At 33.1% G+C, this 144,179-nt stretch overlaps 4 protein-coding genes across 4 annotated transcripts in view; 3 read left to right on the plus strand and 1 right to left on the minus strand.

Moving 5' to 3' along the window:
* Nucleotides 1-27,542: 27,542 nt before the first annotated feature.
* Nucleotides 27,543-59,214, plus strand: LOC129224062 (inactive tyrosine-protein kinase transmembrane receptor ROR1-like). The gene is made up of 6 exons (XM_054858463.1): nt 27,543-27,649; nt 32,656-32,935; nt 40,103-40,292; nt 46,101-46,334; nt 57,624-57,749; nt 57,798-59,214. The coding sequence occupies exons 1-6, from the start codon at nt 27,543-27,545 to the stop codon at nt 58,988-58,990; spliced, it is 2,130 nt and encodes a 709-aa protein (XP_054714438.1). The 3' UTR covers nt 58,991-59,214.
* A 7,846-nt stretch (nt 59,215-67,060) lies between these two features.
* On the plus strand, nt 67,061-77,616 carry LOC129224560 (transmembrane protein 267-like). Its single transcript, XM_054859037.1, has 2 exons — nt 67,061-67,443; nt 76,883-77,616. The coding sequence occupies exons 1-2, from the start codon at nt 67,138-67,140 to the stop codon at nt 77,207-77,209; spliced, it is 633 nt and encodes a 210-aa protein (XP_054715012.1). The 5' UTR covers nt 67,061-67,137; the 3' UTR covers nt 77,210-77,616.
* An 11,142-nt stretch (nt 77,617-88,758) lies between these two features.
* LOC129224780 (uncharacterized) lies at nt 88,759-89,550 on the plus strand. Its single transcript, XM_054859328.1, has one exon. It carries the CDS (start codon nt 88,759-88,761, stop codon nt 89,548-89,550), a length of 792 nt encoding a protein of 263 aa, XP_054715303.1.
* Nucleotides 89,551-98,903: 9,353 nt separating this feature from the next.
* The window catches only part of LOC129225212 (PH-interacting protein-like), a 101,599-nt gene continuing 56,323 nt past the window's right edge, over nt 98,904-144,179 (minus strand). The window contains exons 18-34 of the mRNA XM_054859779.1: nt 140,863-141,101; nt 136,995-137,108; nt 136,833-136,900; nt 135,595-135,877; nt 131,924-132,130; nt 131,606-131,807; nt 130,744-130,917; nt 126,855-127,128; nt 125,320-125,445; nt 124,744-124,900; nt 120,394-120,552; nt 114,893-115,045; nt 112,244-112,368; nt 111,220-111,398; nt 110,049-110,138; nt 106,442-107,395; nt 98,904-100,273 (exon numbers count right to left, since the gene is read on the minus strand). Coding sequence (XP_054715754.1) covers nt 99,183-100,273; nt 106,442-107,395; nt 110,049-110,138; nt 111,220-111,398; nt 112,244-112,368; nt 114,893-115,045; nt 120,394-120,552; nt 124,744-124,900; nt 125,320-125,445; nt 126,855-127,128; nt 130,744-130,917; nt 131,606-131,807; nt 131,924-132,130; nt 135,595-135,877; nt 136,833-136,900; nt 136,995-137,108; nt 140,863-141,101 — 4,595 coding nt within the window. The 3' untranslated portion in view covers nt 98,904-99,182. The remainder of the gene's footprint in view (nt 100,274-106,441; nt 107,396-110,048; nt 110,139-111,219; nt 111,399-112,243; nt 112,369-114,892; nt 115,046-120,393; nt 120,553-124,743; nt 124,901-125,319; nt 125,446-126,854; nt 127,129-130,743; nt 130,918-131,605; nt 131,808-131,923; nt 132,131-135,594; nt 135,878-136,832; nt 136,901-136,994; nt 137,109-140,862; nt 141,102-144,179) is intronic.

A 144,179-nucleotide genomic window follows, 5' to 3' on the forward strand; every position in this document is an offset into this window, starting at 1 on the left:
AGTTCATTTTTTACGCTTCTGCGCAGGACATACAAGTTATGAAATGCAATTCACTGATGCCATTAGCGCAGAACGCAATATTTAATTCGCTTCTTTATCCACATGTACCGGCCACAATATGGTAGATAACAAGCGTAGAGCGCAATATTTAATTCGCTTCTTGATAACCATATCGTGGAAACACGGTAGACAGCATGTGTAAGTATTCAGCGCGCCAGTGGAATAACGCGCCAAAGTTCATCTCTTGTGACGTCACAAAGACCACGCCTTGTTTGAAAAATCGGGTATTTTAAAATTTTAATTCAAAATTAAACGTTTTAAAATAAAGGGTTTTCCTTGCTCTCTGTTATTTTTCTTTCTTTTTCTTTTTGCTTATTCTATCAACTTCAGTGACTAAAAAGTAGTACTTTTGACTGATGGAGGCAACCCCATTATTTAACAAAAAAATTTTAAAAGAGTTGACTGTATAATCAAACAGTTTCAAGCACTGCAGTTTACATAGAAGCTGTTTCATGTCCAAAATAACGTTTATTTCTAAGTACAACCGGGGGGGGGGGGGAATAGTGGTGGGGCTACGAAATGCCTGACGAAGGATAAGCGTACCCTACAGGGTGCATAGATATATTTTTAAAAGGGATGAGTGAGCAATTTTTCGAAAATGGAAGTTGCAATTTAATTGACGGGTGGGGGTTTGATTAGTTAATTCTTTTAAGGAAGAAAACAATATGCGTAACCTCAGGATATATATATATATATATATATTATATATATATATATATATATATATATATATATATATATATATATATATATATATATATTGATGAATCATAAAATATTGAAAATATTTTAGAAAATTCTAAATGTTTTAACAAATTGATTACAAGTTGACCAATTTGGGGGCCCCTTTTTGAAGATGGCACCCAGACACAGTCATAAGATTTACCTCCCTCAATCAGTCCCTACTATCAACTGTGTTTTCGTTGTATTTTCAAGAGGGCTGTACTCAAGGGGTGGGTTTTCAGTATTAAACCTCGAAATTTTCAAAAAAGTTTCCAAAAAGTGCTTTTCATCATACTTTTACCGTTGGAAAAACTATTCTAACTACAGTGGATGCCGTTAATTGAATTGATTAATTGAATCAAACGTTTTTATAAATCAAATCTTCAAAAAACAGCAAAATCCAGCTTTATTGAACTAGCCGCTTTATTGAATCAGCCGCTTTATGGAATCGAAACTGTTTAGAACAAATGTGAATTTTATAAGTGGCGGTCACTATATTTTATTTCTCAATTCAATTATTGCTTTCTTTCTTTCTTTTTTACTCCGTTTTACATAGTAAAGGAAGTATTGTATTCTCGAAAACAATTTCTCTCAAACATCGGCCTTAATTTCCATTTTGCTCGCCATCGAATGAATATTTAGTTCTTTTTTCAACCCGACCACACGTGGATATATGCCTAAGAACGTATAGACACCCGAAATACCCATTTTGATGACCCCCGAGTTAATAAGAAGGAGTTTTCTCGTGGTAGGAACGTAAGTATTTATGTACGTATGTATCTCGCATAACTCAGGAACGGTATGTCCTGGAAAGAAGAAAGTTAGTACGAGAATTCTAGTGAATTTGTCACGTAAGAATTCATTTAAAACATTTTCTTGGTCCAACATATTTCCAAAACCTTTTGTCAGTTAAAGGTTCTGCCAACCTATCAAGCAGCAAGTATAAAACTCGGTCTTATAGAGGACGACAAACCTCGGAAACTAACCTTATTTCATACATTATTCCAGGCCCCACAATGTATGCCCGTAAAAATTTTTAGGTCCAGAGATTTTCTCTTTAGAATCTTGATCTGTAGGTGTTCTAATGTGAGAATATCTTGGGTAGACATGTTGAATCCTGCGCGAAATAATTTTACAGGCCATCAAAGATAGCGGCCATTTTGGTTCACTTGCTCATTACGTTTTTCGCAACGTGCGTACCTATAAATTTATTTTTAGTTTTGAACCGAAATTTTTGGGCTTTAGAAAGTCAGTTAATGTAATAGTTATGTCATAAAAACCGCTCTGGCTTTTTCTACAATTTTTACGTGAGGTATCTCTAACGTTTTATGTTTAACATTCTAGTTACTGAAAAGTGTAAAAAAAATAATAACTCTTAATAAAACATAACGATTTTAAAGTGTAAAACCTTTTGTGTAAAACAATATTTTTTCAAGGTCACCAGCGTAGCCAGCAATATCTTCTGTAGGGGTTTTTTTTGGTCAAAAATACCTTCTAAAGGGGGGGGGGGGGGGGTGTTGATAAAAATAAACCTTCTGAATGGATTTTTTCGATCAAAAATATTATTCTGAAGGGGATTCTTTGATTGAAAATATCTTCTGAAGGAGATTTTTTTGATCAAAAATACCTTATGAAGGGGATTTTTTGATTAAAACAGCCCTTTCATATGCATAAGCTACTGTATTAAAATTTGCATTCATGTTAAAACCAGTGGCTATAGGGATTCCCCCCTCCCCTCGGTCCACGCAGTTCAAGGTTATTTATCGTCTGCTGTCAAAGTAATTGTTTCGAGTAAAAATGTTCCACAGTTCCAAAAACTTTTTGTTTCATGTTTTTCTGTGACAATAATTATTTTAGCAAAGGCTGATATTTCTAAACTGAGTTCAAGAGAAAAATTATGTTCTTCGACCAAAAAACGAGTTCGGGAAGCTGCTGAAATACGCAAAGACGCAATATTGAAAAAACGAAACAAGAAAATATAGTGTCATTGCAGCAACTAGTGCTATAAGAAATACACGAGAGGAAAAACGCTAAAAGAAATGGTAGAAAAAAAATGCACAGACAAGTTATTTTGAAAGTGAAAACAATATTTTAGAAAAATCAGAAAGTATTGAATGAGGTCCAAATCAAGACGAAGTTTTTGACTGAGTAGCAGATCTTAACAGCGATATGAATGTTTCTGCTGCGAATTCATATGCACATTCAAACTGTATAAGTTCTTATATTCGAAAGTATGAGCGAGAAACCAATACAGTCTGCGCAACATCTATCCTCAAAATTTGAACTGTTTAAAAAGGCAAATGAAATATTAAAGCCTCTGTTAAACGCTGGGCATGGATTTATTCTTTCAGAAATAAAAGAGTTGATGCTTAATGCTCAATGTAGATGAAAATGCATTGGTTTTTATAATTGAAACAAAAGTATTTCTCGTAACAACGTATAATGAAAGGATTCTTTTCTGTGCTTCCAAAAGAAAGAATGACCCTTTGTTGGTTTTTTTTTAGTCATTTATCTCCAAAAGTACTCTGCCTGCTGCTTTTAGCTCACAAGAGGCTGTGAAGACTGCAGAAAATCATTGATAATCTTGAGAAAATCATTATAAGATGTTAATTTTAGACTACAAGAGAAGTTCTGCTAAGCGAGTAAAGACGGTTCAGGATGCTCTTGGCTCAATGGATGAGGAAAAAAAGTCAAATAATGATTCAATCGCTACGCACAAATATTGAAAGCTTGAAAACAGAGATTGAGTTTTTGTTAAAGGATGTAGTGACAAATCAGAACTGTGCAAGTGTTGGGAAGTGTTTCGTTCACTGGTATCACTTGTAAAAACACTTGATTATTGCTGATCGCGAAGAAAATTACAAATCATACGTTCAAACTGTTGAATTACTGTTTCCAGACTTTCGTGTATTTGATTGCATCATTTATCTACTATATGAAACATGGTACGTAGAGAGGATAAGGGTGCTAGAAAATGAGTGTCCCTACCCTGTAAGAAAAATTCATTCAAGGTAAATTTGTTGTTAAATTCAATGCTGTGAAGCCAGAGATGAAATTGGAACAAACGATTCAACGGTCACAGAAAAGTGCCGGAAAAATTGCAGAGCAGACGAGAAAAAGTATGGTGCCGAGTGGCATTTAGAGTATCATGAAATTTTAATGATATGCAATGTGTTTCGCGGTCTTACTAGTTCTCATTTAATGGATCACTGTGAGAGTGTCCCGCATCCTTATTTTTATAGGCAATCGTAGCCAGTATTTTCATGAAAATGTCAAAAGACTTGTTGATTTTATCCATCAACATGTAAATTCCTATGATGTTTCTGAAACAAAGCAACTTTACAGCTTTCTCACTAAACAACTTGTGAATGGTAGTGTCAAGATTCGCCTTCTCAGCATCATGAATCATTGATCAGAACAGTACCGCCAGTTTAGACTGGATACATTTTGTTTCAAAAATTATCTGATTTACTTTCCAAAGTCAACCTACCATGCTTTGAGGCACACAGTTCTTCATAAAATATCACTTCTAAGCTAATGGGGAAGAATGAACTTTAACAAGGGTACAGAGACATGGAAATAGCGAAAGAAAGGGGAGAATGCATTAATATTTTAGCTCATGACTTGTTTCCACAACGAACACATTATGTGATGGTAAGGGGCGTGCACAGAAAATTTGGGGCCCGTCACAAATGCCCCACAAATGTTTCGGCCGCCCTTCCATATTGTTTAAGCACATATTTCATCCCTAGTTTTAAAAATAATAGGCCCCCTTCAGGCTCAGGCCCGGGCAAACAGGTTTCTCTTATTCCCCCCCCCCCCGTTGCACGCCCCTGGCGGTGGTGATTCACCTACCAAGCTAGATTGCAGAAATATCCGTTCCCAGAACCTTTTTTATTTAGCAAAGTATCCCCAATAAAAACTGCCCTCGTTATATATTTCATGTCACAAGTCCGCCAAATAAAAAAACTTTTGGCGAAGTTATCATCAATGTTCCGCACGGATTCATTCCTGTATGCTCTTTTCATGAACTTCATCCTGTGTTCGATAGTTATTTGCAGCATGTTTTGAAATAATTCGAAAAGATGAGAAGAGAATCAACTAAGGGCAGAACAAACATTGCTGTAATTGACAGAAAAACAGTAGTACCTATGCAGGTAGAAAAATTCTGGTCTTCAGTATCAAATAAGGAAAATTTACAGTAACTAGCACGCAAGGAAATAGAAGAAATGTCAAAAATGCTACATTTTCAGCTATTGCTAGTGGTTTAACAGTTAATGAAGAAGCAATCTGCAATACTTTTCAATAGGAGATTTGAGACACATCATTTAAGAGCTTAATTAGAATAACTCAAAGAAGATGCAGATCTACAAATTTTTCCACACATAGACTGGGCTGATAAAAATTGCTCAAAAAGAGTGGCTGCGGCATCAAATGATACAGACGTTCGTCGTAGTGCAATAACATGCAATGCAAAAACAGATCGTAACCTTTTTTAAAAGTAACTAATCTTGTATTTTTCGTTTATTGTGTTGTTGAAGAAACATGTATGTGATAAACAGGAGTTTAAAATGAGCATTTTGGATTATTTATTAATTTTTGTACCCTTTTTAGTAACCAGAATATTCAACAACAAATGTCAGAGATATCTCCACGTAAAATTGAAGAAACAGCTAGACCGAATTTTATGACATAATTAATACATTAATTGACTTCCTTAACTCCAAAAACTGCAGTTCAAAACTAAAAATAAATTTGTAGGTACGCCCGTTGCGAAAAACGTAATGAGCAAGTGAATCAAAATGGCCGCTATCTTTGATGGCCTGTAAAATTATTTCGCGCAGGATTCAACATGTCTACCCAAGATATTCTCACATTAGAACACCTACAGATCAAGATTCTAAAGAGAAAATCTCTGGACCTAAAAATTTTTACGGGACTACATTGTGGGGCCAGGACTACATGTAACGTTCTTACTTCGCTCCTAAACTAAGAGAATTGTTTATAACTATGTTAACTTTTATGTAAACTTTTAGATCCTATTTCTATATGGCAAACATTTTAAGAAGATCTCTGTGACGACATATTCCAAGGAAAATGTCAACACAAATACTATATCGTTCAAAGTCAAATGACACACTGTTAAAAAAAAATTCCAAAGCGTTACTGATTATTTCCAAGGAACGTTTCGGGATTTCACAGGATTTTATTCCCTTCCTGAGAAAAATCAAGTATCTATGTCAAAAAGCTTCCTAAATTTCTATAAGTTGTACGAATGCATACTTCTCCCTGTTGCGAAAAATATTTTAGCTACCAATATAGAGGTTAACTGAACGCATTTACTAAGTGTATCAGCATCAGCTCGGTTATGGCCAGTCCAGAATGAATAAGTTCCTAATAAGAGAAAAAAAGATTCCGTAGCTTCGAAAGCGAGTCAGATTAATGGTACTCGCTTGAAATTTTGTCATTGCCCTCTCAGAAATGGACTTTCATATTCGACGAAATTTTCTTCGTTTCTGACGAAATCGCTTCCAGGGATATGCTCCGAGCGAACATTTCGTCAAATTGAGGAAACTGCTTTCGTCTCTGGTTTGAAGATGCGAATTTCGTCAAATGTAACGAAATATTTCTTCATTCTAGTTTCGTCAAATCGACAATCATTTTCGTAGTTTTGAGAGCATTAGTTTCGTCAAATTAATTTCGTCATATTTGAGCATGTTAATTTCGTAATTTTTTGAGTTTATTTCTTTTATTTTTCTTTTTTGAGCTGATTAGTTTTCTTTCTTTCTTTCTTTTCTTTTTTTTTTTTTTTTTTTGACGATACTGACAAACCTCGTTAATTCGAACACGCTTAAAAAGAATTACTTCTAAAACGGACTTTTTTGTATTCTCTGTCCCATTGTTTTTTGTTTTTCGGATAAGGCGAATTCTGTTAAGAGTAATCGATTTTAATGATCCATTAAAGTTCGTTTTAACGAGGTTCGACTGTATCTTATAAGATTTAGTCAAATCTTTACTTCAGAATCTTACCACCATAATTTCCCACTTTGATGCGCATAGTCACACTCACAGGCCCTTCATTTACGGGGGGTTGACATTCCCCTCCCCCCTTGATTTTTGAACTTTTATTCTTTACGTACGAAAGGCCGTGGTTTTAGTTGGTTTTCTATAAAAATTTTGAAGAGTGTACACCTTTTTCCACAATTGGAAAAAAAAAAACCGAAATGACTGGCCTGCACTCCCCCCTCCCCCTAAAGCAAAAGGCAAGTATTTGTTGAAAAAAGAGACACATAAAAGATGTTAAAAAATTTTTTATTAATGTAAAAATACAAGCAGACAATTTCTTTAAAATGTAAAAATAATTATTGCAAATTCAAGTTAAAGAACAATGTGAAATGATATTTGGGAATTAGGTTTAGAATAAAAACCTCTAAACCGATAGATCGGTGTGCTCCACAAGTTTGCTTACATCCAAGCTTTTTTTTTTTTATCCAAGCAAAAAAAAAAAAACGGAAACCCGCATGTTAGTCCGGTCCCATAAACTCCCCATGGTATCTAACTAAAAACCCATAAGGGGGATTTTCCTGCAAAAAATCTATTTTTTGCCGTATCTTTTCCATATTTGGCACAGAGGTTCATTCTTGATGCTCTGGAATACTCATTGAGCAGTTTCCTTCCCGCTATGGGGGGGGGGGGGGAACAACCCTCATAGGGGATCTCCTTATAAAAGCCAAGTTTTTGTCTGATTTTTCCAAATTTGGCACAGAGGTCCTTTGATGCTCGGGAATCCACACACAATGGTTTTAGTCCCTCCATGGGGGGGGGGGGCAACGCCCAAGGGGTTTCTCCTTACAAAAACCAAGTTCTGTCGGATTTCTTCTAAATTTGGCACAGAGGTCGTTTGATGCTCGGGAATTCAAAAAGTAGTTATCGTCCCTCTATTGTGGGGGGGGGAGGGAATCCCATTGGGGGTGCTTCTTATAAAAACCACGTTTTTGTCGAATCTTTTCCAAATTTTACACAGAGGTCTTTTAATGCTCGGGAATTCAAGCAGGATAATTTTCGTTCTTCTATGGGAGGGGGGGGGGGGGCAATCCCTCATTGGGGTTATTCCTATAAAAACCAATTTCTGTCGGATTTCTTCTAAATTTGGCACAGAGGTCGTTTGATGCTCGGGAATTCAAGCAGATTAGTTTTCCTTCCTCTATGGGGGGGGGGGGGGTCAACACCATTGGGGTTCTCCTTATAAAAAGCAAGTTTTTGTGGGACCTTTTCTGAATTTGGCACAGAACTTCTTTGATGCTCAGGAATTCTCATTGGGGAGTTTTCGTCCAGCTATTGGGATCTTTTTTTTTTTTCAAAAACCAGTTTTTATAAGATCTTTTAACAATTTGGCACAGAATTCCTTTGATGCTCGAGAGTTCCCCCATTTTAGTCCCGCTATGCATGGGGAATCCCCCGCGTGGGTTTTTGTAGGATCTATTCCAAGTTTGGTACATTTGTCCTTTGATATTTGTGAATTCCCATAGGGTAGTTTTCGTGCCAAATTTGGGAAAATTCTGACAAAAGCTTCGATTTTTGCAAGGAAAACTCCCCTAATCGGGGGTTTGCCACCTATAGCGGGAAGAATAATTCAAACTGCTTCAACTACTCGCGATGTAAGTTTGGCGATGCATCACGATGTAAAAATTCCTACATCGTCCAGTCCTACTGGGAATATAGAAGTGCTACTTCCTCAGCAGACATTGGGTTCTGGAAGAATAAGACATAGGTTACTTTTATGCAGAGTTACATCAATTTTGCTCAAGAGAAAATTGCTGGGGATTTACTTCTTCATTGCATCGAATAAAAAATTCCAGAAAAAAAAAAAGATTTTTTTAAAACTAATACCATAAATTTTAAAGAAATAGTGCAATAAAATGTACAGCTTTAAGTTTGTATATCTTTGTTCGAAAATTAGATACAGAAAATGAAATTAGATAATCTTGAAAAAAAGCTTACCTTTTTCTTTTTTCAATCGATTGTTTGTCTTATTAATTTTGCTTCTATGTAGAATGCTTGTTGGCAAAATTTATGTTTAATACAGGAAGTGTATTATTGCATGCAGTACATACATTATACTTTGAAATACTTTGGTACATACTTCATATTTACCTGTCTGGAACTTCAAGGGAAATTAGGTACCTTTATATAACATAATTGATTAGAACTTTACTGATTTACTAAGATAGCTCCATAAGCATTAATGCAACCATGGCCAACGCTAAGACAGAATTGCAAGTAAGAGATTCAAAGGTATGTAATGAAAATAGTGACTAGCATAGAAAAGTTTACTAGTTTTTATCATATACTTTTTATTTTCCTTTCAATTTTTCAATTGAAATTTTACATAGACATTTTACTTTGTCTGCAGCAAAAACCATTACTCTAACTTAAATTTGGACTTACTAGTAGTTCATCTATGAAATGCTTCTGAAGAGAATTCCCTTTATTTTGCTGATAATTCCTTGAGGCAGCAAATATGGCAATAAAATTAATGCTGTATTTATTTCAGCTGTAGAAACTATGTATAATGGAAAAATTCATAATTATCACAAATCAGGTAACACAAATTAACATAGAATTTAGCGTACTAAATGTGAAAATAAACAACAAAGAACGCTTTATAATTGTTATTATTTTCAAACATGCTGCTAACTTACCTTTTTTTTTAAATCAAGGTTACCTTCAATAACTTATTTTAAATTTGGGAAAAATTGAAAAAATATTGAAAATATTACCTGCAAAGCACCAAGATATAGTTCTTTATAGAAATTAATATTTTCTTTGTAACTTAAAATGCTTTGTTTTAAATTAATACTTACTTTACTTCATGTTTTATTTTGCAAGTAAAACCATTCAAAAGAAAAAAAAAGAAACAGACTCAACAAATAGTGAAGTATTGATACAACATAAACAAGAGACAGCCGCAGAAGGGGATGGCATTACATAAACAACATGGGGTGCGACTTTAATAAGTCCGGTCAACGAGCCTAACAAAAAAAAAAAAAAGAAAAAAGGGAGGGAGGTATCATTTCCGAACCGTAAGCTGATAGCCAGTTTGCATTTATTCTTAATTGCATTAAGCGCTTTTTTTCCTCGATTTTTGTGGGCTTGTTTAAAAGGTTGCTAAGCAATTATTAAAAAAATATTTTTATGAACACTTGTGAGATAAAGTTCTTAATACTTTCTGATTATTAATTTCTTCAAAATTATATTTCATTTTGCTATTAAAATATTTCATGTAGTTTTGTTAAGAATCAACTATAGAAGATCTATTGTTTACCCATTTCAAAATATTAATCTTACCTAATGGGTAGAGCAATATTTCATTGAAAATGATAAGTGTTACGTACACTTTTGTGAGAGAGCTACTGTATAAATTATTATTGTATTGAATAAAATATTACATGTAGAGTAGAAGAAGAAAAAAATACCAATTTTTAGAGAGGGGGTGGGGGGGGGGGGGGAGCGGAATATTTGTTTAAGAAAATAAAAATGCAGAGTAAAAAAATTTTTAATTATTAAACAAAAACACTTCGTTCGCCAGAATTATATTAGTAAAATTCATGAAGAAGAATGAAAACACATAACCATGAAACATATTCAACGTTGAAATTAAAAGCTTCAAAGTTCTATGCTATTTATCAAGGCGCTGTATTTATTATCTGCGTTGCTGTAGCGAACGGTGGAATTTTTTATGTAAGTTTAAATTCGTAAAAATGCTTTGATCATCTTTGTCAATTGTCTAACGGGGGGAAATAAAGGAAGTACGTTTTCGGGAACAAATGTCAACAAACAGACATTTTCATTTGCAAATAAAAAATAACGCTAGTTAAGCCTAACGTGGAGGTGACTCAAAGTTAGTTTATACAGAATTCCAAACCAAATCGAACAGGTCGTTTTCAATTTTAATGTGTTTTAAATCCAACAATAAACACAACACTAAGCAAAAATGTAACAATACATAAAAGAAGGCACATTGCACATACAAATTTTAATATATACTAACCTTCTTTATGAATCCTTTAGAATAACTGCCGTAAAATATTTTAACGAGCAAGTACAAGACTGAAACGAAAACTCCCAGAATGCACTGCAATGTGACGAAATCGGGACGAAATTACAGTCGGACCTCCATATATCGAAGTAGCAAATTGCCGGGAAAAAATTCGATATATAGAAATTTCGATACATAGAAACAACCTGTTTATATCATAAAAAATCTCCTAAAACATTAAAATTAAAGCTAATTTTCTTGTATGAAACCCAATTTCTAATTTATTTGAGCATCGGATTAAACGAAAGTTAAGAATTAAAAAAAAATGACAGAAATTACAACTTTGCGCCTTCATACATCTTCATTCTTTGGCAATTCGCAACTCCAACGAACTATAGGGGGCACTGCAGTCACTGTCTAATGGCGGAATTGAAAACTAAAACAAACGCATGTGGTAGCGAAGAAAATGCTAAAAGTGTTGTGATTTTTGTTCGTACGTATGATTTTTTCGCTTTATTCTTTTTAAATTAATTTTCAAAGTCTTGTGGATATTCTGGCCCACGTAGAAAGAGATTAGAAACCAAAAAGTATTACGAAAGTAAACAATTAATGCAGAACACACAGTAAGTTGTTCTGAAGCAGCCATTTTCACGATGTTGAATTCGGAATTCATAAATTTTTGGTTCGCTTCGAACGGCATTTTCATTTTGTACCGTTTTTTCTATACATTAGTACATATTAAGTTCAGTTTCGTGACATTTCCAGCATTTGTTGACATTTTTGTCACATAGTGCACATACGTGGCAGACTGTCAAGAGCAACGTTTAACACTAGATAATTTATTTCTATGACTATATGATTGGATATCCAAAGAAATCATGCATTTAATTCATTCGTCATGGAAATGATTTACCTGATATGCGAAATCTTGTCAAGATACATTATTCTTTCACATAATTTTAAAACCATAACACTATAAACAGATTTTTGGCGATCTTTTATTTTTTATTGTTCAAATTCTTAACGTTCTTTCTGGATTTTTCAATCTGTTCTGCGATAAATATTTTCAAGAAAATTTATTTGCATACTGTCTATTTCAGTAGGATACTGTAGTAACAAAGGTTATTTAAATCATTTATGTGGAATTAGGTTAAAGAAAAGTGTCCAGTCAATTCGCAACTCCAACGAACTATAGGGGGCACTGCAGTCACTGTTTAATGGCGGAATTGAAAACTAAAACAAACGCATGTGGTAGCGAAGAAAATGCTAAAAGTGTTGTGATTTTTGTTCGTATGTATGATTTTTTCGCTTTATTCGTTTGAAAAGATTTTTCAAAGTCTTGTGGATATTCTGACCCATATAGAAAGAGATTAGAAACCAAAAAGTATTACGAAAGTAAACAATTAATGTAGAACACACAGTAAGTTGTTCTGAAGCAGCCATTTTCACGATGTTGAATTCGGAATTCATAAATTTTTGGTTCGCTTCGAACGGCATTTTCATTTTGTACCGTGTTATCTATACATTAGTACATATTAAGTTCAGTTTCGTGACATTTCCAGCATTTGTTGACATTTTTGTCACATAGTGCACATACGTGGCAGACTGTCAAGAGTAACGTTTAACACTAGATAATTTATTTCTATGACTATATGATTGGATATCCAAAGAAATCATGCATTTAATTCATTCGTCATGGAAATAATTTACCTGATATGCGAAATCTTGTCAAGATACATTATTCTTTCACATAATTTTAAAACCATAACACTATAAACAGATTTTTGGCGAACTTTTATTTTTTATTGTTCAAATTCTTAACGTTCTTTCTGGATTTTTCAATCTGTTCTGCGATAAAAATTTTCAAGAAAATTTATTTGCATACTGTCTATTTCAGTAGGATACTGTAGTAACAAATTTTATTTAAATCATTTATGTGGAATTAGGTTAAAGAAAAGTGTCCAGTCAATGTTGTTAAGTTCGTTTTTTTTTTCATCGAATTGAAAAACTGATATTTATTCAAATTCACTCAGAACAAAATAAATAAAATGTGTACTCACAGTTTATATATGGTGGTAGTTTTCTTTTCAGTTGATTGACCATTATTTCTTTTTACTTATCGAATTCTGTAATCTTACTATCATTTTATTCCACTCATGATAAAAATTAAAAATGGTTTAACTAAAAACGCGAAAACTCGCCAAGGCTACTTTGCTTGCACAATACTAAAACTACTATAACCCTAAACAAATTTGGCGAAACCTTTCAGCTGAGAATAAAAGGAATAAAGTAAATTCTTTCTCGGTTATTCATTTTGTTCTACGATAATATATTCAAGAAAATATTTTGCATACTGTCCATTCCAACTAAATGCTGCTGTAAAATATGATTAGTTAAATTAATTTAAGATTAAAAAAACTCATATTCTTGCAAATTCATACAAAACAATAAAAAATTTTACCTGGTATAACGTTATCCAATTTTGTTAATCCAGAGTTTTCTTGTTTACGCTTCCACCATTTAATACTTTTTTGAAAGAAATAAGAAAAACTAACATTATTTTGAGAAGCTCGAGAATACTACTAAGGGACGAATTAATTTCTGTAGCTGAAAGCAAACTAAGACACATCGATTGCGTTAATAAATACTCAGAACAAACTGTCTGTGTTTACGTCAACAGACACACGTGATGCGCAACGTGGCAATGTTTTAGGTGCAGACGCAGTTTTATAAATCACCGCAAGGTAGCGTATTCGAGCGCTGGAGTTCCGAATGTTGTTAAGTTCATTTTTTTTTCATCGAATTGAAAAACTGATATTTATTCAAATTCACTCAGAACAAAATAAATAAAATGTGTACTCACAGTTTATATATGGTGGTAGTTTTCTTTTCAGTTGATTGACCATTATTTCTTTTTACTTATCGAATTCTGTAATTTTACTATCATTTTATTCCACTCATGATAAAAATTAAAAATGGTTTAACTAAAAACGCGAAAACTCGCCAAGGCTACTTTGCTTGCACAATACTAAAACTACTATAACCCTAAACAAATTTGGCGAAACCTTTCAGCTGAGAATAAAAGGAATAAAGTAAATTCTTTCTCGGTTAAACATTTTTCATTTTGTTCTACGATAATAAATTCAAGAAAATATTTTGCATACTGTCCATTCCAACTAAATGCTGCAGTAAAATATGATTAGTTAAATTAATTTAAGATTAAAAAAAACTCATATTCTTACAAATTCATACAAAACAATAAAAAATTTTACCTGGTATAACGTTATCCAATTTTGTTAATCCAGAGTTTTCTTGTTTACGCTTCCACCATTTAATACTTTTTTGAAAGAAATAAGGAAAACTAACATTATTTTGAGAAGCTCTCGAGAATACTACTATGGGACGAATTAATTTCTGTAGCTGAAAGCAAACTAAGACACATCGATTGCGTTAATAAATACTCAGAACAAACTGCCTGTGTTTACGTCAACAGACACACGTGATGCGCAACGTGGCAATGTTTTAGGTGCAGACGCAGTTTTATAAATCACCGCAAGGTAGCGTATTCGAGCGCTGGAGTTCCGAATTCAACTTGATCCGCAACATTAGGGTATTTTCGTTTTGACAATGTAATCGACAAAAAAGTAAAAAACCAATCTACTTAATCTGAATGATTTTTACTGAAGCTAAAAGACTAATAGAAATGATAACCAAACTTGAAACTGATTTTACAGTGTTACTGGTTACAACTAAGATTTGAAATGAACTTGACGGAATTTAAGAACTCCAGAACGGAACAACGACATTTCTTCACACCCCTCAACCCCAGATTCCTTATGAGTTTCATAGCAACCTTAGTGAGCATAATTTTCTCCCTAACCTTCATTTTTCATGAGACAAACAGTCTAAAGGGGAAAAAAAAATTACGAATGTCTCAAGAAAAATTTCGATATATAGAGATTTTTTCGATATATAGAAACAAATTTTCTATGTAATGAACATGGAAATGTGCTAGGATTTCGATACATAGAAAATTTCGATATATGGAAGTTCGATATATGGAGGTCCGACTGTATTTCGTGAAAAATTTGGGATTTCTGGTTTCGTCAAATATCACGTGATTCGGTGACGAAAGGATCGTAGAAAATAACGAAATAGTGCTCGAGGATTGCCGAATCGTCAAAATTGAGCGTTTCATTTTTGACAGTGTGCTGTGGCCATGATTGCAAAAAACCTTTCGAAGCTTTTCTGGCGAAGCAGGAGGGTGCGATGCCATTATATTACACCTACTTAAGATTCCAGATAACACGACTGGTTTTAACCGGGAAGGTTGCCGAAGTCTTCAGAAGTAATCCAGGATAATTTCAGTAAGGTTACTGAACTTTTGAGTAGAAAACATTTTTGTTTTTTGCAAGATACGTTCCTTGCAGAAATTGGGCATATCAGCTGAACATTATTTTCCAGAAACGTTTCTGAATTGTTTCTACTGTGTATAAACGAAATTCTAATTCTAGAAAAGAATGCAAATTACTTTTTCTCGGCATACCCGGTGGAACTGAAAAACTCAATGAATGCAACAGTAGTCAAAAATCGATCAGCAGGCTTTTGTGATATTTTTTAACGGAACTGCCGGGACTTTACTTAGCGGTAGAAAAACTGACCTTTTCACATTTAAACTACTTTTAATATCTCCTCCAGATAATCTCCGCATGTTCCACAAGAAAAAAATGGCAATTGGGAGAACTTGGGAGGACAAATGTTCGATGAGATACCGCCGTTTGGCTATAGAAGGTGTAGACAAAATTATGAGAGGTGTCACCTTTGTATTTGAGGGTGTCTTTCACCAAGCTCTTCATGTGGTGTCCTAGATAAACACGTGCCGACTTCAAGCCTGATTAAAGTCGTCTCCTCTTAGTAGCCCATTACAATCTCTGTGTCTGTATCTTAAGAAAAACTATAAGAACCCGTTTAGGAGATTGTGGTATTACTAGAGTCTTTTACTGTAAGAAAATAACCGAAAAACACACGGTACAGGATATCTTATCAAAATAGATGAGTTGGGAATATCTCTCTAAAATGACTTGATCCTGAATGTTTATCCGGAAACCAAGACTCTTTGGCAAAAAATTACACGTGTATGTGAGAGAGGACAAAATTTTTTACAACAATGCTGTGCATCATGCACGTGAATTCCGTAACGCCCTTAAGGGGCCATTCATTAATTACGTAGGGATGATTTTGGCAATTTTTGACCCCCTCCCCCATTTAAGGGTACGTAAGATTTTTCAAACCCCTCCCCACTATTCTTACGTTTGATTCCATTTCGTTTTTCAAAATAATAAAACAACGAATCTTACATCACTGGAATCGTTATTAAATTCACTATTATTTTATAAAACCTTTTGCGTGTAAAAAAATGTTTACTAAAAAAAATTTTGAAAAAAAAAAATAGAACCGACTTCAAAATTGCTCTAAAAAGTGAAAAATAATTTTATTCTTTAAACACCATCGATAATGCTTTTAAACATAATTTTTGAAGTTGGCGCAAAAACAAAACGTAAAATCCAGTGTAACCATGCTTCGTTCATATTTTTTTCAGAAAAGCATCCAAAGTTACGAACGAAACATTTATATCGTTATTCAAATAAGTTGTCATCAATGCATAATTTATGTGATACGTAGTGAAGAAACTGGACCTGGTTAAATTTAACGTTGTAGTTGAGTTATGGCTGTGAATGATTTTATCTATCGTTTTTGCGCCAACTTCAAAAATTATGTTTAAAAGCATTATCGATGGTGTTTAAAGAATAAAATTATTTTTCACTTTTTAGAGCAATTTTGAAGTCGGTTCTATTTTTTTTTTTTCAAAATTTTTTTAATTCATTCTTTTTAGTGTAAATGTAGGTATATCAGAAATAGTAAGAAGTTACCATCACGAAACTTCACCTTATTTTTTTCATAAAAATGCTCTATACTAAAAAAAAAACTATAAACACGCTTTAAACTTTAAGCGATAGGCACTAAAAACTTATCTTTGTTCCTCTTTTGAATTAATGTGTAGTTAATTTAATTATAACCATTTAAGTATTACGTTTTTCCTAACTAATTTACATTTCACAGCATTTAAGTTGCTCATGATGCAATTCTTTATTTTCTTACTTAGCTCCCATCATTTGTTATTGGCATAGATGATAACGAAACAAATACTACTGTAGTTGAGGCAAACCTAATGGTAGCATTGTGAAGGCTAAGCAGAGCCTAATCACTGCATCACCTCGCTTCCAGGTTAGGTTTACCCCCACTATGGAGCAATAGCACTGAAGAAGGGAAGATTTCGATAATTCACATAGGGTTCTATAAATCAGCAAGGTTACCAAAATAAAATTGTTTACGCCAAAAAATGAGGCGACAGCGCCAGATTCCCGATTATTATCGAAATATCACCCCTGAAGAAGCTTGATGCTTGCTTCAGAGAAGCCTTCATTCAAAATTATCATTACAATTACTATTAATGTTACTGTCGTATGGCACCAAACTTTCATAACAATGGGTTTTAAAATTAATCATTTAATAGGGAAATTGCATGAAATTTATTGTTTTTTGCCCATAACTTTTTTCTAAAGGACAAATATGGTCAAACAAAGTAATGGGACCTAAGTTGAGCCATCCCCTATCCATTAAAAAAAAAAAATCATCAAAATCGGTTCACTAGATGCGACACTGTGAGTGGACAAACAAACAAAAAAAAACATACATACGGTATGAACTGATAACCGCCTCCTTTTTGAAGTCGGTTAAAAATTAAAATCTTGACTGAAAGTTTTTTCAACATTTTTTTTTCTAAATGATGCAATCCTAATAAAAAATAAAACATGCCATTTACTAAGTGCGATACTTTTTATTATATTTTACACTAGTATTAATTATTTGCAAAACAACTTAAAAACGGCTCCTTCTAATACGTTCTTTACCTTTTAGACGCAAATGAAATATGACACCTGCCAAACCACTTGACTGCGCGACTTTGATATAAAATATCAACTTGGAAACGTAGGCGGATTTAAGACTGAGTTCCTGGGGGGGGGGGGGGGGGCAGGATTTTTTTTTTCAGCAACAATTTAAATTGACCCCCCCCCCCCCATGTTTTGGTCTGTTTTCCTGTGATGCATAAGGCTATGCTTTACTTTTTTGTGTGTGTGTGTCGTTTTCATTAATGTGTGTTTTCATGCTGTCCTTTTTGAATTGACCTTAAAAGAGGTGACTGGTATCAAGAGAGTGACGCAAGGCTCCCTTTTAAGTAGGATATAAAATATCTCCAATTTTAGGGGTCCGGGGGTTTCTCCCCAGGAGGAAAATTTTGTAAAATGGATATAAACTTCAGCATTTTGAAGCATTATAAGGGTTAATTGGACAGACAAAAATCTCGGGGGAAAAGAAGACAAATAACTTTTCTAAAAAAATTTTATGATTTAAATGTGCTTTGTGATGTAAGTTAATATTTTAAAAGAAATGCTGTACAGATATAGAAAATACTAGCTGACCCAGCCACGCGTTGCTGTGGCAGAGAATAGAAATAATTTTTTACTCATTGTTTTTATACGATCAAATTAATATTTTTAACACAGCTGGAGAAAGTTCCGTTGATTTTAAAGCCTCGTGAAAAATTCAGAAATCTTCCCGTTTAAAACCTGTCATGTTTCTGGAAAATAAGAGAAAACTTAGGTATGTATAACCGCTTGGCACCTTCCTGATTTAATTAGAAAGTTACATCAGCAATATTGCAAACATGGCCGAAGTCAAGCAAGAATTGCAAGCAAGTATCGCGCATTGCACTCGCCTGCAATTCTTGCGAAGCAACGTCGTCCATACCTATTTGCTCCCTTTCAGCACTTAATCAACAGGGGCGGAGAAGCCCTACACTTTATAAATACGCTCAGTTAATCTTTGAACTGGAAGCTAGAAATATTTTTCACAACAGTGAGAAAACTGCATTCGTGCAACGTGTAGCAATTCAGAGAACTTTTTGACAATGATACTTGATTTTTCCAAGAAGTAGATAAAAACAACTGAAATTCTGAAACGTTACCCGGAAATACTCAGAAACGTTTCGAAAATTTTTTGCAGTGTACTTACTTCGTCCAATGGTGCAAAATTATTTGAAAGTGGTACGTAAAGCATCAGAATGTTGAAATTAAGCACTGACCAATATACAGATTTTGTATGCACAGTTTATTCATGTCAGCCTTAACTATTGTTTTTACAATTGTTTTTAATCAATGACCCTACAAATTATACCACATAAATTGATAAGCTATAAAAGTGGAATTTTATGAATAAGGTAGATAACATTGATTTCGAACTATTGCTTCGATTATTTTAAATTAGTAAAATTGAAAATTATCTTTGTACTAATTTGTTCACAATGTTTTTGGTTAATCTGTCTTTTGCTAACACGAACAGGTTTGATGGTTTTTCCATACCTGAGCTGGTTACATGTAGTTGTGTCCATGGGAGAAACACTTAATTTTCTAGTCCAACTATCAAGTGATGGCATATCATAATGACTAAATGGCAAATTTGAAGTTGAAATGCAAAATTTTCAGTTTAAACTAAAGCTTCATATTCATCTCTGGTGTAAAATCTGAATTTGGACATTTGTATGTTTGTTAAACTTGATGCAATACGTCTTCAAACGTGAAAGTTATATAGTTTCTCCTTAAAAAATGATGATTGTGTTGGATAGTATGTCGTCAAAATTGTTTTAAACAGTTGAAGAATATTGTTTCTCCTTATGTCAAACCTGTATTAGAAAGTGTCAACTCCCAATGACTTTGCGCGACCAATAAACACAATTTGCGACAACATCAGGATATGTATTTGACAGTCGACAATTGACGATCCACAAATATTTCTGTCTGTTCGGGAATGCTTACCGAAAACAAAACTGCTAGAAAACCAGCGCGATTACAGAGGCAATTATGATTTAAAAAAAAAAAAAATATCTGGGAATAGACTCTCAATTAAGTTTACTTTTTGTCTCAACGGCAGTGTAGAATTTGTCTGGCTATTTGTTGTACTGTATATTTTGATACAGTTCAGTTTCACCGTTTCCAATACCTAGCAATTGATTAGAAAATACTTGTGGGATTAGATTATTTTGCGTTTATACTCGCATGTTCATGGTCAATCGCATTATCTCGACATTACCTTATAAAAACGATTGTTTTAAACATGCGTTGATTACATCGGAATAACTGGTAATGTCTGCCGGAAGTTCTCACACAATATTCAGACAATTTCGCCTAAAAGTTTATCGTTGCCGTTCAAATCTTGCACAATCCTATGATGTGCTTCGAATGAATGCTTTTACTCATGAGCCATAGTACACTTATCCCAAATTTTAATTTCACTCTCTTGCAACACTATAGCCATTCCACGTTTTTTTTTCCTTTAAGGTTACACATTGCGTTTTGTTTGTTATGAATATCTAATCGACAACTTTAAAGCTGAATGTGCTGTTCGTCTACCATCTAAAAAAAGTAGCAGCAATGCCTGACGATGCAATTGTCACTGCAATTTTCTTTTGCGAACGTATCTTTGCAAGAATTATTGTTATTGAAAATCTCTTGGGGAACAAAATAAAGAAAATAATTGTTTTCCGCTTAAATTCATTAACCTTCCTAAAATTAACCTTGAATGTTTTTGAAGAATTCAGTAGTCTTCTTGGTTAAAGGCAGTTATGATTCTGGCACCTTCAAAGAAGCCTAACGCAGGTTTAGTATAATAGCCTGGAACCTTCCTGCTTTTCTAAGAAAGCTCTCAAAGCATTACTGCACGCATTGCCAACGCGAAGACAGACTCTCAAGCAAGTATCTCGAATGTAACTCCTCTGCAACTCTTCGTAATCCAGATATCTTTTCGCACTCATTGGGTGTTGAATCAATCTGGACGAACCATAATCGCTCCGAAACCGATACACTTATTAAATACGTTTAGTTAATCTTGATACTGGTGGAGAAAAATATTTTTCTCAATGGTGTGAAATCTGCAATTTGTAGCAATTCAAGGAAACGTTTTGAAAAATATAGGTGATTTTCTCAGGAAGTGAATAATAACCTGTAATATCCCAAAACGTTATATGGAAATTCTAAGCAACATTTCTAAATTTTTTGTCATTGTGTTTTTAGCAGTAAGTCATACGATGTTAGAGTTATATCGATTAATTAACTTACACCGCCATCTATTAAGAATTTTTAGAACTAAACAATTAATTCACACTATTATTGCATAATTAATATGAAATTTGCAATAAAAAATTATAAAAACTATCCTATCTTTTAAGTTGGACCAAATGACACATAGATATGAAATTTGAGAAAAATCGGTTGAGTAGTTTCGGAGTTTACCCCGAACAAACATCGTGACAAGAGATTTTTATATATATAGATGTAACATGAGAGTAACATACTACTTATTAGAACAATTCATAATGTATATACTTGATACAAAATAAAATAGAAGCACACTTTGCTAAGGAGTCTCAAAGAGTTGTCTAATTATTTTCAAGGTTTGGTTGGTTACATTTGGCGTTTTGACAGAAGAGCCCTAGTAGGCTATGCTGCGTCAATTCTTTTCAAAGATTTTGGAACATTTAATGATTAAGGCACCTCATTTGCACTTTCCAGTCTCTGAAATTGAGTACTAGATTATACAGTTGCACAGTATTATTCAAACTTTGTAAAAAAAAAAAAAAGCTATTTTAAGTTTAAAAGAAAAAATAAACTATAGAATTTTCTCATTACAACAACCTTTTTTTTTTTTTTTTTTTTTTTAATTATTAGCAGTGCAGAAAACAAAAAGGAATAGAGGTGGTGTATCATTTTTTTCTGGGCTAAACAGATTAACAATATGCAGTAGAAGTAAGATAAAAGCAATCCATACAAAAGAATTTCCAAAATACCATAAATTGATTAAATAAATAGCAAGATATAAAACATGTGAGTCACAAAAAGTTATTTCAAGTAATATGTTTACAAAAGTAAGAACCATGATTTTTACTTTTGATGCAGGATGTAGCAAGGTGCTGAATTTGACATATTTTGGCATTCCTCCCCCTACCATTTGTTAGAAATTTTAAAATTTAAGGTTTGTAGCCACACGTTTCCAAATATTCACGGTTTTCAAGCACTTGAAAATGAAATTAGTTTTTTCAAGCACTTTCCATTTTTTAAGGAACAAATCATGCAATTTTTTCCGAGTTGCGGACCCACTTCAAACCAGTGGCCCGAAGCTGTAGCTTGTTTATCTTAGAGGCAAATCCAGCCCTATATGTAATTCCCTCTTACCAGCAGATTTTTGTAATTTTTACGAAAATTCGTCAGTTTTTTACGGTTAAAGGATTTTTACAATTTTACCAATCTGAACGTGTGAATCCAGAAGGTTCTTCAAAATCTTTCGTCTGTAACAACACAAAATATCTAGTTTTTGAAGTCATGCAAACTGAAAATAAACACTCTGAAAAGAAAGAAAACAAATCATAACAAGTAGAACGGGGGGATTGCCTTTGTTTTAGAGGTTCTAATTTAAAAATAATCGTCAATTATTATAAGTGTTGCCGCTGAATGCATAGCTCGTTTAGCCTGTATTTTCATTTATATACTTGCCCAAATGGTTTTCAGTCCAAAATAGTGAATTTAGGCATATTTTCAGCACCCCAGTGCCAGCTGTACTATTTGTATTTAATGTTTTTTTTTTTTCTTTTCTCCCATCAGGAAAGGACATTCGCTATTCTCTTCATTTTTATTGCACTATGTACTCAAAAAAGAAAATAATAATCTTTTTTTTTTTTTTTTTTTTGTTTTAAGATTTTGGAAGATGTGTTGTTACTATTTAAAGTCCTCCCAAAACTGAAGGGCATTGCCGTCTATGCCCCCCCCCTCCTATAAATACACCCATGCCTTTCTGAACTAGTCAAAAAAGAAAAATAATGTTTTTTTTTTTTTTTTAATTTTTGGAAGATGTGTTGTTATTACATAAAGTACTTCCAAAACTGGGGGGGGGGGCATTACCCCCTTCTGATCCCCCATAAATCCGCCCATGCTTGGAAAATATTACGTAAGAATGAGTTTGATCCCCCCCCCCCCCCAAAGTAAGGGTATATGTGGAGATTTTCCATCTTTCCCTCCCCCACGGAACCTTTACACAATTAATGAATGCTCCCTAACTCCTCCGGAGTTCTCTTTATGCTATTAAAATTAAAGGCTATAGCCGAATCTTTATATATTAATAGGCAAGCCGTTTTCTTTCGGTATCGATTTCTCCTGTGTTTGTGAACCGATTTCCTTTATTCTTTTTTTTTTTTTTTTGTTCAGTAGCTATTGCTGAGTTTTAGTGTCGTCGATAAAAAATTTTGAAATCGAACGCTAATTAACGGAGATATTAATAAAAAACGCATTTTCGTCCTAAATGGCTCTTTCTACGCAAACGGATGGTCCATTTTTTTCGAATTTGATATGGTTGGAAAGCTCTTTAAAAAATACTCTTAACGAGGAAATTGTCAGGACGCCCAAGGTCCAACAACCTAAATCCACTAGAAAAAAAATATAAGCGTTTTTTAGTTAGCGAAACTCAAAATTTTTAATTTTATCTCTTTTCCATTGTTGAAATTCATTGTTAGAAGCGTGAAACATTAAGTTTTAATTCCTTTTTTAAACCGCTTTTTCTACACGAAAAATGCATTTTAGTGCTTCGAGCTTGGTATAATTATAAAGCTCGTGAAAAATACTTTGAAACTCGTTTTACCCGGTTACACCGTGCGAAAACGCAAACCCGCTATATTGACTAGAAAAAGCTCTAAAAGCAATTATAAGTTAGCAAAAATTCATTTTTATTTGCTTTTTCTCGCGACATAGCGTGAAGAAATTGCTGGAAAATATTATATGTTGTCACTTTTTGCTAGAGCGTAAATAATTGCATTTGGTTTTATTATTGAGGCTTTTTTGGGTAACTACGGGCATTTAAAATATTTTCGGTTTGATTATGTTTTCGCGACTTTAACATTTAAATAAATCATTTTCCAGAGTGAGGGGGGGGGGAAACCCAATAATACCTGTATTTGCTATCACCACAAACATATCTCAAAGTGAAACTTTTGATAAAATTGGCATATTGCGACGTTCAGTGCTTTCGCATAGACAATTATATGTTGCCGCGAGTCGAGTTCGTTCATTTGACCGCTGGAAATTTTATATTTCTAACTGCAAAGGTCATGCCTACTTTTACAAAGAATATCGTTTGAACAGAAGTTTTACGCATTAAAGGAGTTTTGAGGTATCATTTCATTCAGGAAGACTTCCATAATTGTGAAATTGGCGAATTTTATCCATTGGTGTCAAATTTTTGGCACTAATGCCAGGGCGAGAAATATTTTTCTTTTGCGTTCGTGAAAGAGTAGATAAATATCTATTTGCAAGGAGCTGACTACGAATGAAGTCCCTCTTTAAGGTGTGGTTCATTAAATTGTAACCGTTCGTGACAAGAGGAGGAAATTAATGACACGAGGGACATACAATGGGGAGAATGACATCAAGCCTTTTATAGATAAGGATGTTTATGAAAGCAGTGTGACATGTGGCAAAGGGAAGAGTGGGTATGGTGAAGTGTGAAACTTTGTGACAAAGGTGAGAGGGATCAAAAATTTTGAAAAGTGCATTAGTCAGTCATCCTCTAAACCGTGAACAAATCACAAACACGATTTTTTTTTAAATAAAATTGCTCTATTATTGCGACGTCCAGTGTTTTTGAATGTAGCAAGTAGGATTCGTTCATTTGACTGTTTGAAATTTTATATTTCTAATGGCAGAAATCGAAACAACTTTCTCAATAATATTAAACTTTTTAAAAGAAATATTGTTCATGCAGAAGTTTTACGTATGATCTAAATTTTACAGTAGAGTCAAGAGTAAAGAAAGAGAGAAGAGTCATCGCTTTTGATACAATGTGCATAAGCGTAAAAAATGAATTTTAATCTGCGCCCCGATTAAAATAATTGTTCATTTTTTTTTCAAATTATTTAAAAAATGGTTAAAACCCATGTTTTTAAGCATGCTCTTTCAGAAAAAAAAGACTTTTAAAATTTCGGAAACGACCCCATTACCCAAATATCCCCTTTCATCCATTTATTTTGAAATTAACAAACCAAAAAGTAAAACTGAAATATAAATTATTACTACTTGGTATTGTGTGTACATATAAAAATTGTATGTTTCCCAATATGCAGTAAACATGAGTAAGAGTAGAAATAAAAATGTTGGAAATAGTTAAATTCCTACAAGTTTTCTCAAATATTCATTTATGAATATGATTGAATTTCGACCACTGTTCGAACACTTGTAAATTTTATTGCGCAACTTTAGTTTGCATAATCTGTGTAATGGAATTGGACATCAAATAAAATCACTACGGAATAATATGATTAAGATTAATGTTCTTACAGCACCAGCAGCATATCAGTTGGCTCATTTTCCTTGCATCCCCATGGTCCCTGCATAATTAATTTTCCAATTTAAATGATCACAATTTCCAATGAAAATTTCTTATAACTTCACCATCATCAAATCTGAAGTTCAAACGTACAGCTTTACGATAGGTAGTACAACGTCACACACATGAAGATTCTATTACTTATTGGGGACCATATACTGGTCTCTCTTGATCATGAAATGAGGTGAATGAATGTGTTTCAAATCTCATAAAAACGAAATAAAAAAATGTTGCTTATTATTAAATTTTAAACTAAAAAGTACCTGCATCATAATTATTTAAGATAGATAGTATTTTTCGGGACGGGCCGTTAGTAATTAATAAATTGATTAATCAGATTTTTATCTTAATACGAAGTGATGGGCCTGGCCTAACCCCGCTAGTGTGTGGAAATGTGTAGATCATGTTCTCTATTTCTATACTTATTTTGTTTTGTTTTTGATTGTTTTTTGAAGAACGAGAAAAAACGCGACACATTGTGCAGAAAAATATCGTATTTACATTATTTATTGTGAAATGAAGGAATTAGAATGGGTTTTGACTTTTGAGCATTGTACCCCCCCCCCCCCCCTCAATCCCTTCAAAAAAAAAAATCTGCTGACACCTAGGGTAATACCCCCAGTAATTGGCAGGTCACCAATGATTCACTTCCGACAAAAATGTCCTAAAAATACGATTCATATCCAATCTTTTAAAAGTAGAAGGCTATGAACCAACTGAATGTACTTTTACTCTAAAGATTATAACTTCAATTCGTGTTACTAAATGGTAGCAGCGCATAGGAAAGAGAAGCAATTGTGATTTGTGTCAAATCAGCCATTTTTGTCGCAAAAGCTGCTTCTCTGGCTTAAGGAAAGCATGCGCATCATTCCATTAAAATTTGACTTAAAATATATTTTAAATTTTGGTTTTCAAAAGTTTTGTTTAGTTAAAAGGTGTTATTCTGAGTGGGTAGAAGTATATTTTTGTCCCTTTTTGCATTTTGGAATTAATGATGGATGCCATTTAGTGGTGCTTCTTCAATTTTGCTAGTCCCCAGTGATTGACACATGTGCTTGTAGTCACTAATTTGTTGTGCAATATGTCACGAGCTTGATTTATGATTCTTTTGCAGAACAATATTATATGCAGAACAATATTATATGGGTTCTATTATTGAGATGGGTTCTATTATCTAAATTTTTAAGAGAAACAATAAAAAACATATGTTTGGCCATCACAGTCAGATATTGCGACTGTAGAGAATCGTTTTGTTTTTTATGATCCCTTAGAATCATCGGGTTAATGTGTTAATGTTAGGTGTTTTTTTTTTTTTAATTTTATTTTTTAAATCACAAGGTGTCATACACTGGGGTATCAGGTGCCAATTACTGGTGATTTTGTTAACTTTTTATACACATATTGTTATAAAAATATAAATTCAAATGTTTTTGCTTTTATAGGGAACTAAATAGATGCACAGATGTACATTCTTTGATACAAAAATATTTGCAAGTTAATATATTTTTTCTAAGTAATTAAAACAGAGGTAGGTTTAAAGGACAAACTCCTAAAGTGCCAATTACTGGGGTCGTTACCCTGTTTTTTTTTATTTTTTTTTTAAACATAACAAAAGAAAAAAAACTGAATTTTGAAATTTTGAATTCAAGTTATGTTTTTTACAATCACGAGTGTATGTGTGTGTATGTAGGCGTGTATGTTTGTGCGCGCGCGCGTGTGTGTGTGTATGCTTGTCTATGTAGGAAATGGACGCAACATGGACACGGTGCTCGCTAGAGGAGCGGCGGGTTTAAAATCAAAAGACATCATTCAACAGTCAAATGAGAACAATTAGCAATGTGATTGCTCAAAAATCTGTTTCCTTTTGCATTTTCATTGACATTTTTTCCTCTTTTCTGATATTAGTTGGAAATCATTTTAAATATTTTTTTTGTATTTTTGAAATAATTAAATTTTTTTAACTAACTGCATTACTTACTCATTTTTCAAACAAAGAATCTGTCAGTGGTTTAATGGTTATTGAAGGAATGCTTTTAGCCAAGTAATATTTATGAATTTATAATAAAGAAAATAAAACCGAAACCAAATTTTATCTTTCACGTCTCCGTGTATTACATTTTCCGCGATGCACAGAGCCGTACAACTCAACTCACCCTAGCTCCACCCTGTTGTCTGCAACATGGCGGCGACGCTGTGTTGTGGTCTGTTGATTTTAGCTTTTTCTCCCTTTTACTTTTCTTTTGCTTACGAAAATTCAACAGATTTGACAGATGATTTTAATACCAGGTGTGTATTTTCACTATCTTGATATTTTCTAACTTTTTATTTTCAACGTTTCAAAACTAAATTTCATTCAGCTTTCTATCAATATTAAAATGTTTCAGTATAAATATTCTCAGTTTCATCTGTTTCGGTTGCCAAAGAACGTACTTTTCCTTTCTAATGTTTTAAATAGTAACTTAATATGATTTGTATTCGTTTTAATGTATAACAATGTTTTCATAAATTGCCATGTTTTCCCTTTCTTTCCCCGTGGTTGAATGTATACAAACGAATTTTTAAATATGGAAGAATTTTTCTCGCACTTTAGCAGCCACAATTATAAAATTTGAAAAGAATAGAACATTTATTACTTTTAATTATAAGTATTTAAAAAATGGTACTTTTTAAACATTGTAATGAACATTTCAATAAATGTTGTGTAATGGACTCGTATCCATGCATCCCGTAAAAGTTAGCTAGAGTATGCCAATGAGATGAAATCAAAGTTTGAAGATTTAAAACTTTACGTTTACGAAGCTTCGGAACTTACAGTTTAGGTGGAGCTGTATAATAATTTTGGTTTAAGTTTTTTCTATCAACGATTTCTTTTAACAGTATTTCAGCTACTCAGGCAACATCCAGAAAGAAATACTCAAATAACAGACACATGTATAGTAATTGCAGTGTCTTAGTTTCTGATAAGAAGGTGGGGGGCTGTTGCAAACACTGGCACAAGTTAAAAGAATTTAAAATTAAGAAGAAATTTGTGTAAAAATTTCAAAAATAAAGGGGGGGGGGGGTGTTTGCTGGTGTAAGAATTATAAAGTAGGGGACACTTCACCTATGTCCTCCTTGACTACACCCCTGGTTAATAGGTTTGTAATTTGTCAGTGGGAGAACAAATGAAAACTGTATTTTTAGTTCAGACATAAAAGAAGAGGTTATAAGTTTGTATGTATCCAACTGTGCAGGGCTTAATTTCTACCAAAAAGGCAAAAATATTTAATTTCACACAAATTTTAAAGTTAAAGCTCAGCTCTTGTGAGTTCGTATGCAAACTAAGCTCTGCGTCTGTGGTGACTCCTAACAAATGAACTGATTTTGATATTGATTGTGTTTATAACTGTTTTAATAACATTTTACTTATTAGGATTTACTTGTCTCAAATTATTATACAAGGACAGATCCAGAACTTTTTCAAGGAAAGGGCGATTGATTTTTCAACTTACTTTCTTACACCATATCTGGTTTTTCATGCTTGGGGGGGGGGGGGGGCTGCCTCAGTATTTCGTCCAAAAGTACTAAAATATAGAGATGTATCCAAGGAGAGCCCCGGTTTTTCCGTTGGACGAACTTTTTCCATAAAAAGAGCTGTTTAAAATTTAATTTCAAAACTTCAATTTTTTAATATTTGTGGGGAATTTTAGAAACCCTCTCCCTTTGTGGAAGTTCGCCTAAAAGAGGATTTCAATTTGGGAAAATTGCCGGTGCAGGATCCCTCAAGGGAGGGGCGATTGCCTCCATCCCCCTCCCTTACATCTGTCCTTGTTATTATTAGAGACGTACCGAGCAGCACTTTGGCCGAGTACCGAGTTACTGAGTTCCAATTATGTTTTAAAAAGAACCACCGACACACATGTGATGAATTTTGAACTTGTTGGAATAGTAGTATAGACCTCCTTGTCCATATAATAGTTTTTAAAACTAAATTCCTGCTGAAATTTAATTACGCATTATATAAAAAATTTTGTTTGCATCAAAAATTTTACAAAAAAATTATTTTTAAAATTAAAAATAAATAAAAGGTATGATTAATCAAGTTGGAATTAAAGAAATTACAGTAAAATCACTCTAATGCGGACCCTGACAGGACAATTTTTTTGTCCGCAATAGAGAGGTGTCCGCAGGACAGGGGTTTAATAATGTTATTTGCATTGGAACTGGGGAATTAAAAATTGTCCGCCTTTGAGGGGTTTCACTCTATACCAATCAATTATAGTTCTAGTCTGCCAAACATAAATAATTTTTAAAAGCAGATAAAACAAATTGTGCAGGAACTCTGCAGACACGTGTTTCTGCCCCCCCCCCCCCATTTTTAACGTTGTTTTATAACTAATTTTTGTTTGTAGCAAAAATCCATTTTTAATATAAAAATTCCATATTTTCTATGCTTACCTTTTTTGCATAATTTTTAATAAATAAGTTTTATTAACTTTGGGAAGATTAAAATAAAGATTAATTCCATTGAAGCATTACACACTTCATTATTCCTAAAATTTAAATTTGACTTAAAAATTTCAATTGTAAATGATTGCAGAATATAATGCTTGCTCTTTTTTTTATAAATTTTAGCATCTGTTTTGGACAATATTCAATTTTTTGCAACTACTCGGTATTGGCCGAGTATCTGATCAGAATTTGGCCGAGTACTGAGTAGTTACCGAGTACTCGGTACGTCTCTTGTTATTATATAAGTCATTGAAACAAACTAAAATCACTTATTTAAGTTGATCTGTTAAATAAGTGGATTTAGTTTGTTTTAACGATTATTACATCAATAAAACAGGGTTGGCAAGGTTTTGAACACTATGGTAAAAACCCTGGTTTTTACCGTCCTGTCCAAAAGTGTCCAAAACTGTATTTTTAGAGAAATTCCATTATGTGTGAAAACATAAATAACACAATAAATGTATCAAAGTAATGTTTTATATTGAGCATTTATTCAATGTCAACATTCAACTTATTTATGCAGCTGATTTTAATCTAGCTTCATAGAAGTTGAATTCCTGATTAAAATTTCAATTTGTATGCGTGAGTTCATTTATTTATATTTTTTTAATTGATAATAGTAACCAAATTTCTCTATGTTTATGCATGTGCAAATCAAAGCAGGTTTGGCAAGCTTTTTACCATCCTGTTCAAAACCCTTGTCCAAAACTGCCCAAAACTATTTTTTGAGAAACTAAATTTTGTGAGACAATATTAACAGAAAGAATAAAATGTGTCAAAATTAAATTAAGTTAATATTTTTATTCAATGAGAGCATTCCAGTGACTTGACTTTAATAAATCAAAATTTTTTGTATTGACAGAATGTATTATATTCAAAATATGAACGTAAAAAAAAAGAGTAGCATAAGTTTTAGAATATAAGTGTTCAATCATCGATTTCTTATTCTTTTATCTGATTTAAAAAATAATTTTTATTAAAACATCACGTAAAACTTATTTTCAAAAGCCATTAAAAAAACTAAGCATTTTTTTTTGGACCTAAATATTGCACATTTAATGACATTCATTTGAGTTATAAATGGAACTGAAATTAGGTGTCTTGGTAATGTTGTAAATTTCCTTTCATAACTCTACCAACTGTTACTACATAAAGAAGTTTTTATGTAATAGAGTTATTGGCAATTTGTTTAAAGATATTTTTAAATGAACATTTTGGAGAGAAATATTACAAAATATTCATTAATTAAACCTCATTAATATATACCTTTATGCATTACAAATTAATTAGATTACACCCCTTTAGCTTTAGCATACTTTAGGACAGTTTTGGACGGTAAAAACCACCTGTCCTGTCCTAAACTAGTTTTGGACAGTCCAAAACCCAACTCTGCAATAAAATTTTGCTGGGGGCACCTAAGTAGGGTTCATGGCGCAGACTGGGTCATTGAAATTTTTAAGGGTATTTTTCTCATTTTTAGGGAGTGGGCTTCTAATTCAGGGAATTACACCTTTGCTCTTAGGGGGCGTTGGCCCCTGTGAACTCTGAGTTGCTCTTTAAAATCATCACAGAAGCTCTTCAAATTGCTTCTCTAAGGTTGACATCTCTGTCATAACAAAAGCCAACTTTAAAACAAAATTTTAAGAAATATTTTGTGTGGTAATGATGCAAAGCTGAGGGCTCAGATGTAGTAGAAATTGTTACAGGCCGAATAAATCACAGCTCACTTTTCGGCCCTTCGTGCTATCTCCTTGTATGATTTTTTCTGTAATATAACACTTCATATCTCAGCTTACTCTTGTAATAGCAAAGAAAGTCAAATCTAATCCCTACCCTGTCTGTCCCCTCATAGATACTCCACTGATTTTTCTAACATCTAGTTGTTTTTCATGAGTGTCGAAGAGAAAATTTTGCTTTGAAAAAAGGAAGTGACTAATTGAATGGTTGGCGGGGAAAATTTTTGCTCGTTTACACGGTCAGAGAATGCAATAGTTGGCATTGTTCTTGTAAATAAAGTATTCAAAATTTATGGTAGAACGTTGTATGTTACAAACCTGGTTTGTGGCTCGCGTGGTCAAGTGAGTAGATAATTGAATGGGAAAACTTATGTTGCTCTCAGTCGCCTGTTTAGTATATATTGCACTAAGCAGATTCATTTTTTGACTGCAGTGAAAAGTTGTTGCTTTCAACATACTACAGTTTTCCCGCCACCCATTCAATTATATGTTGTATATTGTTAGAATCAGGGTTCTCATTAGAGGAAAAAATGTGGGTGAGAAATTTTCCCCCCTCTGTTGAAATTAGAGTTAGAAACTTGCTGAGTTTCGCTTTATATCGGGAATCCTGGCTAGAATGTTTCATTCTAAAAGTAGTTGAAATTTTAGGCCTTTCCTTGCATCCTCATATAAATAATAGCCGATGATCGTGTAATCCGCATGTTTCGACAATAAACTCTCGAAACGGCATGATAATTTGATAATATGTTTTGGTAATGTTTAACATGCTGGGAAAGGCTTTATTGTGACAAGCCTGAACTCGATCCGGTAACTTGGTTGTTTTACTGGTAAGACTCATTTGGGGGAATGAAGAAACAAAAAAGTGGTCAGCAATGAACGCTACCTACGGGAGTTTAGGGTTAATCCTCTAGAGTTAGGGTTACATTTTCAACTAGCAAAATATCACTAAACAGGTAATTGCTTCATTCAAATATAGAAGAGTAGAAGTAATTTTCACTCGTCATACCATGACGGGCGACTTTCTAGTTTTATATAATAACGATGATTATTTTTCTCCTATTATAGTCTTCCAGAGGAATCACATTCCCATAGTAGTGATCCTGGAGTTGATGGTGCTTTGTGTCAACCTTATCGAGGAATGACTTGTGTGCAGTATTTGGGGAATCGCAGCGTGTATGTGCACCCATCTATGGGTTTGGGACGTATGGAAGAAAAATTGGCTGCTGCTTTCACTGTAGTTGCTACATCTCATGATGTTTCTGCCCAGTGTCACAAGTACGCTATTCCATCCCTGTGTTTATTTGCATTCCCGCTTTGCGATGACAACGACAGAACACCCCGACAAGTACGTAGACTTGATTTTGATGCAATAAATTTTCACGTGTACGGCTATTTCAAAATAATTTTTAATTTCTTTTCACATTTAGGAATCAAAAATAATTTAGTTTTACATAGCATTTTATTTATTTACTTATTTGACTTAATTCCAAATGAATAAAAGAGAATTTATATGTACTGTTTGTTTTCCTTAGCTGAGACCTAGCGCCAATCTGCTCATGCGTCAGGTCTGATCTGATTTCATCAAAATAGGGAGGGAAACCCAAAAGCCCTTTTCTCCTCAAAAGGAAAAAAAATATTCAGAGTATATATGCTGCTAACTGAACTTCTTTTCGGTGTTGGAAAAACAAAAACATCTCTCATTTAACATTTTAGCCCATTATTCAGAATCTGCATGTTCACAGCATCAAGTGCTTGTGAATCAGTTCCTTAGGGGGCTATCTTGCAGAGATGTTTCTATTGGGAAGGAGGACGACCAGTAGACAATATGACAAACAGCGCTCGCCTTTTTCCCGGGCTCGGAACACGGTTGGGTGACGTCACGCTAGGGGGTTCCCAACCTTTGGGTCGTGACCCCCAAGCATTTCTTATGGAGTTGCGATATTATCCCTACATTTAAAAATGTCACTGCATAGTTTAAAAATTAAAATACATAGGGAAAAATAGCATTTTAGAGTAGTATCAATACTTGAGCACAGTGGCAAATCCAGGAGAAGAGCTAAAGGATTGCACCCCCCGCCCCCTATACCAGAGTACCTTATCCCACGACATCCTCTAAGATAATATTTCATTTTGGTTTAAGGAATTTCATCCCTGTAATTTTCCACGAAAGAGCCCCAAATTCACCTTCCTCTACCTCTAACATCATCTAAAATCATCTAAAATTCCGGTTTTGAAACTTTAATTTCAAATAATTTCTGTGAGAGATTCTCTAAATCCCAGCCTTTATCCTGAAAGATTCCTGTAATTACATTTTTTAGACTTAGTTTTGGGACTGTTCCAGAAAGAGTCCTGAACCCCATCCCATCTCCTAACTTCATCAAAAATAGCCAAGAAATGGGATTTTAGGATTTAAAAAAAAAAAAAAATCAGGAATGGCAGCTGCCCTTTTCACATAATTAAAGATCATATAAAATTTCATTTTTAGGACTTAAATTTCAAAAAAAAAAAAGTACCAGGTGAAGGTTCTCCGAACATTTCTCCATGTCATCAAAAATAATTTACTATTCTGTTTTTGGGACCTTATTTTTCTAAAAATTCCTTGAGAGTATCCCCAATCCTTTCTCCCTCCACATCATAAAAACGCATCTAAAATTTCGTTTTTAGATTTTCAATTCTGAAATGTTTCGGCGGAGAGGCTCCAAATCCAAACCCTTTCCCTAATGTTTACTAACAGGCCTTTAATTGCGTTTTTAGGACCTCAAATTAAAAAAAATTCCATGGAAAGGTTGCCTGAACCTCTTCTGTTTCCAAAACTTTTAAAGATGGTTTACAACTCGGCATTTTGAGGATATTTCATTTCGATTTTTGAAGAATTAGAGAGCCCCCCTCCCCCCACACTCCTCGTTAAAAATCGTCAAGAACTTCATTTTTAGGACTTTAATTTTGAGAACTTTTGAAGGCAGAGTCTACAAGCCCTACTACACCCTTCATAAAAGTCCCTGAAACTCTCCTCCTCCTAACACTACCAGTGTTCGTGTAAACTACTATTTCAGAACTACATTTTCAAACATTATCGGGGGGGGGGGGGAGAACCTTCGTGAATGTTGCACTTATGACTGTCGGTTCATATAGTTATTTCTCTTTCCTCACTCAATGCAATTTTCAAAATTGATTGTGCAATGCTAGTAATGTCAATGACATTCCCCCCTCCCCCTCCAAACAGAAATCTAAACCTAGGATTTGTAGGGGTCATGGAAATCCTGGAATGTCATGGAAAAAAATTAGCAAATTTCAGATCTGGAAAAGCCATGGAAAATTCAAATTTTCTTCCCAAGTCATGGAAATTTATTTGAAGTCATGGAAAAATGTCCTGACGAAAGAGAAAGTAATGGTAGCTAAGAGAGCATTAGAAATCTTGAGTGATTTAACAGCATTGCACATAAAAGCTATTAAAACTGAAAAATTGAATGATCCCAAAAACAGATCTGAATTTTGAAATCTTATTGCATCCACTTCTGTAGCAGCCACTTGTCTTTTTTTGCAATGTAGTTTTACTACTTGGACCATTACTCATTTTTAATTTACCATTATTTTCAGCACTTCTTATATGTTCTATTCGCAACTCCAACAAACTATAGGGGGCGCTGCAGTCACTGTCTAATGGCGAATGAAAAAACTAAAACAAACGCACGCTGTAATATATAAATTGCTTCTAAACTTAGGAAATGACAGAAATTTTTGTTCGCATGCATGATTTTTTGTTTTTTATTCATTTGGTTGACATTTTTGTGACATTACGGCATTTATTGACATTTTTGTTACATAGTGCACATACGTGACAGACTGTCAAGAGGTAGCATTTAACACTAGACAATTTATTTCTATGATTATATGATTGGATATCAAAAGAAATCATCATGCATTTAATTCATTCGTCATGGAAATGATTTAACTGATATGCGAAATCTTGTCAAGATACATTATTCTTTCACACAATTTTAAAACCATAACCCTATAAACAGATTTTTGGCGAAACTCTTCCACCGATAATGACAGCTTTTGCAGAGCAATAAAGTAAAGTTGACGTGATATTTTAGCGATAAAAATTCCAAACTTTTATTTTTTATTGTTCAAATTCTTAACGTTCTTTCTGGATTTTTCAATCTGTTCTGCGATAAATATTTTCAAGAAAATTTATTTGCATACTGTCCATTTCAGTTGGATGCTGTAGTAACAAAGGTTATTTAAATCATTTATGTGGAATTAGGTTAAGGAAAAGAGTAATTTTTCAGCATGGCCCTAGTATCCAGTCAATGTTGTTAAGTCCGCTTTTTTTCATTGAATTGAAATTCTGATATTTATTCAAATTCATTCAGAACGAGATAAATAAAATGTGTACTCACAGTTTATATCAGATATTTTTGATGTTACGCTGTTGCGGATGACGATTCCAAGTGATGAATTATGCAAATAAAAAAAATACGCATAACAAACTGTTTGTTTAATCCAAAATGAACATGTGAAACGCAATGTTTTAGTTTTATCGGCAGTTTTGTTAATATCCGCAAGGTAGCATATTCGAGCTCTGGAGTTGCGAATAGAATCAAACTTGCAGATTTTTGATTTCGCCCACTCAAAAAATGAGATTTAATTGCATCCGAGTTTTCCATTACTTGTAAAAACTTTATTATTTTATTATTAAACTCATCATAGTTTATCTTAAATTGTTGAAGGTTTTAGAAATTAAAGATCTTTAATTAGGCATTGGGATACAGAAATAGGGGAATTCTAGTACACTCTAAAACAGTAGTACCCAACTTGCAGCCTGCAAAACTAATCCCTGCTACTCACTGCTACATTCAATCTCAGGAATCAAACACAATGTTCTGGAATTTCTGAACCTATTAATTTATATGCATTTAAAAATGTGCAAATAAGTTAACAAGTAATTATGAATCAGAAAATTTATTCACTACTAAAAGTTTTTTTTAAAAACAAATACATGTTGGTTTCGAACCAACAACGTACAAATGGTTTAGAAACATGAATCTACTAAAGAAGGTGGCTTTACTTTAAAAAACGAAACTACTGTCAGATTATGTGCATGGTTAAATGCGCAGTTGACATTAAAAGGCAACTTTTGAACAAATCTATTGAAACTCAATAGTAACTCATTCAACCTTTGTCCCATTCATTATCTTTCTGCCTGTTAATAAAATTAAGAGACATTTAAGAATCATTATATTCCATTCACTGTAATTTTACTTTGCTTTGAGATTTTAAATTTATGTGATGAAGACAAATAACAATAGATTTTTTGGTGTACACTAATAATTTTGCTATTACAAGTGCTTCGATGAGGTAGTGGCACTCACGTAGGAGTTTTGCTAATGCTTTTTTCTGAAAGAATTGGCAAATTTGATGTTAAATAGTAATTCCCTTCTTGTAACAAGGTCATGAAAAATTTTATGAAGTCATGAAAAAGTCATGGAATTTTTTCATCCAAATAGAGTATGAACCCCCTTTCTCTCTTATTATATATACGTTTAAAAAAAAAAAAATTGAACGGCATCAAGAATTTTCAAAGCATCAAGTTGAATTTCCGCTGCTGTCGCATTTTCTGCAAAATGCAAAAATACTATCTCAATTAAGTAAATGATTCAAAGTATTTCCACTTTTTAGCTAAAATAAAATACATAATTCATTTAAAAAAGGAACTGCGTGATCCGAAATAGGAAGCAAGCATGACCATAATCAACTTAATCTTTTTTTAAATCTTAGCTAAGATGTTTAAATTACTGTCTAGTTTAACAATACCTAGTTTTAATGGGCATTATGTCCCACCAATCAATGCATTATTGGGAGGAGGGGACTTGCAACGTTTTAAAAACCAAACATGTGCTTTTTTAATGGTAAGCATATAATTCAAGATTTTTTTTATTTTACATTAAAGTAAATAAATAAAGAGCTACTGTATGTATTTCGTTAAAGATATCATAAAGGAAATTGGACTTGAACTTTCAACTGGAGATGAAGCACACTAAGGCCTTTTGAAAGATGAGAACGTGTCATTTCAGCATCTTGCTAAACCTTTTTCCTCAATTTTATCTATTATGCTATAGAACTTTTGAACTCAGCTGAAATCCTGGTGTCAAGGTGTTGTTTAACATTAGACTGGTTAGCTTTTTTATATTTTTTACGAAGAAAAACTACCAAATATGATTTCGTTTCTTCACTGTAGTGTACAGTGACTCATGGTATGACGCCTAGGATTACTATGAAGCAGATGTCGCGGTATAGAAGTTGCACTTGGGATCACTGAAATGTAAATAAGAGGTGAAGGCAGTCATCAGGCTTTTTTTTTTTTAAGTGGTTGGTAGAGGTCCCGCAAGTTAGTATTTTGCTCTGGGGCTTGGCTGAGCCTCTCGGCAGCCCTGCTAGCTGTACAAAATCGGGTTGCCACTTTTCTTTCTAGTCAACTTTTCTCGTAAATCCCCCCTCCCCCCAAAAAAGGAGCTAAACAACACATTGTTGATTTTGGAGTTGATATTAAAACATAAAAATTATAGTAGTTTAAATAAACTTTAACTGAACTAATTAATACTAGCATTAATACTAATTTTGTTATCTGGGGCACCTCAAATGAAAATTTTTAGGAGGACGGAAATTCTCAATATGCTGAATGAAACTCCAAATTTTTCCTCAATGAGAAAATGCGGGTATGTACATAAAACTACATTTAATGAAAAATGACTGGGGTATCTAAAATTTTTTTTACGCATTTCAGTTTCCAAATTTGCTGAATCATCAAACAAAATTTGCTGAATAAGGATTTTTTCGGAGGTCACAGTGACCTCCGTGACCTCCTATCGGGACGCCACAGCATATATTCAAGGGTTATTTATGTTGAAAGGAAAGTAATACATTTTTAAGATCAATATTTTGAATCTGAGAATTTCACTCATAAATTACTTTTATCTGAGAATAAAAAACATACCTGAGATAACAACATTAACAAAATTTGCCACATTAATTCTTAAATGCACAATTAATATGAAAGTAAGATTGTTCAACATTATGATTGCAACACAAGAAAGAAGAAACGAATAATTATTAAAAAAACAAGAAAGATTCCTTTCCTGCGAAATATATACTATGTATTTATATTCTTTAATTTTTTACTTTGCTTAATGGCACTGATGGCAATGATATTTGAGCTAAATTGCAGTAAGTAACCAATGATATTCAGTTCTTCAACTACAAAGATACAGAGCGGACTTTCAAAAATCACTTTTAGTTGCTTGAAAATTCCCTGCTCGTGTTTGTGGTAAATTGTGTCGGAGAACACAATCAACTCAAACGGAAAACACCATTTTATGGAAGGGATGGTGGTGTCAGTGGTGCACGTTTCTTCTTTTTTCTTTTTTACTGGTAAGAAGTAAAATACAACTCTTCCAAAACAATGCCAAAAGATTGCTCATCAAAGCTTTCCGCTCCCCTTGTTGAAACAATTGTCAAGTAAACTACTATTGACGAAACTACTATATTGAAGAGAGCGGCTTGGACAATAGGGCTGTAAAGCACATGGCCTAGGGCCCAGAATCAGGTGGAGGATTCTGATGGTAATAGGATACCACCCATTCTGTCTCCAGGGGTGCCCGCCCTCCTAAGGGCAAGAGCACACAGCCCTCAATATTGTGGAAACCCCCCTAAATGAGAAAAATACCCCTCAAAACACCCCCCTTAAAAATTTCAATGGCGCAGTCTGTGCTATGACCCCTTCTATGTAGGCACCCCTGCTGTCTCGCTTGGCAACTTGGCACTTGACCATCTGACGTTGGGCGGGAGCAATTACTGTACAATTAAAACGTAGGAGAACCAGAAGACCTACAACCTTCACGTACTTTTCAGACTCGCAAGCTGCAAAAAAAGAATTATGTTTGCAAAATAGTTTTACACAAGTTTGTCCCTAATGAAAAATGTGTTTTAGACATTCAAACCTAAATGCCACCCCAGACAGGGGTCTGGTTTGTCCGATGCTAGAGCCGCCTCTGGTAATTAATACTAACCAGGATGTTAAAAATGTGTAATTCTTTTTTAAGTAAAAGAAGCCTTAATTTTTCAAACATAAATCTGTTTTTTTAAATATAAATTTCAGGAATTTCATTTTTCAATTAATTTATCTTATTACATAGAACTAAACTTAACTTATATTTTTAAAAACCTAAAAACATTAGATTTCAAGTCATGGTGCAAAACAAATTTTCATGCAGATGAATATCAAATAAAATTTCATTTAGAAGTAGTATAGTAGTTTGTGCACTGTAAATAATTAAAGGTTTTAAATAAATGACTTTTTATGGAATATTTAAATTTTTCTTATGTTTTGTTTTTGAAAGCGTTACATATTTTAGTATATGTCAATATTCTTTCTTTCTCAGAAAAAATGAATTGGGCTTTTTAAATTCTTTAGATTATTGTGGATTTAAACGTATATATATTTTTAATGTAGGTATGTCGGGATGAATGTGAAGTACTGGAGAGCCAGATTTGTAGAATGGAATATTCAATTGCCAAACGTCACCCCCTACTTGGACAGCAGCAAATCCTACCAGTCTGTGAAGATCTTCCCCCTGTGGATTCTAGGGAAAGTGAGACTTGTATGCGATTGGGAATACCTAATGCAGTTGTTGTTGATCGAGGTAAATTACCTAATATGGTTGCTATTTGTTGTCGCAACTAAGCTCGAATGCTGGTCATAGATTATTTTGCTTTAAACGGTAATGTACAGGGATTTTTTTAAAGTGTTACAAGTGTAAAAGAATGCCAAGTAAAATCCATTGAAAAACTTTAGCTGTTTTGAGAATAAAAAGTTGTATTCTTTGTTGTTGCTTTTAAAATTGTAACTGCTGAAATTTAAAAAGTTCTGACTTTTTCATGATTGTAACAGGTTATATTGTTTTGTCAAAAGTTCTACTTTCAGCCCTTGTAGGTTTTAGAATTATAGGCAAAAAAAAAAAAAAAAAAGAAAAAAAATGGATCCAAAAAAAAAAAAAAACTAAGTTTTTCCAAGATTTAATTTTTAATTAATTTTTTTTAGTGTTGGATTTCTAAAACAAGGCGTGGCTTTGTGATGTTATAAATGACAAGTGCCTTCTGAATGGTTACATATGCTATCCAGCACTTTATAGTGTATAACTGTGCTAGACTAAATTTGTTCTAAATTGCAGTTGTTTTTAACATCTTGTAGTACGGAGCATTACTATGTTATTCAATTTTGATGTGATTTTGGTTAATTTTGGTGGGCTAAAGCCTTTACTTTTATGTCCTTGACGGCTTCATCACATTTCCAAACTGATTCACACAAGTTCCGTTTCCCCAATTGGCAAAATCCGAATCATGTAATCAGAGGAGGCGATTGGGAATAAAAGGCGGGAGGGGGAGGGGACGAAAAAAACTAAAAGCCACAGGATTTTTAGCGGCAGCAAAAAAAAGAAAGGTGCAAAATTTGCTAAGGCTGGTTTTGAGAGCATATGAGTGGTAATTTATGCAAATCTAACAGTTTAACTCACGTTTTTCTCAAGATTTTGATGAATTATGTACATAACTTTCCCCAAAGAAACACTTAGACATGAATTAGACTTATTTACCCCCAAAGCCTTTTCAGATGTGAAACACTTAGTAATAATATCATTAAGCAAGTATGGCTTGTTTAAGTAAAACAATTGATTTACTAATATCTGAACAATGAATACATCAACTAAAAGTTACTGCTTGTGCTAAGTAATGTTTTGTAAACAAATATACAAAGTAAAACAAATAAGTATGATCTGAAAAATTTTGACACTTCTGTTTTTCTAGTTTTGGTTTCTAAATTGTAAAATAAAATAAATAAATGAACCTTTAAAAGTGGAGGGGGGCTTGTAATTCAGGGTTCGTACGGGTCATGGAAATCCTGGAAAGTCATGGAAAATTGAAATTTTCATTGAAAGTCATGGAAATTTATTTCAAGTCATGGAAAAATGTCTTGGACAAAGAGAAAGGATCAGTAGCTAAAGGAGCATTAAAAATCTTGAGTGATTTTTCAGTATAGCACATAAAAGCTATTAAAAGTGGAAAATTAAATGATCCAAAAATCAAATCTGAATTTTGAAATCTCATTGCATTCACTTCTGTCGCAGCCGCTTGCCATTTTTTGTGTTGTGATTTTACTGCCTGGACATCACTTATTTTGAATTTTTTGTTATTTTCAACACTTCCTATGTTTTATATTCTGTAGTAGCAAAATTTCACGTTCTTAGTTTTGCCACGCCCACTCAAAAAAAAAGAAATTCAATTGCAATTGAGTTCTATTCCATCACTCGTAAGGACTAAATAAAGATCTTAAGTCAGGCGATAGAATACAGAAAAAGAGGAGTTCTAATGCTCTAAAACAGTAGTGCCTAACATACGACCATATGACAACATACGGCCATACTAACCCATGTGACCCACGGCTATGTTCAATGTCGGGAATTAAACGTGTTCTGGAATTTCTGAACCTATTGATTTATATGCATTTGAAAATATGCAAATTTGTAAACAAAACAAATATACTTTTGAACCCAAAGATTGATTCATTACTGAATGGTTTTTTCAAAAAAGATCTGGTTTAGAAACATAAAGAACTAAACTATGTGGAAGAAACCTTTAAAGAACCAAAATACTGTCAAGTTACGTGGATGATTAAAGGCACTGTTGACACTAAAAGGTAACTTTTGAAGCAAATTTATTGAAACTTAGTGATGACTCATCAACCTTTGTCCCATGCAATATCATTCTGCCTGTTTAAAAAAAAATAACAGACATTTAAGCATCATCTATTCGCTTCACTGCATTTTTACTTTACTTAAATTTATATGATGAAGACAAATAAGAATAGTTTAGTTTTTTAAGTGTGCACTTATATTTTTTCCTTTACGAATAAGTGCTTGAATGAGGCTGTGACATTCATATAGACATTTTGCTAATGCTCATTTCCAAATATTACCAAATTTGCGATTAAATAGTGCTATTCTCTTTGTGTAACGAGGTCATGAAAATTTTCATTGAAGTCATGAAAAAGACTTGCAAATGTCATGGAATTTTTACATCCAAATAGAGTAAGAACCCTGGTAATTTTTCAAATGTATGTAATAACTCTTGTGTTCGGCTGAGCGAATTCTCGGAGTGTTTTCCAATCCCGCACGCCGCTCTTGACGTAAGCTCATTAGTTGAGCTCTACTATGCCTAACTAACCGTAAGAAATAGAGTTAAATACTTTTGTTTTGTATGTGTTGAGTTGTTTCTGTTAAATACAAACTTGTTTTCCGTCATCCAAGCTGCATGCATGTTCGGATCTGGCAATAAATAGCTGATCTAATTTTGGATTTTTTGCTTTTCTCTTGCTGTTCTTTCTCCTTTCGCCATGTTGTTCATCTGTTGATAGTTCACAGCAGGAGCATGCTGTGGCTGTCAGGCTTGCTGGCTTGTTTTTTGGGCCACTGCTTATTATGGTGAAAGTTTGAATTTGAAGAGCGCCATGCTCTTGTGCTGTTGTCCGGACATCAGTAGCATAACTATGTGGTCTAGCGCCCCTGGCGAACTAAAGAAATTGTGGCCCCCCCTCCCTGTAGTCACTCACATGGGAAGTCACCAGAGATCATTGTGACCTCTGAAAAAAAAAATTTTTTGGGAACATTTTGATTAGTTGATTTGACAAATAAGAGGCAGCAAGGCAGCATTGTAATTTTTTAAACGGTCGCCTATAGTATACTGTTTAACCATCATTTCAGAAGTTTCAAAATTTAATTAATTCCAACCAAATTGTCTTATACGTCTTTTGGAGCGTCATTAGTTCTAAAGGATTCCATCTAGTGTGTAATTAGCGCACCTGAGCTCATAATAGATTGTTGTGTCAGATGATTGATGGAGTCTCGACTGGAGGATCAAATGTGGTTTCGTAAACAGTTCTTTGTTAGTTTGATGTCTTCTTGAAACGCTACTACAAGAACTGGACAACTAAATCACTTGCGGTATCCAGCATTGGATTTTTGTGTTTCAATGGACTATTCTAAAATTGCTCAGTTCGTTTGGATGGAATTTTAGGACGCTGACGTAAGATGTCTATTTTTAAAAAAAGTGTTTCTGCTTGATGGTTTTTCGGTATTGCTGCAAGTTACGCCTTTGTTTGAAGTCCTGTTTGATAAGAGTTCAATTTTAAATGTTTTTCATAAGTGTTTTTTTTAAATAAATCTCGTTTGTTTACTAAATATAATTCATGTGTCATTTCCTCCCGGCAGACTACAACCTCAAGATTAGTTGGCTACTAGTTACCTGATTTTTGCTTAGCTTCAGGTTTTTAATAGTTCCCAAACCAACAAACTTTAAGGAAGGAATATTTAAATACATGTTACTGTTTGAATGCTTGTGTAACTTACATAACCTACACAAAAAGCCAACTTTTACATGCTATGACACGAAATGTATCAAAGTTTTATGCTGCAGGAGTAGCCTCTGTCATGTGGGAAAGCTGTTTCTCACATCCTGTGTGATTCAAGGACAGATCCAGAAATTTTTCAAGGGAGGGGCATTTTATTTTTATGACTTATTTTTTACTATGTAAACTGACTTAAAAATATTGATCACAAAGGTTTTGGACTGACATTCCGAAACAGTTCCGGGATAGGGTCCCAAACCCTATCCCGGACCTCCCTTCTCCTAACATCAATGAAACTCATCTAAATTTGTGTTTTTTGAACCTCATTTTCTAAAAATTACAGGTGGAGAAGACCCTTAAGGGAGGGACGATCGCCCCTCCCTTGTATCCATCCCTGGTGTGATTGTGAAGTGTTTTTTGCCTAAAGGTTTGAACACCTTGGTCTTTATTTGCTTGCACCATGGGAGATTCACGGTATTCCTATTAAGGGTTTGCTGAATTTTTGCTTCAGTGTTTGGTCTGTTTTAAGACTTCTGTTTAGGGACTAGTACAATAGGCCTCTGGTAGCCGTGCTTGCTTTGGTTAAGGGAAGGGGAAGCAGTTTAAGCATGTCAAAAAATGCACTTTTTTTAAATGTCTTAAAATGTTAGTAAAACTATTTAAAAATATGTTGCTAAAATTTCAGTGAAAAATTACAATTAGTTCCGATGCTATGAACACTTAGGTGTTTGTGGAGACCTAAAAACCTTCACAGTAGCGTTTTTCAAATGCATTTTTCTCGAAACAACTTTTTTCAACTGGTGGACATTGTAGCTCAAAGAGTTATTGACCAATCGGTCTAAAAATTTGTGTGAATATTCTTTATTCAATTATACTCTATATGAACCTAACTCTCAGTTGATATTATTGATAAAAATATTTTTTTAATGCAAGAAATGCAAAATAAAATGGTAGAAAAACATGGACATTGTAGTCAAGCACCTCAAAAACATGTAATTTTAAACTTTTTTGATCACAATTAGGTTCATATTATTAGGAAACATGTTGCTTATGTGAAAGAAAAATTGTAATGATTTTAGATAAAAATTGATTCCAGTAATGCCCACCAACAACGAGCTCTGATGGCAACTGTCCATGGACCACTATTTGTGATAAAAATGACTTGATAAAATTACAAGGTGTATTTCAGAAAATTAATAAAATATCCTCCAAGTTGAAAGACATTCTAATTATGCCTTTCCTGCTAAAATAAATTCATGAAAAACTTTAAAATTTCAGCCGCCTATACTGGTTTCCCCCCTGAAGCCACGACTAAGCTTTCGGTTTCTTACATTTAATTTCTTTCATTTCGGGGTTGGCAGCCATTTTTTACTTCCTCAAATGATCGGGGTTGTGTCTTGACTCATCGAATTTTTAATCATTTTTGCAAATCTGTGATTAATTTTGTGTATTTGTGTGCATAAAATAATGAAAAAGGAATTAATGAAAGTAGAAAAATTAGTACATTGCAATGTTAATTATATGAAAGTGACACAATAGAACAGCATACCTGTAATAAATCACTTTGCCCTTGCTACGCTTTTAACTAAGTGAAGGTTCAATTTTTGTGGTTGTGATATTTTGTAGAGACAGTTTTTAAAATGATTTTTTTTAATAGTGTTAAGGAATCTGCCTAAACAAACCCTTTTGAGCATCTCTCTCTCTCTCTCCCTCCCTTTCCTATATGTGCATTTTATTAATGCCCGAAGTCAAGTCTGAAAAACAAGTTAATTCTAGAAACGATTAAATTTCCCATAATTGCTTTTTGTAAAGGGGGATCCTTTTCAAAATATTTCCTGCCATTGTAGTCCTTTTGTTCTATATTTATTTCTACTAATTGTGCTATCAATTTTTAGTTTTATTTAGAATCAATAATTACAATATATGAAATCAAATATTTACTAAAAAATATTTATTAGTGATTGATCAAGTTTCTTCCATATACTTCCAGTGAGTTATTTTATAGATTGCCGAGTTCAGTATCAGCTTGATAACTTTACTTGATTTCTTTCAGAGGATGGCTGTTTCGAGGGCAATGGTGAGAATTATCGTGGCACAAAATCAGAAACTATCTCCGGCCTAAAGTGTCAGCCTTGGAGTGATCAAATTTTCTATCGCACCGCCGACTACCCTGAACTTGTTGGAGGCCATAGTTATTGCCGCAATCCTGGTGGAAAGGAAGTTCAACCATGGTGCTTCACCACGGATCCTAATGTTCGAAAAGAAGTGTGTGATGTTCCCCAATGTGGTAAATATAGCCCTTTGTTTCTTATGTGATTATTTATGATTTACATGAAGTTTCCTAAAGGCCGGCAGGAATCGGAAGCATTGACTAATACATAATTTTTTGCTAAAATAGATTTTATTTATTTTCCTGTTATGTCTTATAGCACTCCTATTTACGATACAAATAGCTAATCCCGCAAACATTCTGCCACATAAATTATTTCTAGTGAATATTTTGGTTGTTAATTAAGAAATAACAAAGGTATGTGGGAATGGGGTCTATCATCTATGACAGAAAGAATGGAGCGCTGTAGATTGATCGCCCATAAAAAAAAACCAAACATTCATTTTTTCAATACAATGTACACAGTTCAGTCACATTAATGTGACCACCACGTACTTTCCACGTCAGAGTTAAATAACCAATCACAGAAGGCAGGCGGCAGCACAGTGCAGTTGAGTGTATATAAAGGATGTGTGAGGGCTTCGGAAAGCATTTCAATCGTTGGCGCAATGCAGAAACGAAGCGATTTATCCGACGTCCAAAAGGGCATGATCATTGGCTTTCGGGCCAAGGGTGGAAGCATTTCCGAAACGGCTGAGTTTGTGAACTGTTCTCGTGCCGCCGTGGTAAAAGTGTACCGTGCATGGCAAAATGGGACTGTCCAAAATCAGCGACATGGCAAATGTGGTGCACCACGGGCCATAGATGACAGAGGCGAACAACGGTTGCGGAGATGCGTTTGGGCAGATAGACGGGCTACCGTTGAGCAACTGACCACCAAAATGAACCAAGGGGCTACCAAAAGTGTCTCCCAAACTACTATTCAGCGAACATTGCTGCGTCTGTGCCTCCGAAGCAGACGCCTGGTTCGTGCACCTATGCTGACTGCTGTTCATCGACGATGAAGGCTAGAATTTGCACGCCAGTACAGCAGCTGGACGTCCACTGGGTGGCGACAGGTAGCGTTTTCAGATGAATCTCGTTTTATGCTCCATCGGACAGATGGACGTTGGCATATAAGGAGTGAAACCTCTGAAAGGAACCACCCTGCAACCATTGCCGGACGGTCCAAGCTGGAGGCAGGAGCATTATGGTCTGGGGAATGTTTTCCTGGCATACTCTGGGTTCACTGATCATTGTGGAAGGCACAATGGATCAATACAAGTAAGCATCTGTCCTTGCAGACCATGTCCACCCCTACATGCGCATTGTTTTTCCTCAGGATGATGGCATCTTCCAGCAGGACAATGCGAGGTGCCATACAGCTGCCAGTATACGTGCCTGGTTCGAAGAGCACCAGGATGAGTTTATGTTAGTTATTGTCCTCCCCTGGCCAGCAAACTCACCTGACTTAAATCCAATCGAGCATCTGTGGGACCATCTCGATCGAGTTGTTCGCGCCATGGATCCTCAACCGCTTAATCTAGCGCGGCTGGCCACGGCATAAGAGTCGGCATGGCTCAACATCCCAGAGAACACCTTCAGGGACCTAGGTGACTCTCTTTCCTGCACGTCTCGCAGCAGTCCGCTCTGTGAAAGGTGGTTATTCTGGCTTTTGACAGATGGTCACATTAATGTGACTGGACTGTGTATTTCGTTAACGTAACTAGCAAATTCATTGTTTGATTTCTTAAAAGTTAGACGTAATATGAAAAAGTAATATATTTTTATTACTTGTATGTATACTTGTTGTCCAAGTGATAGGACATGGTGTGTCCAAATCTAAGCCTTTGGCCTTGCGACTTATTTATGGTCATTGCGAATACCAATCTAAAAGAAAATTGAAACGCTTTTGAATTCAATTGGCACCTCTGTGGGAATCATTGGAATTTGTTGCAGCAAAACATTTTCATGTCGGAATTCCCCATTCAAAATGATGGCTTCAACAATGTCTAACATCAATATTTTAATTGCCAATTGCTGTTGCATAGCTGTGGTGAATTCAAATTCCAAAGTGAAATAACTGGATATCCAACTTCCAATCCTAGAAGGTGTGACTACATGCCTGGCAAATCCAATGAGTTCAAAAACTCTGTTGGATAATTTGCAGCTTCGTTAGCATAGCAAATTGCCAATTTGTATGATACCAACTCGCCTGGCAGCAACGGTTGTATCTTGAATATGAACGAAATCATTGATAGCCTCATTTTTCGTTGTCAAAATGACTTTTTCTGCCAGTCACGTATGATTTACGTATTGTGAGCATAGATCAGGAAATATACAGCAGAGAGTAGTTTCAATAATACATTTTATTCTTCTTTTAGTTAGGCATGTCATTATTTTAATGTTTCCACTTTTGTTACTTCCTCATCTTTTAGTAAGCAATTTAACCACTCTTAATTTAAAAATATAATGATATGTATGTTTTCTAGTATTATTATTTATTCTGAGATAAATAGAATTTGAGCTTTGTCCTATTAAAAGAAAATTACAAAAATTTCAAACTCCACTCATACCTCATAGTCCTGGATCTGACAGCACTTCTGTAGGAAAGTTTGAGTAGGGGAGAATTTTTTTCCAAAAATGCTTAGTATGTGTCCTAAATAGTATTTTGGACTCGGGTGGACATCCGCCACCTGGTCACTTCTCCTGCTATGATGTCATCAAAGATGGCGGCATCTCGATCACATAAATGCTCATATTTATTTTAATACATGACTTTTTTGCATGATTTTTGCACATTTTTATATTAATTTATATAAACTAGTTTACTTTTAAGTTACAGTGTTAAAGTTTTCCCAAAAAGGTAGTTTGAAAACAATTTATGTTATTGTTTTTTATTTATTTTCCTTTTTTAAAATTCATTCTTTAAAATTATTTTTTCAAATGTCAATCGTTGAATAACAGTATAAAATTATATTCAAAAACTATTTACGTTGAAAAATATTTATTTGCCATTTCACCTGGTGTGACTAATCAATCAGAATGTTTATTAGTCTCTCCTCTTAGGCGCGCCACTATAGCATCACCGTACTAGAGTCAAACTCTAGTGTGGTGATGACTGTTAGATTTTTAATTTAAACTTTCACAAAAAGTGAAAGAATCACTCAATTTGAAAAAAAAAAAAGAATTATTGAAAATACGTTTTTGCATCATGCAGAAACAATCCTTTTTCAATGTAAACATTGCATCATGTTGTGACGTCATTCGTGCGATTGGTCGCGATAACTCAGTCAAATGAATGAACTTTTGGGTGAACCAAGTCACCAGTTCATTGTATCTTATAACCGCGAGAGTTTTTTTTTTAGATTGAGTTACGTTTTGATTGGCAACACATCTTTAACTTTCTTGCATTGGCAACACATCTTGTGTTTTGCATATTCTTAATTTGAAAGCCATGTGAAGACCTTAAATACTTTGAGCGATCTTTTTCGCTCTCTCTCTCTCTCACCTCTTGTAGCTGTAATGTGTTGCATGTAGTAATTTGTCATATTTTCGTGATGTCTGCCAGTGCTCTTTACTCCTGGCAGGTCGTAATACAACGTGATGTATATTTTAAAGTTCTAAAATGCCTTTAGGCCTATTTTGTGTGTTACAGTAATGCTTTATATTCCATGGAACCAGCATGTTCGTAAATTGAACTTTGTTTCGTTGTATCATAGCGGCTGATATATTTATTTTTCAAAATGTTTTTTAAATATTAATGAAGATGTTGTTCTACAACTTAAGCAATCTCTGAAGATAATAAATACAGATTTTCCTTAAGGAAAAATGCTCCACGTGTTTTTTATTTTCTTCAACATCAGGCTGTGGACATGTTTTGCAGGTTCACTTCTACTAGCGGTGTAGTCAGTCTAATTTCACTACACTTAATGCTCACAATGACTATAAGCGGCGCAAGCATAACATTCGAGCGCGTTGTTATTCTTCGAAGTAGTAAGTTGGCAGCCATTGAATTATATGATGTGTTATGAGTGCGACAGAGGGTGGTTTTTGAGATAATGAAACGCTGTTAATCTGAATGATTCTTTTGTTCGAGATTTATCGAATTAAAATTAAGATATGGATATTATTAAATTGTCGAGAGTGTCAAAAGACAGCATAAGAAACCTTAAACCAGTTGAAAAGACTTGCATTATATGTATTAAAAGCGACAACAGTGTGATAAGTGTAGAAAATGGTCGTGAAAAAATCAGGGCTGCTGCAAAATTGCAAAACGACGTAATTACTAAGCGTTTGAACGCGTTAAGTGATGGAGAGTTGTTGTATTACCATATGAATAATGCATGCTATAAGCAATCCTGTCATAAGAAACCTCTTACAGCTTCAAAATGAGAAGGAAAAATCAAAAGTTGAAGATGATGCATCATTACTGATGAGTCGAATATGGAGGACAGTTTAAGGAAATCTGGAAAGAAGCGTGCACGTTATCAGTTCTCAAGCAGGAGGTTTTCCTCATCGATTACAATTGTGTATCTGTAACCATGTATCACATAATCGCATTTGCGAGAAGTACAGAATAAGTGAGTATCCGTGAGCTAAGGAGTTTTTAAAAGCCACATTATACTTACAAGATGATGTTTTCACTCCCACTTGTGATTTGGAGGATGTATCAAGTGTTTTCGCTGCCGATCTTTTGTGCCATGACAATTGTATTTCTGGATATTTGTTGAAGTACAAACGAAAACTTGAAGCAGATGACAAGAGTACACCTCCAGTTTCAGAAAAGGTGGCAGCCTTCTCGCTTATAGCTCATGACATCGAATCTGGACTGCATGAAGGCTATGGATACACGTTTAGTTACATTCAAGACAAGTTTAATATGCAAAATGAGGGCATCAAAAATGCAACAAGGAGCATAAACTAATGCTGTGTGATTACTTTCAAAATGACATTACTTTCGCTAAACCTAAAGAGGCAAACAAACCGATTATGTTTTTTTCTGCAAATCTTCACACAGAAGAAATAGCAGATGTCCTTAGAAGCTGCAATCCTGTAACAGAATGCGCCATTCTACTAAGAGACGCATTGCAGGGGCTAGATTTCAAGTTCAGCGATAAATTTGGTGATGTGCAAGACCTTAAAATATCTTGGACTAAAAGTAAAATACCTGATGTTTTAATAAACTTTTTCTTACATTATTTGACATAGATCCAAACTCCATGAAAGAAGTTGACAATGAACAAGAAGAGGAAGAAAAGAGGAAATGTTCTCAGGAGTGGTATCTTAAGGCACAAGCGTTATTACAAATAATGTACTATAACCTGAATCATGGAGCTAAAAAAACTCCTTTACATATGATGATGGGCGAAGCAATACATGAGAAATGCAATAGTAAAACATTGATAACAAGCTTGAATCGTCTCGGCTTTAGGGTCAGCTACAGTAAGGTCATTCGTCACCACAATCTTGCACAATATGCTCTTAAACAGTTTCCTACTGCAGTGCCAATGCCCAGGCATTTTAAGGCTGATTCATATATGGTTGGCGCTTTCGATAACTTGGACTACAAAGAATCTACATTATCCGGTATAGGAGGTTCTCATGACACTGTGTGCGTACTATTCCAAGATAAACAGCAAGACATATCAGTTAAACCATGCTTATCTTAAACTGGTATCACACAAGGTTTGAAAGCATTTCAAGAACTACTTCCATGCCAGAAGATACAATTGTATTACAAATCGACAAAACGTCCTGATCTTCCAAGCGATTATGAAGTTTCCTCAGATTTGTTTAGAAAGGATGAGGATGAGAATGAGAAGAAGAAATAAAAAAATATTCAGACAAGTTATGGCAGTTTTTAAGAATTACACAACCTCTTTTACACAACTCTGATGTTATTGTTGATTACGAGCATTGTAATAAAGAAGAAAACATTGAACAGCTTGTCCTATCCTGAAGCGCTTTTAATGCACTTTGTACAGATGAAAATTTGAAGCAACAACAAGTCGGATTTCTACCAGTAATTCCAAACCCAGTAAATCAGAGTGCTACAGTTTACACTGCTCTATTAAATTTCAATAGTGTTCTCGACCAGTTGGATCAAAACTATTTACCAGTAACCTGTGATGAAGGTGTATACGCTATTGCACGCGAAGTGCAATGGGTGCATTCCATAGGGCTAAAATAGTGCTATGTTGTTTAGGTAAATTTCTTCGGGAAAGTGGAATGTCCGATGTGTTTATTGAATGTTTAGTCTTTGGAGTACATGTGCTACAATCAGTTTTACATGGAAAGAATTATGTGAGAGGTGGCAAGGGGATGTTCATGTTGGGAGAAACCATGTTCATATTGCAGGTGCAATCATTTTTGGAAGAATCCATCGAGTCCTACGCCACAAAGTTTGAAAACTTACAGAACATTCAGCAGAATATTTCTTTGGCGTGGGAAAAAAATCAGATTATATAGATGTAGATGGTAATGTGGAAAAACTCTTCTCGGACTTTGAGAGGTTTGTCAGCCGAGGAAGGAAAATGTCAGAGCAATTTTTTGAAACTCGTCCAACTTCTCAGAAATTTGATTGGTTCAGATAGACAAGGTCTTTGGGAATTACATTTAGATACAGTGCAGAAACTTCAACCAGTATTTGCCGTATTTGACTGTGTCAACTATCAGCAATGGTCTTCTCTGTATTTAGAAGACATGAGGAGACTAACCAAGACAGCCCTAGAGGTGCATGAAATGTTCATGAAGGGGAAACATGTTGTGAAACGATATAATCATAAATTTTCAACTGTTGCTGTGGATATGGCATTAGAACAAACCATTAATAGATCCCAAAAAAGCTCACCTGGAATCTTCAGGGCGAACTAAACAGAAAGATTTTGTAGCAGAATGGGAAATAACGCATCATGAACTTTTGATGGTATCAAATCTATTTCGAGAGGTAGCAGACTCTAATGCTTTTGTCAAAGGATTGAACATTCACCATGAATTTTCAAAGAAGTAAACTCAGAACATAGATGCAAATGTTGTCTCAATGTTTAAATATATATTACACAAAGGTAATCCGTTTGATATGCATATGCTTCCTAATCCATTGCACAATCTGCTAACAAAAGCACTGGTTTCCCAAGATACAAAGAAAAAAATATTAAAATTATTTAAGACCGGCGAAGAGATGTCCGTATATTCCCCTAAAATAAAACCTAAATTCTAGGGTGTAAATACCTTAAAATCTATTTCATCAATAGTATCATTCGTGGGAAAATGTCCCTTAATTTCTTAAAGTTGTATGCTCATAGCTAAATTACCGAATCATTTTTCTCAAAGTTAAAAGAAATATGTTTTCTTTTTACTGAAAAGTCGACTGTTACTAATAATTCTAGACATTTGCTTACCTCTTTATACTGATTTAATGTAAAAATTAAATTTTTTTAGAATAAAAAATTTTAAATTCTCCTCAGATAATATAAGTTTAACTTTTTCTTTTAAAATATGATTCCAAAGATCGACTGTAACATGAAACGAGATAAAAGCTTTGTGGTCTAAATTGTATAATTGCTACTAATAAAAGCGAATGCTCAAAAATCAGAAGATCAAACCTCGGGATTCGTGAAGTCTTTTTTGAGAGAAGTGGGAAAAAGCATATAAATAATGCAATTAAATATATTTGTGTTCCAAAATTAGAGTACCGTGCATTCTGCTTTATTACTACTTTTCAAATTAAACTCAAGCATAAAATAATTTGTCAAAACACAACACTTTGTTACTTAAAAAATACACGTCTAGTCATGAATATTTCTTTTCAACAGCGCACTCTACACCCTGACGTCATTAAACTTTGTTTTACAGAAAAAGCATTCAAGTCTTTCGTAAATAACATACATAGCACAAAGTCGCCATAGCATGATTGGTAAAACGCGCGTCAATCATCTATGGTTCCTTTATGTAACCCCAAGGTCCCAGGTTCGAATCGCAACAAAAAAACTCTCTTTGTTCTATTTCAACAAAAATAAATATATATAAATAAATAAATGAAATCAAACATAAGTTACAAAAAATTCCGATAGATGGCACCACTATCATTCAACCATTTTTATTTTAAAAAAATTTCATAACTTCAAAAATATTTCCTCATATTTTTCTTCCTGTCATGCAGCGTTCTTCTCATCTCAAAAAATAACATTTCTTTATTGTTCACAGCGTGCAACAGATGGCGCCACTACTGAATGTTACCCATTTAAAGCTATATTATCATTTCCTACTAACTGCCTAGTCCGGTCTAGTGGTTAGCGCGCCCTCGTTTCGGAGCGAAAGGTCCTGGGTTCAAATCCCAGGGAGAGCATTTTATTACCCTTGCAAATATTTCAGAATAATTTCAATAAAATAAATTAGGCGAACTAATTACACAATTAAAAAAAAAACAAATTAATTAAATTAAGCCCTTTAAGCATGGGCACGAATGAACATGTTCTATGACGTAGAACAAGATGGCAGATAATCCAAGATGACGTCTTTCAAATGCGTGACGTTATCATACCCTCGTAAAAGACTTCAAGAAATCAGTGACGTCATCCTAAAAATACCCCCATACAAGACTACAAGAAATCCAAGATGGCGGCTCAATCACGTGACCATCCAAGATGGCGGACGACCACGCCCCCTTTAGGGTCACGCCCACTGTTGAGTTGTTTTCCTCCTTCCGCCCCCTGGTTTACGGGACCTAAACATGAAAGGAAAACACGATACGAGGACAAAACAGTAAGAATATCAAGCACCATCCATAAAGCTAGGTTGTCACCATTTCATTGTACCAAAGCGCAAAGTATAGCTGCTACAAGGAAAATTACTAAAAAGATATCGAACAAGTCATCTCACCGAACGATACAGATAGCTCAGGCTTGTTCGTATCGCATGCAAGAACTCTTTTGTTATGAGCTATCTGAAAACTGTTCATTGTTCAATGACCAAGGACTAATGGTAAAACCACAAAAAGTGCATTGTTAAAAGAGCTTTAAACATCTTATGGTAGCACCAGTGATGATACCTGGTTCAAGTCTGACGATAAAACCTGTTTTATAGTCGACGTAATGAACTCTGTACGAAAGGTGACAAATGAAAATAAAACCTTTGGTGGAGTTGTTTCAGCTTTTTCGTCATACATCGAGAGCATCACCAAGAACTATGGAAGAGTAGATTACATTTTTGACAGTTATCGTAAATTTTCTGCTAAAAAGTCTGAAAGGGTGCAAAGACAAAGTAGCAGCATCGTTATAGATGTGGTCAAAATCTCAGAAGATATTCCATTGCCTGTCCAACTCAGCAGCTTTTGGGGATCTTCAAGAAACAAATTGATGTTGCAAAAGTTCATTGCTGATACAGTGACCGCTTCTTTGACTCAAACACCACATAATACCAACCACACTTTTCGTGCCTTTCATGGTGATGAAGAGAATGATGTAATATTTAATTGTACATCTGTGCAAAGTGGCAAAATAATAAAGTACCCAGAATTAAACTGTCTGACAGTAGAGGAAGCTGACTTCAGAATGTTGATTCATTCGAAACATGCATTGTTATTGTTAGCGCCGACACTGATATAATGGTGTTAGCTTTGTTTTACTATCTTACTCTTCAACGATTTGGTGTTCAGGAACTTTGGGTGCGTCCTGGAGTTGGTGATTCTACACGATTCTTATCTGTTAATGATATTCACTGAAAAATAGGTGAAAACTTTTATGTTCATTGCTTCCTGCCATCCACGCACTATCTGGATCAGATTATACAAGTAAATTTGGTACCAAAAAATCTGCGCTTCATTGTGCATCTGTAGAGTACTTGGAGAGTTTTGGCGCATCAACTGACTGGATTTATATAGAGCAAAGCCTTAAATCTGCAGAATACGTAGTGCAAATACTGCGAAAAGGGTCATTCTGTAAATCTTTAGATGAACTTAGGTTATGGCTGTATCATCCTGCGAAAAATATTGACACTGATAACTTGCCGCCTACTAGCAGAAGTGCTAAAGGCCACTTATTAAGATCATGTTTTTACACAAACCTACAACATTGTATTGACGATGCTGCTGTTGACTTAGATCCTTGTGAATTTGGTTTTGCAGTGGTAGATGATGATTTGATGCCAGAAAAAAACTAACAAAGATTACCAATTGATTTTATTGGAGCATGTAATTGCTTGAAATGTGCCAAATCTTCCTGTACTTGTAGAGCAAATGAAGAAACTTGTTGCTATTTCTGTAAGGGTATTAGTACGGGTTTGCAACCAACTTGTAACAACCCCTTTTAAATATAATTTTATTAAGTGCAACAGAAAAAAAAAATAGTTATTAAGCTATAGCAGTAGTAAAAATACATTGTCATTTTCCTTAAAAGAACTAAGTGTAACTTACTGGCCAAATTTTCATTTTTGTTGGTTAAGTATTAACATAAATCTGGGCTTATATGGGGACGAAAGCACGCGCCTGCCATCTTTGATGACGTCATAGCTAAAAAATGAACAAAATGGCAGATGTCCACATAAACTCTAAATACTTTTTAGGACACCTATTAAACATTTCTGAAGAAAAATTATCCGTACTCAATCTTCCTATCGAAGTACTGAGCATTTATGAGAGCGAGCGACCAGTCACAGCAGGAGAAGTGACCAGGTGGCGGGTGTCCACCCGAGACCAAAATACTTTCTAGGACACCTACTAAACATTTTTGAAAAGAAACTCTCCCTACTCGAACTTTCCTACAGAAGTGCTGTCATATCCTGGACTATCATATATTTCTGTGCACCACTAAAATAAATTGACTTTCAACATCTTTTTTCTCTCTCCAACAATTGACACATCTAGTCATGCTTTAATTTCCCAATTATGATAGCTGTTTATGTCCGCAATTGTAGAAATGTGTGAATTTTGTTTCTTAAATTGATGGTTATAACTACTCTTTGTAACATTTTTAGTTTTGTTTTTAAACTAGCTTAATTACATTGAAGACAGATTTTGTACTTGAATTGTGGCACACATGTTAATGATGATCTTCATTCAATTATAATATTTATTAATGATGTATATCTTTCCTATTATATATTTGTTGTCTGCTTGGTTTTTAGATTTTTAAAGATAAAATTATTTTTCTCATTAATATTCTTAATGGAAAGTGCTAATCTTTACTCCAAGTAATGGCATTTATCATATATTAAATGCTATACTATTAATCTAATATGTTATTTGAAGACTTCTTTTAGAGGACTATTACAACAGACCTCTAGTTGCAATGCATGGTTGGGTTGTACTCCTATTTCTTTCATTTCAATGTTTGTTACTTTAGACTTTAAAATTTTTTTTTAATACTGAAATTGAATTTCAAATAATCGAAAATTGTTGAAAACTTATGCAAAAATATCTTTTTTTAGTTGATTATCTCTGGCTCTACATTCTTTTGCCTGCGATTGCTATTGTTCTTCTTCTTGGTATGCTCTTGGGCCTATGGTGTGTACGTAAACGCAGCAAGCCTTCTCCAAAGCCCACTGCAAAAAAGGGTACCAAAGGTCCCCCACTTAGACCTCTTTCTTGTGGTGGCCAACTAGGCACTGACAATCCAATGGAGATGAAAGCTCTGATTCCTCGTGTTCCTAATGTTCGTGTTCCAGAAGTGCCACTTCGCTCAATTCGATTTCTGCAAGAATTGGGAGAAGGGGCATTTGGGAAAGTTTACTGTGGAGAATTGATGCAAGGAAATGGAGGAGCCAATAACATCACTCCGGTAGCTATTAAGACCCTCAAAGAAAATGCTACACAAAAAACTCGCAATGACTTCCAGAGAGAGGCAGAACTGATGTCTGATCTACATCATCCAAATATTGTATGCCTTCTTGGAGTGTGTGTAAGAGAGGAACCAATGTGTATGCTGTTTGAATATATGTCTCAGGGAGACTTGCACGAATATCTCATTTTGCATTCCCCGAGATCTGAAGACGTGTCAGCCAGCAGTGAAGAAGGCACACCGCATATTCTTGAGCTGCCGGACTTCCTCCACATAGCCAAGCAGATAGCTGCTGGGATGGAATATCTTTCTGGGCATCACTATGTTCATCGAGATCTAGCTGCGCGTAATTGTCTCGTCGGAGATCATCTGACTGTCAAGATCTCTGATTTTGGCCTATCCCGAGACATATACTCATCCGATTATTATCGAGTGCAATCCAAATCTCTGCTTCCAGTGAGATGGATGCCTCCAGAATCCATCTTGTACGGGAAATTCACTACCGAGAGTGATGTTTGGTCTTTTGGTGTTGTTCTCTGGGAGACATTCAGCTATGGTTTACAGCCCTACTACGGTTATAACAACCAGGAAGTAATAGATATGATCCGTTCTCGGCAGCTACTTCCCCGTCCTGAAGACTGCCCAGCTCATGTGCATTCTATGATGGTTGAGTGTTGGCATGAAATTCCAGCTCGTCGACCAACCTTCAAAGAATTGCATACTCGCCTGTGCTCTTGGCAAGCTGTGCATTCAAGAACTCTTAACACCACCCAGCCAAGTGCTCCTCCTCTACCATCAACAGGCATTCACGTGCCTGTATTTCCACAGGCAATTTTTCCTGACTCAAGTCCAAACATACAGCACAAGTTGGGCAACAACCAGCATCCACCACACATTCTTTCAAATCCTTTCCCAAATGACCAATTAAATGTCATGTCACTACCTAGGCCTAATGTCATGCCTCCTCAAGTGATACCACCCTATCATATGTCAGATGGCAAAATATCCAAAGTATGAAAGACATTGCATTTCGTTGGGTGTTTGCTCCTGTAAAACAAATGTGCAAACATAGTTTATCATTCAAACTACAAAATCACTCAAGGATGTTTTTCAATTGTGTTGCATGATTGCAAAATGTTTTGGTGAACTATGGCATTGAGAGACCATAATGCGAAATTTTATATTTTGATCTGGTTAAATCTTAGAATTTGACGATTTTGTAATCAATTAGGAATTGGAAAATCCATTTTATATATTTCCAACCTGCATTTCTTAAATGATTGCACTGTCATTAAATTTTATCGATCTTTAGTTGCTATTAGAGATTTTATTGGTTTTAAAATAAATTTATTTTGTAATTTACACCATTTCTTTGAATAAGATAAAGTGCACAAAATTATGAAGTACTAAAAAATTTCTATATTTTTTTGTTTTAAAAGTCTTTGTTCTGTTGTATTTCATAAATGAATAGGAAGTTTTGCACTTTTTTGTGCCTTGGCATCCCACTTAACTGAAGCCTAATAAGTAGTGCTTTCAGTTATCAGTTTTATCTCCTTTTTTTTCTGTAGACTTCAAATCCGCCCTTTTTGAGGACTTAAGCATATATTTTACGTGATAAAACAAACAGAAGTTAGTTTTTATATTTAACTCCTTCATTGCAGTTAAATTCATCTATCACGATGGAATAGTAAGGCTGCTCAGTGAATTTTACTGTGGAATGTCCACTCTCTTAAAACAAACCGAGAGCTTTTATAACAAAGTTTTTATATAGAGCTTGTAACATTCTTTTTCATCAGATATAAGTGATGCAACGTGGGTGGTGACGGAACTTTAATCTGTGCGCATGTGCAAATGGTGAACATTTTCTGCAGATTCACAGCACACTGTCACTCAGAATGGGGAAGTATTCATTTACTGATCGCGGTCAGAGGACCCAATTTTAGAGAATTTTTCTCACAAGTGAATGATACCTCTAATCTCATCTTTGAATATCATTGCATTAAACCAAAAATATCAACCACTTTGTGTAAAGTAAATGAGGAAATACAAATCCTCTAACTTGTAAAATAATACATTTTAATACGTTGTACAGAAAAAATATTACCATGTTTGATACTTGTACAAATATTTTTTACTTTTTTAAATATTTATTACATTGTTTCAGTTTTAATGTATCATTTTCAACTGCTCATGTGTTCATATACTATAAGTTTTAAATGTATTTGGGAAGATGTAATTAATTTTAAGATTAATATTGATTGTTTAAAAATGTTTTACTTATTTTGGAATGACTATTACAACTTTGATTTATATGGAGTTATCCCTGTTGGTTGTCTAAGAAGTTATAAAGGATACAATTTAAATCAGAAATGCCCTCGACTGATATATTCCTTTAATTAATAATTCAACTGCTCATAAATAATAATTTTGACAAATAATAACCAAAATTAATCACTTGAAACCTAATTTATCTCATATTCCATTTCATTTTCATGTCACATGACAAAGTGACTGAACTTATTAGTCTGTTTATTTGAAATTATTTCCAAAGATTTACTGCAAATGATATCAAGAAAGGTTAATTATCAGACACTACTTTCTTGTTTTAATTTGCTGTTTTTGTGATATTTTTTGAAGTGCATAGTAATTTTAAAGATTTACTTTGTACTGACACTGCTTTTTATGGTAAAACTTCGAAACCATGTTTTTCATAACTAGTTATTTTACTTAACATATGAAGTTTTTAAAAACTTAAGTATGAATTAAAAATTGAAAATTATAAATTAGTTTGCCGATTGTGTTGGTAACTGCAATTTTGTTTAGTTACGTATTTTATGAAATTAATTTTTTAAGTATATTTTTTTAAATTCCTTTTAACAATAATGATTGAAAAGCATACTAGTTCATGCAAATTAAATGCAGTTAACTGCAAAAGTACTTAACTTCAACGCATTTTAAATGTAAAGGTAAGTTTTTTAATTGCACAGTTTAATTTTTTGTGAGATTTAAAAATAATTGCAGCCGTGGGCATAAAATTCCAGTTAGGGAGGGAAAGCATAGGAGTAACAAGATAGTGGTTTTTAGTTACCCCGCCCCCTAAAAAAAGATTTTATGCTATTTTTGGTAATATAATTGCAGAAAAAGGGGTTATGCGGCTCTACCCTGGAAAGTTTTGGAAATTAAAGTCAAATTTGCAATTTTGAACTATCTTTTGTAACATTTCGAAAGAGCATAGAAGTTATAGGTTCTCTTCTTGGGAGGGTCAGTTGCAGTTCCCTGCCCCCCCCCCTCTGGCTATGCCCATGATTGCAACTAATGATAGTTTTAAAATTATTTTCTGCTCAAGTTCCTTATTGTGTCCAAAATGAGAGTTATGCTCTATTCTACTGACATTGTATGGAAACAGTGACTCTTTATTTGATAATTTTATTTTTGCATATCATGTTTTGGTGCCATTTTGTATTTCATATTTTTATAATACATATGCTTTATATGTTTTTTGTATTGTAAAATCGGGCAGCTTTTTTTTAAGATTTGGCAGTGATAATTTTTAATTTGGGCAGTGATAAGCAAAGGGATGCAAGTGGCAAAATTAAAAATTTGGAGATAACCAGTACACAAATCATAGGTTAACCCCTCCTCTTTCTTGGAGCAAGATATAGTACTAGTATGTATAGTTCCAATATACAGCTTGATTTAGAAAAAAAATTCAACGTAAGCCTAGGATCTGTTAAACGCGTTTTATTCAAAACTTCAAAATGTCCACTTGCATCCCTTTGCTTCTCACTGCCTCAATTATACTTTATGAGAAATTCATTTTTGTTTCTGTTTTTTTTTTCTTATGAACTGCTTATTATTTACAAAAATAAAGATGCTCTTCAAGCACAAGTATGCCATTAAGTGTATAAATTTTGTGTTTTAATTAAGTAATTTTGTAGCAAATTTGCTTTTGTAATGTTTCTATCCCCCTTTGCTTGTCAGTGATAACTTTAAATTTGTGTTGATGCATTTTGTTGTGGTCAATGAAATTTTTGCTTGTGTACATTTTCCAGACTTTTTAAAGTATTTAAATATTTTCAAGTTTTTAATTGCTGCAATTATAAATTTATCAAATGCTCTAAAATTACTGACGTTTCAATTTTCTTATATATTACATATATACAGTGCAACCTCATTATCTTGTCACCCTCCTGTCTTTTTACGAAATGTAGAAGTGTGGTCATAGAAAGAGCGATGTCTTACCCAGAATTACTTCAATTTACAAAATTACACAATAATGTCATGTAACTAACAGATTTAGCAAATAAATTAACAAGTTAGCATTTTAATAGAACTCATTGTAATAAAAACTGCATCACATCTACTATTTCACATATAAATTTCCAAAAAAGGTTTATTTACTTTTCAAGTGCCATTGAAAAAAAATCTTTCCTTATTTTGTATAGTAAGATAAAATTATCTTGTCTAATTTCTCTAATCAAAACAAATAGTTTTCTGCAGCACTGATGCAATTTTAGTAAGACAAAATTATCTTGTCTAAATTCTCTAATCAAAACAGATAGTTTTCTGCAGCACTGATGCAATTTTGTAGAAAAATATTCCATTTAGTTGAAAGGTTCTGTAAAACAATATTTGAAATCATTGTTTCATCAGAAGGAGGGTAAAAGTTCCTTATCAAAATAAGCATAAAAATATTTTAGGATTCATTTTTGTGGTACAAAGAACAAAATGAAATGTTTTGATTTATCTAATGAATCACAAAAACACTCAGCCACAATACTAAAAAACCCTACTTCCTTTTTGAAGAATATAATTGTGTTTTAGTAATACTGTTTATGCTTTTATATGTGCATCCAATAGGATCAATATTCAATGAATCTTGGTTTGTAATCACACTTGCCCAATTTTGAGCACAGCATCTTTCATAATTCATTTTAAAATTCAAATTCAGACCTCAATCCAATGGCTGTAAAACTGAAGACTCTGCATCTGTCAAATGACCAGTCTAATCGGTGGTTTAGGAGCGTTTATCACTTTGCCTGTGAACTTTTCAACTTGTGATGATTTAATAGCCATAGAATTTTTTCTGAAGAAGGGCTATTTTAAACGGCAGTATTTGCAAAATTGAATTTTCAAGATTTTTGAAGAAACGCGTTTTGGATTCAATACTAACAGTAGGGAAATATTGCAATTCAACGGGTTTTTTGAGCTATTTTTTCACTGCCAACCAAACAATCAAGATTGTGCAGTAAAGCTAATGTACAACAAATGACAAAAAAAAAAATTGAAAAATTTCAGTTACTGTTCTTTAATTGCCTATGGCAATCTTATTGTTGTTGCTCTTCCTGAAATTGAAAAGGACAACTCGCCAATCTATTGACAAATTCATCCAATATTTTCCCGAAATTTTCATTACTTCATGGATTTTTGTTTGAAAACAAAAACTTTTTCCTGTCTGCACAGTTAGAAGCATTTGCGGTAACTGAAATTTGACATAAAAAAACAATGAACTCTGATGTCATTTAACATTAAAACTATGTCGTTAGTTCCAGTCTTGAACACGGAGGCAGGTGACAAACATCTGGAGTGAGGTGTCATCCAGGTTTCAAGATAACAAGAGGTTCAACTGCATATATGTGTGTGTGTGTGTGTATATATATATATATATATATATATATATTATATATATTATATATATATATATATATATTATATATATTATATATATATATATATATATATATATATATATATATATATTATATATATTATATATATATATATATATATATATATACACACCATTTTTATGCATTTGCTGGTAAAAATCCCCCCCTCCCCCAAGAACAAAATGTTTGTCTTAAATTTTATGTATTGACAATTAGGTTTCCATGCTCACTTCAAAACTCAAGCATTCAAATTTTCACATGGACAATTTATCCGATATTCCAAAGAAATTTTAAACTATTATTTTTTGTATACAGAACTTTTTATGTTGGTGCCATTTTTTCTTTGTGCTTGTCTAGTCAATGTTCCATGTGTACCAAAGATTACTCTGTTACGCATCTTTGTATTTTAAATAAGAATAAATTTTCACTCACTTTTTGTGAATAAGTAGTTTGTCTGTTTTAATTGTTTGGAGAGAAGTGAGTTTGCTAAAGGAGGTTCTCCATGAGGTTAATCAGGCTGTTCTGCTACCTGGAACTCTTATGGTAGATGAAAATACTGTAAAAATTGGATAATTTAAAATATAATTGGAAGTGTTTTATGTGAGAAATACAACCTTGCCTTGTAAAGCCTTAATGCAATAAAATTGCATTAACCTCTCTGAGTTTTAAGGAGAACCATTTCCAAATACATAAAGAAGTAGTTGTACATCAAAAAGGGTTAAAACCCAAATTTAAAATCAAAAAAAAAAAAAAAAAAATTGCAATATGTCATTTCTCTCCATGCCCCCCTCACATTAATTTTCCATTTAGAAACTAACTTGCTTTAAAATATGCCTGAGCCAGATTCTTTGTTCTTTCTTAAACAACTTTTGTTGCAAGTTTTTCTTTCTGCTGCAAATAATATAGTACTATCATGATTATTAGAGCTAGAATATCCAAACTTTTTGGGGAAAGGGGCACTTTCTGGAGAAAAAGTTTTGTGTGCCACTTTCAATTTCTTTCAGATTGTGAAAAATACAAAAAAAAAAAAAAAAAAAAAGTGAAAAATGCTATTTATGGACTGATTGATTTTTACTCAAATATCGTGTTTTTTCTATGTAAGTCTTGGTAGTAAAGAAGCTTGTTAATTTAGAGCTGTAACAAAATACCAGCTAGGACTCACATTTTGCTAAGATCCACAGTTACTGTTATCAGCGAAAGAATACAAATTTAAATAAATCCTTGGCACAAAGAACTTCTTAAAGAAAATAGTTGGTGCAAATCTTAGTTTTTTTCTGCAATATGGAAATTATAATTACTGCAATGAACAAATTATGCTTAAATTATTTTCTGTAAAGTCCCAGTTCTCGTTCAAAGCTGATAAGTACTTGCAGGGGTCGAAGTGGTCCTATATATCCTATATTTTCAAAAAAAGTATGAAAATCGTCCTATATTTCCTATATTTTTGGAAAATGTCCTATATTTCCTATATTCCTGTTTTTTATCCAATTTATTTCTTTAAAACAACAGTAAACAAACTATCTGACTTCGGATTTTTCGTGGAAAGTACGTGTGCAAACGAATTTGCAAATTAAAAAACACAACTCACTAAATCCTGCAACAGGCATCTACTCTCATTGGCCACAGCAATATGACGTCACTGTAGTGGGTGGAGTTTCGAGAACGAATTCTGAAGTTGGTTTTAGAATTTTGCGTTTGGCAACAGCAGTTTGTTTTGTTTTTCAGCGTGGTTTTTTTTGGTTTTGTTTTCGTGGTTTTTTTTTTGGTTTTTGTTTTCTCGGGTATATTTTTGTGTTCATTGCATTTTCTGATCGGAATGTTATAATATTCTTTTTGTAACTTTTCTTTTTGTGGAATTTTATAGAACAAAATATCTGTATGTTTGTGCTACAAAGCATTGGTTATTTCCTGTTAGTTCTCAACACAAAGACGGTTTTTATTTATTTATATAAGCTATGTTTGTGACACTTCTATCCCCGCAAAAATTGTGAGTTGCTGTGTTAATTATCAATAAATTTCACTTTGTTCTTTTTTTTTTGTCTACAAAGTACACTTTTTTCAAAAATTATTCTTTCAACTACAGGAAAGTCATTTCAGGTGTAAGTTATAATTTTATTTGAAGGTTTTTTTTTAAACAAAATCATTGATAAGAATAAATATATGATATGCATGTATTATTTCTTTTTTCACAGTGAAACTATTCATATAATGTGTCCTATATTTGTCCTATATTTTTTGTGGAAAATGTCCTATATGTGACAAGTCGATCACTTCTACCCCTGTACTTGCAATATTGTAATTCAAGCACTAACCTCCTTCGCCAATTCATCTACTGGACGCACGACTACATTTGACGTATTATATTTTTAATTAAATATAAATTGATTACACGTAAAGTTTTTAAGTTTTTCTTCGAATATGAGAAGAGGGTTTTGAGTATGACAAAGTTGCTGGAAACAGCATTATTTTCTCATTTTCAAAAAATTTTCAATCTTTCTTCGTGTGCTACTCTTAATACTCTACCGTGTCTCACTCCACACTCCAGTCCCCCGCACCTACCACTCTTCGTGGTTTAACAGTTTGGATGGGGCCCTGAAAACAGCTCTTGATTTTTAGATCTAGGCCAGAAACCGAGCAATCTCTGGTCCGGCATCCCTAGAGGTATTGATTCACTTGGATGACTTGGTGGCTAGGATATATATAAAGTGCCCCAGTAACCATTAACGAACACAGAAGATCTTTGACTGTCTGGTATCGAACCCAGGACTTTTTCTTTTAAAACTATGTATTGTCTAGGTCGCCTCAGAGCCGCTATATAGATAGGTCGATCATCAGCTTAAGTTTAGCCATTTTGGATCGGATTTTTCATTGTTGCACTGCTAGGGTAACCACAGCAAAGTTTCGGATTTCACCAAACTTGCCGAAAATAATATTTTATTTAATAAACAATTCACGTGTGTGTGCCGCTAATAATTGCTCGCAGTGAGAAAAAGACAACTACTCAAACACGCGCTCCGATCCAAAATGGCTGATCTTAAGCTGATCCACCGGCTCGTATGTGTAGGGGCCTTAGGTCGCCTTAAGTAAGGAGCAAATGCGAAGTTTTTCTTGTGTTTACGCTAACAATTTCTGTTTGCTAAAAGCAATCTAAGACACATCGAATGCGTTAATAAATACTCCTGTCCTAAGAAACTGCCTGTTTTACCAACAGACACACGCGGAACGTAATGTTTTTACCCTTTTCTTTAATTTTGTGGGCCTTACCACGCGGTGTAATCTGAGGATTATTTCCGAACGCAGCCTATGTTTTGCTATCCTATGTGTCGAAGAGGAGAAACTTAGTGTGCGTATCTCTTACCTTTCAGCTCAAATGCGCGATTGGGCCAAATGTAGTACAACAAAGTCAGGGTATGTGCAGATGGGTATGTGACGGTTTCTGTCGTTTGTGCAGAGTGTGAACATAAATGTAGCATTAGGAAAAACAAAGAAGCCTCTATGATTTTGAAACTTTTTTACGATCTTTCCTTTCTGAAAAAACAATTCTTGTTGATTTTGACATTGTGGTTTGTTTATTATGCAGGACATTTTATCTTTCACAAGAAAAGTGTTCAGAAATCTCTTCTGCGCAAAGCAATAGTCGATAGCAGCTGTCATATGTTAATTGCAAATATCAGCTGGCTAATTTTTATTAGCTGGGAAAAGCTAACATTCACTTCAGTGTGGGAAACATTGCTTTGTGGTATTCTGGCCAGTTTGATTGATTCAGATCATTTTGTGACAGCAAAATCACTCCAATTACGAGTAAGTTTATTGGTGTGTTTTATTAACTTTCAGGCTAAAAATTCTTATTTAATTTTTTTTTTCTTTTGCTCTAGTTTTAATTCATCTCTTTCCACATCCAGTTCATAATTAAACTTATTATATTAAGACTTTTAAATATGTTGAATGTTTTATCATAAATATATTTAAAGTATACTTAATGATGTTTGATACTTCCTTTCATGAATTTTCCACCCTCAAAAGATTTGTTGATTCATCATGATGAAGATTATTGGTTGAAGTTATTAATATTTAAAAATATAATGGTGAAAATTAGAAACATATCAGAAGACAACTAAAATTTATTGATCGGAAGATTTAAAATGAATATTAAAGCCAGGGGTATTTGAGAACTGGCAATTCCACTAATTTTGGGTTACCATAGTATCCAAAACTTTTGGATTGACAACACATTCTAAAACTGAAAAATTATTTTAAAATACTTTCAAAACGACTTTTATCAAGGATTTTTGTATGTATATTTGAAGAGTTTTTACGAGGGTGGGGACAAGCTTCATAGTTTCGGAAAATTTTACTGTCTTCAGAAAATTTTACTTGAGTTCACTATCACCCTTGATAGGTTCAAAAAAATGTAAGTAAAAGGGGAGGTGGAGCATGTTGGTCAATTTTTTTACTCAGCGTTTTTTATCTCATCAAAAAATTTAATGAGCAGTTCCATTTCCTACAATAAGTTTCACTAAACACTTCTCAACACCACCGATTTTTTTTGGAAATATTGAATTGATAAACTCTTTTTATATTAATTTTTAACGGAACCTTGTTAAGTGGACCAACGTGCCCCACGGGGCCATGGGTGGGGTACGTTGGACTGCATAACTCAATCGACATTTGTTATAATTTTAATGATTAATAAGAACGTTGCAACTACTTTATTCTCTTTTGTGTGTAGAGTGAAAAATATAAGTTTGAATATCAATATTACATATTAAATTGATTTTAATTGATAAATCATCTTCAACACTAGAAAGATGGAAGTGGTCATTTTGATCACAAACGGTTTTCAAATGCTCATATTTACCGCATTTAATTTTCAAACTCTTCTTCCTTCATTTACTTTTCCTATCTATTTATTAAGATCTTACAGAAGTTTATTTTATTTCTTTAGGCTTATTATTATAGTCACTATAAATGTTTATACCTAGAAAGACTGACTGCGGTCATGTTGACTGCTCAACGAACGTTTATTTATATGCATCCAGTTTTGTTCTTTTTTGTTATCAGAAATGTACATGATAGGTTTTTGATAGTTTTCAGGATGAGTAACATTATTTTGTAATTGGTGGGTTTGAGTAGCACCTGCTAATTAGGTGCAGTTCTTTGAATAGTTAGGAAAATGGGAAACACTTGTTGTTCATATTCATCTTTCTTTTTGTTATCAGTACAGAGGGCACAATTGAAAGATGTCGATTTGAAAAGCATGTTATTGGGCAAGTGAAATTCCTTTGGTTCTGTAAAGAGGTAGATTTAAAACAGGTGTATTCTAAAAATTTAGCTGGAACTATTTTGTGCAGCAGAACATGTGTTTTGCTTGCAACATAGGTGTTTCTTTCCTACAATGCTTTTGAAGTGCCCAGTCACATAATTCTCTTCATGATGTCCCGAAGGACAAAACTTATCACAATATGATTTCCTACAACTTTTACAGAATTTGTCGAAAACTTATTCTGATTTGTATGATCAGTCTGACTTACCTGAAGAGCAATATGACGTGAAAGATAATTTACTTTCATCAGATGATTGGGAATATTTTTTGAAACCTAGATTTGTACAAAAAGATTCTTCATCAAAGTCAGAAACAGACAAAACTTCGCTAATAAACACTAATGCTATAGAAATCAATATAAAAAAGGAAAAGGGGTGCCAGAAAGCAAAAAAAAAAAAGTGAAAAATTCAAAAACAGAACATTTTCTCTCAAAGTGCAAGAGGGGGGAAAAAATTAGCCACTTATGAAGCAGTTTGGAGTAGAGTTGACCAATGCAAGATTTTTTTGATATTCTTGACCAAGCAGCTAGAAATGCTTTGATACATTTACAAAGAAATTACTTGTACATAGATTGAGTGTCGAGAATGTCTTAAATTTAGCAGATGAGCACAAGTAGACTTCCTCCAAGTCACCTGCACTGATCAATTTTGCTACAAACGATAAAGAATGGAAATAATGAAAGCAATGTCAAATGAAACAATCTGGAAATAAAATTACGAAAATTTTTTCTGATTGCAAAAAGACAATTTTGGCTCATGTATAAGTGAAATGGTAAAGATGAGTATTTGTAAATAATGTAAATATGTATTACAATAGTTATTCATTTATGAATATAATTACATGCATGGTTGCAAATATTTGTTAGTTATTTTATGCTTAAAAATGTATCCATGGGTGGATTTATGAAGGACTTTATGTAGTAACAACACATCTTCTGAAAATTAAAAGAATATATATTTTTATATGATTTTTTCTTTTTTGAATAGTTCAGAAGGGCATGGGTGGATTTAATGGAGGGGTGGCATAGGGGGCAATGCCCCCAGTTTTGGGAGAACTTTATATAGTAACAACACATCTTCCGGAATCTTAAAACAAAAAAATCATGACTTTTTCTTTTTTGAATAGTTCAATGAAAATGAAGAGAAAAGCGAATGTCCTTTTCTGATGGGAGAAAAGAAAAGGAAAAAAAACGATCATTAAATACATATAGTACAGCTGTCACTGGAGTAGATTAATTGACCATTTGAGGAATTCTAAAAAAAAAATAAAAAAAACATAGTTTTTTTCCCTTCTCTCTCTCTCTTTTTTCTAAGAGAGAGATAGAGAGAGAGAAATACTATCGCAAACTGAATAAATTTCAGTTATCTGAGTGCTCTGATTAAATGAATCTTTTTACTTAGAGGGAGAGTACAATTTTACTTACTTTATAAATACTGTTTAAAAAGTAAGGTAAGTCATAATCATCTAAGTCTAAGTGAATCAGTCCTTGTCATTATGGAAATCTAAATAATTGAGTCATCAAAAGTTTTGAAAAAATTTGCTGAAATTTTATAAAAGTCTATAAAAGCCTAACAAAGATTGGAAAATTGTAAAAATCCTTTAACCGTAAAAACTGACGAATTTTCGTAAAAATTACAAAAAAATCAAGCAAAAATTTGCAGGTAAGTGAATTACAAATGGGACTGAATTTGCCTTTAAGGTAAACAAGCTATTGCTTAGGACGCCTGCTTTGAAGTGGGTCCCTAACTCCTAAAAAAAAATTCACGATTCGTTCCTTAAAAAATGGAAATGGCTTGAAAAAACTAATTTCATATTTAAGTGCTTGAAAACCTTGAATATTTGGAAACGAGTGGCTACAAACCTTAAATTTTAAATTTTCTAACAAATGGTAGAGGGGGAGGAATGCCAAAATATGTCTAATTCAGCTCCTTGCCACATCCTGTATTAAAAATGTAAAAATCATGGTTCTCACGTTTGTAACATATTATTTGAAATAACTTTTTTTGACTCACATGTTTCATATCTTGCTATTTATTCAATCCCGAATGCAGTATTTTGGAAATTCTTTTGTGTTGATTGCTTTTATCTTACTTCTTCTGCATATTATCTATTTGTTTAGCACGGAAAAAAATACACTACTTCTATTTATTTTCGTTTTCTGCCCCACTTGCAACTGAAGAAAAGTTGTGGTCGTGAGAAATCTATGGTTTATTTTTTCTTTTAAATTTAAAATAGCTATTTCTCCCAAAGTTAGAACAGGACTAAAAATTTACAATCAAGTACTAAAATATCAAAGACTGGAAAGTACAAATGAAGTGCGTTAAATAATTTTAATTGTTCTAGAGTCCTTGAAAATAATTAGAAAAGTCTTTGAAAATCCTAAGCAAAGTGGGCTCCAATTACTTCTACTGCATAATGTTAATCTGTTTAGCGAGGAAAAAAATACACTATTTCTATTCCTTTTCGTTTTCTGCACTACATATAATTAAAAAAAGGTTGTTGTAATGAGAAATCAGAGGCGTAGCTAGACCCGACTTTCGGGGGGGGGGGGTCTTCTTTTATATATATATATATATATATATATATGTGTGTGTGTGTGTAAATTTTTTTAGTATTAAAAAATAAGAGGGAGGTGAATCTTACATACTTTGAAATGGGGTGCCCCAATTCCGATACTTGTGTCAAACAAAACAAAAGCAAAGAATTTTTTATTTGTTTAATGTTATGGAAAATTCAACTTTTTTTTCTTTTCCCTTCATTTAATTTAAAGTGAAATTTTCTAGCAATGTCTTGTCAAAACCAGTCTATCCAAATCAGGGGGAAATCAAATATCTGATGAGCGTGTTCCGTTCATTCAGTGTGACTGCTTAATTTAGAGGCTAACACACATCTACAAAAGCTGGCATCCCTGAAAGCTAATAGATACTTCCATTTCCGCCTGTAAACTGGATGTTTGACTTTCAATCTCATCGGTGGTCAGACTATAAAGATATTATATTTATAAAGATATTTATTTTTAATTTTTTAGCCTTTTTAGAATTTACATAAATATCTATTTGAGAGAGCAACAGCAATTTTCGGGTATTATAAACAGAAGTCTTTTTTATTTTCTACTTTTTAATCCAAACCAAGCTATTAGAAATAATCTAGATTCATCTCATTTTTAAACATTTTATTCATGTAATGCTATGCAGTGTTTCTTTTGAATTAAAATGAAATTACCTTCAAAAGGGTCTGATGGGACTGACGCTGCTTTGCAGACTGTACTTCGTTTTCTTCAGACGACGTTAACTTTCTCTTTTTAGAGCAATCCTTTTCGTCATTTTAATTTTTTTCTTTGAGTTGAAAAAAGCTTGTTATCGGTCCTGTTCATTTCATTATGCAACAACTTTCCCTTAGAATGTACTACTTTAAACAGACTATGTTTCCAAAAGAATACGCAGTAAATACTGGCTGAAGAATCAATGTGATTGCAATGGATACTCTGGTTAGCAAAGGTAGTTTTGACTATGACCTATGACACACACGAGATCAGACCAACAAAAACCTCTATCATCTCGAATTCAGGTTATGCTATCATTTTCGGATTCAAAGCCCAATGATCTTCAAAGCAGCAAACAAAAACATTTTCTTCAACTCAGAAACAGAGGAATTGTCTTCAAGAGCTGAGGAGGCAGTGAATGCGTTCCACGAATAGGCTTTCCAGGAAGATTAACCAAAGGACAGTCGTTTTGCACACTTTCTTGAAAGAGTTAAAGGGTGAAATTAAAAGCCATTTCGCTCTGTTATCTGGATTAGTACTGTTCTTTGGTTGCTATCTTTCTTAAAATTGTGATTCCTTAGAAAATCGAAATGATAGGAGTGAAAAGAAAGTATAAGTTTTTTTTCAAGTAATGAAAAAAGGTATGTACACTCAGACAAAACAGGGAAATCGTAGGTCAGGAAATAGGTAGACTACTGGCCAAGTTAGATTTGCTGCAATTGCTAACCTCAAGAGGATAAGTAATGAGTCCGAAAAAAAAATAATCATGGATCAAAAAGCAATAAAAGACTTTTCTTGAAAAAGATATGCTTAAAGTTACTTTTACCGTCAAAATGATTCCTTAAACTCGCAATAAAGCACTTAATATTGTAATAATAGAATAAATGCCTAACAAAACTAATAAAGAGGAATTTTAATCAAGAGCCCATATTGTCTTTAGTATCGATTTCAAATTTTCACCATCATATTTCAAATTTCTATAAAAAGTTTCTTAAAGCCTCCGTAATTCAAAACCTCTTTATCTCGATTTTTTTAATGTGAAATTCGAAATATACAGATTTAACTGTATGCAATATTCCCACTGCGCGGCTCATAAAATTAAACATATTTAACAATTTGCAGAATCTATGACAAAGAAAGGCTGCCTATACGTGGATTTAACAAACAATCTCATTTCTAAAGCGAAGTGTCAAATTTCACTCAATTATCAAAAAATTGTCGCAGCAGAGGGAGGCGTCTTTATACTTGAGGGTCACTGATGGAGCAGATTTTCAATGGCATTGGGAGGGGGGGGGCGAAGTGAATTTTTGACCTTTGTTACACAGAAAAAAGTCGTAGTGATTTTTCTTCTTTTTTTCTTTTTCTTCCCTCTTCTTTTTCTCTTTTTTTTTTCGAGACTAACGTTTTTTTTTGGGGGGGGGGTTGTCCCCAAACCCCCCCCTTAGCTACGCCCCTGTGAGAAATCTATAGTTTATTTTTTCTTTCAAACTTAAAATGGCTGAACAATTATGTACAACTGTATAATCTCGTTATCAATTTCTATGTCTATCCAATTAACCTTTATAAGGCTTCAAAATGCCGAATTTTATATCTGTTTTACAAAATTTCTCCGGGGGAGAAACCCCGGCCCTCTAAAATTGGAGATATTCTATTTCCCACTTAAAAGGGAGCCCTGCGTCACTCTCTTGATAACAGCTCCCTCTCTTAAAGTCAATTCAAAAAGGACAGTATGAAAACACACATTAATGAAAACAACACACAAAAAAGTAAAGCATGAACTTATGCATCACAGGAAACAGACAAAAACATGGGAATGGGGGGGGGGTGCAATAAAAATGTTGCTAAAAAAATCCTGCCCCCCCCCCCCCCCCCCAGGAACTCAGTCCTAAATCCGCTTATGAATGTATCATATTTTGTACAATTTATTCTTTCTCAATGCCAGTTATGTAATGCAAATTTGTATTTTGCTTGATGGAACATAAAAAAAAAAAAAAAAAAAGTGGCCTGAGAGTTATTTATAAGTTATATTATAATTAAAGTGTTAAATTAATTCATTAAGTATCAAAGCAAATCCTTTTCTGTGATGAAAAATCCTGAAAAGAAATAATTTATTGTCTTTTAATTATGGCGGTCAAAATGACCGCTACTAGTACTTCTAGGTATATGGAAAACTTAGTCTTTCTAGTGTTAATTGAAAACAGCAGTAAGTATTCACCATTAGCACGCAATTATTTTTGAAAAATCAAAAGAAAAATCAATTATTGAATATTCATGAGATAATTTATACAGATTAAAGAAAACTAAAGATGTTTTAAACGATATCTGGGAATATAAAAGTGCTACTTTCAGAGCTTTGGAAAAAGTACATTTATTGGACTGGTTTTGGAAGGAAAAGTCATATGTTACTTTTATGCAAAGTTACATCAATATTTGCTAGGTGGAAAAAAGCTCTTTTTTTCTTCAATGCATTACATGAAACAACTCCAAAAAGAAAAGAATTCTGTTATACTAATATTATATGTTTTAGAGAAAAAGTACAATAAAACTTAGCATAAAAGCAGGGTTGCATTTTTGACGCCACATGTTAAAAACTGATTGAAAGCTCAAAAATCTGTTAAGAATGCCAAATACTAACATTTTAATTACAAATACATTCATTATTGACATTTTTCATAAACATATAAGTTTTCCTTATGCTGAAAAATTATTTAAATATAATTTACACATCATACATTGAGTTAATTAAAAAATAAATAAATATATTTTTGGGTACAGATTGCCCCCATTGTTTTTCACTATAGGGCCATTTCACAACATTTTGGACAAATGTAGAGTCCCTAATGTGACACTTTTTTTTTGCCATAATTATTTAACTTACTCAGGGCTGAACTGGACCGTTAAAACAGCCCGGGCGATTATACAAAATCAGCCCTTAGCTCACTGGTAAATCTACTCCCCCCCCCAGGGACGTAACCAGGGCCGTAGCCAGGGGTAGGCCAGGGGAGGCGCCGCCTGCCCTGAGAGAAGTTTCTCCTCCCCTAAGCTACTAAACTTTTTTTTTAAGCGAAGAAGTTTTTTGCTGTGTCCGTAAAATGAAATAATTTCAATGTCAAGAATTGAATTGCTAAAAAATTCCTCTTTGAATCACATCTGAGTTTTCGAAATTCCTTCTTGGCTACTTCAGAATGGAATTAGCCTGAAGTCTCTATACCCTGCCGAAGAAAGGTTTCCAGAAAAATTACCCGAGGGATATACTAAGACACCCCGTTGTTCAGGGTTTGCTGTCGTCGTCGTCCAGTAGTAGCAGCAAAAATATCAGTACATTGTAAAGACTGTCGGCGACAGAGGTCTTTGGGACTGATTAGCTTTGAGCCTAAGGAGATTTGTCGTTGACGTTGACCCCACCTCGTCACCCCTGTTGGGCATTCGAAGTCTGGTCCCCCTCCCTTTTTTGTTGCTATGTCTCTAGTTCCGAGAAGTAGTCGGTGGATGACTAAAAACACGTGCTTATAACTTTCGGTTTGCTTATTGCTTCGAAAGGGAACGAATGAGAACTTTGACAGAAATGTTTCCGTCTCCTTTTTGAGTTTTGATTAATTACATACTGCATCACAGAGGTAAGAAGTTACTGCTTCATAAAAAGAAATTATTGGCCTCGTTTTTTTTTTTTTTTTTTTTTTTTTTTTTTTTTTTTTTTTTTAATATTAGTGGGTATGTCCCATTTCAACGTTTATGTGCTTTAACTTAAAAAAAAAAAAAAAAAAAAAAAATCTGTCGTTGTAACGTTTATCGATGCAATTGTGTTTTAGGATACTGTTATTTGATACTTTTAAACATTTAACTATATTAGCAGACAAACCCTTACCTTTTCTTGGAAAAATTCCTGCAACATTCTAAAGTAGATAGTGATGAGTTTTCTGTAAACTAGTGATGGCATTTTTTTCCTTTAATTGTGAGTAGAGAAGCAATTGAAAGTTATATATTTGTTGACACCAATGTTATCATTTCCAAGATACTTCCTGACAATATTGCAGTTTAAATTGAAACTAATTCAGATGAAAAACATAATAAAAGCAACGACTATAGCAAAAATGTGAAGAGTTTGAAGGTGAATTACCCTCAATGTATTCAATAGCTTTTGAAATGAAAAAAAAGCTTCAAATGTTTTTGAAGCCAGGAGTGAAAATTACGATGTTTTTTGGGCCTTGAGTATTTCTTGAAAAATAATGATGCAAGAAAGGTACAATAAGACATTTCAAAACAAATTGACTGGCCTCTTTGTTAATGTACAGAAATAAAAATTAAGTCAACTCTCGATAACTTGAAGTCCCAAGGGACCAGCTAAAACGTTCAAGTTATTGGTAGTTTGAGTTATGGAAAGTTTCCACAGCAGTCTCAAGAGTTTAAGACCCAATGAAAACTTTGAGATAAAGGAATATTCGAGTTATAAGTTTCGAGTTATCAAGATCCGGCTGTACAGAGAAAGCAAGTATGTATAAATATTTATGGTTTTTTTACAAACCCGTTTTTTTGCGTTTATAGTTATTACCCATTTTTCGTTATAAGTGAGTTAGACTGTATTTCAATATTTCATAGTGAAGTTTGATTATATTCATGTAACTAGTTCAGCTAAAAGTATTTCTTTGTACTTGCAGGATGCTGTTAATCTCCCATCAAGACCCTTTCTCCACAACTCCACTTTAATAGTATCTCTGACTGTATTCTTCGTTATTTCAATGATGTACATCAGATGTGTGTTAGCTGAAAGAATAGGATGGATTTTTCTAATTGCAGTGATATCTCACCACTTACGAGATTCCTTGCATCGAGGCCTTCTTTTATGGCCCTATGCCACCCAACAGATAGCCTTCGTTCACGTTTTAATATGCACTTATTTTTTCCCGCTCGGACTTGGTTCATTGCTGCATGTCCTTAAAGTTGATTCTGTTGTCCAAGACAAGCCAGACATTTTAATTGTGTGAATGAGTATTGAAGTGTAACATCAGAATACAAAGACCTTTCAGTTCTTATTTTTAGAGACATTGTACGGAACTAATTAAGCCTGATTCGCCCATTTGTCATAGATGGATACTTAAGCAAGATAAAGTAGTTATACCAAATTAAGTTTATACCTCTCTTTGTCTTCTCTAATATGGGTATACAGGTATATTTTTATCCTAAAATATCAATTTATACAAATCAGGTAAACACACAAAAGGACGTAGCACAGTAAAGGAAAGGGATAAAAAAGCAAACAGACAAGAAATGAGGAGGGGTAGATATGGGGGTAGACAAGAGTTTGATCATAAGGACTATTCCACCGTAATGTGTGACATTTTTGGATACATATTTTTTTCAGTTCTTTTTCATTAGCTCAGCGTCAAAAAATCAAGCATTGGTTAATATAGGGGCATTCCAAGGTATTTTTGACATTTATGTAGAGTCCGTAACATGACCTTTTTTGCCATAACTTTTTAATTTACTGTTTGATTAGCATATTATTTTATTTTGATCTTTACCAACCAACCTACCAGCTCAAATTAAAATAATTTGCAAATCAAACGGTAAATTAAAAAGTTATGGCAAAAAAAGGTCACGTTACGGACTCTACATAATGTCAAAAATACCTTGGAATGCCCCTATAACAATTCATAATATAAATATTCCCAGTTTTTTATAACTAAATATTAATTTTATAAAACTTGTAGTGGTGCTCGCAGATAACCCGAGTCGAAAAATCATAGGAACATCGATTTTCGTCAGATGACAATGAGGTAAATAAGCAATCATCATTTTATTACTCAAAAAAAATAATAATCTCACTTTTCCTTGGACACTGAAGTCTTTTCCTTAGTTTTTTCTTGTCTCTCAGTATCGTAAGTTGGACTAAGGTGGTTCATCCATCCTCATTACTTCTGGTAAGGCTCCTAGCGAGCTCAGCAGGGGTGCCCCCATCTGAGCCCCCTCCCCCTCAAAGAGCCAGGGCGCACCTCCATAAATATTGCAAAGCTCCCCCCAAAAAAGCAAGAGCCACCCCCTAAAAAGTAAAAGATACTCCTCAAAACAACCCCCTCTAAAAATTTCAATGGTGCAGTCTTCACCATGACCCCCCCCCCCAGGTGGGCACCCCTGGTAAAGGTGGCCTCCTTTACTATTAATGCATCTGGAAATCCAAATTTTAAAAGCTTGTTTAAATTTGTTTTCTAATGGTTTGCTCCTATTTAAACTATACAGTTGAACCTTGATATCTCGAACCTCCTTATCTCGAAACCCTTGATGACTCGAAAAAACATTTTTCCCCTGCATTTTCTATAAAAACCCCTATGTATTTTCCATAGTTATCTCAAAATTTACTTTTCGGAACCCTTCATATGTCGAAATTTTTGCACAGAAGCAAGTTTCAGTTGTCGTTTTTCTTTGGCAATTTTTGTATTAAAACAAGTTCCAGGGATCAGTTTTCATCTTTCTTCTTGGAAACTTTGTGATTAGGGGATTGAAGCAAGATAATAGGGAAGTGTTGGTATGAAAGGGGTGCTGTATTTTCCCCAGAGTTTAGAATCTTTGTGCATTTCTCTCGAACATGTTGTCCACTTGAGGAAAGGGGGTTGATTTTTCGCCAGTCAGTTTTCAAGTGAAAACGGAAAATGCGTTCCTCATTTCCATCATTCTGCTTTTTTAACTACTACAAAATGGCTCTTGAAAATTTTTTTGAATGTGGGTAGCTATTAGTTGAAGATAAGAATTTTTAAATTTTTAGGTGAAAAACAAAGTTGAAATTGTTGTTCATTTCAAAATCTCTTCCAGCTGCACAGGAACAGATTTTTCAAGATAACATTTCAAATCTGGTAAAATATTGAAGACTACTTTATTGATCGTAATTCAAAGTGGTCGCATAGTATATATATAAATGCATATAGCATATGTGTGTAATTGTGAGAGTTTCTACAGGGTGGCGACAGATCAGGGAAATCAGGGAGATCAGGGAAAAGTCAGGGAACTTTATTAATCAGGGAAAAATCAGGGAAATATCAGGGAATTTTGAAAAAATAACAAAAAATCAGGGAAAATTGATTTTATGAAGGAAAAAAAATGTTTTTTTTTGCTTTACAAAATTAAATACTCTAATTCCCTACGCATTTTCCGCCAATTATCTGTTCGAAAAAAGTAAAATTAATGAGGTGCGATTATACACTGCCCCATATTTGTGCATTTTTTTTCCTCAACGTCAAAGTATTGAATCTTACTTATTAACCACAGGATGGACTTATTAAGATTGCTTCTGTGTCTGTTAGGTTGTTTATTTTACCTAGCTTGAAATTTCCTTTTACGCTTTCAATGCTACGTAAAATAAACAACCATACACGCAAAGAGGAAGGCTTCATTAATGCCTTAGCTCCGTTGACTTTATCCCACTGTCTCGATGTAATTAGCGTACTGTAATCACGATTTCAAGAAGAAATCTTTGGTTTTTAAATTAATACTATAAAAGCTTAAAAGTTATTACTTCTTTGGGTTTTTAATTTAATTGCTAAAAAAAAATTTTCAATTAAAAGAACTTTGTTTTTTGCCGTTATACTATTTGTTGTCACCGCAGATTATAAAGGTTTTCTTTTCTTCAGACTTAAGTAATTTTTTAATTTTATAACCAAGTTGTATTCTTTTATATATTTTGATATTAACTAATTGCTTTTTTTTTTCTTGCATTCAAAGTTGTTTGTTACAAAAGCAATCTAAGATTTTTTTTTCGTTACATACTGAAATCATTTGAAATAGAGTTAACTTGTGAACTTAAGTAGATATTTTTATTTTTTTTATTGTTAAAATGCTGTATTCATTCATTAAAACCTATATTTTAGATTAGAGAAAAGCTCCTTATGAATGGATGTCAAATGGATTCATCTGTTTTGCATAAATATGTCAATTAGTTAGATAAGAATAACTACATTACTTCTATTCTTTCACTATTTTTATTCTTGCAGCAATTATTATACTGTTTGAAAACTTAGTTCAAAATAATTTCAATTACTTTTTAGTTTTATCATAAATACACATATGTTTTAAAGAGTAATTTTAATAGTTTCTTAAATTTCTTATGCTAAGTGGTTTCTGGAAGTGAAGTTTTTTTTTTTTTTTAATTTTCTATAATCTTTCCATGTATAAAAATTTAATATACTGTTTTGTTGGTTTTTCTTTCCTTCCAAAAAAATTGTCTTGTTTTTTTTTTGTTTTTTTTAAAAACCATTTTATTAAAAAAGTAGCATCTTTTTAAAATATATCTTTAGTTCAACAACTTTACACAACTTAAAACGTTTAAAATACTTCATTTAATACAAACATACAATGGATTTCAAGTAGAGCAAAGAAAGAAAACCATTATCATTGGTAACGTAAATCAGGGAAATTTGGTGAACTTGATCAGGGAAATCAGGGAAAAGTCAGGGAACTTTTTTTCACAGTTCCTGTCGCCACCCTGTTCTAGTGCAATTTTTGTAAAACCTTGATAACTCAAAAACTTGATTTTTTTCCCCGTCCCGAGAGATTTGAGATATCGAGGTTATATTGTATTTCTTTTGGTGATGCTATGAAAATTTTCAATGCAGCATTAGGAAGAACTAGTGATGTGGATTGGGTAAATACCCAGCGGGTAGGTAAATATTTTTTGGGTATTTACCCAAGGCCTGGGTAAATACCCAAAAACTGGGTATTTTACAAAAAAAAAATGCAAAAAGTGAATGGAATATTTTTTTTAAATCTAAACATGAAACGAGCTGATGTGTGCATCACATGACTTCCTTTTACTCTAATTTAATGTCATTTTCTCATTATTGGCAGTTTTAATATGATCGAATAGTTTACTCTCTAAATATCACCAACAGTGACCAAATTGAAACCAGATTTTAAAAAAAATGCCAAATTTGTCGCCAAGTTTGGCGACCAAAAGACTGCCGATATATCGCCAAGTGTCCGCCAAATTATAACACCACTTGAGTTTATATCGAAATTAACAATGATGTTCCCCAGGGGCGGCATTTCACCATTTCATTTGGGGGGTCTAATTTCTTAAATATGTATAACCCCAAAGCGAAACCAAACACACATTAGCTAGCAAGAATTTGTCATAAAATCGGTTTAATATAAATAAAATTAGTGTTTAGAAACAATTAAAATTTTGATTCATTGACTAAAAAGTTATCATACAAAACATGTCGCTACTAAAATTTTATACCTTTTGGAAAAGTTATAATGCATGATTTTTGGAATTCGGAAGAGCAGGAAATCGTGTTAAGTTACTAATCTATCAGTGCCCAATGTCTTGCTGTTTTGCCAGTTCAGCTAAATGGAAAAGGTTTTGATTTTTTTTATCCCCCCCCCCTTTGTGCTTCTCTAAACTCCTGAGACATGTAAAAGAATCTTTCTCTACTAGCTGAGCTGATTGTAATAGTTAAAAAATAATTGAAGTAACACAAAGTTATGTATGAAAACACTTTTTGTATCTTGCTCTTCAAAATCACCCAGGCTACTTCAAAAACTGTGAGGTGCATAAACTTTTCATGATTGAATAATCTAGTCATGTCGGCGCTCTCAGCTTCAATGAGATATCATCTGCCTCAAGCTCTGTTATTCACTATTCCAGACTGATGAGTCCATAACAAGGACGAAACTGGTTTTAACTCTTAAAGATTATCTTGTGTCACTCCGCGATTGCATAATTATAGAGCCCTGTAAAAGGTATTTGGTTGATAAAAATCACATGCACTTTTAAGAAGTTTCTATGAAAGCATTATAATATATTGAGCAGCTGAAACGTGTTTCTAGCAGAAGGAAAGCGATGAACATTCATTAAATAAATATACACTTAAAAAATGACGTAAAAGTGAATGAAAAATATCAAGGAATTTTCTTGTGAAAACCATGCAGCCGCACCACTTCTCACGAGCCTCTCATGTTGGACATACCATCGTTACTCTGGGCGCACAAGTGTGAAATATTTAGCCTATATGAGGCAGTGTCTTCTTTAGTTAAAATTAACCATGGTTCTCTATCAGTTTTCTGTGTTCTGAAAAAGCTGAAAATACTTCATGAATTTCTAAGTCATTATCCGAATAACGAAAAACACTTTTTCTAGTCTGAGAATGTGTCGAGTTTCATCAAATAGTTGCTGAGAACCAGCGAGATTTCCGACTTACATGAATTGAATTCACCCATTTTCTATCATTCTTTTCAAAAAATTTGGGGGTGCGAACGCCCCCTCTTGACCCCCCTATTTGCCGCCCCTGATGTTCCCCCAAAAAGGGGCAAAAGACCCCATTTGGAGCATCCGAATGCAACCAAAAAGGAAGGTGCACAACTAGACCCCACTAAGAGTCTATGTACCAAATTTCAACTTTCTAGGGCATTCCATTCTTGAGTTATGCGACACACATACACACATACATATGTACATACAGACGTCACGAGAAAACTCGTTGTAATTAACTCGAGGATCGTCAAAATGGATATTTCGGGTGTCTGTACGTTCCTAGGCACATATCCACGTGTGGTTGGGTTGAAAAAAAAAACTCAACATTCATTTGGGGCTCAGCAAAATGGAAATTAAGGCTGATTTTTGGGTGAAATTTTTTTCGCGAATACAATACGTCCTTTTTTGTAATTACAAGGAAGTAATAATTGGCAAAACTGTTACATGCATATGTATTACAAAGTTTATAATATTTTTTTATTGAAGACTTGATGAAATTATGAAAGAAACATATCGTGAACCAAAGAATCTTTCTTTCACATGTCATAATTGGAGAAGTATAAGCAATTCAATGATGAACTTCAGGATTTCAAAATCACAATGTAGGTTAGTCATATCCAAAATGAGAAAAAAAAGGAAGCATGAGGGATGTTTGGAAGAATAAACTGAGAAGTTATTAAGACACTGTGATGTTATTTATTTATTTTATTGCTGTTTAAGTGATAACGTGGCAAATATAGAAACAGTTTTCACATTAATAAGTAAAAAAAATCAAAATATTGCTTTTTGTTGCCTTGCTCATCTGTATTTGCTCCTCGGTCTTCATGATGAAAATTTATTCCAACTATTTTTAATACACGCAATTAGTGATGTAGGGTAGGAAGGTAAATATTTTTTGGGGTATTTATCCGAAGGCAGGATAAATTCCCTAATGACTGCGAATTTTGCCAAAAAAATTTAGGCGGTATCAAAAGATGATGATTTTCTTTTAAAAAAACATAAACCGTAAAACATCTTCAAACACATTTTACTGAAAAAGGAATGATCAAGTATTTTTATGCTAACATTTATGTTGTACTGCATTTATTTTTAGTATTAAATTGTTTTGTTCTTTAAATTAAGACATTGTAAAACAGCTGTAATGTCTCTATTTTTTCTCATACTCAATACTTATGCTAGAAGTACAATAAAAAGAGAGAGTCAAAATATCAAAATAAAATAAGCCAAATAAGGACTGTTTGTGATTGACGTGAGCGAAACCTCAGTGTCCAACGCGCGCATGCGCAGACTTTTAAAATAAGACTTATCAGAACTTTTTCTGGCAACTGTAGAGTAGAATTTAGAGTAGAAATGGATACACTAGAATGTAGTCGCTAAGTTTTTCGCGCTGTAAATAAAAGCTTTTTTTCCATATTATTTCGAGTAGAATTGCTTACCTTTCAACAAGTTTTGATTTAGAACAATGCATGTATCTTCGCACCCAAAGAACAAATCCACTGAACCACGATAGAAAGATAGAGCCAAACATTTTGGTGCAACTGGACCGGGAAGCGACGAACATCATTGCCATTAGATGCAAGGTAAGCAATATATTTGAGAACATTTTAAATAATTGTTCAGTAGAAATATAATATGGAGCTTGAACTTTCAAAAAAGAAACGATCGAGAGCTGTTCTGAAAGGAATAGTTACTAAATATGTGAACAAATTAGATGTTGAAGTATTAGATTCTTATAATGTAGGAACATTACAAGAACATCTTGATTATTTAACTGAAATGTCGAAACAAATTAAAGAAATAGATAAAGAAATTCAAGATATAATTAGCGATGAAAAAGAATTTGACACAGAAATTGTAGCGGCCGTTGAATATGGCCAGAAAATAGTTGTTTTGATTTCTAAAATTTCTGCTCAGTTGAAAATGAAGCAAAACACGCGACAATTTGACTCTAATATACAAGCAATTTCCAATGCACAAGAAAACATTGAAAGTTCAAGCATTGATAACAATGTTTATTTGAATAGAAATGTTTCTGCTGATTGTTCGAGAAATATTAAATTGCCTAAATTGTCTATTGAGAAATATTTTGGTAATCCTTGTCAATGGTTGGAATTTTTTAATCAGTTTCAAAATTCTATAGATAAGAATGATAGTTTGACAAAAATTGACAAATTTTCATATTTAAAATCCTTATTAGGAGGTGCAGCATTTAACGTTGTAAATGGTTTTGCACTAACAGATGAAAATTATGAGAAAGCTTTGACATTGTTAAAACAGAGATTTGGTAGAGAAGAGCTTGTTATTAATGCTCATATGTCAAAATTATTAAATTTGCATCCTGTAAAAAATTCCAACAATACATTTGCTCTTAGAAAGTTATATGATACTGTAGAAGTGCAAATCAGAAGTCTTGATTCTTTAAATGTAACTTCTGGTATGTACGGACACTTATTGCTTCCTATTCTTATAAAATTAATACCTGAAGAAATAGCTTTAGATTTCAATAGAAAACGTTTGAGTAATCTTTCGAATGGGACTGATTTTGATGTTTTAGAACTTTTAAACTTTCTGAAGGTTGAAATCGAATGTAGGGAAAGTAGCTTTCTGCTTCATAAGCAAAAAGAAGAAAAACCGAAATCATTTTCTCGCGAGCCAGACAAGCTGCCGAAGCCTGGCGCCACAGCAGATCATAGACAAAACACTTGTAGCAAAGCATTTGATCCGAATTTTTCATTGCGTAGTCATAATTCTTCTAGAGCTCATGAATATTTAGCACCGATTTATGAAAGCAAATGCATTTTCTGTAATGATTCACATGACTCAGAAAAATGTAATAATTTAAGTGTTAATGAGAAGAAAGAAATACTTAAAAAACAAGCCAGATGTTTTCTGTGTTTGAAATCGTTTCATAAAATTCGTGAATGCAAGAAAAAAGAAATGTGTGATATTTGTAATTTGAAACATAGCAGAGCTATTTGTTATCAGTTGGAAAACAAGCGTAATGCGAAAAAGGAAGAGATTGAAAATAAAGTTGTTTCCGCTGTCTCTCGGTGTAATAATGATAGCTCTGGTAATAATAAGATAGGAATAACTTCAAGCAATAATATTTTGTTACAAACTTGTTCTGTTTTTGTAAAACATTCTGAAAAAGGTACATACGCGCCTTCTCGACTATTGCTCGACAACGGTTCGATGAGGAGTTTTTGCACGCGTGAAATTGCATTTAAATTAAAACTTCCTGTTGTTAAAAGGGAAACTTTATCTGTATATGCATTCGGGTCAAAACAAGGAATTGAAAGGGAATATGATGTGGTAAGGATGAAGTTAGAAAATAGAAACGAACCTTCGCTTAACATTGAAATTGATGCCTTAGTGACCGATCAAATATCTGCTACTAATTTGCCTGCTCCTAATTTGAATATTAGAAAGTCGCATATAAAATTAAGAGGTTTACAACTCGCGGATATTTACGACGACAAAAACAATAAAATTGAAATATTGATTGGAGTGGATTATTATTATGATATTGTATCGGGAAGGCTAAAAAGGCTAAATGACAAACTTGTAACTTGTGAAACTATATTTGGGTGGTGTTTAATTGGTAAAAGTGATATTACCAATGATTTGTTGAGTATGAAGGTTTTCGTAGAAGAGAAAAATATTTCAGATCAATTAAGGGAATTTTGGGAACTCGAAAATTTAGGTGTTGAATCTGAAACGGTAAAAGAAAACAATTCAGATGAAGAATTAATGAAAAAATTTGAATCGGGGATTACTTTCAATGATGGTCGCTATAAAGTTAAGCTTCCCTGGAAAGCTGACATGAAACCGTTGTTGAATAGTAATGAAGACGTAGCGAAAAGAAGTTTTCTAAGGTTGAGAAATACTTTCAAAAATGATCCCGCTCATTTTTATGAATATAAATCAGTTTTGGACAGCTACATAAATGAACATATTATTGAACCTGTCCTGGGAAAGAATGAAATCGAAAAAAAGGCTAATACCTTTTATTTGCCACATAGAGCTGTTATTCGAAATGATAAAACCACAAGTAGGCTTAGAATAGTTTTCAATGCAAGTTCTCATTCCAAAAACCAATTGTCCTTGAATGACTGTTTATACACCGGCCTTAACTTTACTCCTGATCTTTTTATTTTAATAAACAAATTTAGAAGCAATCCAATAGCATTCACTGCGGATATTCGACAAGCGTTCCTGCAGATAGAAATAGACGAAGAAGATCGCGATTATACCAGATTCTTTTGGGATGATGAACCAGAGGGAAATAAGAATGACGAAAATTTTCAGATATTTAAAATGTCGAGAGTTCTATTCGGAGTTAGTTCAAGTCCGTTTCTCTTAGCAGCAACTATTAGGCATCATTTGAAAAAATACACAGATGAATTCCCAGAAACATGCAACCTTTTGAGTAGTTCATTATATGTAGATGACTTCATCAGTGGCCAAACGAATGTAGAAGAAGCATTGAAAACGTGTATAGAGAGTCGAGATATTTTTAGAGAGGCGGGTATGATGTTGAGAAAATGGAAGACAAATTCTGCCCAGCTAAACAAACGGTGGCAAGACACCGGACTAGACACAGAAGACACAAATCATTCCGACAATCAATTCTTAACTCCCAGCAAAGTTTTAGGAGTTGCATGGGATGCCGAGAAGGATGTATTTTATTTTGACACACAAAATTTAGAAAAGTTTTTGTCTAAAAGGAATAACACCAAACGATTTCTTTTACAGGCTGCTAGTCGCATGTTCGATCCGATTGGATTTTTAGGGCCTTTTGTTGTTCGAATAAAATGTTTGATACAAGAAATATGGTGTTTGGGACTAGATTGGGATGACAGTCTTCCGCAAGAACAAAGTAAAATTTGGAATGAATGGTGCGATCAAGTTCAACACTTAAAAGAGATTAGCATACCCAGACATTATTTGGCTGAAGCCCTTCCTGCCAAAGTACATTCCATCCAACTACATTCCTTTTCTGACGCCTCTAAACGAGCTTACGGGACTGTGGTATATCTTCGCGCTCAGCTCAATGATGGAAGAATCATTTCTAATTTTTTAACTTCCAAAAGTAGAGTAGCTCCGCTTAAAACTCTATCGATACCGAGACTCGAACTGCTAAGTACACTCCTATCTGTTAGATTATGTGACAAGATTTCTAAAGTTATTGAAACTCCGTTCACTCGTCATTTTTGGACAGATTCATCTATTTCTTATTTTTGGATCAACAGTAACCCCGAAAAGCTGAAAGTTTTCGTAAGAAATCGAGTACGAGAAATACAGAAGTATAGCAACCCCAGTGAGTGGTCGCATTGTCCTGGATCCCAAAATCCAAGTGATTGTATCTCAAGAGGCTTGTCAGCTGAAGAATTAAGGAACAGTGATTTTTGGTGGCATGGACCCACATGGTTAAGACAAGATGAAACATATTGGCCGAAATGTTTAGAACCATTGAATCCTTCTGATGATGAATTGGAAAAATTAGAAGTCAGAAAAAATGTTGTAGTGAAAACAGTCGTATCCGAAGATAAAGTTGAAAATGACCTCATTTCAAGATATTCGTCCTTCATGGAACTGATTAGAATTAGTGCGTGGTGTCTAAGATTCTTAAAAAATTGTAAGCTTCAACCTTTAGAGAGGAAAAAGAATCACCTAAGTGGATTTGAATTGCAGAATACAACAAAGTTATTGGTTAAACAAATTCAGCAGTATGAATTTGGAAAAGAGATCAAATGCTTGAAGAAGAATATGACTCTTCCCAAAGATAGTAAGCTACTTAATTTGAACGTTTTCCTCGACAAAGATGAACTTTTAAGAGTAGGTGGCAGATTAAACCAATCAGAACTTTCAGTTTCTCAGAAACATCAATTGCTTTTGCCCAAAGTCCATCATTTTACAGATTTACTCATAGAATATTACCATAAAAAATGTTTCCACTCTGGAACTCAAACTACACTCTCGGTCATTAGACAATTATTTTGGATACCCTCAGGGCAAGCGCGTGTAAGACGTATTATAAACAAATGTTTAACCTGCTTTAAAACAAAAAATCAGACGATCAATCAAATTATGGGAGATTTACCCCGAGATAGAGTCGTACCGTCAAGAACATTCCAAACAACAGGAATTGATTTCGCAGGACCTATTATCACAAAGCCTAACTTGAAAAGATCTAGAGTAAAATTAAAATCTTATGTTGCTTTATTTATCTGTTTTAGCACAAAAGCTACGCACTTAGAAATTGTTTCGGATTTGACCACAGATGCCTTCATGGCATGTTTGAAGAGATTCATAGCAAGACGCTCGAAGCCATCAACTATTTGGAGTGACAATGCTACTAACTTTAAAGGTGCTCGTTCTGTTTTGAATCAATTATTTCAGATTTGTAGAAAAGATCATGTTCAGCGTTTCTGCGCAGAAGAAAATATCGAATGGAAATTCATTCCGCCTGCTTCGCCACATTTTGGAGGATTATGGGAAGCAAATATAAAATCCACGAAGAAACTTCTGTTAAAAGTAACTAAATCATCAGTTTTGACATTTGAAGAGTTGAATACACTCATAGTCCAAATAGAGGCCATTTTAAATTCTAGGCCAATCTGTCCCCTTTCATCGGACCCTACAGATTTGCAACCACTCACACCTGGTCACTTCTTAGTTGGGGCTCCCCTCTTATCGATACCTGAAAATGATACTGCTTTGGATTCTTTGTCTCTTCCTTCTAGGTGGGTTATGATCCAGAAGTTGAGGAAAGACTTCTGGAACAGATGGTCGAAAGAGTACCTCAACTCCTTGCAAACACGAGGCAAATGGAGACAAGCAACGGCTAATCTCAAGGTTGGACAACTTGCCCTCCTGAAAGACAATTGCAGTACCACCCCTTTGAACTGGACCTTGTGTCGCATTGAGAAAGTGTATCTAGGAGAGGATGGAAAAGCCAGAGTTGCTGACGTGAGGACTCCAGCTGGGACATACACCAGATCCATTACTAGATTGTCACCCTTGCCATTTGCAGAAGAGGTTGGACATCCGTCCAACGGGGGCCGGCATGTTTGTGATTGACGTGAGCGAAACCTCAGTGTCCAACGCGCGCATGCGCAGACTTTTAAAATAAGACTTATCAGAACTTTTTCTGGCAACTGTAGAGTAGAATTTAGAGTAGAAATGGATACACTAGAATGTAGTCGCTAAGTTTTTCGCGCTGTAAATAAAAGCTTTTTTTCCATATTATTTCGAGTAGAATTGCTTACCTTTCAACAAGTTTTGATTTAGAACAATGCATGTATCTTCGCACCCAAAGAACAAATCCACTGAACCACGATAGAAAGATAGAGCCAAACAAGGACTACGTTATCTGCAGAATATGCCTGATCACTTGAACTAAGTTTGGAGGAAATTTTTGCAAAAGATACAGGTAAATAAATAGTAATTACAAATTGAGCGACATTTCTTCACATTTTGATGTCATGCAGCGACATATTACTGGGTTATAAAAGACTAGGTTTGCTTTTTTTTTGTTACCAGTTAAGCTTTTTACTTTTGTAGAATGGCTTTTTATATCTGAAATTTGGCTATCAACATTGATTAGGCATATACAGCACATTTAATGTGAATATCATATTAGATTGCTAAGTTGTTTCACACAATAATTCTTTAAATATGTGATAAAAATAGAATTTTTGGGCAAAAATTTATTGTTTTGTATATGGTTGGTTATATATATACATTGTAGAATACATACAGAAAAGTATTTTAGTTGAATATAAATTTTTGAAATAAATACCCAGGTAAATACCCAATTTGGGTATTTACCTGGGTATATACCCGGTATATACCCTGGGTATTTACCCGGGTATATACCCTGGGTATTTATCCCGAAAAATAAATACCCGGGTATTTTACATCACTAGAAGAACAAAGATTGTCAATGTTTGTTTTAAACTTACGATGTATGATTTGCTAATTTTAAGAATCTTGCAAAGAAAAGTTACTTTTTAAAACATTTCTAGAAACTAAAAAAGTTTGTGAAACTGAGATTTTATTTCTATTATGTTTCTGAAAACGTTTCAGGCAATAACTTAAACATGATTTCACCCTCATGCAAAACAAGAACTGCCAAAATATTGTTTCTCATTGCTTAAATATTTTTTTTTAACTTTTGTTTTTTACACTTACAGGATTTCTTCCAACTTCTTCTTTAGTTTACTATTGGCTTATAGTCTGTGGTACAGCTCAGAAAATATCGCAAGAAATAGAGTTTTACGACAATGGAAGTGCAAAACGTAAAATTTTATTTTTCTTCAAAATAAAGCTGTAATATTACGAGGAAAAACTATCTTGACTTAATGTTGCTGTATTTATGAGAAAATTGAAATTAAAATAAAGAACTATTTCAACTTTATGGGTGAATCGGCGTTCATCTTTATCTGGGAAGCATACGATATGACCTCTTAGGTACAAGAGTTCTGAACCAATGATGAGCAGGAAAAACGTAAATACTGTGTTACTCCACCAGTATCGTCTGCTAGATTTTCCATGTTGGAGAGTATTCATTTTCTTTTAAAAATATTTTTTTTAAATATGGAAGAACAGATTAAAAGACAGGTAAGTAACCATTTATTTTAAATACTAATGTCACGCATTAGTTAATTTGGGTATACGGTTGAAATACAGAAAAGAAAAACCATCTGTCAATGCAAAACATTCCGAAATAATTTGTTTCTTCCTTTACTTTAATTGGATTTTTTTTTATAATTCATAATGTTTTTTTATTAGGTTAACTGCTGAAGTTATTTTGAAACAGTCAAGTTTTTGACATCATATGTTTAAAAATATTGTTATAATCAGATTAAACCATCAAAAACTCAAAATCTTAGGTATATTATTTCAAACACATAATCATACTTTTAATTACATTCTATGAAATTAAAGCAAATTTTTTCGTTAGTGCATTTTAAATCTTGACCATTAATTTTCATTCCATCTATTGTCGCAATGTTTGGTCAAAGTTACAAAGAAACTTTGTTCAGCGAAGCCATACATTATTTTGTCTTTTTAATGAACTTCAAAAGATTCCATTAAAACAATTCATTAAATAAAACTGTAAAAAGCTCCATTAGAATGTAAATTAATCTGCCAAAGAAACATATGAAGTCGGTAGAAACAATAAAAGTTTCCTTTAAATTTGAAATTAAAACATGAGAAGCAAACGTTTGCAGAAACGTAAGCGATATGTCTTTTTTTTTTGCGAAGTTAGTACCTACTTCTTAAGTCGGGCTGAGGAGTGCTAATAAGCACGAAACTGCAGTCCTCGGCTGGAATGACTGAGCTGGCGATGTATTTCTGCCTTAGCCCTGGCTATAGGGCTGTAACTTACTGAATATAGTTATGAGAGAAAGTTCGGAGGGGGCTTTTCCACCCAAAATCTTTTTTGAAACTGTTGCTCATTTTAAGCTCTTCATCTCGGAGAAAAAAAAAAAGGTTTTGCGGTCTTCCCTCAGAAATTTCTAAAAATGAAATTTGGAGCCAACTGTGATGACGTTAGGTGATTTCGTGCACATTTAGGGTCAATACCTTAGAATTTTTGTGAAATTTAAGTTTAAAAAACCCAACTATTAGCTTTTTTTTTTTTTTTTGGAGACATTGGATGAGACGGGGATTTTAAAGTTCAAAGTTTATGACCCTAATACACATTTTAGATTATTATTAGACAATATTTATTGTTTCCTCCGCAATAGTTAACCTTAACAGTAAAAAGAAAAGATACATTCTCTCTCTCTCCGTTGACTTTACCCTACCACCTCCCTTAGTCTGTAGCTGCAGACAAAGTAAGAGAAAAAACAAACAACAGTGCTGAGATGTGCACAAGAAAAACACATCTTTTGTATAGTAATTTCATTATCATAGTCAGAAAAACCTTACAATTCGAAGACTTTTTTTTTTTTTGCCTCCAGTAATATATCAAACGCATGCTTTCCTTATTGGGAAAATGCATTGAATTTTTTCGCATCAAAAATGTGAAATTTCCGCCCCTCCCTAGCTACGCCATTGTCTCTGCCGTTAGTCCCCTGGCATTTCCTGGCCGCAGGGGAAAAATGCGCTCACTCCTGCCTTCACGTGTTTCATTAGTAGCCAGTTAAGCCTGAGAGGGTGACTGACACCAGATTTAAATGTTTGTTGCCAAACTTTAATGCTTGATTCTGAATTTTGCGAAAAAACTTGATGACGGAAATCGAAAGTCTCTAACAAATAGCGTTTTAAACAGAACATTACACACAACCATTGTAGATTAATCTCTTCGTTTTTCATTTTCATAATTTTTTTCCTTTTTGCACATGTGATTTTTTATTTAGCTAAGAAATATGGAAGAATGGATTCCCAACCCCTTAAGAATTCTATCTAGAAGAGAGGACAATTTTCGCTTAGGTTGGCTGTTTTTATTTTTTGCAAATAGCAAAAAGCAGTTTGGCTCTTTTTTCTAAATTTTACCTACTTCCATTTTACAGTTCTCTACCAGAAAAAGACTTTAAGAACTTAAAGAATCATGCTAAAGCCATGTTTTCTCTTTCTGCATCCACTTACAAGTGTGAACAGACGTTTTCAAAATTGAAGTATATTTAAATCTAAGCATAAGATCTTCTTTATCAGATGAAAGTAAGATCATTTAAAATCCTTCTTAATGATTAGAAGTACGAAGTATGCCCCTGAATAGAGTGAAATTTTAAGTGGTAAACAAATGCAATCTTCTCATTTATATTTCATCTTTTAAAAAGAAAATTTTAAATCTTTACACATGTTGTGTTCTTATTTATTTCCAAGTTTTCAATCATCATTAATTAAATAAAATAAATTTTTAGTACATTGCAATAGTTTTGTCTTGTACCAATCACTCATTTGCCTTTAAAAAAAAAGAAAAAAAAAACTTTTTTTTTGTGACAAAGAATACTTTTTATTCCAGTTTTCTGAACTATTCTAAATTTTACAAGATTTCCTATCGTTATATTATAAGAGCTTTACGGGAACTGGAAATATAATTTAGTTTAGCTAACAGCAAATATGTAAAGGGTGTCCCAAAATTAACGCAAGATTTGAATTTGCCGCCATTTTTGCAATAAATGGTTGGCAACCCTGAAAAAAGAACAATTTGACAGCTGAGAGTTTATGGCAATCAAAAATGGAGCGTTATACGATACAATAACGCGCTTTCATTATTGAACAATTGTTTCAAAAATAATGAAAGTTGAGGTTGGTCAAGCAGTTACTGTTATTGGCGCTCGGTATCGCAACACGGTAATGCACGGGTGGTTGTGGGCTTGTTGACATAGACCTTTGAATTCAAATAACCCCATAAGAAGAAATTTTAAAATGTTAAATCACATGATCTATGGTGCTAATTCTGATCACCAAAATGAGAGAGTACGCAACTAGGAAATGCCTCGTGCAGTAATTGAAATGTTTCACTCTCTAGCTGTATGGTACAATAACACCCCGTTTTTACTAACCCTAAACTCTCAACTGTCAAATTGTTCTTTTTTCATGGCTGCCAACAATTTATGGAAAAAATGGTGGCAAATTCAAAGCTTACGTTAATTTTGGGACACCCTTTATAAGGAAATATGATAACTTAGAAGCAAGCCCAGAAATTTTCGAAAAACCACCCGAGAGCTTAATTAAAAAAATATATATGTATACATTTGCAATGCATGGTGGGGGGGGGGGGAGGGCTGGCGCTAAATAGACCATCTGAGCTGAAATATTGTTGTTGGACTGCCCTGCCTCACCTCCAAAAATTTACAATATGGCTCGCAAGCGAAAAAGGTTGGAGACCCCTGTTATAGACATTATTGTTATACCCAGGTTTCACTGTAGATCAGTAATTTATTGGCATTTTTTCATTTTTGCACCAACTTTTGAATCAAGATATTTTAGTATTTTAACCATAGAATATTTTCTCGTTCATTTCTGCTGCTTTTCCATTTTGCAATTTTATTGTCATAGAATGAAACAATATGGTTGACTGTCCCACAGACTATTAGCTTAGTGTATCAAGCAAACCAGTCATTTAGGGGGTGCGGGGGCGATTCCCCTACGCTAGCCAGCTTTTTGTAATTAGTTTAGTTACATATAAGTGGACATGGTTTTTCAATAATTTGCAGTAAGTACCCTTTGACCCGCTCCCCCACGAAAAAATTTGAAATGACGGCCGTGTGTCAGGGGACAAGCTGACTTCTTCCCCTTCAAAGATTCAACATTTTTTGTGGCAAGTGTTTTATTTTCATTGCTGATTTTTACTTTGAACCATCATTTGGGTGGTCAGGAGGGGACAATTGCCCCACTTCCAGCTATTAATAATATTAGGTATTTGTGTCCGAGTTCGTATTTCGATGTTTTTTTGCATAATATGTGCAGAATACACTCTTAGCCCTCCCTACCCCTAATACGTTATGTAGCATTGGCCTATTCTTGCCTGGCGTCCCCTTTTTAAACATTGACAGTTTTTGTTTCTCTGATATTTCACACTACTCTTTTTTTAAATTGTAACTGTGGAATTTAGTTATTTTGTATTAGTGTTCCCTCATGTCTTGGGCGGCGACGTAATGGGGTTGATGGATACTAAACTCGCATTGCTAAAGAGGAGACAATTTTCTGCAAAAACAAAGCAGATTCATCATTGAGTTAGGGTAAGTGATATTTATTATTACTATTATTTTGGTCATTTAATGCCCATTTTCTTTTTCAAACTTTTTTCATTTTTTTCATGAATTTACAATCACCTCTTTATTACGTTCAGATTATTTTTTCTGTGTCTAATTCTCTGATTGCAATCATGACAGATAATTCTTTGGCATGACACAAAACTTCAAAAAAAAAAAAAAAAAAAAAAAGAAAGAAAGAAAGCAGTTTATTTTTGTCAAACTGTAAAATAAATTTCTTGTTCTTGGAGCTTAATTATTAACTTACATGAGAGATCAGCTAGTGCACTTCAGAATTTTATGTGATTTTTCACATTTTGAGTGGAATTTAGACTATTTAGGGTAACAGCACCAGTAATAGACAGTCATAAGTGTGGATTTAAATAATAAGAATTTCAAACGAGTAAAACCGATGTTGCTGTGGCCCATGAATACGGTACAACAATCTAGTGTTATCAGAGTGAATTTTATGAGTCAGTTGGTATTTACAAGGCAATGGTGGAAGGTTATGAACAGACACCATGCGGTAGCTGGTGATTCATTTCCATTTGAATTAAAAAAAGGCTTTAGTTCTAAAAATAAAGAACTTTTGCATATTTTGAAGAGAAAAGAGGAACTCGTTTCATTACACATCCTATCTATTACTGGGTATCATCAGATTTTTCGATGTTTTTTACTGGGAGGTCAGACTTTTTTTTCGAAATTGAGCAGTTAAAAATAAAATTAACTAATTCAGAGCAGGGTCCCCACTCTTTCAGCAGATTAAAAAAATAGGGCTTTTATATAGCACATTTTAAAACTATTTAGGGTCACTTCACGCCAAAGACGCACATCAATTCTCTTTGATATCGTAAATTTGTTCATGTGTATTTTTTTTTTAAATCTATCATTCATAATTGTGGTGAGTAATTTTGAAAAGTGTTAAGAAACATTTTTTTTTTAGTTGACAGCAGAGCTTTAAAATGTTATAACTAAAGTTCTATGGGAGTTATAGAATTGCATGATAGAGCTCATTTTAAAAACAATTACATGCACATTAATTTAATACGTTTATATATCTTGAATAATTGTTGAGAATTTTTTCCTTAAAATGTCAAGTTCAAAAATTTTAAAGAGTCTTTTGAAGTTTTCGGAAAAAACACATGATTTTTATGGTACTTTAATGAAGACAGGAAATTTCAGAGTGGACCATGAAAGGATCATCAGTTACGGCAAATAATGTAGGACACATTATTGCAATTTTCGCTAAAACTTTTTAGTAACTACTGAACACTTCATGGTCCCACTGAGAATTTTTGGACAGTTTGAAACCGCATTGTAAAAAAAAAAAAAAAAATTAAAGGACACTATCACAAAAATTTTTGAATTTTTATGTTTTAAAATTTTGTGGAAAACATTTTTTCTCAAATTATTCATGTTACAGACTAAAGTGAATGTAATTCTCTTTAAAATAAGCAATTGTAAAACTGTTGCTCTCATAAAACATTTGAAAGCAAAATTTTTCCCACATTATTTTCCGTAACTGTTGAGTCACTCATAGGCGCATTCTAAAACATGTTGGATGTGTTCATTGAAATACATTTAAGATCATATTTTATCAAAAAAATTTAAAGACATTATTTTAAATTTTTTGAACAAGTATTTCTTGAAAATTATTAAACTATACACTAAAATCCCAGTTATCCACAGGGCGGATTACCCACCGGCTTTCACACATTTAAAAACATGTTTTTTTTTTTTTGACAAGGATTAACTGAATGTTGAGAAATGCACATTTTACCTTAGTGCAAAACCTGTTTCTCTCTAGACATCCCTATTTTTTTCTTCCTCTTCCCTTCCAATGGCATCTAATCTTTCATGGTCCCTGAAACTGGACAACTTGAAACCTGATTTTTAGATCTACACTACTTACTCCTTTAAATCTAAACACCATATTTACTGATTATTAGACCTATACGACTTATGCATGTAATTGAGTGACCACACCAATCTTGTTCAAAAAACTTCCCTCCTTTCCCCATGCATTTTTGGTGTAACCCAGCTTGATATGCTTCAATTAATTTGTTTGCACCATTTCCTGGCATATGTGTGAAATCCATTTGCTATAATGAGCGATTCTTTTTTAGCTTTTACATACATTTTTCATGCAGTGTTATTTTAGTTAGGATGCAAATATTACTGATCTATCAAAAGCTATTGTATAGACTAATATTCTTCCCCTTACTTTGCAGTTTATCCACCAAATCGGTTGTCTGCGGTTACCGCCCTACCCTATTCCACATATAATTGGGAGTTAACTGTATATAAAATTAAAGTGCATGTAAGTACCTTAAAATGAGTTATTATGCGGCTCTGTTGCTCATAGAACTTGAATTAAATACTTTAAAACACTGCTGGCAAGTTAAAAAAAAGTGCTGTTTAACGAGTTCCAAAAAGTAATTACATATCCCTTATGAATGAGAGATTTTTAAAAAATATAAATTTATGACATAAATTAGTAAGGTGAAAAATGAGTAAGTTTCATCAAAGTTTCATGAAAATCTGAGAAGTCAAGTCGAGAAATTGTTTTTTGTCGATTTGACACAAATTCTAAAAAATAGGGCCTTTTGATTAGAAAATATGGCCTTTAGAGGGGCCCCTGCGAACAATACTTGAAAATAGGACCTTTATAGGCACTTTAGAGGGCCCGTGGAAACCCTGCAGAGGATCCAGAAGCAGCCAAACATTAGATCAAGTGTTGTTGCATGAGAGAAAAAGTTTTAAAAGCCTAAATACATTAAAAGACTCAGAAAATTGAGTTAACCTGAGAGCAATGTCTTAAGCATGTCTATTACTGGTGCCATTACTCAACGCATTGAAAGGAGTAGCAGGGACTATGGAGCTCCTGCACTTCTTTCATTAGAAATTAAACCCTGCTTGTACTTGTAATCGCTGTCGCAAATGTAAGCTGTTTATTTCAAGTTTGATGAATATATATATCTAGAAAATTTATTTCTTTATTCTTTTATTGTTTCATTCAATACAAATCTCACTGGAAATTTGAGACTCTAAAAAGTGCTGTGTTTAAACTAATTTAAATGAGAAAGTTACAACGAGAGCAATTAAGGGAGGGGGGGGGTGGATTTGGACCTTAAGGGGGATGAGCACCCCCTGGACTAACAAAATTTTCAAAGCACTAGAGCATTAAATTGTTTAAAAAATCTTTCTTAGCAATGATACAAATGGTTTGTTTAGGAATACTTATCTTTCCGAGATGTTGCACTAAAATCTTCTATAGGGAGTTGAAACAAGTCCCTCGAAGGTGATTAGTTAAAATCAATTAAGAAGTTTAAAATTTCCCCTACAGACCCTTGGATATTACTGATTGAAAAATAACATGGTTTGGTAATATTAAAAAAATATCTTCCAAGAAAAGTTTGGACTAGGGTTATTAAACTTTTTCAATGTAGTTTGTAATCTGCAATTTTTTAACCTTAAAACTATTCATCAATAAATCACTTTGATGTTTAATTGGAGTTTTAACTCGAAGATATGGCTACTCTGACACATAGATTTATACTTTGTTTATCAAATTTTACTTCAACTAATTCAGACATTGCCTCATACGTTCAGTCACAATAAGTTCTGAAAGTGATCCATCAGTTAGATGAAAATAATTGCACGTCAATAGTTTTAGGGATGTGTTGAACAATAAATCCATTTACAAGTTTATTATTTGTCTGAAGCAATGATAAAATCTAATTTATTACACATACATACATACATATGTAAGGACAAAGAAACGATTTTGAAAGACTTATGCAAGACAATTTCTTATACGATCTGAGCAAAACAACTCGTAATATCAAATATTTAGAAAGACATTCTGTAACAAGAAAACAGTTATGACTTTAAGTTCTTTAAGTTCCTGACAGAAAAATTACATCTGGCCAAGTGGGCACCATCAAAATAAGCGATCAAGAATCATTTCTTCACAAAATTCAATGTTACTTTTTGAAATATTTATGGAAATAATCCAAGAAAAGATTGACTTTCGCTATATACAACGGTTCTTTGACCACGGTTTCGTGTCTGAATTCCTCTGAGGTGTTCAGTTCTTTCGCTGCTGCAACCAATAAAGTTGGTCCGCATATTTCTTCTTGAGGTGAAAGACCAATCATTGTTACGGTAATTTCGAAAGTTTGTGCGTTTCCTTGAGCTACCTTCTGTACCCGTGCTGGAATTTTCTGATACATCACCCTTCGTATTTGTTTTATTTTTAGTGGCTAATGAACTAGCGTTGCAAAACAGCCCAGAGTTTTCATCTTCATAATTTTCTTTCGAATAAATCTCGTCAATGTTTTCCTCGTAGGTGACTGTTCTTTGGCCACGATGTCGCGTTTGTATTTCATAAAACTTCTCATTGCTCTTAGATCCAGTATCCATGAAAATGGCAGCATCGGACATTTCCTCAGGAGTTGATCTCAAATACCACTTCTTAATAACAGAACTATTTTGCGATTTGCTTCTAGCAAATGATTGGCTACCACTGCTACCATTGCTGTTTCCACTTTCTAGAATTTTGCTCCTGATCACTTCTGAACTATCATTATCACTTTTAAAACTACTGTGAGTAGCAGAGGTTTCATTTTCAGAGTACTTCCTTTTCACATGTATAATATTTGGATGTTGTGTGGTTTTTTTCCTCGATGACGAAGAATCACGACCAAATGTTTTGGAATTAGAAAATAAAGAAACAGGAGAATTTTTCCTGACCGTTCTTAAGTTCCATTTGTATTTCGTAGTTGTTTTCTGGAAAGTTCTTTCCTTTCGTCTTGGAATAATATACTTTATCTTTTTTTGCCTCAGTTCTTTTTGCAGACTTCTAGCTAAGTGTTGTTTGTGACAAGAAGATTTCATTTTATGAGTAACTTTACTACGATTAGCTGTACTGTCCAGATTGCTGGCATTGGAATCTGACAAAGTGTCTTCATCTTCAGAAGACTGTTTCTTTGTTACTTTTGCATGATCTTTCTTTTGTAGCCTTTCAGATATTATTTTCTTAGTTCTTGCTCGATGTAGCTTTCTCAGATCATCGTTTATTACAGGGGAGCCTAAAACAGTAGATGGGTAAATTTTAACTACATAATTGTGTATGCAGTTATTTCTCATTGATTCTATTCTAAAGACACACATCTATCTAACGACTTAAACTACACATGCAAACATATTACCATTTAAAACATGCCAATCGTACCCAATAAAAATGAAGCTAATTATTTATATAAATACAGTAGAGTCCCGCTCATACTATGCCTCGATATGAGGGTATGTCATGTCCCCAATATTTTAAGACATGGAAAAGTTCATCGGTTTTCTTTCATTTTGAGAATTGGTTGTCTGAAATGTTGAGCCTTTTAAAATGTATAATATCTACTTCTGTATTAAATTCAAAGTTCTCAATATTCATAGAAAATGCAATAACTGTCCTCCATTATGAATTTTAATCATATAATTGCTATTAGTTGTTTGTGTTTGCAGGTTTTTATTTAGAGGTAGTTTATCAATACCAGGGTGATTCCAAATTATTTTTGTAAATTAAGAAGGGTGATACACCTATTCAGACGACCAATAATTAGGAACATTGGATCGCATTCCACTATGAGAGGCAGAAAAAGAGGAATATTAGAATTCCAACCTTGTGTTGGGAAAGTGAATGAACAAAATCAAACGTTGCACAATCAAATCAATTGTTTAAGCGAAACTCACATTAAGTGTTCAAAATGCTGACCGCATGTGTAATTAAACAGGTGACACCGGTGAAAGGAAAACCGGTGCACCCTCTCAAAGATCTCTAGTGTTGTTTGCAAAATATTGATAGTCTTAAGAGATATGCTACGTAGGCTAGTACAAAATGATGTCACTAGCAATTACTTGCATTGTTTCATCTTGCAGGATGTTTTTTCTTTCCACCCTTTCAGAATGGAATGTGATCCGATGTTCCTATGTAGTTATTGGTCATCTGAATGAGTTCTATCACCTCTTAATTTGTAAAAACAATTTAGAACCACCCTGTCTATTTACATGCAGTAAAATGTGACATGATTTCAGCAAAGTTTGACTGGTATTTAATTGAAATTTTATTAATATTTCATTGTGCTGTATTATTGTTGTTTACTTATACCTGATAAAAAATATACCATGGCTATGTAATAACATGGGTGAAAAACATGTCCCGATTCCCGCGAAATAGCGGGGTTCTACTGTACAATAACTAACTCAAAGCCCACCAGTGATAAATTAGGGGTCTCCTACCTTTTTTATTCAAGGACCACATTGTAAATTTTTGGAGGCGAGGCAGGCCAACATTTCATTTCGGACTGCTGCTCTAGATTAGCGGTCGCCAGTCGCCAATGGGCGATCATTTCGTTGAAAATGGCTACTAAAAAATCAAGTCTTAGTTGCAATAAGTGGCAACCACGTCTTTCTTTATTTGAAAATTCATATCCTATATTCTACAACAACACACTTCCAGTCCTGAGACATTCAAGGCATCAGTCAACTCCACCTTTGTAAAATAATTCAGAGCTAACTTTCTTAAGGTTATTTATTTTTTGCACTGAATATATATTTAAAAGGCTACCATTTTTTTGTGACTCTGGTAGCCAGTGGCTACTAATCAAAATTCTGGTGCTTCAGTTCATATGGTGTAGTTAGCAGCTGCCCCACCTCCCCTCAATACATCCACAAATTTATTTTCAACAATGTGCTCCGTGGCAATTTCCAGGGTTTTTCTCCCCTTAAAATAAGCTTTCATTCCCCCCCCCCCCTGCTTGCTTCCAGCAGGCATGATGTGACTTATGGGCCATAGGTTGGAGACCCCTGTAATAAAATATTAACGTTAAGGATTTGCTTGTTCTTATTTATTATTTTGTTTTTAGACATTAATATTTTTACACTGATTACAATACACTATGAATTATAGTTGACTATTCTTAATACCACCCTGGAATACTTGGTTAATATAAATGCATCAAATAATAATGATCCAAATCTAAAATTTCCCGTTGGGTTTGTCATATTTTTATGTATTTTAATCATTTTCAGTGTAGAAGATAGTTTAACTGACAGTTTTATTCTTTGATACAATTGTAGGATTTTTTTTCCATAACAAGCAACAATCTCCAAAGTTTTAAGTTCATGAAATTTTTGTGACGCATTTGAACCTTTTGTTGCTTGACAGTTATATAGTTAAAATCAAAAGTGATTTAAGTTATTGGCTATACATTTTAAAAAATTTTATATTATGAATGATATGCTGGATTAAAAAACCTTTGAATAGTTTTTTTTTCTTTTTTGGCATTAAACATGTTTAATAATTAATAGAAAAAGATCAATTATGTCACAAACTTAGAAGGTGATAATTGTTTTGCTTTATGTTGGGTTATTTAAATCAGTAGAAAGTGAAAGATAAGAGAAAAATCATTAATTCTATTTCTCCAAGTGGGCATAAGTGTTATGCCTAATACAATTTACATTTAAAGAAATGACACTTATCAACCACAAGTTATAGGGTTATGTTATGCTTAATTACGTACTTCTTTGTTCCTTTCATTCTAGCTTTAGATCTGCTTAAGTAAAGCCGCAAGTAAAAACTTTTAGTAGTGAATGTGGTTAGTAAGAATAGCATGTTCAAAAATGAACATCAGAAATAGTAAATATGCTAAAATTTTCAGAAAAAAAGGCTAATGAAAATAAAAACACAGAAAATTTCGAAGCCATTCAAAAAGATTTTTAATAAATATTCATTATAAATACCATAGTTAATTATGAGATCAAAATTGATTTCACATAAGTTGAAGAGTAACTGCTCTTATGAGTACTTATCATACATTAGTTTCAGAATATTCTTTCTACAGCTCTGTATAGTAATTTATTTTCATAAAAATAGTTTTTTTTTTCCTTTGCAGTAAATAACAAAAAAAAAAAAGTTAGTTTATAAAAACTTGCCTCAGTGATGCAACAGCCCATGGCCAAGGACTATTGTATTTGTCTACAGTTTCGATGTATAAGTGCTCTGGGATTCAAAGTGCAGAAGGCCAAAAGCTTAGCTCCCAGGGTTAGTTCCCGATCACACATGGTAGTCGTTTTATTAAAATGAATTTTATGCGTTATTCTGACATTTTGCAGATTAGTGTTAGCATATTTACTTTATTAAAATTGCAATAACACTTCTTCGCTACAGAAGAAAACTGAAAATTTTATTTTTTCTGTGAAAATATTTAGATTACAGAAAAATGAGTTTATGTTAGAAAAATATTTAAATTTTCAAATTCATTACCCGCAAAAGCATTTCTTGATGTTATCAAGGTTGACAAAATGAGATTTTAAATGCAAAAATAAACTATTAATTCATTTTCCTTTTTCACAGTATTGAATTTTTTTTTCAGTGGTTTATATACATGTAGTAAAAAACATGGATTACAAAAAACCATTTGAATAATATTAATTTAAAAAAAAAAGATTCAAATTTGATTAAGATATAAAAATAATATGGCTCAACTCTTAACACAGACAAAAAATTGGGCTTCAACATTCCCAAAAAAACTCAGTAAAAGTATTTTTTAGTAGAAAATGTACCAGTATAATTCAAAGAAAAACAAGTATAATAATAATAAAACCTCTTACAGACAGTTTGAGTTTTTGAACAATGCAAGTGCCTAAAGTTTTAAAATATAGCCTAAAATTTGTTTATTCTGTCTAAAATCATTTTTATTAAAATTAATACAGAATTTATTTTACCTAAAATAAATCGAAGGTTTGCCAATTCCTGTTCTGAAAGGTGCAAAGTGCAATCATGTATTGTTATTTTTAAACTTCTATGCAAAATTAATACACTTTAGAGCACCTGAGGCTTAAGAGTAAAAGGTGAGGATGGTTGGAGAAAAGTATGAATTCAGTAACACAAATTCATTTATTACATTTTCACTTTGCCGGTTGTAAATTTTAAAAATTACGCTAAGTTACATAAAAAAGTTCTTGAAACACTTATCTGTATTTATTCTGCACACATATTTTCAAGAACAAATTTTTCCTTTTTTTAAATGCTAACAAATATTTTCTGAATCGAATATCTGCAGAAAAAATTATACAACTCTTATTTAGTTTCTCTTCATTCAATTTATAAATAATTTCATCATTAGATGTGTCATTTCACAGGAATTCATACATTTAAAATGTAAGTGTGTGTAAAATGTATTTAACTGACTAAAATTTTCTTGAACATATGTAAAGAATAGCTATGCAATATTAAAAATAATACATGTCATATATGCTTTAGGATTCTCTTCATAGATAGATATTGCATTTTACAGAAGATGCACATCTATACGTTGAAGAACCAGTTCCCTGAATCCTCAAAATGCTTTTAATATACAGGGTGTTCCGTATTAACCTGCAAGACCTAGATTTTGCAACTGTTAATCTTAGATACATATTTCCAATTGCAAAAATGTTCAAAATCAGATGCAGAGTTAAGATATTGAAATTTCGAAATAAAAATAAAAATGAGTGAAAAAATACAAAATTTAACTTTTTATACGAGCCCCAGATCCTAGGGAAATAATCTCCATTGAAAAACAATTCCAACACAAAAGGTTTGAAAAGAGTACGATCAAGATCAATATTCACCGAGATATGAAACACATCGTTTTGTGACTTTACACCACTTTGCAATCGCCGCCAATAACACCTTTTGGGGGGAAATATAGCAGTTAACAAATGTTTAAAATTATACGTATGCAGAGTGTGGTTTTTCAAATTGTTCGAGGTTTTGTCATGCGTTCTAGCGTATCACGGCATACTATTCGCATTTATTTTTGAATAGCAATGCAAAATATAAATACCTTGTTTTTCTTACTTTGACGACCTGCCATTCTTCTGAAAGGGTGATAAGTTCTAATCTTATCTTCTGTATGGTCCCTTAAAACTTTAAACTGGAATATCTCCTTGAGTTTTGGTCGCACAAGTGTCACATTTTTTGTGTCAGTACTAGTTTTCAAGGGAGATTATTTCTCTAAATATAAGTTAGGGGACCTAGGGCCCACATAAAAAGTTAAATCTTGTATTTTTTGACTCATTTTCATTTTCGCTTCAAACTTTCAATATCTTAACTCTGCACCTGATTTTGAACTTTTTTGCAATTGGAAGTATGCATTTAGGACTAACGGTTTCAAAAATAAAGGTCTTGCAGGTTAAAGTGGAATACCCTGTGTATATATATAAATTATAGATTAAATTCATTTTAAAAACCTTTATGCATCTAGTTTCTCTCATTTTGTACAATATAATTTTTGTTAGTTTTCCTGGAATTTTTGAGTCATTTTTCAAATTTATTTTCATGCATATGTTTTGTATGCATGATCATACATATAAATCGTTCAGTTTGCAGTCACTCGTTTAACTGGAACAATAAAGAGTACAAGTACCTTTTGTTAAAATTTAACTATTTGAAATTTCTCTGTATAATATCAAAATATGGTTTATCTGCATGACCAATACCTCTAGCACTTCAAAATTTTCAGAACAACGAAATGCAAATATAAAAAATGTAATTTTATTTCAATACATATTCATTTATTTCATTTTAACACAAACTGAAAACTTAATCATTTCCTGAATGTTTTTTTCTGACCTGAGATACAAATGCAATTTTTATAAAATGGCACCAACTTTTCCTTAAGATGTTTCAACATCCAAAGAAATACATAGCAAAAATCCTTATTTTTTTTCCTTTTCAATAAAAAGTACAAGAAATAATAACTATAACGTACAGTAAAAATTTAAGGCAAATATGTACATCTTTTAGTGAAGTTGTAACACACAGAGGTCATTATTTTAAAAATTGGAAAAGAAATAATAATGCAGTCTTTTCTACATATGTAAAATGCCAAACTATCACTTCAGATCTATTTATATATTTACAATATAATGTAAAAATGTATAGAAAACATTTCAACCATGAAAGACGCACTGCAGCTGCTAAAGGTGACTGAACTATTTACATAATGAAAGGAACAAAGTGAAATTAAAGCTTTTCATAAATTAATACGTCATACTCCTTAACACATTGTGTACAATATAAAAAAATATGTACAAAAGAAAAAAATAGATATGCATGTATATAAAATTAAGAAATTCACTTTTTCAAACGTTCAAACATCAAACTAAAACAACAAGACATTAATCACGAAAAAAGGCCCTAGCATGACTTGTCAACTTACGTAATCGGCCTCTGCTGCTGAAAGATATCACAGGATTTTCAGAGTCTTCAGGATTTTCCGAGTCTTCATCTTCTTCACTTTCATTAGCTTCAGCATACCTTACTGTTCTTTGTCCGCGGTTTCGAGTCTGTATTCGACCCCTTTTTGGCATTTCACTTTTTGGTGCAGATAAGGCACTACGAACGGATTTGGAATCATCTTTGAGTTTACCTCTGCTGGATCTGGTGTATCTCGGCATCTTCTCCTCTTCAGAATTTTCTTCCGGTTCAGAGTTTGAAGAAGACTGCTGACTTTTACTACTGCTGTCTGGTCGTTGAATTTTGGATGATGAGGTATTAGAGTTATTAGAGTTTCTTCCACATTTAGAACTTTGCGATTCCGATGCTTCGCTTTCAGACTCATCTGGAGAGCTCTGGTATTTCTGAGGTTTGACTGTTTGTCTTCGAAGACCATAAAACATACTACGAGTTCTTTGAGATGGGATGGATTTTGATCGAGTATGAAGAGGTGATAAGTTATGTTGCACTGGCCTTTTATTTAATGATAACCAACGTTTTCTTTTAAGTGTAGTTGTATGAATTCTATGCCTTGTGAGAGCAGATGGTTTTGATTGTGCAACAGAACACCTGGGAGATTGATGATATAAAGAAGTGGAACGTGTAAACCTTTGGGGTTTGTATTTTGCAATTACTCTTGGACGCAACCTCTTTGGTGTACTTGATTCTGTACGTCTTCTCTTTACCTTGCTTCCCCATTCAGAGCCATCACTTGCACTGCTCCTTTCAGATGCATTGGAAGGATTGCTTGCATTGCTATCAGACTGAGATTCCTCAGTAACGGGAGATTCTTTCTTTCTTAGTGTACCATTACATTTCTTTGAGGCTTTTTCCTTTATTTTGTTTTTAGTGGCTTTGATAATGTTCTTTTGCACAGTACCATTTGTAACAGTTGAACCTAAATTTCAAAATGAAACATGATTGAGAACAAAGAAGATTTGTACATTTTTAATTTCTAATGATTTAGACTCATTCTTCAAGTTAAAGTTAAGGATAAGAATATGAAAGTTTCGTTGAGATTTATTATTAGCAGGGTAAAAGCTCATTTATCCTAAAATCAGTAAATCAGAAACTCATGTTACCTAATTTTTTCCGATAATGTTTATTTTTCAATACTTTACATCATAAGGGGAAAGGGGTATTTCGATAAATAAACGATAAATGCTTCCTCTTACTTTTATATGTTTTTCTTTTTGAAATAAACAACCAAAATAGCAGACACCAGGTAAAAGAGTTTTAGAGACATGTAAAATTTTCGTTCCTATGATTACTGCCTCCCTGTTCCTCAAAACACTTTTTGAGGCAATGATTTAATTTTCTTTCTGCTTTTTTACAAATGAACACTCATTCATAGCATTTTATGAACCTCCAAAGAAGAAGAGTGGGCTATGGTGGTCTGATCGGTCAAAGGTCAGACTTTTAGTCGATGGATCCTGGGTTTGGATACCAGTCGCTCGAATCTTCTTTGTTCATTAACGGTGACTAGGGCATGTTAAATATGTTGTCGCCACTAAGTTCTATTCCAAATCAATACGTTTCGGGGAGGGGGAGGGGCTGGACCAGGGATTGCTCAGCTTTTGGTATGGATAAAAAAAAGGAGCCGACTTCAGGGCTCTATCCAAACAGTTAAACCACTTATAGAGATAGGGAACCCTGGAGTATGACGATTATAAAAATACCAGAAATGCACAGGTTCAAAGAGGGGAAGTTGGAAATAGGCACTTAAAGAATGAAAATTAAATGAGGCAGTGAGAAGCAAAGGGATGAAAGTGGACATTTTCAAGTTTTGAGTAAAACGTGTTTAAAGGTAACATCCTAGGTTGGCTTTCATTGAAATTTTTTTTCTAAATCATGCTGTATAGCAGCAACTACCAGGGCTACTAGTACAATCTCTTGCTCCAAGACAGAGGAGAGATTCACCTACCATGTGTACTGGTTATCTCCAAATTTTTAATTTTGCTACTTACATCCCTTTGCTTCTCACTGCCTCAAATGTTATGAGCAACTTTTATATCGGGAACATAATTTTTGTTTTGCATGTGAGAATCGCCAATTTCTTAGTTTGAGATTCATTTTGTAAAAAATCATGCTTGCTCTTTTTTTTTACTGTAGCTTCTTTCTGAAGTATTAACAATCAAGTTTGTCTTTTTTATTTGGCAATGATTGAAAAGCTTACTTTTGCTTTATATGTGGAGTCCTTTCTAACTAGCTGTTTGGTGGATGGTATCTTTTCTGAGAGTGGCTAGGTGTTATCACTTTGTTTGATTTTAATTTTTTATATATATAATCTGACTTAATTTGTGTTAATAAAAATGAACATGAAATCCAAAAATTTGAAATTACAGAAACAATGGGACATCAACTGTGGAAAACATTCAATAGAAATCCAAATTCTATTTCGAGCTATTTGCCTAAAAAATTCCAAATTTAATGGAGAGGGTTACTTTTAGCATTTCCTTATCAATATCTTTAATACAAAACAAATGGGGGTGGGGGGGAATGACAAAAAAAAAGTGCTGTAGAAGCACAGCAACAAAGCTCAATGGAAAAGACAAAAAAAAAGTAAATTTGCCTTTTTTTTTCCTCTCAGGTGTGTGTGTGTGGGGGGGGGGGGGGAATCCTGAATTTTTTTTATTTAAGGGTTAACCTTCAAAAACTAAAGCTAATAGTACAGTCCTCCCTCGCTACTTTGCGCTTCAACTTTCGCGGCTTTACTACATCACGTTTTTTATTTCTTTTTTTTAAATCAAATATAGTAATTATGTGCTCGAGTTAACTTTTTCCCACAAAAGAATGACAAAGTACGACTTTTAAGTAAGGTAAGCTCTTCTGAAGGGCATTAATTGTACTAGTCGAGAGAGTGGAGGTATAAAATCGCCTAAGAAAGTGTAGGGAATCACTACCTCGTTTTAACTATTAAACACTGACTGGGAAGTATAAATTACTGTATTATTACTAGGGGATAAATACATCTGTAAATGGTGGTCAACAATGTACTAGCTTTTTAAGTTGTATCCGTAATACCTTTAATGAGGATAAATGTAGAAGACCGGGCATATACGATCACTAACTGACAGTTAATTCATCATCAGACAAGTTGAGCTTTTTTAATAGTAGTAGTAGTGTGTAAGAACTGCATGTGTGTGTGTAGTTTATTTCCGAATAATTGACCATTTGATATCTATTACCTCTAATATATCTCATATATCCTGTTTTTGTGCAATATATGAAGTAATACAAATGTAATAGTGTCTAAGGGTGCTGTTTCATGTCTAGGGAGCTCTAACTATGTTCAAAAGCTATTTAAATTGTAGTAGGTAAGTTTTATACACTCTAATTAGGAAAATATTTGGTTTAAAAATACAGAATCCTACTTTGCGGAAATTCAGTTATCACGGTAAAGTCTGGAACGAATTAACCGTGATAAACAAGGGTTGACTGTATTCTTAATCTCCAAAACCAGTGAAGTTGCAAAAAAAAAAAAAAAAACTGTTACTTATACAACACGCTTATGAAAAACAGAAAAAGAAAGGAGGAAAAAGAAACCTTACCTAATGAGTTTCTCAGGTATTTCTTTTTAACACGAACAGCTGAATTTTTAGATGACTGAGACTCTATTAGCTTCCTTTTTTGTGGAGAACCTGTATTAAATTTAATTTTTACATTTTAATCATTGAATAATTTAAGAGATACATAATAAAACTGAATGTGAATTGTAATTGTCAGAAGTCATATTGCCTTTAATAAATAAAATCTTGTGATATTTTACAAACCCCCTGACAAAAAAAAAAGGTAGAGAGAAAATAAGAGCAAATAAATATATTGTTCATCAAGAGAAAGTCAGTTATGCACTTCAAGATTTTACTAAAATAACAAACCAAGTATATTTTCTTATCAAAATTGATTTAAGCAAATTCATCATAAAATAACAAGTTCAAATAACTAATTGCTATTTCTGTAATAAAAAAAAACTGTGTGCGCTGACCATTTCCTCCTCCAGATGGTTGGCAACACTGTGTACAGCTAACTGTATAATTTAATACTTTTGAAGTTACTGTCTAAAGCCACTCTTGAAAAAAGTAAATAGTAACTGCATGTGTGTATGCTGGTTTAAAGTTGGGGAAATCTTTCATCTAATACTAATATTCAATGCACAATAATAAATGAGATATCATATGATGCTATTAAATAAAAATGGAAAGCTTTTAAAGGTTTAAAGTCTCGTTACTTTTAATAAAAATATTGATTTTACATCAGATTTCTCACAAGGTTCAAAGCTAACCAAGTGGCAGAGGCAACAAACCAAGCAATTTGAATTCAAACAATTTGAATTGGGTCAATAATTTATTTTAAATGGTTTTTATAGTTATTATTTCGTAGTTTTAGATAACTATACAACACTTTAGATGTTCTTCAGTTTGGTGCCAATAGATGCAATAAAACATAATAAGAGTTTTTTTTTAATCCAAAAACCTTTAAACCAAAACCCAGACAGTATCATCTTTCTGTCAAAAACTACTGTTCTTTTATATTTTCATCAAAAGAAAAAATAAATAAAAGGCTTCTCCATTGGTTTGATTGAAGGACAGAAGGGAGGCGGAGGACAATACAGTGATTTTAGGAAAAGTAAATGCAGGCGTTGAATAAGTTGCGGCCAAGGGGCTTTTTGGTCATGATTCCTATTCTATTGCTAAATAAAGCTGATCAACAAAAAAGAAATACCTTGAGAATTAAATTTGTTGTTGAGGACAGTTTTTGAGCTACTTGGTTTATGGAATGTTGTACTTGAAGCATGATTCACTTTCTGGCGTGAGATTACTCTCCTAATTAAGGATGAAGATGAAAGTTGTGAAGTTGAAGCTCCCACATTTACATCTGCATCCAGTATGAGTGGTTTTCGCCTACAGAATTAAACACACATAGTCAAAACATTTGTTTTAATAAAGAAAACACAAAAATTACTAGATAAGGCTTTTTTTTTTTTTTGCACAGAAAGTATTTTTAATAGCAACAGATATGAAGTCTAAAAAAAAAGCCTTTAAAAAACTTCTTTTGTTATTAAACAGCCAATAACATTATCACACTTAAAGGGAAAAAAAGTTTTAGTCTAAAAATATTATAGAAGTTACAAAGTATGTATTGATCGAAAGTAATTTTTAAGTAATATTTTCTTAATACTCATTGCTGTTAATTTTTATGAATAAGTTCATTTCTTCCAACACATTAAAAACCTAAGAGGTTACAGAAAAATAATGTTGTATTTCAGCCAATAGGTTTTGTATTGTGTACACTTAAGAAAAATAACAGAAAAACAGCCCCCCCCCCCCTCCACACACAGAAAAAAAAGTTATAACTAAATGCCATTTTAAACAAAGAAGCAAATTTTATATTTTAAAAAATGCGGATTTTGTGGAACTTTGGATTTTTTAATATTGTTTTTGTGATGTGTCAATTTTCAAAATTAGTTTGGTGAAGCTGCTGATTTTATCGTTTGAGTTTTGTGAAAAACGATTTTTAAATATGATTTTTATGACGGTACCAAAAATGGAAGAAAAATCAGCCTGTATTGGGAACAGAATTTAAAAAGAAAAATTGTGCTTTTCTTCATTCTACAGTCTGCTCATAGAATTATCTGTTACTTGCCAATGAGTTTCAACAGAAACACCCGACTTCTCGATGTAATACATTCCTAATTTTGAATAGGTTAATATTAGTTCTTGACCATAAACAATATCAGCTTACTTACCTGTTACTAACATATTGATTGTTCCTTATTTTATCTTCATATTTAACAGCAGACCTCCAGTCACTAACAATGCCTCTTATGTGCTCTTCAAACATGGCAGATAATCGGATAGTCATTGAATAAATCTATCAAAAAAGGAAACCGTTTTAAAAATTCACTAACTTAAAAGCAATAATTCAATTATTTGTTTAAAAGGTAGAAGGGGAAATTTTAAAAATGAAACTTAAAATTGAAGACCAGGAAGGCTATAAAATTGCACACTACCAAATGAACGAATACAAACGCAGAGCTTTATAAACCAACTATATGAAAGTTTACAGGAAACTAATCTTCAACAATCACCAGTTATAAACATCTTTAATGTAAAATTTGTTGATATGCATTACAATATCATTTTTGTTAAACATAAATTTCCATTAACACTAGGGCGAGCTTAAAAATATTGTTGACTTACATTAGGGTCAGGAATCTTTTGATATTGCATCAGCAGCTACAAGAGAGAAAACACTGCACTACCATGAAAACTATTTGTACTATTTCAAGGACTTAAAAGAGCCATTTAACACTTTGATATTTGAAAACACGTTTTTTATTTAATGTTTTGTGCCTTTTATGGCCAGATTGGCTACTGTTTTCTCACTTTTATGACTGCTTTACTGCTACTAATAGGACAAGATCCCAACTGCAAAGTTTTACTACCATTTATTTTTTAAACAAAACAAAATTTTTATACATAATCATGATTGAAGAATATATGTTTCTGTCAGATTGTCTATGAAAATACGGCCAAAAGTTCGAGAGACTTAGACCACCAGCTTGAATTTTAGATATTTATATATATATATATTTTTTTTTTTCAGTTTTAATTTTATATCTCAAAAATTTTCTACTTGCAAGTGAAATAATTTGTTGATAAGTTAAAGAGCATAAAATAATTTAAAACAGCATTTTCGTTTTAGCTTTAAGAGGTGCATAGTTAGTTTATTTCAAAATTTGTGAATTAAAAAAAAAATGTTATCCCCAACCCCCTTTTTTTTAACTTTTTTGCGAAAGCTTACAAATCACTTTTTTTTTAAGTTTGGACTCAGATTTAAAATTCAAATTTTTAATTTAAACATTTCTGCCCTTTTTATAGCTAGGATACCAGATACCATAGTAAAAACAACATGTCAAAGGTAATTTTGCTCTTTAATTCGTCAATTATTGATTTTACTGCAATGTATAGGTTTTGAGATAAGAAACCAAAACTGGAAAAAAAAAAAAAAAACACCCAAAATCCAAGATGGTGGCAGAAGTACCCCCTATTTTCGCCCACGGCAGCAAAATTTGTTGCAGCACTATGACACTAATTGAAAATCCTAAAAATAGTCTACAAGATAAACCAACATTAGGTTAATTGCAAAATATAAATGAGCACAGAGAAATGCTACCATATCCCAGAAAATACTATGCAAATCTTAGCTCACTGAAATTTAAGGTTATTGATACATGAAATACACCGTCAGCTCAGTCATTTCCAGCCGAGGACTGCAGTTTCGTGCTTATTAGCACTCATCAGCCCGGCATAGGAAAGTGATATGCTGGAGATGGAAAACCTCTTAAGGAATTCCTTAAGTTGTTAAGTTCCTTCGGTTTGTTTGGCCCTCTTGGCTTCCTTAAGAGGTTTTCCATCTCCAGCTCAGTCACTTTCCAATGCCGGGCTGATGAGTGCTAATAAACACGAAACTGCAGTCCTCGGCTGGAAATGAACGAGCTGACGGTGTATTTCATGTACTCCTGCTTTAGCCCTGGCTAATGGGCGGTAATTTACTGAATATTAAGGTTATTGAGTTAAAAATTTTAGACTGCCCCCTTCCCAAAGAAAGAAATAGCCTGCAGGTTTTCTCAAAAATCTGCGACATATGATATGAATCTGCTGCTGGGCAATATTTTGATATGTAACACAACAGAAATATATTCCTCTTATCATAACCATGTATAAAAATGGTTTTTCTCAAAAAAACAGATGAGGGTAAGGATTTGCTGTAAGATCTTAGACTATAATATGTGTAGAAAATATTCAACACACCATCATAGAATATTTTTTTAAAAAATAGTTGTTTCAAATAAAATGTAGTGGGTTCTTTATATTAAACATATCATTTTCACTTTCAATTATGTACAAAATTAACCATAATTACATTGCATCTATTTCTATTTGCCTCTTTTGATTTTGGATGGGATAAATTGAAATCATCTACATTCCACAGACTTAAATTTAAATGCATAATTATGAAGAAACATGTTTCAATCTAGAGGATAAAGGATAAAATATAACATTAAAATGCACAAATTTGCAATAAATTGTAGACCCATGTTTTTTGGACTCACAAGGAAACTACAAAAGTTATTGTATGACATCCAAAACCTTTTTTAAACTCCTGACAGAACTTTGTGTTGGATGTAATTTCATCTATAATATCACTTGTTTCGCATTGAAAAAGAAGTTTCTTGTAACCCTGAAATACATTGCAAACTTGAATTCTTTTTTTAATTTTTATAGCACCAAATTATTTACATTTTATTTCTCATTTCAATCAATGAAACAAGTAACAAAATTACAAAAGAAAAAAAAAAACATCAGTAATTTAAATATTAAATTACACTTACCCTGGACTTTTTATTTGTATTGTAGTTACGAGAATTTTGAAAAATAAGCCTCATGTCTTTACAGAAATCAGTTGGACTATTGTAACGATTGGTACTCAGCTTGTCTCTAACAGTAGATAAATCCATAGGGCAGTCAATAATATTTCTATAATCCTGCAAAAATTAATAAACACATGAACATATATAAGCAAAACTATGAAATAAATATTTTTGATTGGAAAGATTAAATACAAGGCTGCATTTTTGGACTTCCAATATACTTGGAACTTAAGCAATTGAAAAAGTAATACTATATACAATGGCAAGTATAAAAATTTTTTTAACAACTGTATACAAAAATTTCATTTCTCAACTTACGTTTCAAGTTTTAACATTTGAGTAAAATTTCTGAAGAACTATATTATCACTTTTTTGTCAGTTGTTAGGGTAATTTACTGATGAGAATAAGTGTAAACAGATGTGTAAATAGATGAGAGATTTGATTCCCTCTATCAATGTGTACAATAATTTGTATCTTACCATACTTCACTTAGTTGTGCATTATTAAATTGGTGATAAATTCAATAGATTGCAGGAATCAACTTATTTACAACCTCCATACTTCTTGGTTTTCCATTCCTTGTTATTTTTAAAACTATCCAGCAGTACAATTAATGCAGATGTTGAGCTATTAATGCATTAGAAATCAATTATTATCTATAGCAGGGGTTCTCAAACTTTTACGACTCGCGGCACCCTTTGAAGAATTAGAATTTTCTCACAGCATCCCTGTCCATCTCTATTTTTCGAGATAAGTGCATAAGTGTGCCAAAAGGGGCTACCCTTAGTTTCAAAACATAATATCTCGTTCCTTTAAGAATAAATTGCTCCAGCTTTTGCATAATCATCAGATGACTCATGAAAAGTAAGAAAAAAATATAAAACCAAATGAAAATTTAAGTATCAATTATGATTTTCAGCAGTTATAGCAAAGAAAAGTCATTTCGTCTTATTAGGAACAAGGGAGCTAATAAGGAAAACTCTAGCAAGTATTACTTCAAGCAGAATTGAAGACAAATACTCCAAAAAGTACTATCAAACTAAAACTAATTGAAAGAGCATTTAATATTAATACATAATCCACCACAATTGATAACATTACCAAAAATTCCATGTTTACTTCCACGGAAATGAGGAAGATCAATCGTCCTATTCGGGGCAACTGATAATTTGTTATTTTCTGGGGTTTTTTTTTCTTTTGTCCTCATGCATACAATTCGTGCATATATGAGTATATGCAGCTTACAATAATCCGGGGTCATAATAAAAGGACACCGAAGTGCTAAGAAGGCTAATCAGGGCCTTAACAGCCAACAATCTTTTCTAGGTTATCGAATCACAGGAGCAAATGAAGGTACACAGCGGCATTTATCTTTGTGAATTCGTCAACTACATAAATTAGGCTACAAGAACTTTTATTGAGTAACCTACAGTGAACCATGTAGAAGCAAAACTTATACAGGGATAAGAGTGGTTAGAGAGCAAAAAGGAGGAAATCCAAAAAAAATTCGTAAAATTGATGATATTCAAAACCGCATCAAAATAGAACTTGCAAGTCATGATATTCGCAAATTCAACAAAAAATGGCTAATTTACCAGTTTTAAAGACAATACGTATTTAATTTAGTATAAGTAATAATTTTGCACAATTTGCTGCATTGTACCATTTCTTGCAAGAGTGTTTATTCCTAAATAAATCTAAATTTTGAAAAAGAGGCAAAAAAATTCTAACCCCTGAGTTCTTGGATAAAGGGTTGGGGGAGCCAGAGGTCTATCTTGGCTGCATCACACAATAGTATCGACTATTCATATTTTTTAGAGAAAAATACATTTTTTTCATTAAAATAATTTTAGTTTATAGTGTTTAATAAGTGAGAACATAAATTTTAAAATTAGGTCTGTATGTAAAGAAAAATTTAGACCAGAGAGAAAAATCTAAAATTTCCTTATGCGGTAGAACATACTTTTCACAGTAAGAATTGAAAATAAAAATTTGTTTTTAAAAACTTCCTAATATGTTTTTGGAATCAAAAGAACAACTTGCTGCTGCCTCATTTAATCATCATCATGAAATCCTAAAACTTTTAACAGGCTGTAAAGCTTAAACCATTCAAGATTCACCACAAATATTTTTAACACTTTCTTAAATACACAAAAAAGTAACCATGCCAAGTTTTAATAAAATTTGAAACTGTGGGTGCTAAGTCATTTTTTGATTGACTTTTGCATTTTTTCTAAAATAAATTAAAGAAATAGAAATGTTATTGAAATGATGAATAAAATAAGCAGGTACAGTAGAAGACCATTATAACGCACACCTTGGGACCAGAGCTTTTGCCTTATACAGGTTTTGGCGGTATATAGGTCATTTCACAAATTTTAAAACTAATATTCAAAATATATCTATATATTAGCACTTCAGAATGAGTTTTATCTGTAGTGAATATTAAAGCACAAATTAAACAATGAGTCATTCACAAATAAATATGTTTCTTTATTGCAAGAAAGTGAAATATCCTGCACTTCTGCTAGCTTCACGGTTTGCATAACAGCTGCATTTTCAAGAACCATCTGGTATTTTCATTTTAATGTGAATGCTAATTTTCATTTAAAAGCTTGGAATTACAGGGTTCATACCCTATTCGAATGAAAAAATTCCATGACTTTTCCAAGACTTTTTCATGACTTCATAAAAAAATTTCATGACCTTGTTAAATGATGAGAATAGTACTGTTTAATTTCAAACTGGAAAGTTTTTGGAAATAAGCATTAGCGAAACTTCTACGTGAATGCTTCAACCTCATTGAAACACTTACTTGAGATTGAAAAAATATCAGTGTACACCTAAAAACTAAACTCTATTCTTATTTGTCTTCATCATATAACTTTTAGTAAAGTTAGTAAAACTACAGTGAATGAAATATAACGGTGCTTAAATGTCTAATTATCTTTATAAACAGGTTAAATGATAATGAATGGGACAAAGGTTGAATGAGTCATAAAAACTAAGTTTCAATAAATTTGCTTCAAAGGTTGCCTTTTAGCATCAGCAGTGCATTTAAGCATACACATTGCTTAACAGTACTTTGGTTCATTAAAGAAAAGCCATTCTTCAGTAAATTCATGTTTCTAAACCAAATATTTATATTTAAAAAAAAGAAAGAAAAACATTCAGTAGCGAATAAATCTTCTGATTCAAATGCACTTGTTTACTTATTTGCACATTTTCAAATGCATATAAATTAATAGGTTCAGAAATTCCTGAACATAGGGTTTGATTCCTGACATGGAACGTAGCAGTGGGTCGCATGTTGGGCAGTACTGTTTTAGAGTATTAGAATTCCCCTATTTCTGTGTTTTATCACCTGACTAAAGATCTACATTTTCTAAAACTTTCAACAAATTGAGATAAACTCTGATAAATTTAGTAATAAAGTTTTTACGAGTGATGAAAACAAACTCGGATGCAATTGAATTGCATTTTTTAAGTGGTTGTGGCAAAATCAAGAATGTGCAAGTTCGCTACTACAGAATATAAAAAGTCTTGAAAATAATGGTAAATGCAAAACGAGTGATGCCCAAGCAGTAAAATCACATTCCAAAAAAAAGACGAGAGGCTGCTACAGAAGTGGATGTAATTGAGATTTCAAAATTCAGAGCTCTTTTAGCAACTGTTACTTTCTCTTTGCCCAGGACATTTTTTCATGACTTTAAATAATTTTCCATGACTTTGAACGAAAATTTCAATTTTCCATGACTTTTCCAGGTCTGAAATTCGCTAAATTTTTTTCCATGACTTTCCAGGATTTCCATGACCCGTACGAACCCTGAATTAATATGAAAAGATGAAAAACTGATTCAAAATTTAATTTCCCAAACAATTTTTATGTTTGCAAGGCAAAACAGAGGGATTTTGTAAACTTCAAAACTTATTGTTAACTTTTGAAAAGTTGTGCGGTTTATAGAGAATTGCGTTATACAGGTTGGCGTTATAAAGGTATTCTGCTGTATAAGGTAGCATATAGTTCAAAACAATCCAACATTAAAAATAATTGAACTACTTGCAGGAGGCAAAAAGATTGAAATCTCAAACGAGGCATGCAACTTTCGGCATAGCATGTGTTTGACGTCGTTGGCATGATTCCAAAATATACGTTTTTGGCAAATATCGAGGAAGATGAGGATTTGAGGGGGAAAAATAGAAATAAGAAATCAAAAACCCAAACTTTTTAAAAAATCATATTCTTTTCCGATTTTTGAGGAAACTAAAGCCTAAAAGAGGCAAAAAAGGAGGAAAAGTTTTAAAAGCCAAAAAAATCTCATCTCTGTTTATAGCAAAATAAGATCAGGTTGTTTTTACATCCCTCTTCTGTAATAACTATTGCTACACTTTTGTCTGGTCATGAAAAACTGTTGTTGATAACACTTTATGATCAGTTACGCTTTTTGATGACGATGAAGTCCCAATCTAGCGAGTTTTTACTATGCTACATCAAAAAAAGGGGTTGGGGGGGGGGGGGGCGGAGATGGCCATATTCGTCCATTTCACCTTATTTGGCAAACCCACCAAACATATAATATTGATAACATGGACACTTAGTGGCACCCAGTTTGAGAACCCCTGATCTATAGATTAAAAGAAAAGCTTATAGTTGAAACTTGAAACATGTTCGATTGTTTTCAGTTCCATGTTCTGTACATTTCTTTAATTATTTACCTAACATTTTAAAAACTTGGAATTTCTTAAGAAGTAGTATTTTAAAACTCAAAGTGCAGAAAAAGTAAATACCTTTGTCTAGGTCACTGATTATTTCCATAAAATGGTGACACTAAGCTAGCTACAAATTAAGCTACCTGTGTAATTAGTTTTTCTAATTTAATACAAGCTCCTTGTGCCAGTGTTTATACTATTAGTATAAAAATTCAAAGCCTGAATTTTTTTTCTCTATGTCCAACTCCTTGAAAAGCATAAAAACATTTTGTTACATTTTGAGCAGCATCTTCACAACTCTTCTTTGGCACTCCTAGAAGTTTTTGAAAACCATTGTACAAAACATATACGTGTAGTACTCCAATCTTCATTGTCTGCTGTAAACTACCAAATGGTGGATTGGATTAAAGGTATTGCCATGCCTTACCAATTAAAAAACTTTCCCATTGTTTCAATAGATATTTAAGGGTAAAAAATCAGACTAATGGGGGGGGGGGGGGAGGAGATGAATGAACTCAAATATTATGAGAAATTACCAAAAAGCATAAAAATGAAGGATGTTCGAACATTATCTTCCATTAAAAGTAGAATGCAGAAATTTTCAGAGAGTGATTTTATGCATAGATATGAAACACTAGGGGGTGTCTTGGTTTTAAGCTTTTCTTTTAACTACCGTAAGATACATTGATATACATTTTACAGACAAAACATAATTAAAATGCTCAAACAAAGCTAAATTTTAACTACTTACAGGGTATTCATTTAGACTGACAGGATTTCTGAATGGTGTAGAGTCATCACAAAGAATAATCCTTTCCAATAAGCTTGAACATTGCTGTTTCCAACTTTGTGAGGTATATTTTTGGCTTCCCAAACGAACTCGTTTGCCTGATTGATGATGAGCACTTTGCTATAAAAAAAAACAACCACACACACACAATAATTAGGCACTATTTTCGTACATGACATTTAAAAATTAGATGAAATAAAAATCTCATGTCATGGTGTTTGTGCTTGTACTCCTCAACCGATTTTTATGAAGTTTTAATGAGTATTTTGTAGGTATGAGAATAGGTAGTAAAGAATATTTCATACCACTAGATAATTACGGATTCCATATCCAGAATTTTTTTGCCAACCAGATGTCAAAATGACGCCAAGTTCTGGCAAAAAAAAAAAAAAAAAACTCCTAATGATTTTAATTTTTATTTGTAGGAAGGACAGGGTTGGCAGGTTTCTGCCAAGGCGGTAAAAACCACTGGTAGAAACCGGTTAAAACCGGCATGGCAAAAACCCCTTTCTGCCACATTTATGGCAGAAACTGGCAGAAACTCAAAAAATGACATAAATGCAATTCCTGACATACAATAGAAAATGTATAAGAAAAATAATTAAATATTAACCCAAATACAATTTATTTACAACACTATCACCATTCAAAATCAAATTTTACATTGTTTTCACACTGCAGCAGCCTGTAACAAAATACAAGTTTTGACGCTGTTTCTAACCTAAACAATTTCTTAATTTGTTGTGCACAAAGGAGAAATTTGAGAAGATTCTTTCAATCCCATCAAAACATCGATGTTAGAAATTAAAACATCGATCTTTTTATCAATGTATAACATACATTTTTGAATATACTACACTAATTTAAGCAATACAAAAGAATACGTATCCGATGAATATATTGAAAATACTGAACCTCAAATCATAAATATAATTTAATAAGAATAATTTCGCAACAGCTTGGTATTATAGTTGGGCAAAAATTTATAATAAGACAAGCACCGGTTAATACAATCTAGTTATAGTAATAAGGAAATATTTTCAAACTGAATTAAACTAAAAGTAAATTTACATCAAAAAAGAATCTAAGAAAAAATGCATCATGCACTTACCGTCAGTTGAATGATGAGAAAAAGTTGTGTAAATTATTTTAAAAATACAAAATTAACTCTAACAATAATTTTTAAGAGTAAGAAATATGTGTTGTACTGTTAGTTAATAATTAAACACAAATTTAAGGTAATAGACGGACGACTTGTTGGAGGAAATTGATAAGTAAGCCCGAATATTGGTGTTGACAGTTTGGAGAAAAAGAAGTTTCCTTACTTTGTCCCCCCAGAAGGGCATTTCTCTTTTCGCAGACTATCCCACCAGTCTGAGAAACATCTCTTTCGATGGAACAGAAGTTTCCATCACTATCAAATGTGTATTGGATTTTCCTTTAGTTTAAGAACTGGAGCCTTGAAATAGATTGCAAGTTCTGGCACCAGACTACCAGTGTCAGGTTCTTCCAATAGCTTTGATCTCTTTTTTACTCTCTAGTTAATCTTTTACTATCTTGTAGTCATCTTCAAAAAAATCATCCTCTACGCAGAAAAATTGTTCTTATAAAACGGGTGCAAAAAATGATTTTTTTTTTTTGGCAACTCCATTAGTAAACTTAATTACCTAGCAAGAAGATTGGAGCAAAATTTTATGATAATTTTCAATTAAAATGCAAAAACATCAGCATCGGAAAAACATTGAAACCAAAACATCGATAGTCCAAAAACATTGAAAGTAAAACATCGATGTTAAAAACATCGATATTTTAACAAAAAAATCGATGTTTCCAAAACATCGACATCCATGTTGCACCCCTAGTTTCAACCAATGAAACTCTTTACATTTATGAGTCAGTGAATCTAACCAATTATATTGTTTCTTACATACAGCAAAGTTGAAGACTGTGTTAGTACTTATATAATTGGATTATTAGCTTTCCATAGAAATCAAAATTGGGAAGGAGGGGGGGGGGGGGAGAGAGAGCTCTTTGTTCTTTGAGAATAGCTTTATTCAGTTATATTAAGTGTAAAATGACAAGTTTCTGAATTTTAGAATTTAATGAAATAAAAAAAAAATCTGTATTTATTTAAATATTTGATATATCACACTTTATATTAAATGCAAACAAAATAATTATAAACAAACTGAAAAATTTGTTAGTTACAACATTACAAGGCTAAAATTTCTAACACATAGCAATTTCAACTACAATAAATTTTACTTTGCTTTAGAAATGTCAGTCTTGTTATTTAACATATTTTTACACTAATTATTAAATAACTATTATATTAAGTTTTTGCAATGACGAAATGAGTTATATATTTTATTTTACTTAATTGCCTGTCATTAAATAATTACTAGAGCTATTAAAAACGTCAGTTTCTACCAGTTTCTGCCGGTTTTTACCGGTTATAACCAGTTTCTGCCACCGGCAGGGCAAAAACCAGTTTCTGCCGGCAAAAAGCCAACCCTGAGGAAGGACCTAGTCGGAAATCAGAGACCCGAGCCTTGTGCAGGCCCGGCTCAAAATCGTAGCATAAATTTACTAAGTTGTATGGCGGAGGGCCTTGCAACGATGGCATGAAAATATTCAGGAGGAAGGCGCTAAAAATAGCATCAATACACTACCAATCTCTTCGAACAATGTTTCCACTGCTGAAGAACATGAATGAGTGTCGATTCTTCTGCCACAAAAAAAAAAAAAAAAAAAAAACCAAGGTCTCTCCTTGAAAGATTACATTTTCAATTCTTAATTACTATCCATTCATATTCCATGAAAATTAGCAGTAATAAAACAAAAATTACAAAAAAAAATGTTGTGTGTCAATTGCAATTACCTTATTTGTATGGTTTAAATGCTAAGTATTATGATAGTGCCATAAAACATATTTCAAGAGAAACATGGAAATAAAGTGTACATGTTGGCAGTTCATAACTTTTGATTGCTTGTCGGCTAGGTGTCTCAGTGGTTAGGCACTGGCTTCGTATGCTTTTGGCTGCAGGTTTAAACCTGCAGTTCAAATTTTCAGTTAGTGGATTTTCGAGTTGAAAAAAATCGTTAGTGTGCTCACATCAAACGATTGAGGCATGTTACAGATCCCTTTAGTGCCTGTTTGGCTCACAAACTTTGGTACAGAAATAGCAAGGATTTTGGAAGTGACCTTTCTTTTGGCTCTAGGCTTTTTAGCAGAGAGAACAGATTTTTTTTTAAAAATACTAAGCACTTTTCATAATGCACCCAAAAGTACAAAATAACTTTTCTGGGTCAGAAAGGACAATTTAAATCTTCCTGTAGTTTTCAAAAATTCTAAGAAAATGCCACCACAAATGAAGAAAAGTGCGGCTCAAGTCATGAAGAGGATTTTTTTAATCATTATCTAGCTTTCAATCACAACTTTGCGTGTTGAAACATGCATATTTTTCTTATTGGGAAAGTTTGGTTTGAAATTACTAGAACTGCAATTTTCTTCGTTTGTGGTGTCATTTTCTTAGAATTTTTGAAAACTACATTAATACTTAAATTGTCCTTTCTGACCCAAAAAAGTTATTTTGTCCCTTTGAGTGCATTATGAAAAGTGCTTAGTATTTTTTAAAAAATTCTGTTATTTTATTATTTTTAGTGTAAATGTATTTCAGAAAGTGAATAATGTTACCATCATGAAACTTCACCTATTTTTCCATATAAATTCTCCGTATTAAAAAAGCTTTAAGCAGTTGGCACTAAAAATCAATCACTGTTACTCTCTAGGATTTATTTCTTTGCTAATTCAATTAAAACCATTAAAATATTAAAGGTTTCCCACACTAATTTATGCTTCAAAACATGCTAGTTACTCGTGATAAAGATAGGCTCTTTACTTAGCCCCATTATCGATTATTGGCATAGATGAGAGCAATGATATGGAATACATTTCATGCTTGCTCCAGAGAAGCCATCATTCACAATTCGTAACAATGGGTTTGATATTTAAACATTTAATGGGGAAATTACATAAAATTTGTTGTTATCCATCCTAACCGAAATATTTTTATTTTACAATTTTAATTTTTCAGCGTTAAGTTGCACCTTAAGATTATGCAAATCATTTAGTGAAATCCCGAAGTCTCTAAGTGGTCTAGTGGCTGAGATTTAAACAAAAGCAGGCCTCAGATTTTTCCATGACAATCAGGCCAAGTATAATAAAAGTGCTTAAAACTGAGAAACCACATCCTTATGAAAGATTTGACATTTGAGCGCAAAAAAATATTTTGCACATTTATATCTTACTTTTTTTCTTTTCATGCGATTCATAGTTGTGTGCTCTCTTTCACTGTCAGATTCACTGCACAAAACATCCAATTCACTTTGAGAATCTTGAGATCTTGATTGCTTGGCTTCCATCATTTCATGGTATAAAGTCATTGGATCAGAACACAATGAATTTCTATTTATCAACAAAAAGAAGAAGAAAGAATCAAAATATGCAAATTCGAAAAATAGAATTACTAATTTATAACTGAATGCTTAAGAACACAAGAATGATCCATAGACTATTATGAATTAGAGCGCACACAAAAAAGATTCTCCGACAAGCTTTATTTTTACAGGTTTTGGTTCAATAAAGAGATCAAAACCAGTCATGCCTGTTTCTAGTAACATCTTATGTAGCGCATTTATGGCTAAAACTTAATAGCTTCAATTGCTCATTTTTAAGAGATAAATTGATAATACTGAATAATTTTATACTTTTTATATTTACAGAAATGATTTCGCATTAGTCTTATCCTTGATTTAAAAGACATTGAGGAGAGATTGAGGCAAAATAAAAATGTAGTTTTAACAACCAATAAAACATCCACTTACTCAACAAATCTTAAGCATAGATGCACAACACACTTTGCTTGCTTCACAATACGACTAGAAGGTTCATTGAACTTTTTTGCATTGATTAATATAAAACGAATATCAAATTTAACAGCATCCAGCCTCCTGTAATTAAACAAAAATCAAAGATTTCATTTCTTCCCTACTTATGTACAGACTGCAAAACTGAAAATATTCGATATTAATAATGTCAGAATATATTTAATAGGGAAACAAAAATAATAATTATAATAATAAGCTCAATTTTATTTTTTGAATATTTCAGCTTAATTACATTTGAAGCTCTATTTCATTTATTTTTTCTTAATATCATTTCATTGTTTCATGTATTAATTACATTAAGTGTACTCACTTAGCATTAAAAAACTGACGCGGACATCACATGTGTATGCCTAATTAAATAATTTATGCATTTTAATACATCAAAACAAATGAGTGAATGTACCCATTAGAAGTAACGCTTCATAAACATGCATCCATTTTTTAATGAATTCTTAAACCCTTTCGAAAAAATAAAGGTATGGTAGATATAGAGAACAGCTCTTTCAAAAAAAAAAAACATTGATGTTTTGTTGGCACTGGATTGAAATTTCAACAAAAACTAGGATGTGTTAGAGAACATGCAAAAGGGGAAATTAAATTTCAAGATCTTTTAAAATAAAAGATTGAATAAAAATTTAACTTTTTTTTATTTTAAAGAAAAAAGCTAAGTTACTTTGTGATTGATATACTTCCTAAAAAAATCAAATAGTTGTGCTCTTCGAAAACTATACATACACAAACAAGAGAAATAATTTTCCAGTCAAGGCTAATAAATATTTCCTACACAAAGAAGGGCCACATTCCATTCCAAGTGCTAGTCTTACCTGTCACTTGGAGTATTGACCATGAATCTTTTTGGAATGTCAATACACAGGTTAGCTCAACATTTAATTACTTCTTTCTACCTTCTTAAAGTTAACAGCTTGATTAGGACAATTTGTTTTGTGCCTTCTGCTATAGAATGGAATTGTACCCTATACTCCATGCTACATACATCTGAGACAGTGGGAAGCAAAGGGATGTAAGTGGCAAAATTAAAAATTTGGAGATAACCAGTACAAATAGTAGGGGAACCTCTCCTCTGTCACGGGGCAAGATAAAGTACAAGTAGCCCTTGTAGGTGCTGCTGTACAGCACAACTTAGGGGGAAAAAAATCAATGGAAGCCTATCTAAGATGTTATTTTTATATGCCTTTTACTCAAAACTTGAAAATGTCCACTTAACATCCCTTTGCTTCTCACTGCTTCATCTGGTCTTTCTTGATGGATTAGTCATTCTTATTTTGCAAAAAACTTCTAATTCTATGCTTGTTTCCAATGAATATTTAAGCCTAAAATACCTATTAGTTAATCAAGTTAAAATAATTCGAAAGATTGTTCAGAACGTTTTCAATTCAAGGGAAAATTTCTACAACCAAATGCTTTCATTCCAGTGAAAAACATACAGCTAAGATACCAATAAGATTACAAACCTATAAAATCTGTTTTCTAAACGAGCTTTAATTGTCCCTAAATCCATGGGATACTCCACCACTATTGCATAGCTGGGATACTGATTCAAATCGACGGGATGAACAAATGGTTCTGTAATGGATAACTCCATTATCCTATTCAAACCACGAGTTAATCTATCACAATCATGATTTTGACCAAAAGAAGACCATTCATGAGGCTCAGGAAAGTACATCATTAACAAATGTTCTTCAGCAGTGATATCAACACTTCCACCTTCTTCCTCGGGCAATCCTAGAAGTCGTAAAAAAAAAATTATAACATAAATTTTATGTTGCATTTACAACAATGAAAAATTTACTTCATGAATGATTTTCAAAAAACTTTTATTCTTTTTCAATGAGAAACAAAAAAAGAGTTGTTTCAAATGCTTTTTATTATGTCTCATTTATTGAGAAATACTAATTTAAACAGTAGGAAAAAAATGTATGGGGTCATTCCACAAAAAAGTAGCCACTTTTCCATAAACTTATGTATTTATATACATATTTTAATAAAAAGTAATAATTTTATAAGGTAACAACAAAATTTGTTGCTTAAGAAATCACACATATGTTCGTAATTTGTTAAGCAACAAATTTTTTTGCATAATCATGTTAGAGTATTACTTTTAATGAAATATATGAGGCAATACCTGCAGGACAAAATTACGTTTTCCGTGGAATGGCCCAAAGACACATTTTAGGTATAATTTTAAGAGATTTTTAGGGCACTCAAAAAAAAAAAAAAAAAGTGCAAATAATGCACCAGCTAACAGTATAATTTACTTACTAAGAATAGGTTACTTCAAAACAGGTTTTAAACTATAATGGAAATGCATTTTCTCTTGTTTTATGTAGAGTGGGACAAGGATGCAAAAATATCAATGTTATTCTTAAACAGCAACTATCCAAAAACTCAATTGAATTTTAATTGATGTTAAGCATGTAAAAAACCAATTCAAGACAGAAATAATATATAAGCCTGCAATGAAAGAGTATTAATATTTTATCCATAAACAAATAGTAGGGGAACATGGGGCAAAGTGAAATGGTGAAATATTTACTCTGCTTTAAGCTCCAACTATCTGGTATTATTTTGACTATGTAGTACCATATATAGTCTATTCCAGTCAGGAAAAAAATACCGCCGAAGATTAAAGCATTTGGTAATACAAGCAATTTAAAAAAAATTGATAATCATATTATAATATTTTGTTGCAAGTCAAAAATTATTTCTTACTATAAAATGATAAAGTTCTTGTTATTAACATTTTGACTATTGAGACCTCCTTATATTCAATGCAATATTAATTTGATTTATATTAACTTTATTTGTATTTTTAATAAATTATACAATTAGTCATATACATACGGGGCAAAGTGAAATAGTTTTTTCCATTTACACACTCAAACATTTAAAATGAATCACTTAAGTTTTCATTTATTAATTCATTTACATTCTTTCATTTAGTAATTCACTTATTTCTTCATTCATTATCTTATTCATTATTTTACTCGCTCATTTATTTTTCTTCATACATTGATTTATTCATTTATTGCTTCATTATCTTTTCACTTATTCATTTAACCTTTTATTTAACATCTTTTTATCAAAAATATGTTTTATAATCAAATAGAAAATATCTCATTAGAAAAATATTTCATTTTTCACTTTGCCCCATGAAAAAAAAAGTAAAAATTTTCCACTTTTTTTGAAGATTCAAATTTATTGCCAAAACTAAAAAATACTGTTTCAACACATGCTTTATTATTAAATAGAATGTCAGTGCTGCCAGATGGTCAAATCCAGATTTCCCCAATTCCCTTCCAATTTTTCCCCAAAAAACGATGTTTTCTACCAGAATTCCCCTAATTAAAAAATTATTTTTCCACTAATATTTTCAGAAAATTAATCGACTTCGTCTAATATTTTTTGTCTTTTGAAAATTTTTTTTCCCCCAAATAGCCAAATTTTCTTATAAAATTCCCCAACTTTTTTTTTTCTTCCCATTTGCACTTTTTTTTTTTTTTTTTTTGTTTTCTTTATCTTTATCTTTCTTTATTTGTACTAATAATAAAGCTGAAAGTATCTCTGTCTGTCAGGATCTCTGTGACGAGCATAACGCCTAGACCGTTCGGCTGATTTTCATGAAATTTGGCAAAGAATTAGTTTGTAGCATGGGAGTGTGCAACATTAAGAGATTTTTCGAAAATTCGATTTTGTTCTTTTTCTATTCCAATTTTAAGAACATTTTCCAGAGCAAAATTATCATAAGATGGATGAGTAAATTACCCAGCTATCATATCGTGGAACCGTAATGTGGGCAAGCCAATTGGCGAGAAATTCATCATGCATTATTTGTAAATATACAGGGGAACCAAAAGACCTTCTAATTTTTTACTATGGGTAAAGCCATGCGGGTGCCACTAGTCATAAATACAAGCGCCTGAAAGATAAGAAATAGCCAAATGTTTTTTTTTCTACTTGCATTTGCTACTCTGCTTCTGTATGTACATTTAAACTATGATTTTTGTATATATTTATCCAAGAACATTCTTCATCACACTTATTTTTACCCGTTTCACGTATCAACTAGTTACTCACACAGAACATTAATGCGAATTCCGTAGCATAATATTCTACAAAATGCGAATTCCATAAAGTTGAGCAAAGCTAAACCAACGCTGTTTGATACAAACAATGTAACTACTACTTCCTGATGCGAATCTAAATACGAAAAAAAAATTTTTTTTCCTTGAGGTATTTTTCCCCACATTTTCCCCAAGGAAAAAAATTTTCCCCCAAAGAATTCCTCTCAAAACCCATTTCCCCAAAATTTCTCCAGAGAGCACCAAATTTCCCCAAAATGGGGAAATTTTCCCCAATCTGGCAACACTGTAGAATGTTCTTTCTTTATGCACTGTAATTTTCAAAACAAATTTCCAATTTCTTCACTTTGAAAAAAATCAGCCATCTTAACCATTTCACTTTGCCCCACATTCCCCTACTGTAAAAGCACACTTATTTTTGGGAAAAGGAAGTCATTAGGGAATTTGAAAGCTGAAAAATTTGCGAATTTTATACAAACAGAAAGGCAGATTAAAAGTTTTGGTGAGTAAAAATATTTCGTGAGGTTTAAATTTTCACGATTATGAAGGGCTCTTAAAAACCGTGAAAATTGAAACCTCATATAAAGAAGTGCTTTTACAGTAATCAAACAATCATTTCTTTGCAATGAAAGTTAATTAAACCTTATATAAACAAAATTAAAATCAAAAGGCAAACAGAGTTACATTATATATCTGGGAATGTTTAAATTGAATTGGTCATATAAATTATACTTAATAATAATGGATAAGTTTCTGATTATTGGTTTTTTAAAACAAGAATCAAAACTAAAGTGGTAAACTCTTGGTCTTGTATGAAATAGATTGATTTATTATCTGGAGATTTCAGAAAAAGACACAGTGTATTATTTATAAACATAACAACCGGTTTACAATGGAACTTTGCTAGTCAAGAAAGAACATTTACAGGTATCAGCTGACATTAATTTAAAGATTTAGCAAAACTTGTTAGCAAATCCTGCCTAGTGTATTAGCGTTGAAAATTGGAACATGCTATACTGTATAATTTAATAAAGACTTCCAAAGCAAAAGTGGCAAGAAAATTGCCCACAAAAGAATGGTAGGATATTTAAAAAGACAGAAGAGAGGCTGTAAAAGAGATTGCACGTTGGCAACATCACACTTTTGAGGAAACCTTATGAAACCTTAAGTTCCTGCTATTGTGCAATAATAAGCTGTAAGATAAATAAATAAAAACACTATTCTAAATCTGAATACTCTCATTCGTCTGGATACTTACGTTCATTATCAATAGGTTCAAAATCCCATGGACTCATGTGTTCTTTTTCACCATTGTCCCATTTAACAAAAAAACATTGAAACATAGAATCTGGAAAATTTGGATTCAAGGGTTTCTGAGACAGAATTGTTCCAAGCCACCAAGCTTTGTCAATGGCTGACCTGAAGCGATCACCTAAAAATAAAATGTTTGAGGCTTAAATATGTTGCAAGTCAGACTATAAGTAAAATAAAAAAAATTATAAAATGCAAAAAGTTTCCTTATGTGCTGTTCTGCCTCCCTTAACATGATAAATAGTAAAAACTGGATTCTTCCTAACAATATCAAGCGAACTGCTTTGCAAGTTTACTAAACACAAAATTACTAAATTTTTTCCTTATCCAAGAGTCTGCTGCTTGTTAATAAAAAAAATTCTCAATCGGCCACTTCATAAATTATTATTATTTTTTTTTTTTTAAGTAAAAGCTCACTTTTTAAAATTTTGTATTGACAAATTTAGCATTATATCCTTAACTTGAAAGACTTCTCAGAAAAAAAAAAGGAAGTGTACTAACAAAATATATGTAAATAAGATTCCTCAAAAATTAAAGAAAATTCTGGCAGCATTCTTCCGCTTGTTGTTTGCAATCACAATCTAGTCAAAACTAAATTTGCTACATCATGGTACATCATCATAGTATAGTTTATAATAGTTTGAAATCTCTTATACAAACACTAAGTAAATAACTATGAAACAGTTTAAGTTTGGAAATTGCTTAAAATTAAGCAGTAAACTAAAAAGGAACACAGTTACAAGATATTTTGTTCATTTACTTATACATTCATTTACTTTGTACAAAAAAGGAGAAAAGAAAGAAATTACCTGGCTTCCAATCATAGTGCATTGCTTGATCATAGTACTGCTTCAACACAATGAAATCAATAACATCAGGCATATCATGATATTTCACTGAAAATCTATCATCATGCTTATTTGCAGGATTTAGCAGTCGTAACTTCAAGCAGCATAAATGAGGAGGATGATTTTCAAAACATATATCTTCAATCACAGCCACTTCTTGATCCTGAAATTAATGAGGGACTAAATTTGCTGTCCAACGTAATAAATTCAAATATTTATCATCAAAAATTGAACTGCCATGAAATCATTTTAGAATAACATTCCAAGTTATTACAGTACCCGCAAGTTGATTTTTCTCCAAGGCTGGCTTCTGGTATAAATGTCATAAATTCTATTCCTCTTCACAGCTTGAACATATAATTCATGACCTTGTCTAAAGTAAACAACTTCATCGCCAACTTGAGGTACAAATGGTACTTTATGTGGCATAACATCTGTCAACCATTCAGGAGGACGGAACCTTTCGGGTAACTTTTTGCCATTAACCTAAGATTTGAAAATAAAATAAAAAAGATTTACCAAAAAAAAAGGAGCAAAATAATGACAAAAGGTAAATGTTACGAGTACAAGGTTGCCAACTGCTCCACATTTTGCGGAGGTGTTTCACAAAATTGGCGAAACTCCGCGACTCCACAAAGAAGTTCTTTTGCTCTGCATTTCCCAAGCGAAAGTTTTCAAGCTTAAATTTTGCCATTTTATCACAAAAATGTAAATATGGGAAACTAAAGATGCTTATAATCCATAATTGAAATAGTGTACAAAGCTATTTTATTAATTTAAAAATAATTATTTTTATACTTGTACTTAAAATGATTTATTAAAGCTATAAAACAATTTTAGATAAGTGGTTTTAGTTATTTTTATTGATTTTATGCAACTACGAACTGTTCTGCAAAATTTTGTATTGCTCCTCAAAATAACCACAGATGCTCCTAAAATTATTTTTCCGTGGTTGGTAACCCTTTGAGTATTTACAACAAGGCAAAATATTCATACATGCATTGATAGAAAAATATTAACTGGATTCATTTTTTAAATTATTGTACTAGACTATAAAATGACTGACAGCTAAGAATAAGATGCAACCACTAGAACATGGTGTGTGTGTAAGTAAGTGTCATAATGTAGATCCTCGTTTTATGCGGTTTCGATTATATGCGGTTTTAAAGATTTGATACATTTATTTTATTTTACGCAGATGAGTTTCGATTTTATGCAGATGCGGCAATGCAAACAGATAAAATTTTCCCCTCTTTTGAAATCCAAACTCCTAAAGATAGCAGATTATGCGTAATCAACTGCATTTTGGCGTGCTAATAATCGAGCTTGAGCCACTGCAGACATTTTATGCGATTGGTTCCAGAGCTCTTTCCAGAAGTAAAGTTATTAAACTCACACCGTTCAGAACTCATTGAAAAAAGAGCTTTTAGGAGTGACAAAGGAAGCCAAAACCAACGAGGATACCGAAGTCGGTGACGTACAACCAAAAACGTTCACATTGAAAATTTTGAGCCATTCCTAGACAATAGAAATGATCTTTCTGATTTGTTAGTGAAGGAAGATTCTATCAATGGAAATGACGCAAGTGATCATGGATGCATTAATGCTCTGCTAATCATTAATTACAGAGAAAAATTCTTAATGACTGCTAAAAGACTATCATAGCCAGCTCCTCCATATAAACAGGACACAAAATTAATTTATGTTGTGCACAAAAGTCGATATAAGTACACATTAAACTTATTATACAATTAGTCATCACTAGAATGAAGTATTTTGTTATCTACTGAACCAAACCCCTATTTTAACACTAGTATTATATCTCAATTTATGCGGCATTTCCGTGGAACATAATCCCCGCGTAAAACGAGGGTCTACTTTGGTAACCAATAACATTATTGATGTATAAAAGCTATGGATTGTACAATAACAACCGTACAAATGTAAATCGTTAGGAGTTACATGGGTTGGGGATCTCAAAAAGAAGTTTTTAATTTATGCCATGGGGCAAAGGGCAGAAACTATGGACTTGTACCAACACTGGCCACTGGTTCAACATAATTAATTGTATTATTGTGGTGTCAAATGCATACTGACTGGCTGGGATTCATTCCATGGTTAAGTATTTAGTTCGTACAGAAATGATTGACACAACTCCTCTCACGCCGCAAATATACACCACCCCACAGGGAAACACCGTGAACTAAACACCAGGGGGCGTAAGCTATGCGGTGAGCACAGATGGCGCTGCCAGTTGGCGAACGGTTATAAAGAGCAGTCATACTCCCCGCCGCCTTCATTGCGAGCGTGGACAGCGAAGATGGAAAATGAATACCACGGTCAGCGATGAACTGCTTGGTTGTTATGGAAAGAGGGGGTACAGGGCTGTGATATCCATCGTCGTATGGTCTCAGTGTGTGGAAATGCAGCACCATCAAAGTGCACAGTGTACCGCTGGTTGGCCAAATTCAATAGTGGAGAGGAGACTGCAGACAAAGCTGTGAGCACAGGACGACCTGCAACATCACATACAGCAGCAAATGTGAACGCCGTGTCGACCTTGATTAAGGCGAACAGGCGCATAACATTTGATCAGCTGCATGAGGACAAAACAGGGCTTGCGCGAGGAACATTGCAAACGATTGTGCACAACGATTTGGGGATGGCAAAAGTGTGCTCCCAGTGGGTACCACATGCACTAACATCTCAATAGAAGCAACAACGCGTTGCCATATGCAGAGAACTGCTTACGCACTATCAATAGCAATAGGTATTGCGAGATTGCTAGGACGCTGCGAAGACGCATTCAACAGCGCCGTCCAGGAAAATGGGCAGGCCATGTGTTGATGAGCATGACAATGCTCGCCCCCACACCAACCGTCAGACACCCGACACCCTCGCAACATTGGGCTTCACTGTGTTGCCGCACCATCCCTACTCACCCGATCTGGCCCCCTCGGACTATGCTTTGTTTGACAAGTTGAAGGATGCCGTCCGGGGTCAGCAACTGCAATCAGGTGAGGACTTGCAGGCTGTTGTCCGTAGGTGATACACCAACACGCCCACAGAATGGCTCGCCAGGGCCATCCGAAAACTCCCAGCCAAATGGCAGAAGTGCATAGACTTGGAAGGGGAATATATCTAACGATTGTAATTGACATTATTTGTAAATAAATTATTTTCCATCTTGTGACCGCATTTGTGTCAATCATTTCTGTACGACCCTAGTATTACTTTCACTTAGAGAACCATGATTTCTTGATTAAACTGTGACACAATCTGGTACAACAGGGTTACAGCCATTTGGAATAGTTTGCCAGAAGCAATTAAATTTGCAATGCAATAAATAACATTAAGAGTTCTCTAGACCTTCATTGATGATTGATAAGTTGAGTAGGACTAGTCTAGCTGAGCTTGGAGCTTGAAGATAGTTTTCACTTTTATATTTACATTTGAATAATTGCAGGAAAGCTAAGAGGATATCTAATGTTTGCAAAATATTGCCTAGTAATTTTTTTCAAAAATTAGTAGCAATTTCACCCAGAATAAATACTGCATTAAATAAAATCCAGAAACATAGCAGCCAAAAGAGTATATTATTCAAATTAATGATGCAAGTGATCAAAACGCAGTGAGATTTTTTCTTTGAATTTAATGCTTGTTTTCTTGAAAGAAAGCATTATAAATGAACCACATTCTGAATAGCATTGCTTTTTTATCAATTTCTTTCACTGAGATTTTTATCCTTTGCTCTCATAAATTCTTTAATTTTTTTTTCTCCAAATTTGGGAGATTAAAATAAGTTTTCAAAAAATATTTTCATAATTAAAGACAATGGTTTTTCTACCCCCCAAGTATTTAATGTACATAACATACACAACATATTTTGACACTTATTTAATATTTTTTATAAAATTCATGGCTATATAGCATATAAATCTAAAGCTTACTGCTGGTTTAATTCGAGATGGTGCAGATCTCTTATTTCTACTTCTCCTTGTCCCATTGAAAGATGATGATCTATTCATGGAAGAACTAGGTTCATCCTCTTCATCATTTTCTTTTTCTGCTTCTTCATCACTCTCATCACCCGATGAAGTTGCTGGTTTGCGAGGTTTTCCTGGCCGCGTTGAAGTTCCTGAAATAGTTGGCCTTGCTTCTACTTTACCTTTTACGTTCGACTTAATGTTAAGTCCAACATCTTCGATCCAATCTGAGTATTCTCCAGAATTACTAAAAATAGAAGAGAAAAAATTATTAAGGATTGGAACATTATGCGGAAAACTCTTCTTGGTAAATGGTGTGGTTATAGAAAATTATTTCAGTCAAAGAATCAATTACCCTTTCCCTAAAGTGTTTTGAGGTTTTCAATGGGGGAGGGGGGGGGGAGACTAGTGTTAGCAAACCCTGGAAATCAAGGAAAGTTTAGAAAAAAAAGCAATAAAAATTTAGAAAAGAAAGCAATGAAAGTTTCTGCCACAAAGCTTTCAAATGTTCACTAGATGAAAATCACTAGAAGAAAACATTAGAGAAAACAAGAGAAAACATAGAAGAAAACATTTAACTAAAACAGGCCAAAATATGACACTATGTTGATTATAAAACAATCTATGTTTTGCTATACACTTGGGATTATGTAATTGGATTTTTTTTCCTACAAGATATCAACTATTAAAGTAGTGCTTGTAAGAAAAGAAGATGCCCCTATTATAGCTCAAGTCATTAGGTCAAACAACAATAAAATTCCATAGGTACAATACAATTCAAATTTGCTCACTTTTTATGCCCTGATATACAATAGTTAAAGAAAATTAAAATTAAATTAGCAATCTTTGAAATTTAATAAGAGGGTTCTTAGAAATTCCAGCTTTTGAAAAATACTTCTTTTCTCACACAAACAAACTGCTGTAAAATAACTTTTATGATTATTTAAAAAAAGGAATTTCATTGCACATCACATACTCTTAAGTTATATTTACTTTTTTAAAAAAGATATCTCTTCATATTCATTAGGCCGTACCGATTAAAAATAACTGTAAAATAAAAATACCAATAATGTTATTTATTACTTTTTTCAAAGCTTCATGAAAGACTTATTTGAATGAAAAGTATATTTTACACTTTCAAAAATATAAAAAAACATTTGAGCAGATTATTTACAATTTTATTTAATTGGGAGTTAAACTACCTGTCTTCCGTATCTGAATGTTCCGATTCAGAATCTGATGAACAGTGCATTTGGTCTGGATCTGGATTCTGTAAGGTGGGAAAAAAGAAAACCATCAAAATTATTTTTTCTGTCATTAGAAATATAAATATTGCTTCATAAGACACAGAAACTTTAACATACTTCATCATCTTCTTCATTTATTGAACTTGCAGCTTCATCTTCTGTCCTAGATCTCAATCCAGCCCTTAAACCTTTCCGCCTTATAAAATCTTTTACTTCCATTTTTTTGTATTCCTGAATGGAGAAATATCGTATGAGTGCATTATTCACTCCAACATAAACTCTTTTCATTAATAAAAGAATTGATAAAGAGCTGTAACACAAATACAGAGACATTGTAAGCAGGGTTGCGAAGTAGGACTCTGTCATTTTCCAGTGTTTGTGGAGTCAAACTGATATTAGGGTAAAGGAGTCAGAGTCAAAGGACTGATATTAGGGTAAAGGAGTTGGAGTCAAAGGCTCCTGGAGTGAGAGTTTTTTTTTTTTTTTTTTCACAAACTTGCAGCCCTGATTGTAAGTACCAGATTATTCAAAAAGAGCGGAGATATTTCAAATGTCTAAGAGTAAAAAGGTACAAAAACGATTTTTTTAAAATACTTAAGTCATTCTAAAGATGTTTTATGTGTTCTCCTCCTGACACCTGAATGATATCCCACCTGTATTCCAACTCCTGCTATAGATGTACACAGTTAAAAAAGTAATTATTGCAGTGATCCAATTTTTCAGTTAGTCAAGATTAGCAGGAACGGGGAATATAAACAAAGTATACTTTATAGCGAAAAACCACATGGGATTTAGGTCTGGTGACTTAGGGAAGTCAATTATAAAACGCTATATCACACCATTTTGACTAACTAAACAATAAAAAGTGATAGATTTCAATTTTTTTTCTTAGTTTAAAAGGTACTTTTGGAGCTATTTTACTTGTCTAGGTGGATATTTTTAGAGGGACTGTGGAGGGTTGCGTGAAACCTGTAAACCTAACAGGGATTTTTAGAAACTTATGTCTTCATCAATAATAGGGAACTTTAGAGTTTTTCATTTTCTTATTGAGAGCTTGGGAGACTATTGTCCTCATTATAATGGGTAAGGACTGTTGTCCTTCTCCCATGAGAATTTTATAGAATGTTGTGCTCTCTAAAGTAAGAATTTTTTAAGGACGAATGTCAAGATTCAACAGGGGATTTTTGAGGACTGTTCTTCTAACTCTAATGAGGATTTAATAGAGTCTGCTGACATTAGTATCAGGCTGTTGCCTTTACTTTAATGACCCTTTCAGAAAAAATTCTCCTAATTCATTTTGGGAGAGTTAGAGCAGTGTTAACTTTATATACAAAGCTTTCTCATTCGAATGGGCCTTTTTTGAGACTAATGACCAAATTTAAATAGAGATTTTTAGGGATTGTTGTCATTACTCTGAGGGGAAATTTTACTTTTTTTCTTTTATTTAAGCCGGATTATTGAGCTTGCGTCTCTTAACATAACTTTTATTTTTAAGATAGCACCAGGCAACATCGGGTGACATGGAAAGTAAGGTTAAAAAAACCAAGTAGAAAAATTTTATTGATCCTAGTTCAGAATAACAATTAACACAAATTGTAATTTAAGAACCATTTCAAAATTTTTTGTTCCCAAACACAAAAACTTGAAGTACAAAAGTAAATGCATCTTCTTAATCACAAATATCAATAAAAGAAATTGGACATTACAGATCGACATTCTGTTTGCTGTTCAATAAATATCAGTGTCCGGGCAACAAGCGAGCGCCCTGCCGCCGTTTCCCTCAATCTCTCTTTTAATCTAAAAAATAATTCTTTCATATAAAATAGAAGAAAGTAAAAAGAGCAGTTAAACTAAAAATAAAGTTGCTTCAATGCTGGCTGTTGAATATTGCTAAAGGTAAAAAATGAAAAGAAATGCTGAACTTTTTTTGCAAAATTCCATGATTTTCTCTGAGTTTTAACACTGCAGTTTGTTAAGAGCTAGAGGAGAGGGAAAGGAAAGTCTAGCCCCAATGCAAGTATGGTTTTAGAACATAATAATAATCAAAATGCACTATATATATATATACTAGCATTCCCGTACCCTGCATTGCTTGGGTAATGGAATTAGCAGGGGTTAACAATGCTCGGTGCACCTAGTTTTGAAAATCCCCTATAATAATTACTTATTACCTATATTTTTTTTAATTTTGGGAGGATCCCCGGAGCCCCTGAACTCCTTATATATATGCCCTTGTCCTTAACCGATCTTTAACTGTTATTAACGATCCTTTCAAAGTATTGATTATCTTTGCAAACACAGGTTATCCACATTTTATTGTTATACCTATGTTTAAGCTAGAACTTCTTTGTGTACAACATTTTTAGTTTTTTTTTCTGGTGCTAAAATTATTAAACTGCTTGATGAACTGGCTTTGGAGCAAGCTACATAACATTGGTCGTGTGAAAAAAAGTCTTCTCTTAAATCGATCCCTGCTACTTTTAATGTCTGTCCTTGTGACTTATTAATGGTTATTGCAAAGCAAACTTTAATAGGAAACTGCACTCTTCTAAATTCCAAAGGATAGTCCGCCTGTGATGATGTTCTTAAAAACTTCGTTTCTAGTTTTGAAAAAATAAAAGCAAAAGCCAGAAACATTATTATTTGACTTGAGAAAAGCCTCGAAGAACCACGTGAGAAACAAAAACAATATCAAATTTAAAATTCGCTATCGACCAAAAGTTGAGATGAAGTACTGAATAATGAGTTGAATGGAGGAAAGCCTTTGAAAATAAGGGATTTGAATTTCAATGACGGGTTTTAATTTCGCAGAAATTAAGGGGTTTTAATTAATTTCTCCCAAACTAATTGAGATTTCGAAAAATCCTTTCTTAGTGGTTACTTTCGTAATCATGCGGACATGCCTGTCAAATTTCAAGTCTGAGGTATCAGCGGTTTCGGCTGTGCGTTGATATATATATATATATGTATGTATATATATATATATATATATATATATATATATATATATATATATATATATATATATATGTTATCTCAGGATATATATATACACAGTCAAACCTCCATATATCAAACTTCCACATATCAAAATTTTCTATATATCGAAATCCCAGCAAATTTCTATGTTCATTACATAGAAAAATTGTTTCTATGTATCGAAAAAATCTCTATATACCGAAAAAAATTTCGAGACATTCGTGGATTTTGATTCAACTTCAGGCTGTTTGTCTCATGAAAAATGAAAATTAGGGGAGAAAATTATGTTCATTAAAGGTTGCTGCGAAACTCATAAGGAATCTGGGGTCGAGGGCTGTGTAAATAGGTCGTTGTTGTGCTCTGGAGCTCTCAAATTCCCTCAAGTTTATTTCAAATCTAAGTTGTAACCAGTAACACTGTAAAATCAGTTTCAAGTTATTCCTTTTGTCTGTTGATTATCATTCCTAGTCTTTTTAGCTTCAGTAAAAATCATTCAAGTTAAGTAGATTGATTTTTTACTTTTTTCTCGATTACACTGTCAAAACGAAACAACCCTAATGTTGGGAATCAAGTTAATTGCCGAAGAATAAAGATGTATGACAGCGCAAAAATTTAATTTGTTAATTTTTTAATCACCAACTTTCAATTAATCCGATGCTTGTATTAGAAAATTGGGTTTCATAACACGAAAATTAGCTTTAATTTTAGTGTTTTAGGAGATTTGTACAATAAAATAAGATCGTTTCTATACATCGAAATTTCTATATATCGATTTTTTTTCCAGCAATTGGGTACTTTGATATATGGAGGTCCGACTGTATATAACCCAATTTCATATTTTATATATTAAGTTAAAAAGTGAAGGAATGAGATTGAATTTTTTCCTGTCCTATTCTCTGTCTCCGCGATTTCCCAGAGAAGAAAATCTGTCTTGAGAGGGAATCGTTTGCATCCATGAATTAAAGGGCAAATAAACTAATACAAGACTTTAAAAAATGCTACTTACTTCTCTGGAATTAAGCTGCGACCTTGTTTTCTTTTCTTTGTTGTAAAAATGTAGTTCATAATCAGCCAAATCTGTCCTTCGAAGTAAGTGAGACTTAGAGAGTGAAGAGCTCATAGGTCTTACAACAACACGTTTAACCCACGCTGGTACATCTCCCTGATTGCCACGAGATTGCCAGTTGCCAACAGACTGCACTCCTTCAACATCTCCTGTTCGACGCAAACCAACACGGCTATGACCTAGAATTCAAAAATTTGATTTCCCAACAATAAGCACAAGTATGAAAAAACTTACTAAATTTCCTGTTACATTTTTAGCAGCTACATTTTTTAAATTTTAATATATTATACTGGGCTGCTAAATTTAAACGGTGAAACTCAATGACCCCTGATTTAACAAGAACTCTAGTTTAACAAGGAAATCAGAAATACTTGGCTAGTACAACAGCAAGTCTATGAGAGCACAACTTGCTTTTTACAAACAAAGCCCATATATAGAGCAATATTTTTGTGATTCATAAAATTTCTATCAACACTTAAACCTTTTCAGTTCAACTAAATAACTTTTAGCCTTCTAAAGTCGATCAAAAGTGTGAATTTTCATGATTTTTTTTCGCAAACCCATTTTTTACGAGCCCTTGGAAATAATGAGGAAATATTGCAGTCTCTTTGAGCCTGTTATAAGGGAGTCAGATAAACTTAGATAAACACCTTTTAAATATGATTCAAATGATTTTTTTAAAGTTATCAATTAAAAATAAGCTAAGCTGTTCACTCTACAATCCATGCCGGAGCTTTATTTTTATTAAAAACTAGTGGTACCCGCACGGCTTCGCCCGTAATAGAAAAATTATAAGATCTTTCGGCTCGCCTGTTATATTTACAAATAATGTATGGTGAATTTTCTCAGAAATTGGCTTGTACCCATGTTACGGTTCCACGTTATGATAATTTCATAATTTACTCGCCCATCTTATGATAATTTTGTTCTTAAAATTGGAATAGAAAAAGAACCACATCAAATTTTCTAAAAATCGCTTTGAGGTGCACACCCCTATGCTACAAACTAACTTTGTGCCAAACTTCATGAAAATCGGCCGAACGGTCTTGCCGCTATGCGCAACAGAGATCCTGACAGACAGAGAGACTTTCAGCTTTATTATTAGTAAAGACAAGGCAGTTGAAAATTATAATATTTCAGAGTGCCGACAGGAACTGTTAAAAAAATATACTCTACTTTTCTCTGATTAAGTTCACCAAATTTCCCTGACTTACGTTACCAATTAACAGTGGCGCCAACTACATAGGGTCTGAGCTATACCTCAAGGTTCAGAAAATTTTCAAGTGGCCAATGGCCACTAGGCCCAAAAAGCTTGGTGGCCACCAGTTTTACCGGGTTTCAAAAACAGTGCTGTAGTACAAGAATGGGGGTGGAGAAGAGGGGATTTCAATTTGTATTTTTTGAAACAAATATTATGAAAGTGATGGTAATGGAAATATAAATATAAATTATATTAATCATGGAAATATAAAAGGCATAGGGTGAAGGTTGGGAGCTCCTGAAGCAAATGGTTCATTCCACCCATTTAAAGTTTCATAAGAAAAAAAAATCATTAAGCCAAAAATAAAGTAGTGTACACAGTACCATGGTCCCACAGTGAAAAAAAAAATTTGGCATAAAAATTATTTAACTATAAACCTCCTCCAATAATATACAATTTGGCATTTACCAAGAATATCTTCCAAAAAAAAAATCATTCTTTTTGCATTATTTGAACTAAGAGTATGACCAAACATGGCGACTACGTTCCATATGCAGCGTCGCCATGTTAGGATGACTATGAAGGGAAAACAATCAACGGACTGGCTATTTGGCTTATATTTTAATCTGATGCGATTGAAGATTAAAAAATTACAACTGTTATTCGAATAAATAGAAACTAGCCCCCGTTGTTTAAACGATTTTCAATGGAACGTATTCCTAATCGATCGCGAGTATTACCGTCCACATCACAGCAGAAATATAAGATATAGTTTATAGAAATATATATTTTTTTCTTTCTTTTTTTAATGATGTTGGATTTATAATGAAATACAGGATTTATCGGAAAACATGGAACTTTGACTATGACAAAGGAATGATAAAACGGGGTGCGGGGGGGCTATGTACAGTCAAAAACAAGTTGCCTAAGTTTTAAATTAATTTTTTTTTTCCTATTTTGACGATTTTCAGAATAAAGGCTGTTTTGAGTTAATTGGGAATCAAATAGGATCGGAACGACCTTCGAGGATTTATGTAAAAAAACATTACATAATCAGGGTTCATACACTTTTGGTTAAAAAAAGTTCCCTGACTTTTCCAGGTTTTCCAGGTTGTTTTTTAGAAAATTCCAGGTTACTCGCTTCATTCAAAATTTAAGTTTAAATAGTAATATTTTCAAAATAATTAAAATTGTTTAAAGTAGCAATGCAGAAGAACTGAAACTTCTACCCTTAGATTTAAAAAAAAAAAAAAAAAACCTTGGAATTTTTTTTTCCTTTGTTTTCTCTGTCAAAATTTTAAGTTTTTTTTAAAACATTTTGTTCAAAATTGTTTTAATTTGTTTACTATTTGTTGAAAACAGAGTACTTTCACCTTATTTTAGCGTTTCTTAGATGTCACGCGTAATATTATAGCGTTTTGCCGTAGTCCTGCAGCAATCTTTTAGCATCCGCTTTTGGTTTACAATACTTCTTTTATTTTCTTATTAGTAGGTTACACAAAACATATTGAGCAAAATGCAAAACTAAATTTCAGTATATATATGATTAACTTCGTTGCATCGATCGGCATACCATGTAATGCATAGCAACAAAAATCAACATCCGCCGATCATAGGCCAATGCCAATAATCTTTTTTTTTTTTCACATATTAAAGGACGCTTACATTAAAATTTCAGATTTTCTTCTCCAGAAAGTAATAGTTAATTAACAAAAATTCATAACTTTTTGCACATTTAATGTTATTTTCAATAGTTCATATTGATATAAACATCCAATTCTGTTTCTGGAAGTTTAAGTCTACTTCCATTGCGAAAACGATCAACTATGGCGACAAAGTGAAAAATTTAAAATAATAAGTAGATTTTTAGATTTGTAGTATAAAAGTAGTAATAAATAATTAATAATCCTTAAAAAACTACAATAAAAGCAAAATAGTCAGTATTTAGCACATAAGAGTCTAAATCAATTAAAACAAAAAATGTTATGAAGATTAAATTTTGTATTTTTCCAGAAAATAATTTTTTGACCAGACCATTTTTTGTTACTTTCATCAG

Source organism: Uloborus diversus, chromosome 6, assembly GCF_026930045.1.
Source record: "Uloborus diversus isolate 005 chromosome 6, Udiv.v.3.1, whole genome shotgun sequence".
NCBI classification, from domain to species: domain Eukaryota; kingdom Metazoa; phylum Arthropoda; class Arachnida; order Araneae; family Uloboridae; genus Uloborus; species Uloborus diversus.

What these genes read in the sequence shown, in the direction of transcription:
- LOC129224062 (XM_054858463.1), top strand. Translation starts at nt 27,543, where the DNA reads ATGGCGGCGACGCTGTGTTGTGGTCTGTTGATTTTAGCTTTTTCTCCC. An exon ending in GTGTGATGTTCCCCAATGTG is followed by an intron (nt 46,335 to 57,623) that starts GTAAATATAGCC and finishes ATCTTTTTTTAG; the next exon opens with TTGATTATCTCTGGCTCTAC. An exon ending in AAAGCCCACTGCAAAAAAGG is followed by an intron (nt 57,750 to 57,797) that starts GTACCAAAGGTC and finishes GTGGCCAACTAG; the next exon opens with GCACTGACAATCCAATGGAG.
- LOC129224560 (XM_054859037.1), top strand. Translation starts at nt 67,138, where the DNA reads ATGATTTTGAAACTTTTTTACGATCTTTCCTTTCTGAAAAAACAATTC. An exon ending in CAAAATCACTCCAATTACGA is followed by an intron (nt 67,444 to 76,882) that starts GTAAGTTTATTG and finishes TTGTACTTGCAG; the next exon opens with GATGCTGTTAATCTCCCATC.
- LOC129224780 (XM_054859328.1), top strand. Translation starts at nt 88,759, where the DNA reads ATGGCATGTTTGAAGAGATTCATAGCAAGACGCTCGAAGCCATCAACT.